Source organism: Cupressus sempervirens, chromosome 5, assembly GCF_028749045.1.
Source record: "Cupressus sempervirens isolate cs-2001-9-10 chromosome 5, ASM2874904v1, whole genome shotgun sequence".
Lineage (NCBI taxonomy): Eukaryota > Viridiplantae > Streptophyta > Pinopsida > Cupressales > Cupressaceae > Cupressus > Cupressus sempervirens.
This window is the reverse complement of record NC_143122.1, coordinates 918,872,561-918,986,780: the sequence shown is the minus strand read 5'-3', so window position 1 is coordinate 918,986,780 and position 114,220 is coordinate 918,872,561. Positions and strand designations below refer to the sequence as shown.

The 114,220-nt window shown below is 32.4% G+C and overlaps 3 protein-coding genes and 2 pseudogenes across 3 annotated transcripts; all 5 read right to left on the bottom strand.

Moving 5' to 3' along the window:
* Positions 1 to 31,049: 31,049 nt before the first annotated feature.
* On the bottom strand, positions 31,050 to 47,001 carry LOC149558941 (L-type lectin-domain containing receptor kinase IX.1-like; annotated as a pseudogene).
* An 11,332-nt stretch (positions 47,002 to 58,333) lies between these two features.
* Positions 58,334 to 59,834, bottom strand: LOC149558940 (L-type lectin-domain containing receptor kinase IX.1-like). The gene is made up of 3 exons (XM_089831142.1): positions 59,763 to 59,834; positions 58,750 to 59,440; positions 58,334 to 58,704 (listed from the first exon to the last, which is right to left on the bottom strand). Exons 1-3 carry the CDS (start codon positions 59,832 to 59,834, stop codon positions 58,334 to 58,336), a joined length of 1,134 nt encoding a protein of 377 aa, XP_089687268.1.
* A 5,661-nt stretch (positions 59,835 to 65,495) lies between these two features.
* LOC149558939 (L-type lectin-domain containing receptor kinase IX.1-like) lies at positions 65,496 to 67,221 on the bottom strand. Its single transcript, XM_089831141.1, has 2 exons — positions 66,277 to 67,221; positions 65,496 to 66,179 (listed from the first exon to the last, which is right to left on the bottom strand). The coding sequence occupies exons 1-2, from the start codon at positions 67,219 to 67,221 to the stop codon at positions 65,496 to 65,498; spliced, it is 1,629 nt and encodes a 542-aa protein (XP_089687267.1).
* A 16,438-nt stretch (positions 67,222 to 83,659) lies between these two features.
* LOC149558938 (L-type lectin-domain containing receptor kinase VIII.1-like) lies at positions 83,660 to 85,072 on the bottom strand. Its single transcript, XM_089831140.1, has 2 exons — positions 84,214 to 85,072; positions 83,660 to 84,108 (listed from the first exon to the last, which is right to left on the bottom strand). Exons 1-2 carry the CDS (start codon positions 85,070 to 85,072, stop codon positions 83,660 to 83,662), a joined length of 1,308 nt encoding a protein of 435 aa, XP_089687266.1.
* A 15,115-nt stretch (positions 85,073 to 100,187) lies between these two features.
* On the bottom strand, positions 100,188 to 108,967 carry LOC149558937 (L-type lectin-domain containing receptor kinase IX.1-like; annotated as a pseudogene).
* Positions 108,968 to 114,220: the final 5,253 nt, after the last annotated feature.

The window sequence follows — 114,220 nt, the reverse complement described above, 5'->3', positions numbered from 1 at the left end:
ATATTGATGTGCTGATCACATCGGCCTCAGTCTAGAAACACATAAATGTGGAGAATATGACAGAAAATTTGGTGTTAGAACACCTCATGATTCTGATACAAAATGGATAAAGGATGATGTTGGAACAAATTTATTTAATAATAACTAAATGTATGAGCTAGAGAAATCCAGCTAAATCTTTTAGTATTAATTTTCATTTAATGCAGTCAATGAAGCCATTATAGATACACTATAGAATAAATATATAGTAAACTTCTCAAACATATGCCATTGTCTCACAAGTGTCATTTTAATTTTTCTTTATTTAAACATTTTAAATGAACTAATTTTCTCATTGCCTTTTCCCTTGGCTTCCAATTGGACTGCAGATAAATACTAATATTTGAATTATTTAAATAAATTTTAATAATGTAACTTTAGTTTATTATCAACAAGCAATAAAATTGTTAAATTTCATTGGCCAGTTGAAAAAGAGTTTGGATTAAGCAAAAACACTAGTATCCCAGCTTCGACAGGAACTAATAATTGTAAGGTAAGTGTTTCTTCAATCACAAATTTATGTTCTTTAATGTTTCATTTCAGAACTAATTTTCTCATTGCCTTTTCCCTTGGCTTCCAATTGGACTGCAGATAAATACTAATATTTGAATTATTTAAATAAATTTTAATAATGTAACTTTAGCTTATTATCAACAAGCAATAAAATTGTTAAATTTCATTGGCCGGTTGAAAAAGAGTTTGGATTAAGCAAAAACACTAGTATCCCAGCTTCGACAGGAACTAATAATTGTAAGGTAAGTGTTTCTTCAATCACAAATTTATGTTCTTTAATGTTTCATTTCATACCCATGAATTTACACATGGTTCATTAATTATTAAATCACATGATATATATTTATATAAACATAAACAAACAAGATTAATTTAGTTTGGTCTTTATTATTGTATTTGATCTAGGCAATACACTATTCAATCAGTTAGTCCTAGTTTCAGCAAATCAAATGTAATTATTTTTATTTTATTTTCATTTTTCATTTGACTAATGTTTAAAAGTGAAATTTTAAGTTTTAAAATTATTCAAAGTATTTTATGTTAATTTATTTGGTTCAATTATATTGGATCTTATAGGAGCCAATTTGAAGGAAGAACTACTCATGTTGTACACAAATATTTTAGGATGCACATATATATTAAAATATCAACCATATAAGGGCAGGGGCCCTAGCTTGGTTGGCTAAATGTTCCCTATTGCAAGGGGTTGGTCACGGGTTCTAGTCTCCCCTGTCCTCGTGGTACCGGTGGGCGTGTCATGCCAGCACTACCGGTCACGTTAAAAAGTTTACCAGGCACACTACAATTTATAGGGGGGTCGTGTTGCACCGATTCTTGCAGTCTAAAAAAAAAAAATAATAATAATATCAACCATATAAAACATGTTTAATAAATTCTCAATTTAATTAAAAGATTTATACACTAAAATACAATTAAGTTTAATAGAAACTAATGGTTTGAAAAGGACTTGAGATGTATAATTTGTATGAATTCAACTTATTATAACTACATGTTTAGTTGATAAGTAGGAGATGATTTCCACAGCTAGTCAAATTGTGATGTGAATATCAGGATTTAACTGTGTGATTTTTGAGTCAAACTCGATGACCCATGTTTCATGAGTAGTGATTCAACATGAATCCATCTCTCATGAGAATAAATGGAACACTTAGCACTCATTGGATCTAGGTGATGCTCACAGGGGTGAAGCACCGGGACTTCCCGGGAGGTCACCCATCCCAGTACTACTCCAGCCTGAGCGCGCTTAACTACAGAGTTTCCTCCATAGTTAAACCCAAAGCTTGCAACCCCATTTGCAAATGGGGTTGCAAGCTTTGGGTTTAACTATGGAGGAAACTCTGTAGTTAAGCGCGCTCAGGCTGGAGTAGTACTGGGATGGGTGACCTCCCGGGAAGTCCCGGTGCTTCACCCCTGTGAGCATCACCTAGATCCAATGAGTGCTAAGTGTTCCATTTATTCTCATGAGAGATGGATTCATGTTGAATCACTACTCATGAAACATGGGTCATCGAGTTTGACTCAAAAATCACACAGTTAAATCCTGATATTCACATCACTACATGTTTAGTTTTCAAGAATAGAAACTTCAAATCTAGTTCCTCCTCATTTTGAGGGTTACCTACTAAGTTTATCCACCTTAGCAGTTTATAAAAGACTTACCAACTATAGACTTTTATTCTAATCTTTTAAAGCATAATGATTGAATAGTGGAGCTATATAACAAATTGGCTACTATTATTAGTAATTCAAGGTTTTTAATTGAGATTTTGAATTTAAGGTTGTAAGGTGTTAAAATTTCAATGTTATGATTTTATATGATAGTAATAGTGACAAATGCAAATCTTCCAATTTTTTTGATTGGTTTGTTTCAATTCAATATTTAAAAGTATTTTTTAATGTAAAAATTGATAAATAATTTTATTTTTATTAATATTGTTTATAACTTCTTTTCATTTTTAGTTCATTTATCTTTATGTGGGTTAAATCTTTAAGTAAGAAAGTTGATTCTATAAAACAAAATTGTTACTTTCTTTTAATATTTAAGTTTTTTCAACAAGACTATTAAATTGACAATGACAATTTGATGAAAAGAGGACATGTTATGGCAAGTAAACTACTATATTTTTGTATATCAAAAGTACAAGTTTTGTACACATATAGTAGATATCAAGAAAGCTATAATCCTTGAGAACTTCTCTCTACACAATTTAATTCCATGTGAGTTTTGAAACCTATACCTTGAAATCTCATTATTTTAATCCAATTCATTTTTGCAAAGAGATTTTAGCATAGTCAATATTTCAAACTAACTTAATTTAGACTTTGTACTTGATACTTCTAACACATTCTACAATTAAAATTTATAAATTAAAATTTAAAAAATTATAATAAAAATAGTGAAAAAACTATGTAAGGATGAAAACTAAAAATTCATTACTTTCTTTTAATATTTAATTATTTTCAACAAGAATATTAAAATGACAATAGCAATTTGACCAAAAGAGCACATGTTGTGCCAAGTAAACTACTATACCTTTGTATATCAAAACTAGAAGTTTTGTACAATTGTAGCAGATATCAAGAAAACTATAATCCTTGAGTACTTCTCTCTACACAATTAACTTATGTTTGAAATTTTCAAACCTACACCTTGAAATCTCATTATTTTAATTGAATTCATTTTTGCACAAAGATTTTACCGTATTCAAAATTTGAGAATAACTCAATTTAGACTTTCTACTTGATACTTCCAACACATTCTAAAACTAAAATTTATAAATTAAATTTCAAAAAATTATAACCAAAATAGTGAAAAAACTATCTATGGACCTAAATGATTTTAATTAATATTTTCTATATCAACCAATCAAATGCAATTATTTTTGTTAGTATCATTCAAATTTTTGTATTATTCTAAAAAAAATTCTTTTACTATTCCAGTTAATTAAACAATGTGACAAATACAAGCCACTATATGACACTTGTTAGTTGTTGTTCTTAACTCGAGACTAGTTTTTTTTTTTTTGCATATTGTGTATTAGATTTTAAAAAAAAAATTTAAATGAAGCAAATTAATAGCAAAATAAATAATTGTTCTTTACATTTATATGAATATATTATTTTAAACTAATTATTTTAAATTTAAAAAGTTTAAGAAATATATTCCTTACCAAACAAAAATGAGATGAAATAAAAAATTATATTGTTTGATTTAGTTCAGATTATAAGAAGTGATATCACATGGTGCATACTCTTATTAGATCCATGATTTTTCATTCCTCAACTTCTTTTGTTCCATTTCCATATCTATTTCTCTATTATTTACACTAGAGGAAAATGAGATTATAATCTACAAAAGTCTCCACAAACTCAATCTCTATTATACAAATATGTCACAAGAATTGTAGAGATTGGTAACACAATTTTGAAAAATTTAATAAACTTAATACTTTACAAACTACTACGAATTGTAAAATTTAATTAATAAAAAATAAATTAGTTATAATAGAATTTAGTAACACATTTTAAAAAATAAAGTAATAACTAAAATATACATTGAGTAATCAATAATTATTTAAAATAAAAAAATCTTATTACAAATAACTAGAATATTTTAATATCAAAATATTTTTTTTTGTAATTTGTTTTTTTTTAAATTTTAAATGTAAGAATTTATCTTTTATTTATTTTACTATACAATATTATTATAGTTCTATTTATTACATATTTGATAGTTTTCATGAATATATTTTACTTATCTATTTCTACATATTACCTCTTAATTTATTTTTCCCTCTACCTCATTATCTTGTTTTTATCTATCTATTTTCTTCGCTCTCCCTCTTTTTCATTGACATATACATATATATTTCTCTATCTCTCTTCAACTTCCCTCTCTTCTCCTCTCTTTTAAAAATTAATCTTGATTATCTTCTAAGGTAAAAGTTTTATTTCAATCTTTATAATAGCATATTAGCATGTGAATTTTTTAATTATTTGTAATGCTAATAAATCAACAATAGCTTTTGGGAAAGCATCATTGTGACAAGTATATGTTGTTATAGCTGAATTTTCAGCATTTGATCATGTGGCAATTTTGTAAGATCATGTGTTGTCAAAAAAAGGTATACATGCATCTCATATTCGAAATCTGCTTAGGAGCCTCTTGCATAATTGAACTAGGTAAAACTTTTGCATATATACTGAAGAAATGACAGGAAAGAAAGCCAATATAAATTATAAAACAAAATTAATTATGTTTTTTATTTTTTCCAAACACAGATTTATAACATGAAATTTCCATTCTAGATTCCCACTTCAATTTGATATAGTCTAAATTGACAAGGCTAGTCGTGAAATGTAGAGGGCTCGACGACAGATTTTCACAACCAGTTGTAGTCGAGAGTAAAAAAAACCGTCGACCTGACGACTGGTGAACTTGATGACACCCCAGAAAGAAGCACCACAGAGCTCGACAAGCCTGAACTCATTATAACCGGAGTACACTGGCTGCACACAGCTAGCGGCAAATTCGAAGGAACGTATGGCAGTCCAACTTCACTTCTAATTACCATTATCACCTGTCTCATTTTGGGTGCACAACAGCCCCACAACAATCAACCACTCCACATCTACCCCGCATTGAAATTTCCACCAAGTTTCTCATCTGCTGCATCCAGTGCCTTTGCCTTTCCATTTAAATCCCAAACACACTCTACCAGTCTGCAATTGTACTATTCTTCAAGGCTGTGATCAACCTGCCACATTTCGCACGTGATTTCCTGAGTAACCGCCCCAAAGCTGTACACGTCAGCCTCTAGACTGGTCTTCCCCATTATATAGCACTCTGGAGCTACATAACCCCGCGAGCCAGCCACCACGGTCATATGGGAAGCTGCCTGACTCAATTAATCTTGCCAAACCAAAATCTCCCATCTTGGCATTAAAATCGTGTTAATTATTGTTAGTTCGACAGCTGTTATTTCTGACCCGAAAATAGCAGCACTATTTATGGGTAGCTTGGACAGCTATTCATCCTTATCTATGAATAGCGGTTGTATTTATGGGTGGTTTGGACAGCTGTTTGTCCACTTGCCAAAAATTAGTAAATGGTTATTTTTTACTAATTTTAGTGATTCCTTTTGGACACTTTGCAACCAATTCTATTATTAGCTGTTGAGTTGTCTTAATCTCAGCTATTGGTTAGATTTAATCTCGGTCGTTGGTTGACCAACAGGAGTAGTATAGAAAGGGGTCATTGGGTCATTTGGACAGGAAGCTTTGCAAGGTTAGCGGAGAAGGTTTGGTGAAGCAGTTTGCAGTGTTAGCAAACAGTCTTGCAGTGTTAGCAAGGGCACAGGAAGAAGCTTTCGTGAAGCAGTTTGCAGTGTTAGCAAACAGTCTTGCAGTGTTAGCAAGGGCGTAGTGTTATCGTGGGGATAGCAGTGGGAGAAATTAGGAGGTTGTCGGAGTTCTGCCAGTGAGAGGCAAGGAATTTTGTATCTCTTGATTTGCTGAAGTTTAATATAATTTCTCATCTGTAACACTGGTTTTCCCTTAGGGGTTTTTCCAGGGACAATTTGTCCGAAAATATTGTGTTCATTGTGTTGCGCATTTCTTTCCGTATTTTATAAGTGAATTTGCAGTTGTGTTATTCTTTGATATTAGCTGGGAATTTATTTTCAGCAGTTTAATAATCATTTGTGATAGGAGATTAATAATCAGTGACTGCAATAGTTTAATTTTTCACATGGTATCAGAGCATTGTTAAGGGTAGAAGAGTTTTTCCCTAGGAAAGAAATTTTGATCTCTTTAGATTTATTATTGCTTTAAACCCTTGAGATGGCTTCAGCTGGTTTGAGAGATCAGGATAGATTGGATGGTGCCTCAAATTTTGGTGTCTGGAAGGCCAGAATTTCCTTATTGTTGGAAGAGAATGGTATCAAGGATTATGCTACCAGTGGTGTACTTGTACCAACAGATGCAACACAGCTTGCAGCATATAGGAAGGACAATGCCAAAGCGAGGAGGATTATCCTTGATGGTGTCAAGGATCATATTCTTCCACATATCTCGGAGCTAGATACAACAAAGAAGATGTGGGACGCCATTCTAAATCTGTACCAGAATGCTACCACCAATAGGAAGTTGATTCTCAGAGAGAAGCTAAAGAATACTTGGATGAATCAGGGAGAAGACGTCACAAGTTACCTCACCAGGCTCAGACTTGTCAAGGATGAGTTAGCAGCTGTTGGAGATAGCCCTAGTGATGATGAGCTAGTAAAAATAGCCCTAAATGGGTTTACTAAACAATGGAGTGTCTTTGTTCAAGTTGTTAGTGGACGAGATACTTTACCGAGTTGGGATCGACTATGGACTGATTTCACTCAGGAGGAGTTTAGACTAAGTCTTGTCAATGGGGCCAACAAGAGTCAAAAAAATGAGGTGGAACAAGAGAACGTTGCCCTAGCGGGTAAAGGGAAAGCAAAGAAGGGATCTAGCAAAGGATCAAATTCACAAAGTGAAAAGAAGAAGAAGGACCTTTCTAAGGTCAAGTGCTTTGGATGTCACAAGTTTGGCCACTATGTCAGTGATTGTACAGAGAGGAAAAAGGGTAAGAAGCAGGTGGCAGCTTCAGCAAGTGCAGAAGAACTCTCCAGTAGAATGGAAGATGAGTTTGCACTCATAGCTTGTATGGTTAGCTCAACCTCAGAGTGTGTTTGGTATATAGATAGTGGGGCATCATTTCATATGACAGGAGTTAGAGAGTACTTCTCCAGTTACAAGGAGGAGGACACAACCATCCAGATTTCTATGGGAAACTTGTCCAAACTCAACCCTGTTGGGAAAGGGACTGTTCAGTTTCAGAGGGAGAATGGAAAGATAATTCCTCTTCATGATGTGTTATATGTGCCGGGATTAGGTATGAATTTGATTTCTGTATCTGTTCTTCAAGATAGGGGGTATAATGTACTCTTTAGAGGGACACATGTGTTGATTAAGCACAAGGATTGGAAATCACCGATAACTATTGGAGTTAGGAGTGGTCGCCTTTATAGATTGCAGTTTGATATTCCTAAGGAACTTATGAGCAACAGTAATCCTAGAGATCTTGGAGAGCTATGGCATAGGAGGATGGACCATATTCATCATGGAGCACTTAGATTTCTTCGTGAGATAGTGACAGGTGTTCCAGAGGTGAGCACAGAGCATGACGATGTATCTAAGGAGAAGGATGTAGATCCCACTTTATATAGATAGGTGATTGGTTCGCTTATGTATTTGGTCAACACTAGGCCAGATATAGCATTTGCAGTTAACTCTCTTAGTCAGTTCATGGTTGAACCAAAGAGAATGCATTGGATAGCGGCTAAGCATGTGCTACGTTACTTGTGTGGTGCAGTCGAGTATGGGATCAGATATGTTCGAGGTGAAGGTATCAGGTTGATAGGCTATACTGACGCAGATTGGGTAGGAAGTACAACAGACAAAAGGAGCACTTCAGGGTGTTGTTTCAGCTTGGGATCAGGAGTTGTATCTTGGTTCAGCAGGAAACAGAAGTCTGTGGCTCTAAGTTCAGCAGAAGCAGAATACATAGAAGCTAGCATGGCGAGATGTGAAGCTATATGGCTTCGGAAGTTGTTAGTAGCCTTGTTTGGTCAGAAGGTTGAGACTACTGTAATACATTGTGACAATCAGAGTTGCATCAAGTTGTTTGAGAATCCAGTGTTTCATGATAGGTCTAAACATATAGATATCAGATATCACTTCATCAGAGATTGTGTACAAAGGGGAGTTGTTCGACTACAATACATACCTACAGATGAGCAAGTAGCAGACATTCTGACGAAGGCTTTGGGAAAGGCCAAATTTATCTTCTTCAGAGATAAGATGGGTGTCATGCAGAACAGCTTCCTCGCTAAGAGGGAGTGTTAATTATTGTTAGTTGGACAGCTGTTATTTTTGACCCGAAAATAGCAGCACTATTTATGGGTAGCTTGGATAGCTGTTCATCCTTATCTATGAATAGCGGTTGTATTTATGGGTGGTTTAGACAGCTGTTTGTCCACTTGCAAAAAATTAGTAAATGGTTATTATTTACTAATTTTAGTGATTCCTTTTGGACACTTTGCAACCAATTCTATTATTGGCTGTTGAGTTGTCTTAATCTCAGCTGTTGGTTAGATTTAATCTCGGTCGTTGGTTTACCAACAGGAGTAGTATAGAAAGGGGTCATTGGGTCATTTGGACAGGAAGCTTTGCAAGGTTAGCGGAGAAGCTTTGGTGAAGCAGTTTGCAGTGTTAGCAAACAATCTTGCAGTGTTAGCAAGGGCACAAGAAGAAGCTTTCGTGAAGCAGTTTGCAGTGTTAGCAAATAGTCTTGCAGTGTTAGCAAGGGCACAGGAAGAAGCTTTCGTGAAGTAGTTTGCAGTGTTAGCAAACAGTCTTGCAGTGTTAGCAAGGGCGCAGTGTTAGCGCAGGGATAGCAGTGAGGAATATCAGCGGGAGAAATTAGGAGGTTGTCGGAGTTCTTCCAGTGAGAGGCAAGGAATTTTGTATCTCTTGATTTGCTGAAGTTTAATATAATTTTTCATTTGTAGAACTGGTTTTCCCTTAGGGGTTTTTCCAGGGACAATTTGTCCGAAAATATTGTGTTCATTGTGTTGCGCATTTCTTTCCGTATTTTATAAGTGAAGTTGCAGTTGTGTTATTCTTCGATATTAGCTGGGAATTTATTTTCAGCAGTTTAATAATCATTTGTGATAGGAGATTAATAATCAGTGACTGCAATAGTTTGATTTTTCACAAATCGGAATCGAACATTACGTTGCTTGCCTTTATGTCTCGATGGATGACACGCTGGTCCCATTCTTCAAATAGATAAACGAGAGCAGATGTTATATCACAGGCGACACTGTATCTTTGGTCCCACTATAGAGTATCCTTCTCCTTCCAAAAAATGTGTCTATCTAGACTCCCATTTGGCAAATATTCATAGACAAGAAGTAATTCTCCCTTTTGATGGCACCATCCTAAAAGCCACACAAGGTTACGGTGTCTCAGCCTACTGATTGTTTGCATTTCAGAAACATACTCCTTTCTTCCTTGTCTCAAACCTTGTGCTATTCATTTGACAGCCACCACCTCTCCGGTGCAGGGCAGGATGCCTTTGTAAATGCTGTCGAAGCCTCCATGCCCAAGCTTTTCTTTCTCACAAAAATTTCATGTTGCGGTGCTAAGATCGACATAGGAAAAGCTTCGGGGGCCACGAGGACAGCATTCGTCAAGCTCTGGATCACTCTCTTCCCTCACCTCGCCTCCTCTTTTACTTTTGCAGAAATACTGCGACCACCTAACTATTATATAGCCACATAAGACAACGACAACGAACAACGGACATATCAAAAAAACGTGGACAATAAATCTTCTTTTATCGTGATTTGTAGTTCCATCCACAGAAGCTCGGACTTCCCACGAATGGTTAGAAGAAAAATTCCAAAGTCTAACCACGTGTCTCGGTGAAGTGTCCTGTGGAAGCCGACAAGCCAACCTTGATGTTTTCTTGTAGATAGTTGCGCAGACCTATTATACAATTAAACAGAGGGCTTTTGGATTTATAAGAAACATTGGTGTTGTTTGGATTACAAGAGAGAAAGACACGCAAACTCTTTTCTACACCATCATAATCCACCCAGGCATCCCATGGTTTACCGTTTAATAGATACAGGTAGCAAGAGGTATTGAATAGTCTGGGGTTGTTGAGAGAAACAGTCAACTTTGAGAATATACTATTGATATCAATCCCAACATGATTATCATTGGGATCCATTTCGTTGTTGTAAGTGTCAAACTCCAGGGCAACCACGGGATGCAGAGATCCATTATAGGTTTCCACATTGAATAAGCCGAAACCTCCGCCTGAAGCATTCTCTGGTTGTTCCAACTCGAGAGGTGCCAAGAAAATGCAAGCTCGTCTCCATGATTGTCATAAATATTGTTGTTCATGTTAATAACGAATTGGAAATGGGTAGAAAAGCTAGAGCCTGAGGATCTGTCCCATAGGGGAATATATTTATTATAAAATGCCCAGTCATTGCTGCCACCTAGCCTACTCGATGCTTCATTTTTGGTAAGCTACTGTAAAAGTTAGAAAAGCAATAAAATATGCAAACAAGAATGCAAAAATAGAGTACACAGATTTATCGTGGTTCAGCCAATAAATCCTACATCCACATTGAGCAAGAGAATATATTATTTAATTCAAAAGTACATCCACAAGTTACAGCGAATAGAATATATAAAAGAGCTTCAAGCGAGACTCTTGAATATAAGCAGAGGAATTGAAGAGACAGAGTCTCTTGGAGGGAATAATGAAAAATGGTTGAGCTTCATATCCCCAACAATCCAACCACTGCTGTAACAAGCTATTCCCCTACTCTAAACCTTGCTATCACATGCTAGAAATGCTGAGAGAACCTTGGCAAAACTCAAACTTCTCCTGTGTTACAACCTTTGTGAGGGCATCAACTGGATTTAATTTTGTGTCAATCTTGACGACTTGAAGTTTTTCTTCTTTAACCACATGCTGAATGTAATGATAACACAAGTCAATGTGCTTCGAGCATCGCTAAGATGTATGATGCTTGCTCATGAATATAGCACTATTGTTGTCATAGAAAATATTAAAATTTTATCATTGCAAACGCAATTCTTTTACAAAATTTGCAACCATACCATCTCTTTGGCCCCCTCGGAGAGAGCCATGTATTCAGCTTCAGCAGATGATTGAGTGACTAAATGTTGCAATCTAGAGCCCCAATTGATCACTGCACCAACAAATGTGAAAGCATAACCTGAGGTAGATCTCCACTTGTCTAAATCACCACCAAGATCTGAATCTATGAACCCTTGCAATGCTGGCTTATCTGTTCCAAAACATAAAGAGAAAGTAGAGGTGTCTTTAAGATACCGGAGAATCCATTTAACTACCTCCCAATGAGGCTTGCCAGGATTACTCATAAACTAGCTAACTACTCCCACTGCATGAGCAATATCTAGAGATGTAGAAATCATAGCATACATAATGCTACCAACCGCTGAAGTATAAGGGATTCCCTTCATGAATTTTGTATCCTCGTGTGTTGTGGGACACATTTTAGTAGTCAAACGAAAATGAGATGCTAGAGGGACACAAATTGTTTTGGCATTTAGCATGCCAAATTTGTCCAATACCTTCTCAATGTATTGCTTTTGAGATAACCAAATTTTCCTTGTGGATCTATCCCATGAAATGGTCATCCCAAGTATCCTCTTAGCTGCCCCCAAATCTTTCATTACAAATTTGCTTGCCAAATGCTTATTCAATTCATGAACAATCTTCATACTAGTTTTGGCAACTAACATATCATCCACATATAGTACAAGAATTATAAATTCACCTATGAGAAATTGTTTATAATAAACACATGGATCAGCCTCTAAGCATATGAACTTGTGCTCAACCATAAACTTATCAAATTTCTTGTACCATTGCCTGGGGGTCCACTTCAGTCCATACAAGCTTCTCTTCAATCTGCAATAAAGATGCTCCTTTCCTTTTTTTACAAAGTCTTCTAGTTGCATCATATAAAGTTCTTCATCTACATCACCATGTAGGAATGCAGTCTTGACATCCAACTGCTCCAGCTCAAGATCCAATGTAGCAACCAAGCCTAGAATGGCTCTAATAGTAATCATCTTGAATACCAGGGAGAAGATCTCATTGAAGTCGATGCCCTATATTTATCTATATCTTTTGACCACTAATCTGGCCTTATAACAAACCTTGCTGCCATATTCTTCCTTTATTTTATACACCCATTTGTTCTTTAGAGATTGCATATTAGGTGGTAAAGGCACCAAATCCCAACTCTAATTTGTTATCAACAAATCCATTTCCTCCCTCATGGCATCTAGCCATTTTTGTGAATCTGAAGTTATATAAGCAGCTTTGTAATTTGTAGGCTCTAATTGATCAAACACTAGTAAGGACAGTTCTGCCTCCTTTGCTACTAACAACTCATAATTAAAGAACTTTGCTAAAAGTTTTCTCTATCGAGATGATCTTCTGAGTCCTTGAGCAAATTTTGAATTTTGAGGATTAGTATTTTCCTCATTTCTATGGAGTGCACTTGAATTAGAGTTATTTCCCTCTAAATTGCTAACTATAGCTCCTTTCCGCATGTTCTAGATGTTTATCAACATGGGTTAAGAGCTATCAAATGGCTTTGCAATTGCTGGTTGAATAGCAGTTGAGGGAGGCAAAGAAGCTACTACAACTACTGGCACATTGTCTCCACATGGGGAAGAAAAGTCCACACGTGAAGGGGGGGACATAACCCCCTCAACTTCTGTTATTATTTATTACAGCAGTATCTATTGTTAGACCAGCATATGAAGAGTTTGAAGTACTTGGAAACACCACATTTGGTGTGTAGTCATCATGTTTATTAGGAAAAATAGATGTTCAGTGCCATCTCTAATATCTTTTTCACTTGAATTAGATGTAACAGAGATTGGTGAAAATAAAGTCGCAGGAGAAATGAACTATTGACTTCCACTAGTATATCTCTTTGAGTCATTGTTTTTCAAAAAAATTGTGGGCACAAATTCTTCCTCTAATGTTGATTATAGCTGCCAACCTAGAAATGTCTTCTCATTAAAGACAAAATCTCTGCTCCTGATGATTTCCTTCTCTTTGTGATCCCAAATATGAAACCCATATTGATCCTCACCATAGCCCATGAAGATACCCCACTATGATTTAAAATCCAACTTGGTTCTTTTTTCTTTTGGCACATGGAAAAATACTTCACACCCGGATGTGAGAATAAGAAATTCTTTTGCCTAACTATTCCTCCTTTGGAATTCCAAAGTCCAATCATGATGAGGGACTCTGATTAATGAGATACACCACTATGTTGCATGCCTTAGCCAAAAATTCCTTACTCAAGCTGGCATTAGAGAGCATACATTGAGCTCTCTCAAGAATTGTTCTATTTAACCTTTTTGATGCTCCATTTTCTTGTGGAGTAAATGGAACAACCTTGATTTGATGGATACCATTATTTGCATAAAAAGAATCAAATTATGAGGAGCAAAATTCTCCTCCATTATTACTTTTTAGACACTTAATCTTGTGTCTACTTTACTTTCCAACGAGGCCTTTAAAAACTTGAAATTTAGAGAAAACTTCTAATTTCCTAGAGAGCGTATAAATCCAAAATTTCCTTGTACAATCATCTAGAAAAGTAATGAAATAATTAGCTCTACCAAAAGAGGTTACCTCAATGGGTCCAAAGACATCTATGTGAACAAGCTCCAAGGGTGTGCCCTTCTTCTCACTACTAGTCTGCAAGAAGTTGACTCACCTCTGTTTGCCATAGAGACAATGTTCATAGAATTCTATATCAATAGATTTCAGCCCTAGCAGTTGATTTCTTTTTAGCATTACATTGAGTCCTTTCTGACTGATGTGCCCAAGCCTCTGATGCCAAAGCTCTGAGTTATTTCCACCGTTGTCATAGTAGCTCCCACTTCACTATTACTTTCTAGAATATATAAACTCCCAACTTTATCTCCTTTTGTAACTACCAAAGATCCCTTTGTTATCTTCCATGTATTAGGATTGAAGAATGTATGATAGCCTTGAGTATGAAGTTGAGAAATGGAAATTAGATTTCTCTTCAATTTTGGAACATTTCAAAAATCTTTTAAAAGCCATTACCCTCCTCCATGTGATGGTAATAAAATATCACTTTTCTCAATAATATCACAAGCATTATTGTCACCGAAATAAACTTTCCCAAATTCACCTTCATTATAATTTGTGAACAACTTCGTGCATAAGAAAGCATGAAAGGATTCCCTAGAATCAAGTACCCATGATTCTGAAATAGTATCACTTGCAGCAAGAACTAAAATCCTTGGTTCATACTTCTCATAAGAAGTGTTAGCTTGACTATCCCACACCTTATCTTGTGCCCTTTTTAAAGCATGATAATTTTTCTTTGAGTGGCCTAGTTTTCCACAAAACCAACAATCCCCTTTGCTTTCTTTCGAATCTGTCCCTTTTGCAAACTTCAATATTCCTCTATTGTTGGATTTTCTACATCTTTGATGACTCCTTCCTCTATTGTCAATGCTTACTATTGTTGAGGCTTCACCAGATGAGGGAACATCACTCTTTCTTCTCATGTCTTCACCAAGAAGAGTAGCTGCAACTTCATCAAAAAATAACTTTTTCTTATTGGGAAGCGATGTGCTTATGGCTGTTACAACTCCATCCCAACTGGATGGAAGAGAACATAACAATAAGATAGCGTTGTTTTCATCACTTCATGGCATGCCCACCAAATTTTCTTAACTGATTAGAGTATTAAACTCATTGAGATGATTTGCTATATTACCACCATCCTTCATTTTGAGACTATAGAGTTTCTTCATGATGAAAACCTTCTTTGCAACAGACACCATTACATAAGTAGTTATTAGCTTGTCCCAAACTACCTTTGTTGTTGTTTTTTATGCAACATTAAGGAGCACATTTTCAAATAGTGAAAGAAGAATTGTTTCTCTTGCCTTCTTGTCCATTTTTTCCGAATCCTCATTAGACATCATGTCTAGTTGCTTCCATTTCCCCTCTAAAGCAAGTGTCAAATCTTGCTTAATTAATAGCGACTCCATTTGCACCTTCCATAGGCCAAAACTTTTTCCTATAAATTTCTACAGTTTGACCTCCTCCAAGATCCTAGAATTTCAATCCTAAATTCTAAATAGCAATACCTTGCTCTGATACCAATTGTAAAAGTTAGAAAAGCAATAAAATGCATAAATGATAATGCAAAAGTAGAGTACACAGATTTATTATGGTTCAAATAATAAAGCCTATGTCCACACTAAGCAGGAGAATATATTATCTAATCTAGAAATACATCCACAAGTTATAGCAAATACAATATATAAAAGAGCTCCAAGGGAGACTCTTGAATGTCAGTAGAAGAATTGAAGAGATAGAGTCTCTTGGAGGGAATAATGAAAAATGGTTGAGCTTCATATCTCCAATAGCTATTTCATGCCTCCTTGATTATTCTCTTTGTATTCAACATCGTGTTCTCTTTCAATAGCTATCATAGGAGGGAAGTTAAAGCTAACACTTGTTGAATGTGTGAATAAAATTAATGAAACAACGAAGCAAAATAAAAGTACAGTAGGTATAGGCTGATGGCCTATTTTTACAGTGTCTTCGACTGTGGGATTTGTTATTTTTGAAGGGCCTTTGATGGAAATTAGGTCACATCAAGGTCTTCGGCAATGTGTGAAGAGCACAAACATTAAAACTAAAATTATTTCAGATATTTTTCCATTTGAAAATACCACCAAAACCCATACAAGATGTAACATTTTGATACAATATTTCATGTGACATTTCATTTCTATCTTCTTAGATGGATAAACAAATGCAACATTTAAGAAGTTCTTGAAAATGGATGAGGAGGAAAAGAATGGTGATTTTTACAAACAAGGCCAAATTAAGGTTATCTAGCGGGATGTGCTTTCATGCATTCATGAGTACTTTATCTTAGATGGTAGAGCTAAACATGTTCATAAATTTCATTTTGTGTTTCTAAACCATTTTAGGCACAAAGATAGAATCTCATTTCCTTTTTATTTGAGATTTTCTTTGCTCCATAGTCTCCAAGCTCATAGAAAAGAAGAAACCCACTTGATTTTTCATGAAGGATTAATTTTACTGATTGAGAATTATTGTAAGAACAAGGCTATTCTGTCTTCCCCTCCTTCTGAGAAAAAGAAGGGCTCTGTGAGTGAAATCTACTCTAGGAATAGTAAAGGAGAGGAAGGGGTTAGTGGATGAGGAGGAGAACAGAGATGTGGGAGATTTTAGCTTGAATTTGGAAGGTTACCCTGGTGGCAAGGGTGAATTTGGTAAGGAGGAGATAGATGAAAGCAATGATAAAAATACTGTGTCGAGTAATGCTAGTGAAGAGGATACCAATCAGAGTGAACAATCCCTAGGAGTGAGGGATGAAGAAGAAGTAATGGAGAAGGGAAAGGAGGAACTCTTTAATAAGAATGCTGAAAATATGAAGGAAGACATAAGGAATGAGAAGAATGAGTCTATGGGTAAGGAAGATATGGGGGATGATAAGGATGATTATGCTGATAGAGATACAAGACTTTCTTTCCTACATACTACAAACTTAAAGGTAGACTCTTCCCTTCAAACTGACTCCTAGGTGTATAACAAATTAATGAACTTGAAAAGAAAAGTCACAACAATGGAGCAGAACCAAGAAACTAATTGCATAAAGACCATCCAATTGGCAAATTAGGTTGGTAATATACCAGACAAACTAAAGGAATATGAAAACAAGCTCTAGTTATCGATCAAAGAAAGTTGTAATAATATGGAGTAGGTTACTTCTAGCATTTGTGTAGCTGCTGCTAGCTTAGGGAAGAGAACTAATGAAGAAATCATATCTTTGGATAGTCCATGTAAATGAACCAGATAGAGCTCTAGGAAAAAAGTAGCTGAGGGCATCGTGGGATCTATAGTTAATACCATCCAAAGTACTATGGAGGCTAGAAAAGAGGTGGTCCAAATGATCAAAGAACTATACTAGCAATTTTTCTATGTTTCTGGTTTTTGGTCTCTATCTTGGTAGTTGTTCTAGTTTCTAGTCATTTTTTTAGGTTTTTAATCTAGTTTTGTTATTTTAAAACTAGGTTCTAGGTCCTTTTAAAACTTGGTCTTGTTTTTTGATTTTATGTTGTGATTTTAGGTCCTTGTAAAAATTGAATTTGAATCTTTTAAAATGGCAGGTTTCAAGTCCTTGTAAAACTTGGTGGAACTTAATGGTTTATCTTTTGTTTTCTTGTTAAGGGTTTTAGGTCCCCTTCAAAACCTATTTTTACCTTTATCTAAAACAATAATTTATGCAAGCCAAATGTGTTCCCCATTGCTCTCGATATCACACACTTTCCAATTTTTAATTCTATATTATTAGTTTGTCTTTTTTATCAGTATGAATCCAAATTCTGAATTAACTATTGGCCAAATTTGCCTTTCTACCAAAATCACCCTATTTGAATTTAAATGATAAACGACCACTTTCCATTCTTTTTAAATATTTGAATACCATGGAAATATGAAATAATTAAATTGGGGGCTTTTAATATTTTCATATCTTGTTTAGTTTTCTTTCGGGGCTCCTACAATTTTGCACACCATCAAATCTTGCACAGATCTACAGCGGGCACTTTCCTGCTTCTATAATGTGAATGACCTTTACATAAAGAAAGAATGTACCTTGCTACCATGTGCTATATAGGTCTCATTTCTTGCAGGTCACCTTTTTTACAATGATTATATGCTAATATGAGTTGGAATACGGCTAAGTTTCTATTGGCAATCACTTTCCCACATTCTATCTGATGTTCCAGGCATAGTAGATAGATATAGTTATTAGCATGTGATAATTGTGGTCATAAAGAGACTGCACTTTCCCATTAAGGAATTCCCACACAAAATAATGTATACCCAATTGTAGTCAATCCATGAAAACAATTTGTAGTAAAGCATCTACTTAGATAGCTTTAGTTTAAATAATATAGAACAAAAAAAATCCATAATGAAACCTTGAAATATATTAACACCCACAGCTTCAAGTTTGTGTACCTTAATAAAATCACTCTAATTCCAACATGTTTATTGAACCACCCATGTATATTGTCTAATTCATGAGCTCGAAAACTCTAGCCATTTTCTTGAATGTAAATCAAATAGTTTACACTTTTTATTACTTTATATATCCACCCAAGTCCACACTAGTTCGTCCTAAGAGATCACCCAAGAAAATCAATTCAACTAATATTTTGTTGTAGTATAATCTAAAAACATACCACATTTATTTACTTTTATCTCTAACTCATAAGAAGAGCAATAGAATGGAGAGATTGTAAACTTAAGTGAGTTACTATAAGATTATCTATGCTTTTCGGTGAAATAAAAAAATCTAGAATAGGAAGGTTGATGAGCTCCTCAACAAAAAAAATAGAATATAATATAGCTTGCATTCATGAAGCTACTAAAAATTTACCATGATGGAAGCACAAATGAGCCTCTTGGAATAGGAAAGGTTCATGCTGCAGAACACTAGGGATGAAACTACAGTTGTTTCACTGGCAACATCTAAGCTAGGATCCTGCCTATCAATTTTATATGTAGTTCTAATAGAATCCATATTCCCTAGCCTCTACAGACATTTATGGTCATTGTAGGGATCAACGGCTTGCATAATTTAAGGCAAGTCTCAATAATGTATATACCCACTTGAGATAGAGATAGTGATTCATGACTAAAAGCATTCACACAGTTTAAACTTTATACCTAAACAAATATAGTACTTAGGTGAGCAGTAGTCTTGAGAAGATATTTTATGGCCCTAGCATATGGAAGTCTTTTCATTGGAGAGCTCACTACCATGAATCTACCAAATTCCAAATAGCTCCAAGAGAGCATTGAGCTATTTAAGTTAAAATTGGGCATAGATTATTGAGCTAGAAGAGGAGACATTCTTGGGCACTAAGGCTTGACATAACTTTGAAAGTTGGTTGACGGGGTTAATGGGGTGTGATGGAAGGATTGTGATACGTAGACACTATTTTTTCTAGATAGATCAGAATAAGCTTGGGTCAGTGCTATTTCTCATTGATTGCAAATGCCATGAGGAATATTTATCACATCTCTCCTTAAGGAATGATGGTCTCCCATGTAATGAGAAGCTCCATGGTGAAAATTGAATTATTCTATTTAAATAGAAATATATGAGAAAAGAATAGACTCGCTGAAAGAAATATTGGAAGATTAAGGACTCATTGGTTTTTCCTATATTCTAAAAATAAATTAAGTGGAAAGAAAATTTAAACTTATTTGCATAAGAAATGATGGCAAGTCAAGGTCTTTCCTAAATGATCTACACAAAGTTTACTTAGACCTTGTAAAGTCTAGTTGGTAACTATTAGTATTTAAACCTTAAACCAAATTTCCCCTTTTTTTATTGACGAACCACTAGTTATGAAAATAAGAGGAAAGGTCAAAGAACCATACAATGTGGTTTGAGATTTGTCTCATACTTTATTCATGTGATAATTCTATAAGAGGTTCTTCTTGCAACCACCTGTACCATGTGCTTCCCCTCAATATATTAAAGCTAAGTCAAGTAATGACCAAACTTTGTGTCAAGAGTTTGTCTTACCATTGGCTTGAACAATATGGTATTCATGCTTTCAATAATGATTATGACACAAAATGTGAATGGGATATAAGTAAAATGCATAAATGTTTTGTTGATCAAATGCTACAATCTATAGTAAAATACAAGCTCACCATGCTTAACTAACCAAGGCAGACTATTGTCTAGCATGCATATGTCTATCTAGTATGTAGAGTTAAGGCTTTCAAAATTCAGTAGTTGACCTTCCAACAAATGGTGCAAACATGCTACTGAAGAATTTGTCTTCAACCAAGCTTTAAACTTGGATATCCAAATAAACAAAGCCATCATAGTAGCTAAAAATTAAAAAAACATGAAATTCAAGGAAGTAATTACCATAGCTTGATTCAATACAACAAAAAATTTCCAAAAGAAGTAGTCATCAATAATTATATATAGTTACAAAACAATAAGAATTGATTTTAGATGGTTTGAGTGTTAAAGTCAATTTTTTAAGTTTCTCTTAGTTGACTGTATAGGTTATGCTAAGCATACCAAGACTATCATGCTATATATTTTTTCAATGTATTTGTACTCCAAGTTTAGAAAATATGAATTGTTGGATCTTAATTTAATTCCTAATCCAAGCTTGCCATTTTGGAAATGAGTGTTTGATTCCATTTTCTTTTAGAAAGTCTTCCATTGAACTTTCTTGTGTCATAACTTTGTGGACAATGTGTTGGTCTACATATTCTCTGTTGACATCTCTTGTGTCATGCTTTTTTGGGCAATACATTGATCCAAGCATTCTATGCTCATTCTCCAAATCTTTCTTAGCAATTGATGTCTTTTCTACCTCATCTTCAGAATTTTTGTGTCACTTTAAGATGTCCAAACTTATTAAATAGCATATCTATGCCAATTTTTAAAATAGATATTTGACTGATAGCATAATATAAAGTAGATATTTCTTTCTACTTGGTTTTGCTATCATTCCCCCTACACAACACGCAGTGGATTCACAACAATAAAATAAGCTTCTCTAACTATGGACAAGATGGGCCAGTCAATGATAACATACAATCAACCTACTGTGTTTAATTGTCATACAAGTAAGCAAGAAGAACATAAGTACATATCAGAAATGACCTATTAAGTTGTTTTAGGACCATAAAATGCATTTTTTTTTGTAAAAGAACATTAAATGTTTTACACATTCTTTTGAAACCTTTGGACACAAGTTTCCTACGAAAGAGCATGGTTTTTCTAGCATATCTAGCAACCATATGGGTTACTGTTCTATCTCCTATTTTTTCCTATAATGGGACCCCAAATACATGGATCCAAGGGGTTTCTAGATTTCTCTATCAAATATATTAAGAGAAGAAAAGAAATCTAGCCTTTATGGATTCATCATAAATCATAATATGATCATCTATAAGGAAAGGCCTCTAACTTAAATCTTAATTAGTTTTTCTAGAATTAAAAATTTTCCTTCTTTATTAACAAATGATTATATTGTAAAACCCTCTTAGAAATATCATAATTTGACTTTCTATGGAAAAATTGTCCTCATTATCAATGATTACGTTCTTGTAATTCAATTGACATGTATTTTCTTCTCCTTTGCACTAGTTGCTAGGATCCTTTTACCTACAAGACTTCATTTCTTTTCTTTAGTTTCTTCTATGCTATTACTTTAAAAGCTTTTGTTGATCTTGATGGAGCCTACTTTTTTACAAAATTAGAGCTCCCATCTTGGCACAATGATTCAAATTATAACAAAAATTGGACATTAAGCATGGAAAAAATATCAAATGTAGAAATGATTCATGAAGTTCATGATGCAGGTGCATCATAGGGACATCTTAAGAAGTCTAGGAATGGAATTGAAGATAATGCATACATCATTGAACTTTAAATTGGATGAAATTTTACTTGTAGGTACTTGTGATAACACGTAAAATGAGGGAAGACTTGACAACAATCATGGCTATAGTGTTGTTCAAGATCGCATGGTTCTTGCAAATGTTAATGGAAGCTTAGCGACATACCAATTTAGTTGTATTATTGAGGAAGGACAAATGGAATCAGTAGGACATCTGATGGAAATTGTAATATCATAGAAACTAGATATACACATATTGTAAATAAATATTATTTTCTATGTGTTAAGCTTTACAGTCTAAGACAATAGGAGTATTTAACATGCTTGACTTGTAAGCATATGTGCACTCTTGTGAAGAGAAACAAGCCTGTATATGACATGTGGAGTCAAGAGGGTATGAAGAGGAAATCAAGAATAGTAGAAAAAACATATTCATAGGCTAGCTACAGTATAATAGTTCCAATAATGTCATGCTCTATATGCAATGATTTCATAAAACATATCAATTAATAAAAATATAGCTCCATTGATGTCTACCACCTACAACACTCAGAAGCCCATGCCAATAGCAGAGTTATATCTTTGTCAAACATACAAGCTCCCACCTACACCTTTACTTTGAATGTCTTAGACTAAATTATTATATCTTTACTCATTTAGCTTAGGATGTAGCAGTATAATAGTTCCGGTGTCATGCTGTATATGCAATGATTTCATAAAACATATCAGTTGAGAAAAGGACAACTCCATTGATGTCTACCAGCTACAATACTCAAAAGCCCATGCTAATAACATAGTTATATCTTTGTCAAACATACAAGCTCAATTATTATATCTTTACTCATTTAGCTTAGGACATAAATATTTAATTTAAACTAGACTAATCTAAATCCTATAAGGATTATTAAAATTATCTACATTTGTTTATCCAAATTACAAAAATTATCAATAATTAGAAATAATTTACGAATAAACAATTTTTAAAAAATTAAACATTTAATGACAAATGAAAATCTATTTTTTATTTTATTTTGAGGAAATATAAGACAAGAGGAAACCTATTTTTTAGTTTGTTTGTTGTTCCATTTGTAATTTAAGGTCCCCAATGCTACTTTTATCCCTTACCATTGTAAGAATAGGGCCCCAAAATGTGAGAAATTATGAATCTGCAAACAAAAATGTACTCATTGAGTCAGTTGAAAAAATGTCAACATACATGCTAAAAAATTTGATAGACAGTTGATGTTGGAAAATATTTATTGGCAAAATGCACAAAATTGAATTATAATAGATTCAAAATTTTCCATTTTTGTAAATATTTTGATGTTGTATACTGGGAAAAAAATAATTAAAAAACAAATCTTAAGCAATTCCAAATCGAAATCCATGCAAAGACCTAAGCACGTATATATTTTGTCAAATGCTAAAATAAGCGACAAAATATATTGCATTGTTTTCAAAAATATTATCATCATATGAACATTTATTTACACTTCAAGAGACTACTTGATGGATTGCAAGTTTTGGCGTAAGAAATATAGGGATTTCTTTGTAGAGTAAATCATTACTAGAGCGATGCAAAAATAAAAAAATCTAATGAGTTGAGAGAATTTACATCGATTTAATTTATTTTTTATTTAGCTCTATGGGTTTGAAAAACTATAAGAAAGTGGCATGGTTACCAAATAGGATACTAAGAAAAATTAAAAGTGAAACACCAAAAACCTCAATCAAAAAGATGGTAGAATAGTTTTTACTACAATATGCAGAGTTATTAATTTCAGAAACCAAGAATTCTATTTATTCTAATGAGGGATGGATACATGTTGAATCACTACTCATGAAACATGGGTCTATAAGTTTGACTCAAAAACTACACAGTTAAATCTTTATAGCAATATCACACATCAATAAAATTTATCCTATAGTATGTAGTGCATACATATTTTTAATTTCATTTTTATTAATTATTCTTATTTTCTCATTAGTCCGTATGCATTTAAATGGTGGTTAGCATATAAGTCGAGTCATTTTTATAAAATGTTAAATTCCTCGTTAGTTTGTTGTCTCTATTTTACTTACTGATTTTATGATTTGGCATTCCCTAGAAAACACATAGAAGTTGAGCATTTCTTAATGCAGTCGGTCGGGTGATTACATTTTGACATACCAATGAACACATAGGTCTCTCCATGTTGCGTTAAATTTCATTATTATTTTTTTACCGATAAGACCTTGGAAATTGTTAGTGATGATGAAACCTCGACAACACACAGGTTCCATCAAGGTCTTGGTTGAGATATGAAGAGCGTGCAAGAGAAATATTTTTGAGATATATATATATATATACATATATATATATATATATATATATATATATACATATATACATACATATATATACATATATACATACATATATATATATATGTACATACATATATATACATATATATAAATATATAAATATATATATATGTATATATGTATATGTACACACACACACACACACACACACACACACACACACACACACACACACACACACACATATATATATATATATATATATATATATATATATATATATTAGTAATCAATTTTCTAAAAAGTAATATGACATAACCAAAGTATGCCATATGAATGCATATCATTGAAATAAAATCAATTAATCAAATTAAATTATAAAATTAAACAACTTTACATTAATTTGAGGATGTATATTAATTTATTTATGATTAAAACTAAATAAATGCTAAGATTTTAGTTGAAAATAGTAATATTATATTTTATTTTTCCGACAATTGAAATTGATAATGCCTAGTTTACCAAAGCTTGGTTTTCAGTCAATGTGAAGTTCTTTAGACAAAATTTGTATTGATGACATTCAATAAAATTATTTGAATTCATAATTTATTTCTAGCTAAGCCTTCAAGAAAACACAAGAAACCAAACCATCCAAAAGCAATCCCCTGATATGATAAACAAGATTAATTATATTTTTTAATTCTATACCTTAAATGAGTTGCTGATTTTTTTAGAATCTACAAGAAGCCACATAGCCCCTACGTGGACTCCACACTAACATGTGGAGATCTTCAATGCAACTACGTGCTTTTTTGCAAAGATGGCTAAGTGTCATTTAGGCAAAGGCAGGAAGCCACTTGGCAATTTGATATCGCAGTTGGAGCAAATGGATTTAGTAAGTGAATAGAGTCCCTCAATAGAAATCAAGTGAAAGTTAGATGTTGCTATATAGACATGGTTCATGGAGGTAACATGTTCAGAATTTCTCAAGTTGAATGAAATAAAATCAACCGTTGTTCTGACAATTCACAAAGTGATAGTCTGAAAAGATGATAATTAAGCATAGTATGCTATTAGTATTCATGGATTCACATGCACAGGTTATGGGTGCACATACATATTTTAGGCTTGTTATTTTATTCTTTTCAGGCATTTACTTATCTCTTTTTTAATGATCTTCTAGGAAAGAGAATTCTTCCTTGATAAAGAGACTGGGATTAGCTTCGAGGAAGATTTAAATCTCAATTCTCATATTAACCTATCCAATGTCACTACTCAAAATACATTACAAACCTAAGGGTATTATCTGAATGGATCATGATCATCCAAATTCAGATATTGGGCAAGCAATTCTGGGGGATGAATCTCGAAATCCAGGCAAGTGCACCAGGATTTGGAAATCAAATGAAACTTATCAAGTGTTGCAAAGAAATCCAGTAGAGTTTTGTCTTTGCTGCCAACATCTTCAACTCATCAAGGAATTGTGAAATTTTCACTGAGAATCTGGATGGTCTCCACAACTTCTCTTTGTTGGGTTCAGAAAATGGTATTACAATGGAATATGTGAGATTATTGAAATATCTATTTTAATTTCACTAGATATACCATTGTAAAAGGCGATCTAGAACCATTTACTTTAAATATTACATTGCTAAAATGGATTCATGCCAATGTTCTTTTGTACCATTTGAGTGGTGAATGGAACATCTTGTTATTTTTCATCTGAGCAGTAGAAATGTTCCAAGCAATACAGGAAAAGAAATTGGAACAATTTTTGTGTCAAAATTAGGCATGTAAAGTAAATTTTCATGTGCTTTCCTACAATTTCCTATATTTTTTATTGCTTCTATCTCTATGAATCTAAGAAATTATCTTTTTATATAGAGCTATGAGGGAGCAATTTATACAGTACTAGGTTTTCAAGCCCTAACAAAAATAAAAGTAAAAACGTTTGAAACATATTATTAGTTTTTTCTTTTTATGATAAGTCATAAATCTTTACATTAAACCCATCATTAACCTAATACCATTTATAGTTTCTAACTTGATATGAACACATTACAAGCGCATCGAAGCCCCTCTTCATGTGGCCAAATAGGACCTTCGAGTCACCTACGTTGATTGCTTTCATTCTGTATTAGAGATTGAAAATGTTGATTTTATTTTCAGATATCATCAACATTGTGATTTTTAGCAACTGATTGTTCAAACCATATGCAATGATTGTGCCTGATTATTGATCTCCTATTCGTTTCAAAGCGGTTATCATCAAAGAATAAAAAACAAAGAAAGAAGGAAACATTCCCTAGAAAAAAATCATTTGGAAATCCAAAGAACCAAAAATAAACCAGGTATATTATTCATGATAGAGCATAAATTTATACACAAGAATAAACTATATGGCCATGTGAGGTCAAAGCAATTATTTTTATGAGAGCTGAGTACTATATATGTTATTTTTCACTTTAGGAACAAAAAGCTCTGCAATTTTTTTCTTTGGGCAACGCTCTCATGAAATATAAAACAAAACTTTGAGAACTCAATTCAAAAAGATTCACTGAGCGCTCTCAAGTGTAGTTTTTGACTTTGTATTCACAAGTAAATTTTGCAAAGTTTCTAGAATAAAAGATACATTGGGTTCAATTTAGCAATTATATTGATGAATAATTAAGTGAACTGATTCCTGTTGATCTGTTGCAAAGAAAACCTTGACTGATATAAGTCATCCAGTGATGAATGTCAACTTTAGTGGAAAAATGGCTTGCAAGAAATGAATCTCAAGTTAGACCAGAAACAAAATTAGCTCAATTACCAATAAAATCTATCCATGAAAACATTTTTCAACCTACAAAATAAGAGGGAAAATTTGAAACAATACTGATGCGCTGATTGCATCAGCCTCAATCTAGAAACACATAAATGTGGAGAATATGACAAAAAATTTGGTGTTAGAACACCTCATAATTCTGATACAAAATGGATAAAGGATGATGTTGGAACAAATTTATTTAATAATCACTAAATGTATGAGCTAGAGAAATCCAGCTAAATCTTTTAGTATTAATTTTCATTTAATGCAGTCAATGAAGCCATTATAGATACACTATAGCATAAATATATAGTAAACTTCTCAAACATATGCCATTGTCTCACAAGTGTCATTTTAATTTTTCTTTATTTAAACATTTTAAATTAACTAATTTTCTCATTGCCTTTTCCCTTGGCTTCCAATTGGACTATAGATAAATACTAATATTTGAATTATTTAAATAAATTTAAATAATGTAACTTTAGCTTATTATCAACAAGCAATAAAATTGTTAAATTTCATTGCCCGGTTGAAAAAGAGTTTGGATTAAGCAAAAACACTAGTATCAAGAGTTTGGATTAAGCAAAAACACTAGTATCCCAGCTTCGACAGGAAATAATAATTGTAAGGTAAGTGTTTCTTCAATCACAAATTTATGTTCTTTAATGTTTCATTTCGTACCCATGAATTTACACATGGTTTATTAATTATTAAATCACATGATATATATTTATATAAACATAAACAAACAAGATTAATTTATTTTGGTCTTTATTATTGTATTTGATCTAGGCAATACACTATTCAATCAGTTAGTCCTAGTTTCAGCAAATCAAATGTAATTATTTTTGTTTTATTTTCATTTTTCATTTGACTAATGTTTAAATGTGAAATTTTAAGTTTTAAAATTATTAAAAGTATTTTATGTTAATTTATTTGGTTCAATTATATTGGATCTTATAGGAGCCAATTTGAAGGAAGCACTACTCATATTGTACACAAATATTTTAGGATGCACATATATATTAAAATATCAACCATATAAGGGTAGGGGCCCTAGCTTGGTTGGCTAAATCTTCCCTATTGCAGGGGGTTGGTCACGGGTTTTAGTCTGCCCTGTGGGCGTGTCACGCTAGCGCTACCGGTCACATTAAAAATTTTACCAGGCGCACTACAATTTATAGGGGCGTCGTGTTGCACTGATTCTTGCAGTCTAAAAAAAAAAAGAAATATCAACCATATAAAACATGTTTAATAAATTCTCAATTTAATTAAAAGATTTATACACTAAAATACAATTAAGTGTAATAGAAACTTATGGTTTGAAAAGGACTTGAGATGTATAATTTGTATGAATTCAACTTATTATAACTACATGCTTAGTTTTCAAGAATAGAAACTTCAAATCTAGTTCCTCCTCATTTTGAGGGTTACCTACTAAGTTTATCCACCTTAGCAGTTTATAAAAGACTTACCAACTATAGACTTTTATTCTAATCTTTTAAAGCATAATGATTGAATAGTGGAGCTATATAACAAGTTGGCTACTATTATTAGTAATTCAAGGTTTTTAATTGAGATTTTGAATTTAAGGTTGTAAGGTGTTAAAATTTCAATGTTATGATTTCATATGATAGCAATAGTGACAAATGCAAATCTTCCAATTTTTTTGATTGGTTTGTTTCAATTCAATATTTAAAATTATTTTTTAATGTAAAAATTGATAAATAATTTTATTTTTATTAATATTATTTATAACTTCTTTTCATTTTTAGTTCATTTATCTTTATGTGGGTTAAATCTTGAAGTAAGAAAGTTGATTCTATAAAAAACAATTGTTACTTTCTTTTAATATTTAATTTTTTTCAACAAGACTATTAAATTGACAATGACAATTTGATGAAAAGAGGACATGTTATGGCAAGTAAACTACTATATCTTTGTATATCAAAAGTACAAGTTTTGTACACATATAGTAGATATCAAGAAAGCTATAATCCTTGAGAACTTCTCTCTACACAATTTAATTCCATGTGAGTTTTGAAACCTATACCTTGAAATCTCTTTATTTTAATCCAATTCATTTTTGCAAAAAGATTTTAGCATAGTCAAAATTTTAGACTAACTTAATTTAGACTTTGTACTTGATACTTCTAACACATTCTACAATTAAAATTTATAAATTAAAATTTAAAAAGTTATAATAAAAATAGTGAAAAAACTATGTAAGGATGAAAACTAAAAATTCATTACTTTATTTTAATATTTAATTATTTTCAACAAGAATATTAAAATGACAATAGCAATTTGACCAAAAGAGCGCATGTTGTGCCAAGTAAACTACTATACCTTTGTATATCAAAACTAGAAGTTTTGTACAATTGTAGCAGATATCAAGAAAACTATAATCCTTGAGTACTTCTCTCTACACAATTAACTTCTATTTGAAGTTTTCAAACCTACACCTTGAAATCTCATTATTTTAATTGAATTCATTTTTGCACAAAGATTTTACCGTATTCAAAATTTGAGAATAACTCAATTTAGACTTTCTACTTGATACTTCCAACACATTCTAAAACTAAAATTTATAAATTAAATTTCAAAAAATTATAACCAAAATAGTGAAAAAACTATCTATGGACCTAAATGATTTTAATTAATATTTTCTATATCAACCAATCAAATGCAATTATTTTTGTTAGTATCATTCAAATTTTTGTATTACTCTAAAAAAAATTCTTTTACTATTCCAGTTAATTAAACAATGTGACAAATACAAGCCACTATATGACACTTGTTAGTTGTTGTTCTTAACTCGAGACTAGTTTTTTTTTTTTGCATATTGTGTATTAGTTTTTTTTAAATTTTTAAATGAAGCAAATTAATAGAAAAATAAATAATTGTTCTTTACATTTATATGAATATATTATTTTAAACTAATTATTTTAAATTTAAAAAGTTTAAGAAATATATTCCTTACCAAACAAAAATGAGATGAAATAAAAAATTATATTGTTTGATTTAGTTCAGATTATAAGAAGTGATATCACATGGTGCATACTCTTATTAGATCCATGATTTTTCATTCCTCAACTTCTTTTGTTCCATTTCCATATCTATTTCTCTATTATTTACACTAGAGGAAAATGAGATTATAATCTACAAAAGTCTCCACAAACACAATCTCTATTATACAAATATGTCACAAGAATTGTAGAGATTGGTAACACAATTTTGTAAAATTTAATAAACTTAATACTTTACAAACTACTACGAATTGTAAAATTTAATTAATAAAAAATAAATTAGTTATAATAGAATTTAGTAACACATTTTAAAAAATAAAGTAATAACAAAAATATACATTGAGTAATCAATAATTATTTAAAATAAAAAAATCTTATTAAAAATAACTAGAATATTTTAATATCAAAATATTTTTTTTTTGTAATTTGTTTTTTTTTTTAAATTTTAAATTTTAGAATTTATCTTTTATTTATTTTACTATACAATATTATTATAGTTCTATTTATTACATATTTGATAGTTTTCATGAATATATTTTACTTATCTATTTCTACATATTACTTCTTAATTTATTTTTCCCTCTGCCTCATTATCTTGTTTTTATCTATCTATTTTCTTCGCTCTCCCTCTTTTTCATTGACATATACATATATATTTCTCTATCTCTCTTCAACTTCCCTCTCTTCTCCTCTCTTTTAAAAATTAATCTTGATTATCTTCTAATGTAAAAGTTTTATTTCAATCTTTATAATAGCATATTAGCATGTGAATTTTTAAATTATTTGTAATGTTAATAAATCAACAATAGCTTTTGGGAAAGCATCGTTGTGACAACTATATGTTGTTATAGCTGAATTTTCAGCATTTGATCGTTTGGCAATTTTGTAAGATCATGTGTTGTCAAAAAAAGGTGTACATGCATCTTATATTCGAAATCTGCTTAGGAGCCTCTTGCATAATTTAACTAGGTAAAACTTTTGCATATATACTGAAGAAATGACAGGAAAGAAAGCCCATATAAATTATAAAACAAAATTAATTATGTTTTTTATTTTTTCCAAACACAGATTTATAACATGAAATTTCCATTCTAGATTCCCACTTCAATTTGATATAGTCTAAATTGACAAGGCTAGTCGTGAAATGTAGAGGGCTCGACGACAGATTTTCACAACCAGTTGTAGTCGCGAGTAAAAAAAACCGTCGACCTGACGACTGGTGAACTTGACGACACCCCGGAAAGAAGCACCACAGAGCTCGACAAGCCTGAACTCATTATAACCAGAGTACACTGGCTGCACACAGCTAGCGGCAAATCCGAAGGAACGTATGGCAGTCCAACTTCACTTCTAATTACCATTATCAGCTCTCTCATTTTGGGTGCACAACAGCCCCACAACAATCAGCCACTCCACATCTACCCCGCATTGAAATTTCCACCAAGTTTCTCATCTGCTGCATCCAGTGCCTTTGCCGTTCCATTTAAATCCCAAACACACTCTACCAGTCTGCAATTGTACTATTCTTCAAGGCTGTGATCAACCTGCCACCTTCCGCACGCGATTTCCTGAGTAACTGCCCCAAAGCTGTACACGTCAGCCTCTAGACTGGTCTTCCCCGTTATATAGCACTCTTAAGCTACATAACCCCGCATGCCAGCCACCACGGTCGTATGGGAAGCTGCCTGATCACGCTCAATTAATCTTGCCAAACCAAAATCTCGCACCTTGGCATTAAAATCGGAATCGAACATTACGTTGCTTGCCTTTATGTCTCGATGGACGACACGCTGGTCCCATTCTTCATGTAGATAAACGAGAGCAGACGCTATATCACAGGCGACACTGTATCTTTGGTCCCACTGCAGAGTATCCTTCTCCTTCCAAAAAGTAATTCTCCCTTTTGATGGCACCATCCTAAAAGCCACACATGGTTACGGTGTCTCAGCCTGCTGATCGTTTGAATTTCAGAAACATACTCCTTTCTTCCTTGTCTCAAATCTTGCGGTATTCGTTTGACAGCCACCACCTCTCCGGTGCAGGGCAGGATGCCTTTGTAAATGCTGCCGAAGCCTCCATGCCCAAGCTTTTCTTTCTCGCAAAAATTTCATGTTGCGGTACTAAGATCGACATAGGAAAAGCTTCGGGGGCCACGAGGACAGCATTCGTCAAGCTCTGGATCACTCTCTTCCCTCACCTCGCCTCCTCTTTTGCTTTTTCAGAAATACTGCGACCACCTAACTATTATATAGCCACATAAGACAACGACAACGAACAACAGACATATCAAAAAAACTTGGACAATAAATCTTCTTTTATCGTGATTTGTAGTTCCATCCACAGCAGCTCGGACTTCCCACGAATGGTTAGAAGAAAAATTCCAAACTCTCACCACGTGTCTCAGTGAAGTGTGCTGTGGAAGCCGACAAGCCAACCTTGATGTTTTCTGGCAGATAGTCGCGCAGACCTATTATACAATTAAACAGAGGGCTTTTGGATTTATAAGAAACATTGGTGTTGTTTGGATTACAAGAGAGAAAGACACGCAAACTCTTTTCTACACCATCATAATCCACCCAGGCATCCCATGGTTTACCATTTAATCTGTCCCAGAGCCTGAGGATCTGTCCCATAGGGGAATAGATTTATTATAAAATGCCCAGTCATTGCTGCCACCTAGCCTACCCGATGCTTCATTTTTGGTAAGCTGCTGTAAAAGTTAGAAAAGCAATAAAATGCGCAAAGAAGAATGCAAAAACATAGTACACAGATTTATCGTGGTTCGGCCAATAAATCCTACATCCACATTGAGCAGGAGAATATATTATTTAATCCAGAAGTACATCCACAAGTTACAGCGAATAGAATATATAAAAGAGCTTCAAGGGAGACTCTTGAATGTCAGCAGAAGAATTGAAGAGACAGAGTCTCTTGGAGGGAATAATGAAAAATGGCTGAGCTTCATATCCCCAACAATCCAACCACTGCTGTAACAAGCTATTCCCCTACTCTAAACCTTGCTATCACATGCTAGAAATGCTGAGAGAAGCTTGGCAAAACTCAAACTTCTCCCGTGTTACAACCTTCGTGAGAAATGCTCAGAGAAGCTTGGCAAAACTCAAACTTCTCCCGTGTTACAACCTTCGTGAGGACATCAACTGGATTTAATTTTGTGTCAATCTTGACGACTTGAAGTTTTCCTTCTTTAACCACATGCTGAATGTAATGATAACACAAGTCAATGTGCTTCGAGCATCGCTAAGATGTATGATGCTTGCTCATGAATATAGCACTATTGTTGTCATAGAAACGGTTAAAATTTTATTGTTGCAAACACAATTCTTTTTACAAAATCTGCAACCATACCATCTCTTTGGCCCCCTCGGAGAGAGCCATGTATTCAGCTTCAGCAGATGATTGAGCGACTGAATGTTGCAATCTAGAGCCCCAATTGATCGCTGCACCAACAAATGTGAAAGCCTAACCTGAGGTAGATCTCCACTTGTCTAAATCACCACCAAGATCTGAATCTACGAATCAGAGCATACATAATGCTACCAACCGCTGAAGTATAAGGGATTCCCTTCATGAATTTTGTATCCTCATGTGTTGTGGGACACATTTTAGTAGTCAAACGAAAATGAGATGCTAGAGGGACACAAATTGGTTTGGCATTTCGCATGCCAAATTTGTCCAATACCTTCTCAATGTATTGCTTTTGAGATAACCAAAGTTTCCTTGTGGATCTATGAGCAACTGTTTATAATAAACACATGGATCAGCCTCTAAGCATATGAACTTGTGCTCAACCATAAACTTATCAAATTTCTTGTACCATTGCCTTGGGGCCCACTTCAGTCCATACAAGCTTCTCTTCAATCTGCAATAAAGATGCTCCTTTCCTTTTTTTACAAAGTCTTCTAGTTGCATCATATAAAGTTCTTCATCTACATCACCATGTAGGAATGCAGTCTTGACATCCAACTGCTCCAGCTCAAGATCCCATGTAGCAACCAAGCCTAGAATGGCTCTAATAGTAATCATCTTGAATACCAGGGAGAAGATCTCATTGAAGTCGATGCCCTATAGTTATCCATATCTTTTGACCACTAATTTGGCCTTATAACAAACCTTGCCGCCATCTTCTTCCTTTATTTTATACACCCATTTGTTCTTTAGAGATTGCCTATTAGGTGGTAAAGGCACCAAATCCCAACTCTGATTTGTTATCAACAAATCCATTTCCTCCCTCATGGCATCTAGCCAATTTTGTGAATCTGAAGTTATATAAGCAGCTTTGTAATTTGTAGGCTCTAATTGATCAAACACTAGTAAGGACAGTTCTGCCTCCTTTGCAACTAACAACTCATAATTAGAGAACTTTGCTGAAAGTTTTCTCTATCGAGATGATCTTCTGAGTCCTTGAGCAATTTTAGAATTTTGAGGATTAGTATTTTCCTCATTCCTATGGAGTGCACTTGAATTAGAGTTATTTCCCTCTAAATTGCTAACTACAGCACGTTTTCGCATGTTCTAGATGTTTATCAACATGGGTTAAGAGCTATCAAATGGCTTTGCAATTGCTGGTTGAATAGCAGTTGAGGGAGGCAAAGCAGCTACTAAAACTACTGGCACATTGTCTCCACATGGGGAAGAAAAGTCCACACGTGAAGGGGGGGACATAACCCCCTCAACTTCTGTTATTATTTATTACATCAGTATCTATTGTTAGACCAGCATATGAAGAGTTTGAAGTGCTTGGAAACACCACATTTGGTGTGCAGTCATCATGTTTATTAGGAAAAATAGATGTTCAGTGCCATCTCTAATATCTTTTTCACTTGAATTAGATGTAACAGAGATTGGTGAAAATAAAGTCGCAGGAGAAATGAACTATTGACTTCCACTAGTATATGTCTTTGAGTCATTGTTTTTCAAAATAATTGTGGGCACAAATTCTTCATCTAATGTTGATTATAGCTGCCAACCTAGAAATGTCTTCTCATTGAAGACAAAATCTCTGCTCCTGATGATTTCCTTCTCTTTGTGATCCCAAATATGAAACCCATATTGATCCTCACCATAGCCCATGAAGATACCCCGCTATGATTTAAAATCCAACTTGGTTCTTTTTTCTTTAGGCACATGGAAAAATACTTCACACCCGGATGTGAGAATATGAAATTCTTCAGCCTAACCATTCCTCCTTTGGAATTCCAAAGTCCAATCATGATGAGGGACTCTGATTAATGAGATACACCACTATGTTGCATACCTTAGCCCAAAATTCCTTACTCAAGCTAGCATTAGAGAGCATACATTGAGCTCTCTCAAGAATTGTTCTATTTAACCTTTTTGATGCTCCATTTTCTTGTGGAGTAAATGGAACAACCTTGATTTGATGGATACTATTATTTGCATAAAAAGAATCAAATTATGAGGAGAAAAATTCTCCTTCATTATTACTTTTTAGACACTTAATCTTGTGTCTACTTTACTTTCCAACGAGGCCTTTAAAAACTTGAAATTTAGAGAAAACTTCTAATTTCCTAGAGAGCGTATAAATCCAAAATTTCCTTGTACAATCATCTAGAAAAGTAATGAAATAATTAGCTCTACCAAAAGAGGTTACCTCAATGGGTCCAAAGACATCTGTGTGAACAAGCTCCAAGGGTGTGCCCTTCTTCTCACTACTAGTCTGCAAGAAGTTGACTCACCTCTATTTGCCATAGAGACAATGTTCATAGAATTCTATATCAATAGATTTCAGCCCTAGCAGTTGATTTCTTTTTAACATTACATTGAATCCTTTCTGACTGATGTGCCCAAGCCTTTGATGCCAAAGCTCTGAGTTATGTCCACCATTGTCATCGTAGCTCCCACTTCACTGTTACTTTCTAGAATATATAAACTCCCAACTTTATCTCCTTTTGCAACTATCAAAGATCCCTTTGTTATCTTCCATGTATTAGGATTGAAGAATGTATGATAGCCTTGAGTATGAAGTTGAGAAATGGAAATTAGATTTCTCTTCAATTTTGGAACATTTCGAAAATCTTTTAAAAGCCATTACCCTCCTCCATGTGATGGTAATAAAATATCACTTTTCTCAATAATGTCACAAGCATTATTGTCACCGAAATAAACTTTCCCAAATTCACCTTCATTATAATTTGTGAACAACTTCGTGCATAAGAAAGCATGAAAGGATTCCCTGGAATCAAGTACCCATGATTCTGAAATAGTATCACTTGCAGCAAGAACTAAAATCCTTGGTTCATACTTCTCATAAGCAGTGTTAGCTTGACTATCCCACACCTTATCTTGTGCCCTTTTTAAAGCATGACAATTTTTCTTTGAGTGGCCTGGTTTGCCACAAAACCAACAATCCTTTTTGCTTTCTTTCGAATCTGTCCCTTTTGCAATCTTCAATCTTCCTCTATTGTTGGAGTTTCTACATCTTTGATGACTCCTTCCTCTATTGTCAATGCTTACTGTTGTTGAGGCTTCACCGGATGAGGGAACATCACTCTCTCTTCTCATGTCTTCACCGAGAAGAGTAGCTGCAACTTCATCAAAAAATAACTTTTTCTTATTGGGAAGCGATGTGCTTATGGCTGTTACAACTCCATCCCAACTGGATGGAAGAGAACATAACAATAAGATAGCTTTGTTTTCATCACTTCATGGCATGCCCACCAAATTTTCTTAACTGATTAGAGTATTAAACTCATTGAGATGATTTGCTATATTACCACTATCCTTCATTTTGAGACTATAGAGTTTCTTCATGATGAAAACCTTCTTTGCAACAGACACCATTACATAAGTAGTTCTTAGCTTGTCCCAAACTACCTTTGTTGTTGTTTTTGTTGCAATATTAAAAAGCACATTTTCAAATAGTGAAAGAAGAATTGTTGCTCTTGCCTTCTTGTCCATTTTTTCCGAATCCTCATTAGACATCATGTCTAGTTGCTTCCATTTCCCCTCTAAAGCAAGTGCCAGATCTTGCTTAATTAATAGCGACTCCATTTGCACCTTCCATAGGCCAAAACTTTTTCCTATAAATTTCTACACTTTGACCTCCTCCAAGATCCTAGAATTTCAACCCTAAATTCTAAATAGCAATACCTTGCTCTGATACCAATTGTAAAAGTTAGAAAAGCAATAAAATGCATAAACGATAATGCAAAAGTAGAGCACACAGGTTTATCATGGTTCAAACAATAAAGCCAATTTCCACACTAAGCAGGAGAATATATTATCTAATCTAGAAATACATCCACAAGTTACAGCGAATACAATATATAAAAGAGCTCCAAGGGAGACTCTTGAATGTCAGTAGAAGAATTGAAGAGATAGAGTCTCTTGGAGGGAATAATGAAAAATGGTTGAGCTTCATATCTCCAATAGCTGTTGCATGCCTCCTTGATTATTCCCTTTGTATTCAACATCATGCTCTCTTTCAATAGCTATCATAGGAGGGAAGTTAAAGCTAACACTTGTTGAATGTGTGAATAAAATAAATGAAACAACGAAGCAAAATAAAAGTAGAGTAGGTATAGGCTGATGGCCTATTTTACAGTGTCTTCAACTGTGGGATTTGTTAGTTTTGAAGAGCCTTTGATGGAAATTATGTCACATTGAGGTCTTTGTCAATGTGTGAAGAGCACAAACATTAAAACAAAAATTATTTCAGATATTTTTCTATTTGAAAATACCACCAAAACCCATACAAGATGTAACATTTTGATACAATATTTCATGTGACGTTGCATTTCTATCTTCTTAGATGGATAAACAAATGCAACATTTAAGAAGTTCTTGAAAATGGATGAGGAGGAAAAGAATGGTGATTTTTAGAAACTGGGCCAAATTAAGGTTATCTAGAAGGATGTGCTTTCATGCATTCATGAGTACTTTATCTTGGATGGTAGAGCTAAACATGTTCATAAATTTCATTTTGTGTTTCTAAACCATTTTAGGCACAAAGATAGAATCTCATTTCCTTTTTATTTGAGATTTTTTTTGCTCCATAGTCTCCAAGCTCATAGAAAAGAAGAAACCCACTTGATTTTTCATGAAGGATTAATTTTACTGATTGAGAATTATTGTAAGAACAAGGCTATTGTGTCTTCCCCTCCTTTTGAGAAAAAGAAGGGCTCTGTGAGTGAAACCTACTCTAGGAATAGTAAAGGAGAGGAAGGGGTTAGTGGATGAGGAGGAGAACAGAGATGTGGGAGATTTTAGCTCGAATTTGGAAGGTTACCTTGGTGGCAAGGGTGAATCTGGAAAGGAGGAGATAGATGAAAGCAATGATAAAAATACTATGTCAAGTAATGCTAGTGAAGAGGATACCAATCAGAGTGAACAATCCCTAAGAGTGAGGGATGAAGAAGAAGTAATGGAGAAGGGAAAGGAGGAACTCTTTAATAAGAATTCTGAAAATGTGAAGGAAGACATAAGGAATGAGAAGAATGAGTCTATGGGTAAGGAAGATATGGGGGATGATAATGATGATTATGCTGTTAGAGATACAAGGCTTTCTTTCCTACATACTACAAACTTAAAGGTAGACTCTTCCCATCAAACTGACTCCTAGGTGTGTAACAAATTAATGAACTTGAAAAGAAAAGTCACAACAATGGAGCAGAACCAAGAAGCTAATTGCATAAAGACCATCCAGTTGGCAATTCAGGTTGGTAATATACCAGACAAACTAAAGGAATATGAAAACAAGATCTAGTTATCGATCAAAGAAAGTTGTAATAATATGGAGTAGGTTACTTCTAGCATTTGTGTAGCTGCTGCTAGCTTAGGGAAGAGAACTAATGAAGAAATCATATCTCTAGGTGGTCCATGTAAATGAACCAGATAGAGCTCTAGGAAAAAAGTAGCTGAGGGCATCGTGGGATCTATAGTTAATACCATCCAAAGTACTATGGAGGCTAGAAAACAGGTGGTCCAAATGATCAAAGAACTATAATAGCAGTTTTTCTATGTTTCTAGTTTTTGGTCTCTATCTTGGTAGTTGTTCTAGTTTCTAGTCAATTTTTTAGGTTTTTAATCTAGTTTTGTTATTTTAAAACTAGGTTCTAGGTCCTTTTAAAACTTGGTCTTGTTTTTTGATTTTATCTTGTGATTTTAGGTCCTTGTAAAATTTGAATTTGAATCTTTTAAAATGGTAGGTTTCAAGTCCTTGTAAAACTTGGTGAAACTTAATGGTTTATCTTTTGTTTTCTTGTTAAGGGTTTTAGGTCCCCTTCAAAACCTATTTTTACCTTTATCTAAAACAATCTTTTATGCAAGCCAAATGTGTTCCCCAATGCTCTCGATATCACACACTTTCCAATTTTTAATTCTATATTATTAGTTTGTCTTTTTTATCAGTATGAATCCAAATTCTGAATTAACTATTGGCCAAATTTGCCTTTCTACCAAAATCACCCTATTTGAATTTAAATGATAAACAACCACTTTCCATTCTTTTTAAATATTTGAATACCATGGAAATATGAAATAATTAAATTGGGGGCTTTTAATATTTTCATATCTTGTTTAGTTTTCTTTCGGGGCTCCTACAATTTTGCACACCATCAAATCTTGCACAGATCTACAGTGGGCACTTTCCTGCTTCTTCAATGTGAATGACCTTTACATAAAGCAAGAATGTACCTCGCTACCATGTGCTATATAGGTCTCATTTCTTGTAGGTCACCTTTTTTACCATGATTATATGCTAATATGAGTTGGAATACAGCTAAGTTTCTATTGGCAATCACTTTCCCACATTCTATCTTTTGTTAGACTTTTTGACAATGCAAGCAAGTGATATTGTGACATATGGATTGGTGGGTCTGTCCTTCTTTGTTGGCTGCTACCACTAAAAGTGGGGCTAATTGGATCCCAGGTTTTCTTAAGGTGGATGTTGAGTAGTTTGTGGGCCTAAAAGTATTAATGGCTTAGGCGTAGTAATGACAAAAAATTTCATTGATCATCGATCTTTCATAGATCGATGATTAGTGCTTTCTTGCATCATGGAATTGCTAAAACTTTAGACATTGCAGGGAAGTGCCTGCAGGTTACATTTCTTTGTGGGTTGGAGGAGGTACCATTGCAGTTAACATTGGCAATTGGGTTGACACTTTTCATTGACTACCATGGTTAAGTTTGAGGGTGGTACGGTTAGTTAAAAGTGATATGCTCAAATGAGTGGAGAATTTGTGGGGTGGCAAAAAGAAATAAGACTATTGGCCCACGTGGCCCATCTTGGTTGCAAGATTCAGTTGACCTATTGATTGTTCTAGTTTATCGAGCCAACTATGAGGAAGAAATGTTTTCTCGCATGATCCAATCTTCATAATCGATTCCAACCACTCTCCAATGAATGCCATGCCTAATGAATGAAGGAAAACACTCCACCACCTCTAGTTTTATCCATCTACTTGGTTAGAGTGAATTAATGGTGTTGTTCTATCTTCTCAAGGCTTTGTTTTGGAAAAATATTAGATTTCATTATATTTGAATCTATGTCAAGATCAAATTTTCTCTAGAACTCTATGATTATTCTCTGAGCATTTAAGATAGTTGTTGTGGAGTAACTTGATTAGAAATATCTTAGTTTTGCCTGAACTATAAAGGAAAATTTTGTAATCTTTGTAAGGGTTGATCTTGTTAGTTTGTGGTGAATGATCAAGGAAGTACTAGACATACTTAATAAATTCTTTGGTGTTTGGGGTAGCACCTAGAAAAAACAAATTGGGTTGTGGCAGACGTTGTGGTTGATGTATGGCTAACATATGGTGGACATATTGTAACCTTAAAGTGGCATAAAAATACTTGTATAAAAGGGCCTAGGGTTAGGGATTATTTCATTGTGGTGATGAAAAATTGGTTCTTGTGGCAGTATTGAGTTGTAAGGGATTACAAATTATAATCAAGTTGTAATCACTAGATTGTAATAATATCAAACTTTCTATTTGGTGGACATAGCCCAGGGATTGAGTGCACCACTTTAAATCTTGTTGTCTTGTGTTCTTTTCTATGTGATCTATTATTTTCTATTATTGGTTATATTTGCATGTAATTGTTATTTCTATCTAAGGTTTAATCCTAACAAGTGGTATCAAAGTTGGGTTGTTTTTCACTTATCCTATGTAGGAAAGTCTCATGGTTGAGTGGGAGTGATTGAAGACAAGGGTAAGCTAAGGGTTGATAGGTTTAAGGGTAGAACTTTCAGTTATGGAAGATGCAAATGGAAGACTATCTTAATCAAAATGATTAATGGAAGCTGTTGGAAGGAAAAATCAAGAATCAAGGATCTATGTCAAATTATATGTTTTACAATTTTTAAAATTTATTTAAATAAATAATTTATTCTCGAGAAATATATTAGTATAAAATTATGATTTAGTAAAATTAATATTCAAAATATTTTAACAAGAATAAAAACTGTAGTAGTATATGGGTTCAACGTTGTTTTTAGATTTGATCTTGTAAGATTTTAAATCTTTATATAACTGTTGCAATCTATGAACTAGCATCATCATGTTGAAGAGTAGTAGATAGATTTTAGATCAACTAATTATATAGTATGGGTCATGTGAACTATTATCATGATGTTAAATAAAAGTAGATGACATTTATATCAATTATAGCTCCTACAAACTATTATTAAGATTTTCAACAAAAGTAGATGAATTTTGAATCAACTAATTATATGCTATAGGTCATATGAACTATTATTGTACTACTAAATAAAAGTAGATGGATTTGAGATTAGCTAATTATACTATTATAGGTTTTATCAACTAATATCATGATATTAAATAGTAGTAGAATAATTTAGATAAGCTCATTATACATCATGAAGCAATTTAAATCTTATACTTTAAGGAAACTCATTAATAAAAATAGGAGTTGTTTTTTTAAGAAATAGAAAATTGATTTGAAACCAATCCATTATATAGTTTATCAAACATCCATGTTTAGATAAATAAACATAGATACACATGTACAATTATAATTAATTTATATATTTATAATGCATGATACATTAATTTTTATTAATGAGTAGTAATCTCTTTAATAGATAGATCATTTTTAATGTATAAAATTTTAGATTATACTATTTTTCATGTTATATTGTTTGATCAATATTATTGTATTGTTGTTATGCATCTTTTGAGAATAGACATATGGGAAAATAATTTTTTATTGCTTGATAATAAAAGAAAGTTTAAAATTATAGGTATCATTTAGTTATGTATTTTTAAAGAACAAAATTTATGAAAAAATAATTCATAAAAACTTTGTTAGAATAGAAACTACATGGTCTCTACATTGTCTTGTGATGTATGTAAGAAGTAGGTCCTAGGCCTTGATATAATCTTTTGTGTCACGCTTTTTTGGGCAATACATTGATCCAAGCATTCTATGCTGATTCTCCAAATCTTTCTTAGCAATTGATGTCTTTTCTACCTCATCTTCAAAAATTTTTGTGTCACTTTAAGATGTCCAAACTTAAAAAATAGCATATCTATGCCAATTTTTAAAATAGATATTTGACTAATAGCATAATATAAAGTAGATATTTCTTTCTACTTGGTTTTGTTATCCTTCCTCCTACACAACATGCAGTGGATTCACAACAATAAAATAAGCTTCTCTAACTATGGACAAGATGGGCTAGCCAATGATAACATACAATCAGCCTACTGTGTTTAATTGTCATACAAATAAGCAAGAAGAACATAAGTGCATATCAAAAATGACCTTTTAAGTTGTTTTAGGACTATAAAATGCATTTTTTTTATGTAAGAGAACATTAAATGTTTTACACATTCTTTTGAAACCTTTGGACATGAGTTTCCTACGAAAGAGCATGGTTTTTCCAGCATATGGAGCAACCATATGGGCTATTATTCTATCTCCTATTTTTTCCTATAATGGGACCCCAAATACATGGATCCAAGGGGTTTCTAGATTTCTCTATCGATATATATTAAGAGAAGAAAATAAATCTAGCCTTTATGGATTCATCATAAATCATAATATGATCATCTACAAGGAAAGGCCTCTAACTTACATCTTTCTTAGTTTTTCTAGAATTTAAAATTTGCCTTCTTTATTAACAAATGATTATATTGTAAAACCCTCTTAGCAATATCATAATTTGACTTTCTATGGAAAAATTGTCCTCATTATCAATGATTACGTTCTTGTAATTCAATTGACATGTATTTTCTTCTCCTTTGCACAGGTTGCTAGGATCCTTTTATTTACAAGAATTCATTTATTTTCTTTAGTTTCTTCTATGCTATTACTTTAAAAGCTTTTGTTGATCTTGATGGAGCCTACACTTTTACAAAATTAGAGCTCCCATCTTAGCACAATGATTCAAATTATAACAAAAATTGGACATTAAGCATGGAGAAAACATCAAATGTAGAAATGATTCATGAAGTTCATGATGCAGGTAAGAAACTACATGGTCTCTACCTTGTCTTGTGATGTATGTAAGAAGTAGGTCTTAGGCCTTGATATAATCTCTAACATTTTGTTCAAATTTTCTCAAATTTATAAATTTCAACCTTATATTAAAATAGATTAGAAAAGTTCAATTAGATCTATCAACTAAGTCTGAAAGATTAATACACATTTAAATGAAATGATGCATCAGGAAATTTAAATTTTATATTTAAGAATGTCTTTTAATTTTTATAAATTTTATTCTACTTATAAATCTCAATTTTAACATTTATCAAAATATTAAGAAAATAAAAAACAATATTTCATGAAATGTTATCTATTTTCTCCTTAATATTTGAAGTTAGGTTCTACTATTAAATTTTTAAATCAAAGATTAGAAAATTATATAAGTAATATTAAGAAGATATAAGTTTTTTGTTAAAAGAAATTAAATGCGTAGAATTATGTCAATAAGAAAGAATCAAACAAATCTTCTTCTCTTTCAAATACCAATTTATTGCTATATATGCATAGCTTAATTCTTGTCATTTTGATACTGACCATTTTTTATCCTTACATTATAGATATCAGAAAAAAATTAACTATGGATGCTCAACAAAATAATTCTGAGAACACTATCACAAGCCCACTTCTTCCAAACGACTTGGTGCAATCAAGCCAAATTGTTCAAAATTATTTGGATAGATTGGGAACAATCATTTCTGAGTCTTGTAAAAAAATTACAGATGAAATTCATAATGCGAGCTTTCATGTTCGAAGTGTCCAAGATTCTCAAATCTTTTAGATGGGACAATATACAAAGGAAATTCATGACGCATGGAAGAAATCATTTGGGTTCTTTGAATTTATGAAAGACATCTGCTATGATGAAGAGCACATGGATGGCGAAAATAACCTTTTCCTCACTGATGAATTCCACATGTTTTTGCATCAGTATAATGGAATCTAGGAGTCATATTATTTGACATTATCATTTTTTTTTATTAATTTGTTTGTTCGACTTATCAATTTTGATGAACGTATGTTATTTTTCCTTTGTCTTAAATAAATTTAGTATTATACATACAAGACTATTTGGTATTTAGTATATTTGTAGATCTTATCTACACAAAAAAGTTCCTCCTATATGTATTTGTGAATTGTTAAACTATTAATTAGAAATAAATAAATATCTATCTTATCTAAAGTGCAATGCCACTAAATTAATATCATATTTTAAACCAATTTTATAAAAAATAATTTACTAAATCTACTATTTTTTTAATGTTTGGTTACAAATTTATAAATCAAGTATGAATTTCTAATCGGATCAAGAAAGAAGACAATACCAAATGGAGCAACAAAGAGCATACCAGAGAGAATACCAGAGAGAGTATCGTAGATGACGACAAGAACAAATGACACAAGCTGAAAGAGAAGAAGAAAGAAGAAGGAAAAATGAAGTCCGACGACTAAATTATGCTAGAAGAAGGGTAGGATTGCTAATACAAGAATTGGAATTACAAAATAGGGATAGAATTACTCGTCAACGAACATCCGATGAAGTATCTCATTTTGAAACACAAGGGAGACATGAAGTTGATTTTGAATCAAGTGAGAGGTACAATCAAGCATTACCTATATTTGTGGAAATGAATCACCAGAATGAATATTCAAGAACAATAGAGCGTGTTCCTGAAACACCTCATCCTACAAGCCAAAATAGGATAAATTTAGGTGGATAAGGCAACAGAGAAAATATACAAAACCCAACTGTATTTCTTAAGGATAATTTCTATAGATCTCAAATGAAGTTTCGACAACAACTGGATAGCTTGAAAATGCCACAGATGTGTTATATTTGTCAGGAATGCTATCTACGAATGAAAGTGGTCCGTACATCAGAAGGTCCAATATGCAATAGATGTTGACAAGAAAAGGGAAACAATTGTGTTCTTCAAGGCTGTGATCAATCGGCCGCCTTCCGCAGGCAATTTCTAGTGTAACTGCCCAAAAGCTGTACGCATCAGCTTCTGGACTGGTTTTCCCTATTATGTAGCACTCTAGAGCAACATATCCCCGCGTGCCCGCCACCATGGTCGTATGGGAATCCTCCTAGTCACGTTCCATCAGTCTCGCCAAACCAAAATCACCCGACTTGGCATTGAAATCAGAATCCAACATTACGTTGCTTGCCTTCACGTCTCGATGAACAACACGCTGGTCCCACTCTTCGTGGAGATAAACAAGAGCAGAGGCAATGTCACAGGCGATACTATATCTTCGGCTCCAATCAAGCGTATCCTCCTGTTCCCCAAAATTGTGTTTATCCCGATTCCCATTTGGAGAGTACTCGTAGACCAGAAGTAACTCTCCCTTTTCGTGGCACCATCCTAGAAGCCGCACAAGATTACGGTGTCTCAACCTGCTGATTGTTTGAACTTCGGAGACATACTCCTTTCTTCCTTGTCTCGATCCTTGAGCTATTCTTTTCACAGCCAGCGCGTCCCCTGTGCCGGGCAGGATTCCTTTGTAAACGCTGCCGAAGCCGCCTTGTCCAAGCTTTTCTTTCTCGCAGAAATTTCTTGTCGCGGCACTGAGCTCGGCGTAGGAAAAGCTTCGGGGGCCATGAGAACAGCATTCGTCTAGCTCTGGATCGCTCTCTTCCCTAGCCTTACCTTCTCTTCCCCTTTTTCTGAAATACTGCCACCAGCGAACAACTATGAAGCCACATAGAACCACAACAACGAAGAACACGCATATCAAATAAACTTTCACAGAAAATTTGTTTGCATTGCCATTTCTAAGTAATTCACCAGGAGGTCCGACTTCCCACGAATATTTAGAAGTAAAATTTCAAACTTTTACGGTGTGCGTCTCTGTGTACTCTCCAATGGCAGCCAAGAAGCCAATCTTGATGTACTCTGGCAGACAGTTGCTCGGATCTATTGTGTGGTTAAATAGAGGGATTTTGGGTTTAGAAGAATTATACCAGAGAAAGAAGTGCAGAACCTTTTCTAAACCGTCATAATCCACCCAGGCATCCCATGTCGCGTTTGTGAGATTTTGGTCTGTAGAGCGATTGAATAGACTAGATGTATTGAGCGGAAAAATCAACTTCGAAAAAATGCTATTGACGTTGATCCCAACATGATTGTCATCAAGATCCCAATCGTTGTTGTATGTATCAAACTCCATAGCAACCATCTGATAAGATGATTGTTTAAAGCTTTCCTCATTAAACAAGCCAAGAAATCCACCATAAGCGTCCTCTGGTGGTTCCAGTTCGAATGGTGCCATGAAGAGCGCAAGTCCATCTCCATGATTATCGTATATTTCGTTGTTCAGATCAATATTGAATTGAAAGTAAGTTGAAAAATTGGCCAAAGCCCCAGTAGACCTATTCCATAGCGGAATACGGTCAGTATAATATGCCCAGCCGGAACTGTTCTTAAGGTTCCCTGATGCTTCATTTCATGTAAGCTGCAGGGCTCTTTGATTACTCTCTTGATATGTGGCATCATTTTTCCTTTCTATACCTGTTAGAGGAGGGAAGCTAAAAGTAACGTTCCCTGCATGCGATGATAATAGGAAAAGAGCAACACAGGTTAAGAAAAGGAAGGCCCGTGTAGGGTGAGTGAATTTAGCCATCCTAATATGTGATTTAGAGGGTCTCTGAGGGTAATTTGTTAGCAATTATATTTTGTAGTGCCTTTCATAGGAAGAAGGCTATTGCAATTGTTCAGCCGATTCCATTTCGAGATAGGAACGAACACATAGACCTCTCTCTTCATTATTATCTTACAGGATTAGGACCTGCCGATTGGTTAGTCGGGATGGACCTTTAATGGCCCGCAGATTTCATCGAGCTCTTCGTGGACGTAGGGATCAGAGCCCAAGAAAACTCTTTTTGATATCAAGCAACGTATAATTCTTGGTGGAAATCCTTGTGGATATTCTAACGAAGTACAAACTAATTGTAAAATACATGGGCTTCTCGTTTGATATTCCATTTCAGTCTTTATGAAGGCAGGCGGGCATGGTGCACAAGACGGTGAATAGCATATAAGTCGAGTTGTTTCTACAAAATGTTAAATGCCTCGTTAGTTTGTTCTCTCTAGATAATTAACTAATTTTATGATTCGGCATTTCCTAGAAAACACATAGAAGTTAAGCATTTCTTGCAGTTGGTCGGATGATTCCATTTTGGCCTACTAACGATTTTGACATTATCATTCCCCCTACACAACATGCAGTGGATTCACAACAATAAAATAAGCTTCTCTAACTATGGACAAGATGGGCCAGCCAATGATAACATACAATCAGCCTACTGTGTTTAATTGTCATACAAATAAGCAAGAAGAACATAAGTGCACATCAGAAATGACCTTTTAAGTTGTTTTAGGACCATAAAATGCTTTTTTTTATGTAAAAGAACATTAAATGTTTTACACATTCTTTTGAAACCTTTGGACACGAGTTTCCTACGAAAGAGCATGGTTTTTCCAGCATATGGAGCAACCATATGGGCTACTATTCTATCTCCTATTTTTTCCTATAATGGGACCCCAAATACATGGATCCAAGGGGTTTCTAGATTTCTCTATCGATATATATTAAGAGAAGAAAAGAAATCTAGCCTTTATGGATTCATCATAAATCATAATATGATCATCTATAAGGAAAGGCCTCTAACTTAAATCTTTCTCAGTTTTTCTAGAATTTAAAATTTGCCTTCTTTATTAACAAATGATTATATTGTAAAACCCTCTTAGCAATATCATAATTTGACTTTCTATGGAAAAATTGTCCTCATTATCAATGATTAAGTTCTTGTAATTCAATTGACATGTATTTTCTTCTCCTTTGCATAGGTTGCTAGGATCCTTTTACTTACAAGAATTCATTTCTTTTCTTTAGTTTCTTCTATGCTATTACTTTAAAAGCTTTTGTTGATCTTGATGGAGCCTACTTTTTTACAAAATTAGAGCTCCCATCTTAGCACAATGATTCAAATTATAACAAAAATTGGACATTAAACATGGGAAAAACATCAAATGTAGAAATGATTCATGAAGTTCATGATGCAGGTGCATCATAGGGACATCTTAAGAAGTCTAGGAATGGAATTGAAGATAATGCATACAGCATTGAACTTTAAATTGGATGAAATTTTACTTGTAGGTACTTGTGATAACATGTAAAATGAGGGAAGACTTGACAACAATCATGGCTATAGTGCTGTTCAAGATCGCATGGTTCTTGCAAATGTTAATGGAAGATTAGGGGCATACCAATTTAGTTGTATTAATGAGGAAGGACAAATGCAATCAGTAGGACCTCTAATGGAAATTGTAATATCATAGAAACTAGAATTACACATATTGTAAATAAATATTATTTTCTATGTGTTATGCTTTACAATCCCAGACAATAGGAGTATTTAACATGCTTGACTTGTAAGTATATGTGCACTCTTGTGAAGAGAAACAAGCCTGTATATGACATGTGGAGTCGAGAGGGCATGAAGAGGAAATCAAGAATAGTAGCAAAAACATATTCATAGGCTGGCAACAGTATAACAGTTCCATTTGATATTCCATTTTAGTCTTTATGAAGGATGACGGGCATGGTGCACAAGACGGTGGATAGCATATAAGTGGAGTTGTTTCTACAAAATGTTAAATGCCTCGTTAGTTTGTTCTCTCTAGATAACTAACTGATTTTATGATTCGGCATTTCCTAGAAAACACATAGAAGTTAAGCATTTCTTGCAAATGGTCGGATGATCCCATTTTGGCCTACCAACGAATAGATAGGCCTCTCCGTGTTGCGTTAAATTTCATTATTGTTTTGTGACGGATAAGCCTTGGGAAATTGCTAGTCACGATGAAACTTCGAAGAAACGCATCGAGGTCTTCGTTGACATTGACATATCACGAAGAGCTTGCAAGAGAAATATTTTCGATGTCATCCGCTACGGAATTTTTTGTGGAATGCCTTTGGGCATTACTAAAGAAACACATCGAATACGTTGAAATTCTCGGCGGTTCTTGTTGCAATGTTCCGCAAGTTTAGTCTTTTCAAGGCGAATAGGCATGGCCCGCAAAATGCTGGATATCATAAATGTCCAATTTTCCGCATAACATCGTGAGTTTTTTTTCTCTAATATTATGAACCAAAATTTCGTAGAAAACAAGAGCACTTAAAGGAGCTGAGGTCCCTCTCTTTTGATCAAAATAGAAGATGAATCTTTTTTTAAAAAATTAGGACATTGGGTGACCACTACAACATGAAGGGGGGTTTTAAGATAATATTGGAGATAATTTTTGACTAAATTATTGTAGATGGAGACAAAAAAAAAAGTTGTGTATTGTCTTAAGTATTGTGTTTAAGTGAGTGTCTTAGACTATTGTCTTAGAAAGACAATAAGGAACAACACTATTATTGTGTCTTAGAGATGATTTTAGTATTTTCTTTATAGAAACGTCTTTAATCTCACTTATTTTCTTCTTGAAAATAGTTAGCGAAAAGATGGTATCAAAATAATAAGTTTTCTATATATATATATATATATATATATATATATATTGCAGTATAATTAATTAATTCATGTTAAGGCATGATGGATTTGAACCACCATCCCTTGCTTGTAATGCAGGGGCTCATCCATTGAGCTAGCACCTTTTAAAATAAGGAAAAATAATAGTCTAAGCTTTTACAAATAAGAGATACAAGAAGGGAGCAAGGCAGACTGATTCAATGAGTAGGAGCATTGATGATGACTTGAGACTTGCATGTGGATAGATGGTGATAGGCTTTGGTAGCTTTAGATCTTGCACTCAAGATTGCATGCTCATCACATAGATGTTGAAAAAAATTAGATGGAACTTAAACTTGTTTAAATTGTAAAATTTAATACATGGTTTCAAATGTTGCTTAAAAGGCTAAAGCTTTTGATAGTTTTAAAAAAACTAGACTCTAATTTAACAACCTTTACAAGTATGTTCTCTACATGTGCTAACTTGAGGCTTTGGAAATGGGTATGCGCATAAAAAAATAGAGAAAGATTTTAGCTACAATTGACCTCATACACACGTACACCTAATGTGGAAGTAAACACAGGCATGACAAGTATTTTTCATCACCACATATGCCAAGACTGAAAGCCTTTAAAAGTAACTAATTTATTGAATCAATTTTAGATTGTTGTCCAAGAAGACCATTAAACTCAAATTCTAAACACAAAAATACACATCAAGTAGAAGCTGAATTTTCATAGGGAAGATGATCGAAGAAAATTTTAAAGAACTTAAAAACAAGCCAAATTGAGTGTAATAAAATAGGGGAGTGCATTGGAAATTAGGTAGGCTATTTTGACAAAGAAAGAGAAGTGGGGTTGTGGGGCAATGATAGGGAGATGTGAAGAGTAAGAAAATAGTGAAGAAGGGTGCAGTAAGGGTGTAGGAAGAAAATAGCCATTATAATACAATTTTTTTGTTGCGAGTTGCATAAAATCTCACTGGATGCACAAGGCCTTCAAAGTAAGAGCAGTTTATACCGAATACTTGTTGGTTTAAGTCGAGCATTGTCATTCCTATTCGAAGGAGGATGCATCTAAATAGTTTTGACAAGCTATAAACACTAGTTTTAGGTTTTTGGATTTGTATCACAACAGTAGAATCCATTCAGTTGGATAAAGTAATTTTTATCCAACCTAGTGTGTATTTAGTTCTAGAAGTTGATGTTCCAAGCATAGTAGATAGATATAGTTATTAGCATGTGATAATTGTGGTCATAAAGAGACTGCACTTTCCTATTAAGGAATTGCCACACAAAATAATGTATACCCAATTGTAGTCAATCCATGAAAATAATTTGTAGTAAAGCATCTACTTAGATAGCTTTAGTTTCAATAATATAGAACAAAAAAAATCCATAATGAAACCTTGAAATATATTAACACCCACAACTTCAAGTTTGTGTACCTTAATAAAATCACTCTGAGTCCAACATGTTTATTGAACCAACCATGTATATTGTCTAATTCATGAGCTTGAAAACTCTAGCCATTTTCTTGAATGTAAATCAAATAGTTTACACTTTTTATTACTTTATATATCCACCCAGCTCCACAATAGTTCATCCTAAGAGATCACCGAAGAAAATCAATTCAACTAATATTTTTTTGTAGTATAATCTAAAAACATACCACATTTATTTACTTTTACCTCTAACTCATAAGAAGAGCAATAGAATGGAGAGATTGTAGACTTAAGCAAGTTACTATAAGATCATCTATGATTTTCAGTGAAATAAAAAAATCTAGAATAGGAAGGTTGATGAGCTCCTCAACAAAAAAAATAGAATATAATATAGCTTGCATTCATGAAGCTACTAAAAATTTACCATGATGGAAGCACAAATGAGCCTCTTGGAATAGGAAAGGTTCATGCTGCAGAACACTAGGGATGAAACTACAGTTGTTTCACTAGCAACATCTAAGCTAGGATCCTGCCTATCAATTTTATATGTAGTTCTAATAGAATCCATATTCCCTAGCCTCTACAGACATTTATGGTCATTGTAGGGATCACCGGCTTGCATAAATTAAGGCAAGTCTCGATAATGTATATACCCACTTGAGATAGAGATAGTGATTCATGACTAAAAGCATTCACACAGTTTAAACTTTATACCTAAACAAATATAGTGCTTAGGTGAGCAGTAGTCTTGAGAAGATATTTTATGGCCCTTGCATATGGAAGTCTTTTCATTGGAGAGCTCACTACCATGAATCTACCAAATTCCAAATAGCTCCAAGAGAGCATTGAGCTATTTAAGTTAAAATTGGGCATAGATTATTGAGCTAGAAGAGGAGACATTCTTGGGCACTAAGGCTTGACATAACTTTGAAAGCTGGTTGACGGGGTTAATGGGGTGTGATGGAAGGATTGTGATACTTAGACACTATTTTTTCTAGATAGATCAGAATAAGCTTGGGTCAGTGCTATTTCTCATTGATTGGGAATGCCATGAGGAATATTTATCACATCTCTCCTTAAGGAATGATGGTCTCCCATGTAATGAGAAGCTCCATGGTGAAAATTGAATTATTCTATTTAAATAGAAATATATGAGAAAAGAATAGACTCACTGAAAGAAATATTGGAAGATTAAGGACTCATTGGTTTTCCCTATATTCTAAAAAAAAATTAAGTGGAAAGAAAATTTAAACTTATTTGCATAAGAAATGATGGCAAGTCAAGTTCCTCCCTAAATGATCTACACAAAGTTTACTTAGACCTTGTAAAGTCTAGTTGGCAACTATTAGTATTTAAACATTAAACCAAATTTCCCCTTTTTTTATTGACGAACCACTAGTTATGAAAATAAAAGGAAAGGTCAAAGAACCATACAATGTGGTTTGAGATTTGTCTCATACTTTATTCATGTAATAATTCTATAAGAGGTTCTTCTTGCAACCACCTGTACCATGTGCTTCCCCTCAACATATTAAAGCCAAGTCAAGTAATGACCAAACTTTGTGTCGAGAGTTTGTCTTACCATTGGCTTGAACAATATGGTATTCATGCTCTGAATAATGATTATGACACAAAATGTGAATGGGATATAAATAAAATGTATAAATGTTTTTTTGATCAAATGCTACAATCTACAGTAAAATACAAACTCACCATGCTTAACTAACCAAGGTAGACTATTGTCTAGCATACAAATGTCTATCTAGTATGTAGAGTTAAGGCTTTCAAAATTCAGTAGTTGACCTTCCAACAAATGGTGCAAATATGCTACTACAGAATTTGTCTTCAACCAAGCTTTAAACTTTGATATCCAAATAAACAAAGCCATCATAATAGCTAAAAAGTAAAAAAACATGAAATTCAAGGAAGTAATTGCCATAGCTTGATTCAATACAACAAAAAATTTCCAAAAGAAGTAGTCATCAATAATTATATATAGTTACAAAACAATAAGAATTGATTTTAGATGGCTTGAGTGTTAAAGTCAATTTTTCCAGTTTCTCTTAGTTGACTGTATAGGTTATGCTAAGCATACCAAGGCTATCATGCTATATTTTTTTTCAATGTATTTGTACTCCAAGTTTAGAAAATATGAATTGTTGGATCTTAATTTAATTCCTAATCCAAGCTTGCTATTTTGGAAATGAGTGTTTGATTCCATTTTCTTTTAGAAAGTCTTCCATTGAACTTTCTTGTGTCATAACTTTGTGGACAATGTGTTGGTCTAGGTATTCTCTGTTGAAATCTCTTGTGTCATGCTTTTTTGGGCAATACATTGATCCAAGCATTCTATGCTCATTCTCCAAATCTTTCTTAGCAATTGATGTATTTTCTACCTCATCTTCAGAATTTTTTGTGTCACTTTAAGATGTCCAAACTTATAAAATAGCATATCTATGGCAATTTTAGGTCAATAAGAAAAAAGAACATAAGTACATATCAAAAATGACCTATTAAGTTGTTTTAGGACCATAAAATGATTTTTTTTATGTAAAAGATCACTAAATGTTTTACACATACTTTTGAAACCTTTGGACACGAGTTTCCTACGAAAGAGCATGGTTTTTCTAGCATATGGAGCAACCATATGCGCTACTATTCTATCTCCTATTTTTTCCTATAATTGGACCCCAAATACATGGATCCAAGGGGTTTCTAGATTTCTCTATCGATATATATTAAGAGAAGAAAAGAAATCTAGCCTTTATGGATTCATCATAAATCATGATATGACCATCTATAAGGAAAGGCCTCTAACTTAAATCTTTCTCAGTTTTTCTAGAATTGAAAATTTGCCTTCTTTATTAACGAATGATTATATTGTAGAACCCTCTTAGCAATATCATAATTTGACTTTCTATGGAAAAATTGTCCTCATTATCAATGATTAAGTTCTTGTAATTTTATGATATAATATTAAATTTCACCCGATATTGCTCACTTCGCAACATTTGACTAAATATCTTCAAACCCTCTGAACTAATATTCCACTCATCTTGACAAACTATAATCTTGGGACACCAGATGGGAAAGTGTTTTTGATATCAAATGATATGGAATTCATAGTGGAAATCCTCATGGATATTCTAACAAAGTACAAAACTGACGTTGAAATTCATGGGCTTCTCGTTTGATATTACATTTCAGTCTTTTTGAAGGCAGACAGGCATGGTGCAGAAGATGGTGGTTAGCATATAAGTCAAGTCATTTTTATAAAACATTAAATTCCTAGTTAGTTTGTTGTCTCTATTTTACTTACTGATTTTATGATTTGGCATTCCCTAGAAAACACATAGAAGTTGAGCATTTCTCAATGCAGTTGATTGGGTGATTACATTTTGACATACCAATGAACACATAGGCCTCTCCGTGTTGCGTTAAATTTCATTATTATTTTTTTATCGATAAGACCTAGGAAATTGTTAGTGATGATAAAACCTCAACGACACGCAGGTTCCATCAAGGTCTTGGTTGAGATATGAAGAGCGTGCAAGAGAAATATTTTCGATGTCATCCGCTACAGAAATTGTCGTGGAATGCCTCTGGCCATTACGAACGAAAAACATCAAACAGGTTGAAACTCTCAGGAGTTCTTGTTGTGACGTTCCACGAGTTCAGTGTTTTTCGAGGCAAATAGGCATGGTCCACAAATGCGGGATATCATAGACATCCATTTTTCGTATAGTATTTTAATGCCTCATCAATGATTATATTCCTCTATCTATTATTAAAATAACATTACAAAGCTATTTTAAAATAACATTAATAATGGTAATTGTTTGCAATTTTAATAATTATATGTTTTAATTTTTAATTTTTATTAATGAGTAGTAATCTTTTTAATAGATAGATCAATTTTAATATATAAAATTTTAGATTGTACTATTTTTCATGTTATATTCTTAAAATTCAGATATGCTCTCAAATTATTGATATTAGAAAACCTTTTAAATTTGTTTAGATTTATTTACTATGTGGATTAATAATAATAATTGTTTGCCATTTTTTATAATTATATGTTTTAAAAATTTTAAAATTTATTTAAATAAATAATTTGTTCTCGAGAAATATATTAGTATAAAATTATGATTTAGTTAAATTAATATGCAAAATATTTTAACAAGAATTAAAAATGTAGTAGTAGATGGGTGCAACACTGTTTTTAGATTTGATCTTGTAAGATTTTAAATCTTTATATAAGTGTTGCATTCTATGAACTATCATCATCATGTTGAAGAGTAGTAGATAGATTTTAGATCAACTAATTATATAGTATGGGTCATGTGAACTATTATCATGATGTTAAATAAAAGTAGATGGATTTGAATTTAGCTAATTATACTATTATAGGTTTTATCAACTACTATCATGATATTAAATAGTAGTAGAATAATTTAGATAAGCTCATTATACAGGATGAAGCAATTTAAATCTAATTCTTTAAGGAAACTCATTAATAAAAATAGGAGTTATTTTTTTAAGACATAGAAAAATGATTTGAAACCAATCCGTTATATAGTTTATCAAACATCCATGTTTAGATAAATAAACATAGATACACATGTACAATTATAATTAATTTATATATTTATAATGCATGATACATTAATTTTTATTAATGAGTAGTAATCTTTTTAATATATAAAATTTTAGATTATACTATTTTTCATGTTATATTGATTGATTAATATTATTGTATTGTTGTTATACATCCTTTGAGAATAGACTTATGGGAAAATAATTTTTTATTGCTTGATAATAAAAGAAAGTTTAAAATTATAGGTATCATTTATTTATGTATTTTTAAAGAACAAAATTTATGAAAAAAAAATTCTTAAAAACTTTGTTAGAATAGAAACTACATGGTCTCTACCTTGTCTTGTGATGTGTGTAAGAAGTAGCTCCTAGGCCTTGATATAATCTCTAACATTTTGTTCAAATTTTCTCAAATTTATATATTTCAGCCTTATATTAAAATAGATTAGAAAAGTTCAATTAGATCGATCAACTAAGTCTGAAAGATTAATACACATTTAAATGAAATGATGCATCAGGAAATTTAAATTTTATATTTAAGAATGTCTTTTAATTTTTATAAATTTTATTCTACTTATAAATCTCAATTTTAACGTCTATCAAAATATGAAGAAAATAAAAAACAATATTTCATGAAATGTTATCTATTTTCTCCTTAATATTTGAAGTTAGGTTTTACTATTAAAATTTTAAATCAAAGATTAGAACATTATATAAATAATATTAAGACGATATAAGTTTTTTGTTAAAAGAAATTAAATGCGTAGAATTATGTCAATAAGAAAGAATCAAACAAATCTTCTTCTCTTTCAAATACAAATTTATTGCTATATATGCATAGCTTAATTCTTGTCATTTTGATACTGACCATTTTTTATCCTTACATTATAGATATCAGAAAAAAATTAACTATGGATGCTGAACAAAATAATTCTAAGAACACTATCACAAGCCCACTTCTTCCAAACAACTTGGTGCAATCAAGCCAAATTGTTCAAACTTATTTGGATAGATTGGGAACAATCATTTCTAAGTCTTGTAAAAAAATTCCAGATGAAATTCATAATGCGAGCTTTCATGTTCGAGGTGTCCAAGATTCTCAAATCTTGCAGATGGGACAATATACAAAGGAAATTCATGAGACATAGAAGAAATCATTTGGGTTCTTTGAATTTATGAAAGACATATGCTATGATGAAGAGCACATGGATGGCAAAAATAACCTTTTCCTCACTAATGAATTCCACATTTTTTTGCATCACTATAATGAAATCTAGGAGTCATATTATTTGACATTATCAATTTTTTTTATTAATTTTTTTGTTCGACTTATCAATTTTGATGAACGTATGTTATTTTTCCTTTGTCTTAAATAAATTTACTATTATACATACAAGACTATTTGGTATTTAGTATATTTGTAGATCTTATCTACACAAAAAAGTTCCTCCTATATGTATTTGTGAATTGTTAAACTATTAATTAGAAATGAATAAATATCTATCTTATCTAAAGTGCAATGCCACAAAATTAATGTGATATTGTAAACCAATTTTATAAAAAATAATTTACTAAATCTACTATTTTTTTAATGTTTGGTTACAAATTTATTTCATAGAAATGAATAAATCAAGTATGAATTTCCAATCGGATCAAGAAAGAAGACAATACCAAATGGAGCAACAAAGAGCATACCAAAGAGAATACCAGAGAGTGTATCGTAGACGACGACAAGAACAAATGACACAAGCTGAAAGAGAAGAAGAAAGAAGAAGGAAAAATGAAGTCCGATGACTAAATTATGCTAGAAGAAGGGCAGGATTGCTAATACAAGAATTGGAATTACAAAATAGGGATAGAATTACTCATCAACGAACATCTGATGAAGTATCTCATTTTGAAACACAAGGGAGACATGAAGTTGATTTTCAATCAAGAGAGAGGTACAATCAAGCATTACCTATATTTGTGGAAATGAGTCACCAGAATGAAAATTCAAGAACAACAGTGCGTGTTCCTGAAACACCTCATCCTACAAGCCAAAATAGGATAAATTTAGGTGGATAAGACAACAGAGAAAGTATACAAAATCCAACTATATTTCTTAAGGATAATTTCTATAGATCTCAAATGCAGTTTCGACAACAACTGGATAGCTTGAAAATGCAACAGATGTGTTATATTTTTTAGGAATGCTATCTACGAATGAAAGTCGTCCGTACATCAGAAGGTCCAGTACACGTTAGCGTCTGGACTGGTTTTACCTGTTATGTAGCACTCTGGAGCAACATACCCCCGCGTGCCCGCCACCATGGTCGTATGGGAAGCCTCTTGGTCATGTTCCATCAGTCTCGCCAAACCAAAATCACCCAACTTGGCATTGAAATTAGAATCCAACATTACGTTTTGCTTGCCTTCACGTCTCGATGAACGACACGCTGGTCCCACTCTTCGTGGAGATAAACAAGAGCAGAGGCAATGTCACAGGCGATACTATATCTTTGACTCCAATCCAGCATATCCTCCTCTTCCCCAAAAATGTGTTTATCCAGAATCCCATTTGGCAAGTACTCGTAGACCAGAAGTAACTCTCCCTTTTCGTGGCACCATCCTAAAAGCTGCACAAGATTACGGTGTCTCAACCTGCTGATTGTTTGAACTTCGGAGACATACTCCTTTCTTCCTTGTCTCGATCCTTGAGGTATTCTTTTCACAGCTAGGGCCTCCCCGGTGCCAAGCAGGATTCCATTGTAAACGCCGCCAAAGCCGCCTTGTCCAAGCTTTTCTTTCTCTTAGAAATTTCCTATCGCGGCACTGAGCTCGGCGTAGGAAAAGCTTCGAGGGCCATGAGAACAGCATTCATCCAGCTCTGAATCTCTCTCTTCCCTAGCCTTACCTTCTCTTCCTCTTTTTCTGAAATACTGCCACCAGCGAACAACTATGAAGCCACATAGGACCACAACAATGAAGAACACGCATATCAAATAAACTTTCACAGAAAATCTATTTGCATTGTCATTTCTAAGTAATTCACCAGGAGGTCCGACTTCCCACGAATATCCAGAAGTAAAATTCCAAACTTTTACGGTGTGCGTCTCTATGTACTCTCTAGTGGCAGCCGAGAAGCCAATCTTGATGTACTTCGAGAAAATGCTATTGACGTCGATCCCAACATGATTGTCATCAGGATCCCAATCGTTGTTGTATGTATCAAACTCCACAGCAACCATCTGATAAGATGATTGTTTAAAGCTTTCCTCATTAAACAAGCCAAGAAATCCACCATAAGCATCCTCTGGTGGTTCTAGTTGGAATTGTGCCATGAAGAGCGCAAGTCCATCTCCATGATTATCGTATATTTCATTGTTCAGATCAATATTGAATTGAAAGTAAGTTGAAAAATTGGCCAGAGCCCCAGTAGACCTATTCCATAGCGAAATACGATCATTATAATAAGCCCAGCCAGAACTATTCTTAAGGTTCCCTGATGCTTCATTTCGTGTAAGCTACAGGGCTCCTTGATTACTCTCTTGATATGTGGCATCATTTTTCCTTTCTATACCTGTTAGAGGAGGGAAGCTAAAAGTAACGTTCCCTGCATGCGATGATAATAGGAAAAGAGCAACACAGGTTAAGAAAAGGAAGGCCCGTGTAGGGTGAGTGAATTTAGCCATCCTAATATGTGATTTAGAGGGTCTCTGAGGGTAATTTGTTAGCAATTATATTTTGTAGTGCCTTTCATAGGAAGAAGGCTATTGCAATTGTTCAGCCGATTGCATTTCAAGATAGGAATGAACACATAGGCTTCTCTCTTCATTATTATCTTACAGGATTAGGACCTGCCAATTCATTAGTCGGCATGGACCTTCGATGGCCTGCAGGTTTCATCGAGCTCTTCATGGACATAGGGATCAGAGCCCAGGAAAACTCTTTTTGATATCAAGCAACGTATAATTCTTTGTGGAAATCCTTGTGGATATTCTAACGAAGTACAAACAAATTGTGAAATACATGGGCTTCTCGTTTGATATTCCATTTCAGTCTTTATGAAGGCAGGCGGGCATGGTGTACAAGACGGTGGATAGCATATAAGTGGAGTTGTTTCTACAAAATGTTAAATGCCTCGTTAGTTTGTTCTCTTTAGATAACTAACTGATTTTATGATTCGGCATTTCTTAGAAAACACATAGAAGTTAAGCATTTCTTGCAGTTGGTTGGGTGATTCCATTTTGGCCTACCAACGAACAGATAGGCCTCTCCGTGTTGCGTAAAATTTCATTATTGTTTTGTGACGGATAAGCCCTGGGAAATTGCTAGTCACGATGAAACTTCGACGAAATGCATCGAGGTCTTCGTTGACGTTGACATATCATGAAGAGCGTGCAAGAGAAATAATTTCGATGTCATCCGCTACGGAATTTTTTGTGGAATGCCTTTGGGCATTACTAAAGAAACACATCGAATACGTTGAAATTCTCAGCGGTTCTTGTTGCAACGTTCCGCAAGTTTAGTCTTTTCAAGGCGAATAGGCATGGCCCACAAAATGCCAGAAATCGTAAACGTCCAATTTTCTGTATAACATCGTGAGTTTGTTTTCTGATCCAGAATTTCCTAGAAAACAAGAGCACTTAAAGGAGCTGAGGTCCCTCTCTTTTGATCAAAATGGAAGATGAATCTTTTTTTTAAAGATTAGGACATTGGGTGATCACTACAACATGAAGGGGGGTATTAAGATAATATTGGAGATAATTTTTGAGTAAATTGTTGTAAATGGAGACAGAATAAAAGTTGTGTATTTTCTTAAGTATTGTCTTTAAATGAGTGTCTTAGACTATTGTCTTAGAAAGACAATAAGAAACAACACTATTATTGTGTCTTAGAGATGATTTTAATTTTTTCTTTATAGAAACGTCTTTAATCTCGCTTATTTTCTTTTTGAAAGTAGTTAGAGAAAAGATGGTATGAAAATAATAAGTTATATATATATATATATATATATACATATATACATACATATATATATATATATATATATGTATATATATGTATATATATATATATATATATATATATATGTATATATACATATATATGTATACATACATATATATGTATACATATACATATATATGTATACATACATATATTATATATATGTATATATATACATATATATATACATACATATATATACATACATATACATATATATACACACACACACACACACACACACACACACACATATATATATATATTGCAATGTAATTAATTAATTCATGTTAAGGCATGATGCATTTGAACCACCATCCCTTGCTTGTAATGCAGGGGCTCATCCATTGAGCTAGCACCTTTTAAAATAAGGAAAAATAATACTCTAAGGTTTTACAAATAAGAGATACAAGAAGGGGGCAAGGCAGACTGATTCAATGAGTAGGAACATCGATGATGATTTGAGAATTGCATGTGGATAGATGGTGATAGGCTTTGGTAGCTTTATATCTTGCACTCAAGATTGCATGCTCATGACATAGATGTTGAAACAAATTAGATGGAACTTAAACTTGTTTTAATTGTAAACTTTAATACATGGTTTCAAATGTTGCTTAAAAGGCTAAAGCTTTTGATAGTTTAAAAAAAACTAAACTCTAATTAAAAAACCTTTACAAGTATGTTCTCAACATGTGCTGACTTGAGGCTTTGGAAATGGGTATGCACATACAACAAAAGAGAAAGATTTTAGCTACAATTGACCTCGTACATACATACACCTAATGTGGAAGTAAACATAGGCATGACAAGTATTTTTCATCACCACATATGCCAAGACTAAAAGCCTTTAAAAGTAACTAATTTATTGAATCAATTTTAGATTGTTGTCCAAGAAGACCATTAAACTCAAATTCTAAACACAAAAATACACATCAAGTAGAAGTTGAATTTTCATAGGGAAGATGATGGAAGAAAATTTTAAAGAACTTAAAAACAAGCCAAATTGAGTGTAATAAAATAGGGGAGTGCATTGGAAATTAGGTAGGCTATTGTGAACAAGAAAGAGAAGTGGGGTTGTGGGGCAATGATAGGGAGATGTGAAGAGGAAGAAAATAGCGAAGAAGGGTGCAGTAAGGGTGTAGGAAGAAAATAGCCATTATAATATAATTTTTTTGTTGTGAGTTGCATAAAATCTCACTGGATGCACATGGCCTTCAAAGTAAGAGCAGTTTATACTGAATACTTGTTGGTTTAAGTCGAGCATTGTCATTCCTATTCGAAGGAGGATGCATCTGAATAGTTTTGACAAACTATAAACACTAGTTTTAGGTTTCTGGATTTCTATCACAACAGTAGAATCCATTTAGTCGGATAAAGTAATTTTTATCCAACCTAGTGTGTATTTAGTTCTAGAAGTTGATGTTCCAGGCATAGTAGATAGATATAGTTATTAGCATGTGATAATTGTGGTCATAAAGAGACTGCACTTTCCCATTAATTAATCTGACTTCTTCATTAGATTATTTGAATCAATGATTATATTCCTCTATCTATTATTAAAATAACATTACAAAGCTATTTTAAAATAACATTAATAATGGTAATTGTTTGCAATTTTAATAATTATATGTTTTAATTTTTAATTTTTATTAATGAGTAGAAATATTTTTAATAGATAGATCAATTTTAATATATAAAATTTTAGATTGTACTATTTTTCATGTTATATTCTTAAAATTCAGATATGCTCTCAAATTATTGATATTAGAAAACCTTTTAAATTTGTTTAGATTTATTTACTATGTGGATTAATAATAATAATTGTTTTCCATTTTTTATAATTATATGTTTTACAATTTTTAAAATTTATTTAAATAAATAATTTGTTCTTGAGAAATATATTAGTATAAAATTATGATTTAGTTAAATTAATATGCAAAATATTTTAACAAGAATTAAAAATGTAGTAGTAGATGGGTGCAACACTGTTTTTAGATTTGATCTTGTAAGATTTTAAATCTTTATATAAGTGTTGCATTCTATGAACTATCATCATCATGTTGAAGAGTAGTAGATAGATTTTAGATCAACTAATTATATAGTATGGGTCATGTGAACTATTATCATGATGTTAAATAAAAGTAGATGACATTTATATCAATTATAGCTCCTACAAACTATTATTAAGATTTTCAACAAAAGTAGAAAAAATTTTAATCAACTAATTCTATGCTATAGGTCCTATGAACTATTATTGTACTATTAAATAAAAGTAGATGGATTTGAATTTAGCTAATTATACTATTATAGGTTTTATCAACTACTATCATGATATTAAATGGTAGTAGAATAATTTAGATAAGCTCATTATACACGATGAACCAATTTAAATCTAATACTTTAAGGAAACTCATTAATAAAAATAGGAGTTATTTTTTTAAGAAATAGAAAAATGATTTGAAACCAATCCATTATATAGTTTATCAAACATCCATGTTTAGATAAATAAACATAGATACACATGTACAATTATAATTAGTTTATATATTTATAATGCATGATACATTAATTTTTATTAATGAGTAGTAATCTTTTTAATAGATAGATCATTTTTAATATATAAAATTTTAGATTATACTATTTTTCATGTTATATTGATTGATAAATATTATTGTATTGTTGTTATACATCTTTTGAGAATAGACTTATGGGAAAATAATTTTTTATTGCTTGATAATAAAAGAAAGTTTAAAATTATAGGTATCATTTAGTTATGTATTTTTAAAGAACAAAATTTATGAAAAAAAAATTCTTAAAAACTTTGTTAGAATAGAAACTACATGGTCTCTACCTTGTCTTGTGATGTGTGTAAGAAGTAGGTCCTAGGCCTTGATATAATCTCTAACATTTTGTTCAAATTTTCTCTAATTTATAAATTTCAACCTTATATTAAAATAGATTAGAAAAGTTCATTTAGATCTATCAACTAAGTCTGAAAGATTAGTACACATTTAAATGAAATGATGCATCAGGAAATTTAAATTTTATATTTAAGAATGTCTTTTAATTTTTATAAATTTTATTCTACTTATAAATCTCAATTTTAACGTCTATCAAAATATTAAGAAAATAAAAAACAATATTTCATGAAATGTTATCTATTTTCTTGTTAATGTTTGAAGTTAGGTTTTACTATTAAATTTTTAAATCAAAGATTAGAACATTATATAAATAATATTAAGAACATATAAGTTTTTTGTTAAAAGAAATTAAATGCATAGAATTATGTCAATAGGAAAGAATCAATCAAATCTTCTTCTCTTTCAAATACCAATTTATTGCTATATATGCATAGCTTAATTCTTGTCATTTTGATACTGACCTTTTTTTATCCTTACATTATAGATATCAGAAAAAAATTAACTATGGATGCTCAACAAAATAATTTTGAGAACACTATCACAAGCCCATTTCTTCCAAACGAGTTGGTGCAATCAAGCCAAATTGTTCAAACTTATTTGGATAGATTGGGAACAATCATTTCCAAGTCTTGAAAAAAAATTACAGATGAAATTCATAATGCGAGCTTTCATGTTCGAGGTGTCCAAGATTCTCAAATCTTGTAGATGGGACAATATACAAAGGAAATTCATGAGGCATGGAAGAAATCATTTGGGTTCTTTGAATTTAGGAAAGACATCTTCTATGATGAAGAGCACATGGATGGCGAAAATAACCTTTTCTTCACTGATGAATTCCACATGTTTTTGCATCACTATAATGAAATCTAGGAGTCATATTATTTGACATTATCAATTTTTTTTATAAATTTGTCTGTTCGACTTATCAATTTTGATGAACGTATGTTATTTTTCCTTTGTCTTAAATAAATTTACTATTATACATACAAGACTATTTGGTATTTAGTATATTTGTAGATCTTATCTACACAAAAAAGTTCCTGCTATATGTATTTGTGAATTGTTAAACTATTAATTAGAAATGAATAAATATCTATCTTATCTAAAGTGCAATGCCACTAAATTAATGTGATATTTTAAACCAATTTTATAAAAAATAATTTACTAAATCTACAATTTTTTTAATGTTTGGTTACAAATTTATTTCATAGAAATGAATAAATCAAGTATGAATTTCCAATCGGATCAAGAAAGAAGACAATAACAAATGGATCAACAAAGAGCATACCAGAGACAATACCAGAGAGAGTATTGTAGACGACGACAAGAACAAATGACACATGCTGAAAGAGAAGAAGAAAGAAGAAGGAAAAATGAATTTTGACGACTAAATTATGCTAGAAGAAGGGCAGGATTGCTAATACAAGAATTGGAATTACAAAATAGGGATAGAATTACTCGTCAACGAACATCCGATGAAGTATCTCATTTTGAAACACAAGGGAGACATGAAGTTGATTTTGAATCAAGTGAGAGATACAATCAAGCATTACTTGTATTTGTGGAAATGAGTCACCAGAATGAAAATTCAAGAACAATAGAGCGTGTTCCTGAAACACCTCATCCTACAAGCCAAAATAGGATAAATTTAGGTGGACAAGGCAACAGAGAAAATATACAAAACCCAACTGTGATCAACCGGCCGCCTTCCGCAGGCAATTTCTAGTGTAACCGCCCCAAAGCTGTACACGTCAGCTTCTCGACTGGTTTTCCCTGTTATGTAGCACTCTGGAGCAACATACCCCCACGTGCCCGCCACCATGGTCGTATGGGAAGCCTTCTTGTCACGTTCCATCAGTCTTGCCAAACCAAAATCACCCAACTTGGCATTGAAATTAGAATCCAGCATTACGTTGCTTGCCTTCACGTCTCGATGAACGACATGCTGGTCCCACTCTCCGTGGAGATAAACAAGAGCAGAGGCAATGTCACAGGCGATACTATATCTTCGGCTCCAATCCAGCATATCCTCCTCTTCCCCAAAAATGTGTTTATCCAGACTCCCATTTGGCAAGTACTGGTAGGCCAGAAGTAACTCTCCCTTTTCAGGGCACCATCCTAAAAGCCGCACAAGATTACGGTGTCTCAACCTGCTGATTGTTTGAACTTCGGAGACATACTCCTTTCTTCCTTGTCTCGATCCTTGAGCTATTCTTTTCACAGCCAGCGCGTCCATGGTGCTGGGCAGGATTCCTTTGTAAACGCTCCCGAAGCTGCCTTGTCCAAGGTTTTCTTTCTCGCAGAAATTTCCTGTTGCGGCACTGAGCTCGGACTAGGAAAAGCTTCGGGGGCCATGAGAACAGCATTCGTCCAGCTTTGGATCGCTCTCTTCCCTAGCCTTACTTTCTGTTCCCCTTTTTCTGAAATACTGCCACCAGCGAACAACTATGAAGCCACATAGGACCACAACAGTGAAGAACACGCATATCAAATAAACTTTCACAGAAAATCTGTTTGCATTGCCATTTTCTAAGTAATTCACCAGGAGGTCCGACTTCCCATGAATATTTAGAAGTAAAATTCCAAACTTTTACGGTGTGCGTCTCTGTGTACTCTCCAGTGGCAGCCAAGAAGCCAATCTTGATGTACTCTGGTAGACAGTTGCTCAGATCTATTGTGTGGTTAAATAGAGCAATTTTGGGTTTAGAAGAATTATACCAGAGAAAGAAGTGCAGAACATTTTCTACACCGTCATAATCCACCCAGGCATCCCATGTCGCGTTTGTGAGATTTTGGTGTGTAGAGTGATTAAATAGACTGGATGTATTGAGCAGAAAAATGAACTTCGAGAAAATGCTATTGACGTCAATCCCAACATGATTGTCATTAGGATCCCAATCGTTGTTGTATGTATCAAACTCCACAGAAACCATCTGATAAGATGATTGTTTAAAGCTTTCCTCATTAAACAAGCCAAGAAATCCACCATAAGCGTCCTCTGGTGGTTCCAGTTCGAATGGTGCCATGAAGAGCGCAAGTCCATCTCCATGATTATCGTATATTTCATTGTTCAGATCAATATTGAATTGAAAGTAACTTGAAAAATTGGCAGCCCCAGTAGACCTATTCCATAGTGGAATACGGTCAGTATAATATGCCCATCCGGAACTGTTCTTAAGGTTCCCTGATGCTTCATTTCGTGTAAGCTGCAGGGCTCCTTGATTACTCTCTTGATATGTGGCATCATTTTTCCTTTCTATACCTGTTAGAGGAGGGAAGCTAAAAGTAACGTTTCCTGCATGCGATGATAATAGGAAAAGAGCAACATAGGTTAAGAAAAGGAAGGCCCATGTAGGGTGAGTGAATTTAGCCATCCTAATATGTGATTTAGAGGGTCTCTGAGGGTAATTTGTTAGCAATTATATTTTGTAGTGCCTTTCATAGGAAGAAGGCTACTGCAATTGTTCGGCCGATTCCATTTCGAGATAGGAACGAATGCATAGGCCTCTCTCTTCATTATTATCTTACAGGATTAGGACCTGCTGATTCGTTAGTCAGGATTTGATTGTTAATTCTATAGGTAGTGTATCTAGTATGTAGAGGTAAGGCTTTTAAAATTCAGTAGTTGACCTTCCAACAAATGGTGCAAACATGCTACTGCAGAATTTGTCTGCAACTAAGCTTTAAACTTGGATATCCAAATAAACAAAGCCATCATAGTAGCTAAAACTTAAAAAAGCATGAAATTCAAGGAAGTAATTGCCATAGCTTGATTCAATACAACCAAAAATTTGCAAAAGAAGTAGTCATCAATAATTATATATAGTTACAAAACAATAAGAATTGATTTTAGATGGTTTCAGTGTTAAATTCAATTTTTTCAGTTTCTTTTAGTTGACTATATAGGTTATGCTAAGCATACCAAGGCTATCATGCTATATTTTTTTTCAATGTATTTGTACTCCAAATTTAGAAAATATGAATTGTAGGATCTTAATTTAATTCCTAATCCAAGCTTGCTATTTTGGAAATGAGTGTTTGATTCCATTTTCTTTTAGAAAGTCTTGCATTGAACTTTCTTGTGGTATAACTTTGTGGACAATGTGTTGGTCTAGGTATTCTCTGTTGAAATCTCTTGTGTCATGCTTTTTTGGGCAATGCATTGATCCAAGAATTCTATGCTCATTCTCCAAATCTTTCTTAGCAATTGATGTCTTTTCTACCTCATCTTCAGAATTTTTTGTGTCACTTTAAGACGTCCAAACTTATAAAATAGCATATCTATGCCAATTTTTAAAATAGATATTTGACTAATAGCATAATATAAAGTAGATCTTTCTTTCTAATTGATTTTTCTATCATTCCCCCTACACAACACGTAGTGGATTCACAACAATAAAATAAGCTTCTCTAACTATGGACAAGATGGGCCAGCCAATGATAACATACAATCAGCCTGCTGTGTTTAATTGTCATACAAATAAGCAAGAAGAAAATAAGTACATATCATAAATGACCTATTAAGTTGTTTTAGGACCATAAAATGCATTTTTTTATGTAAAAGAACATTAAATGTTTTACACATTCTTTTGAAACCTTTGGACACGAGTTTCCTACGAAAGAGCATGGTTTTTCTAGCATATGGAGCAACCATATGGGCTACTATTCTATCTCCTATTTTTTCCTATAATGGGACCCCAAATACATGGATCCAAGGGGTTTCTAGATTTCTCTATCGATATATATTAAGAGAAAAAAAGAAATCTAGCCTTTATGGATTCATCATAAATCATAATATGATCATCTATAAGGAAAGGCCTCTAACTTAAATCTTTCTTATTTTTTCTAAAATTTAAAATTTGCCTTCTTTATTAACAAATGATTATATTGTAAAACCCTCTTAGAAATATCATAATTTGACTTTCTATGGAAAAATTGTCCTCATTATCAATGATTAAGTTCTTGTAATTCAATTGACATGTATTTTCTTCTCCTTTGCACAGGTTGCTAGGATCCTTTTACTTACAAGAATTCATTTCTTTTCTTTAGTTTCTTTTATGCTATTACTTTAAAAGCTTTTGTTGATCTTAAGAAATCTAGGAATGGAATTGAAGATAATGCATACAGCATTGAACTTTAAATTGGATGAAATTTTACTTGTACGTACTTGTGATAACATGTAAAATGAGGGAAGACTTGACAAAATCATGGCTATAGTGTTGTTCAAGATCACATGGTTCTTGAAAATGTTAATGGAAGCTTAGGGGCATACCAATTTAGTTGTATTAATGAGGAAGGACAAATGGAATCAGTAGGACAACAGATGGAAATTGTAGTATCATAGAAACTAGAATTACACATATTGTAAATAAATATTATTTTCTATGTGTTAAGCTTTACACTCTCAGATAATAGGAGTATTTAACATGCTTGACTTGTAAGTATATGTGCACTCTTGTGAATAGAAACAAGCCTGTATATGACATGTGGAGTCAAGAGGGCATGAAGAGGAAATCAAGAATAGTAGCAAAAACATATTCATAGGCTGGCAAAAACATAATAGTTCTAATAATGTAATGCTCTATATGCAATGATTTCATAAAACATATCAATTAATAAAAGGATAGCTCCATTGATGTCTAACACCTACAAAACTCAGAAGCCCATGCCAATAGCAGAGTTATATCTTTGTCAAACATACAAGCTCCCATCTACACCTTTACTTTGAATGTCTTAGACTAAATTATTATGTCTTTTCTCATTTAGCTTTGGATGTAGCAGTATAATAGTTCCAGTGTCATGCTCTATATGAAATGATTTCATAAAATGTATCAATTGAGAAAAGGACAACTCCATTGATGTCTACCAGCTACAACACTCAAAAGCCCATGCCAATAACAAAGTTATATCTTTGTCAAACATACAAGCTCAATTATTATTTCTTTACTCAGCTTAGGACATAAATATTTAATTTAAACCAGACTAATCTAAGTCCTATAAGGATTATTAAAATTATCTACATTTATTTATCCAAATTACAAAAATTATCAATAATTAGAAATAATTTACTAATAAATAATTTTCAAAAAATTAAACATTTAATGACAAATGAAAATCTTTATTTTATTTTATTTTGAGGCAATATAAGACAAGAGGAAACCTATTTTTTAGTTTGTTTGTTGTTCCATTTGTAATTTAACGTCCCCAATGCTACTTTTATCCCTTACCATTGTAAGAATAGGGCCCCAAAATGTGAGAAATTATGAATCTGCAAACAAAAATTTACTCATTGAGTGAGTTGAGAAAATGTCAACATGCATGCAAAAATTTTTGATAGGCGGTTGATGTTGGAAAATATTTATTGGCAAAATGCACAAAATCGAGTTATAATAGACTCAAAATTTGCCATGTTTGTAAATATTTTGATGTTGTATACTAGGAAAAAAATAATTAAAAAACAAATCTTAAGCTATTCCAAATCGAAATCCATGCAAAGACCTAAGCATGTATATATATTTTGTCAAATGCTAAAATGAGCGACAAAATATATTGCATTGTTTTCAAAAATATTATCATCATATGAGCATTTATTTACACTTCAAGAGACTACTTGATGGATTGCAAGTTTTGGCGTAAGATATATAGGGATTTCTTTGTAGAGTAAATCATTACTAGAGCCATGCAAAAATACAAAAAATCTAATGAGTTGACAGAATTTACATCGATTTAATTTATTTTTTATTTAGCTCAATGGGTTTGAAAAACTATAAGAAAGTGGCATGGTTACCAAATAGGATACTAAGAAAAATTAAAAGTGAAACACCAAAAACTTCAATCAAAAAGATAGTAGAATAGTTTTTCCTACAATATGCAGAGTTATTAATTTCAGAAACCAAGAATTCTATTTCTTCTAATGAGGGATGGATTCATGTTGAATCACTACTCATGAAACATGGGTCAATAAGTTTGACTCAAAAACTACACAGTTAAATCTTGATAGCAATATCACACATCAATAAAATTTATCCTATAGTATGTAATGCATACATATTTTTAATTTCATTTTTATTAATTATTCTTATTTTCTCATTAGTCCGTATGCATTTTGCTAGGGGTTTTATATTTTATCTATTAAGAATTTTAAAAGAAAACTATTCCAACCAATGAACAAATGACAGTTTAAAATTATTAAGACATTGTAATGTTTTTTTATTGCCCATGCTAGAGTGGACTGGAATGATAAAATAGACAACTGAAATGTAAGGACAATGTAAGATTTCTTAATACTTTTTAAATATGACATTTAATACTATAGTTACAATTGTCGTGGGTGAATGCCTTTCCATTTATAGTTCCAGATTGTTCCTAAATTTCTCGTGAATTGTTGTAGACCTCTTGGATCTATTCTAGAGTCTACGATGATTTTTAAGTTCCCTACAAACAAAAGTGAAAATTGATTTGATATTTTTTTTTCCTTTTGGGGTCACTATCAAAAGTTATCTGTAATTTTTTGTTGTCATCAAATTTGAGAGTTTTTGACAGATTATTGAAATATAATTTTGTAGGTAAATTTGTGCAAAGTTTTCTCCCACTTCCACATTGAGATTGTGTGTTAAGTTGTACAAATATTAGGTTTGTTAAGGATATCTATTGTAGTAGAGCTTAACTTTGGTATGATTTCCCCCATTTCGTAGTGCAGTCTTTAGATTTAATGATAAAGGAGAGGTGATTGCATTGGTTTTTCTATGATTAGAATTCTTAAGTCATTGGTTTCTGTTATTTAAATTTGAAAAATGAAGATTTTGTTATTCTATTTGTGGTGGCTATTTCTTTCATGCCGCTCCAAAATTATTCAACCATCAGGATAACTGTTACATGATGTTGTAATTTTCCATTTATTTAAACTCTTTTTTCTGTTATTGTTTGGCTCAGTGTCTACAGGTTCGATGATGTATAGGGTATTTTTTTTCTGTGGTAGGAAAGTTTATATATATTGTGATGTCTCCATTAAAAAATTTCTCATCTTTTCAAATATATTGCACTATATCATATTTGTGAGCTAGAGAAAGATTTTAGATTTGTAATAATAGAGTAAGGATGAATGTATTAGAAGAGTTGATTAAGTGCATAGGTATATGCAACGACCAATGGAGGATTCACTACCTAGTTGGAACATCATGGAGTTTAACATTAACCATCCAATGTGGAGTGCATCATCTAGAATTTGTCATATAACTTAAAAGGTGTGATACAGTGACAATCATTCTTTGTTATTTGTATTTGGATATCTCGCATGGAAGAGAAAATACTCTAGACCAATATGGTGCTCTTGATATTTTAATGCTAATCTTGTTCACTCTTTTAACATTTAAAACACATATGATACACATATAATACTGAGCACCTCGTCCTTATATGATATAATATAAAATTTCACCCGATATTGCTCACTTCACAACATTTGACTAAATATCTTTAAACCCTCCCAACTAATATTCCACTCATCTTGCCAAACAGTAATCTTGGGACACCAGATGGGAAAGTATTTTTCATATCAAGCAATATGGAATTCTTAGTGGAAATCCTCGTGGATATTCTAACAAAGTACAAAACTGACGTTGAAATTCATGGGCTTCTTGTTTGATATTACATTTCAGTCTTTTTGAAGGCAGATAGGCATGGTACAAAAGATGGTGGTTAGTATATAAGTCAAGTCATTTTTATAAAATGTTAAATTCCTCGTTAGTTTGTTGTCTCTATTTTACTTACTGATTTTATGATCCGGCATTCCCTAGAAAACACATAGAAGTTGAGCATTTCTTAATGCAGTCAGTCAGGTGATTACATTTTGACATACCAACGAACACGTATGCCTCTTTGTGTTGCATTAAATTTCATTATTGTTTTGTTATCGATAAGACCTAGGAAATTGTTAGTGATGATGAAACCTCGACAACACATAGGTTCCATCAAGGTCTTGGTTGAGATATGAAGAGTGTGCAAGAGAAATATTTTCGATGTCATCCACTACAAAATTTATCATGGAATGCCTTTGGCCATTACGAACGAAAAACATCGAACAGGTTGAAACGTTGAACAAGTTGTCATCAAATTTTTGAGTTTTTGACAGATTATTGAAATACAATTTTGTAGATAAATTTGTGCAAGGTTTTTTCCCACTTCCACATTGAGATTGTGTGTTAAGTTGTACAAATATTAGGTTTGTTAAGGATATCTACTGTAGTAGAGCTTAACTCTGGTATGATTTCTCCCATTTCGTAGTGCAGTCTTTAGATTTTATGATAAAGGAGAGGTGATTGCATTGGTTTTTCTATGATTAGAATTCTTAAGTCATTGGTTTCTATTAGTTAAATTTGAAAAATGAAGATTTCGTTATTCTATTTATGGTGGCTATTTCTTTCATGCCACTCCAAAATTATTCAACCATAGGATAACTGTTACACAATGTTTTAGTTTTACATTTATTTAAACTCTTTTTTCTATTATTGTCCATCTCAGTGTCTACAAGTTCGGTGATGTATAGGGTATTTTTTTTTGGTGGCTGGCAAGTTTATATATATTGTTATTTCTCCATTTAAAAATTTCTCATCTTTTCAAATGTATTGCACTGTATCATATTTGTGAGCTAGAGAAATATTTTAGATTTGTAATAGAGTAAGGATGAATGTATTCGAAGAGTTGATTAAGTGCATAGGTATATGAAATGACCGATAGAGGATTCACTACCTAGTTGGAACATCATGGAGTTTAACATTAACCATCCAATGTGGAGTGCATCATCTAGAATTCGTCATACAGCTTAAAAGGTGTGATACAGTGACAATCATTCTTTGTTATTTGTATTTGGATATCTCGCATGGAAGAGAAAATACTCTAGACCAATATGGTGCTCTCGATATTTTAATGCTAATCTTTTTTACTCTTTTAACATTTAAAACACTTATGATACACATATAATACTGAGCACCTCGTCCTTATATGATATAATATAAAATTTCACCCGATATTGCTCACTTTGCAACATTTGACTATATATATTTAAACCCTCCCAACTAATATTCCACTCATCTTGCCAAACTATAATCTTGGCACACCAGATGGGAAAGTGTTTTTGATATCATGCGATATGGCATTCTTAGTGGAAATCCTCGTGGATATTCTAGCAAAGTAAAAAACTGACGTTGAAATTCATGGGCTTCTTGTTTGATATTAAATTTTAGTCTTTTTGAAGGTAGACAGGCATGGTGTAGAAGATGGTGGTTAGCATATAAGTCGAGTCATTTTTATAAAACGTTAAATTCCTCGTTAGTTTGTTGTCTCTATTTTACTTACTGATTTTATAGTTCGGCATTCCCTAGAAAACACATAGAAGTTGAGCATTTCTTAATGCAGTCGGTCGGGTGATTTCATTTTGACATACCAACGAACACATAGGCCTCTCCGTGTTGCGTTAAATTTGATTATTGTTTTTTTACCGATAAGACCTAGGAAATTGTTAGTGATGATGAAACCTCGACGACACACAAGTTCCATCAAGGTCTTGGTTGAGATATGAAGAGCGTGCAAGAGAAATATTTTTGATGTCATCTGCTATGGAATTTGTCATGGAATGCCTTTGGCCATTATGAATGAAAAGCATCGAACAGGTGTAAACTCTCGGAGCTTCTTGTTGTGATGTTCCACTAGTTCAGTGTTTTTCAAGGCAAATAGGCATGGTCCACAAATGCCGGATATCATAGACATCCATTTTTTCGTATAGTATTCTAATGCCTCGTTAGTTTGTTTTCTCTAATAGGCATTAATTAACTCGAGAGGCTTCTACAATGGGAGCACATTTTGTTGTAAACAATCTAATATTTTGAAAAAATTTGATAGGTAGTTGAACAGTTATACCACGTCCTTTATTGAAATTCCATTCGAACTTGACCAGTAATGCTTAACACTGACGCTTCTTATTCCCTCATTAACCACACTGTATTTTTGGTTTGAACGCTTCGATATTTCCAAACACTAAACATGCGTCCTGCGAGTCCATAATTGCAAACGTTAGGTCCAGTCAGGTCGTCATCAAATAACAGTTTATTGCTGACAGTGTGAAGACACGTTTAGACGTTTCTAAATATATTTCTTCGTCATTCACTCGAGTAAGGAGAAAGCCAATAATCTGTTATGACAAGAAAACCAAATGTCTTGCCTTATGCTCCATTTTTACACATTACATGTTTTCAATTCTTTGAAGTTGAACCATCACACATCAACATTATATATGGCAAGAGCCTATTTTCTTTTTTATTCAACATTGTATTGAACAACAGGATCGATATTTTGATTTCTATTCAACATTGGATTGAGTAACAGGATCAATATTATGATTTCTATTCAACATTGGATTGAGCAACAACATCATTATTCTGAGTATGTATGTTTATGTGTTTTGATTTCTTCTATTTTTGAAACTTTTATTGTGTTATTTTTTCTTATTTTCAAAGCTCTATAATTTCCTTAATTTTTCTTAGAAACTTTGATAGAATAGAAATTCTTCTCAATTAGAAACATTGTAGATTTGTATTTCTTCCATTTTAGAAACTTTTATTGTGTAGTTTTTTCCTATTTTGAAATCTGCATAGTTTCCTTAAGTTTTCTTAGAAACTTTGTTATATTAGAAATTCTACTCAATTGCAGATTTCTTTCTATTTCTTTCTCTTCATTCAAAACATTAGATTTTTAGAATTTAGATATTATAGTATTAATTAATCTGACTTCTTCATTAGATTATTTGAATCAATGATTATATTCCTCTATCTATTATTAAAATAACATTACAAAGCTATTTTCAAATAAAATTAATAATGGTAATTGTTTGCAATTTTAATAATTATATGTTTTAATTTTTAATTTTTATTAATGAGTAGTAATCTTTTTAATAGATAGATCAATTTTAATATATAAAATTTTAGATTATACTATTTTTCATGTTATATTGTTAAAATTTAGATATGCTCTCAAATTATTGATATTAGAAAACCTTTTAAATTTGTTTAGATTTGTTTACTATGTGGATTAATAATGATTGTTTGCAATTTTTTATAATTATATGTTTTACAATTTTTAAAATTTATTTAAATAAATAATTTATTCTTGAGAAATATATTAGTCTAAAATTATGATATAGTTAAATTAATATTCAAAATATTTTAACAACAATAAAAAATGTAGTAGTAGATGTGTTAGAAGTTGTAATCTTTCCTTGGTGTGTTTATAAATCAAGGTTAGACCTCCTTTCTTTATTGTTATAATATATTAGGATATAAGCCAAGGTATCCTAATATATTTCTTTTTTGTCCTTTTTCCACTACATCTTATTTTATCATCTAGTGGAATATGTGAGGACAAATATTTATTGTAATTTGTAATTTAGATTATTCCTCCTTAAGAGCAATCTCACACTTGGCCTCACACACTTATGAATGGCGGCATTCATAGACATGGGAGTTACATTCTAACTCCTCTCTCTGATCTCTATTTAAGAGATGACCCTCCTCTCTCATTTCTAATGAGGTTTCTTCCTCTTCTTAATTATTGTATGAGCGATTACTCTCTCTCTCTCTCTCTCTCTCTCTCTCTCTCTTCTTAGGCTTTCCATGCCTCATTCATAATGTCACAAGGGGTTTTCTTTGCTTTCCCCTTTCCAAATATCTTGTCTCATGGTGTTGGATCTTGAAGCTTTCTCTCTCCTATCTTATGGTAATATCTTTTCATGCATTAACTCACTTAGATTCTTTCCTGATTTTTGCTTATTTCCATATTTCTTTTTCCATTTCTAACATGGTATTAGAGCAGTTTAATCTTTGTTTTGAGTGTTTGCATGAAGGTAGGATTCTCAGAGACTCTTGAGAGAGATTTCACTAATTTCTTCTTTAATCTTTTTAAGATGGAAGAAATTGAATTTTTTTTGGATTTGGCTAGTTTACCGCCAAACCTCATTAACTTTTGTTTGTTCTAATTTGTGCAGGTTTTGATATATTGTTGATAAAAAAAAAAAAATTATTCTTCTTTCAACAAGTATAATTTATAATTCTTATTTTAAATAGTATTTTTTATTATATAGTGTGCAATTTTCTTTTAAATTAAAATTTATTATTTCTATAATTTTTTTTTGTATATATTTTACTATGAGGATGGTATTTGTGGTTTCAGTACATTGGAGGACATATTTCTTTTTCCATTTCTAACATAAAGAAATGGAAATAGAAATCCTTATCTGGACATATTATGAAAATTTTTGTGGTCATTTTTCAGATTCTTCTCAGCATGTGTTTAGAAGGTACACCCAAGACTGCTCGACATATTCTTGTCCATGTAATCTTCATTCCACTTTTCCTTGTCCAAGGTGTGGCTGTCCTATTTTCTTTGTCATCTTTTGTGGGCTCAACAGCAAGCTCCACAACCTTCTCCACGTCTTCCTTAGTCTGTTCCACGGCTGTGACCGTGGGCTCTTCCTTCAACTCTGTTTTTATGGCAGTGGTAGGTTCCTCCGCCTTGACCGCCTGCTTCGGCTTCGCCGCAGCCTTTTTTGGAGCCGGTGAAGTTGTGTTCTTCTTTGCTGCACGAGGTGGCATGGCTGCTATTTTCTTCTTTCTTCCTTTCGTATCCGCTCAGGGTTTTGGTTGTCTTGATAGGGTTTCTAGGGGTTTCGCCCGATTCTTCATCTTGATTTTCTTCTATGTCATCCACATTACCATCTATGTTTTCTGTCTCTTCTTTTGTAGACTCTTTCATATCCTCTTCGTGTTCACGTGTCATGAACGGTGTCACCAAGCGAATAGAATTGGGATTTCTTTTTGGTTGAGTGTGAATGGATTTTAAGCATTTGGGCATCAGATTCTCAACTTACAAGCTTCGTCGCTCGTTTCTCTAGGCTTCCTTCGAAGTGGGGTTTTTTTTGTTCTTTGAGGTTTCTCGGGCTTCCTTGCAATCGGGTTTTTGGCAAAGCCACAAGGGACTATAAGTGGTATTTGGATCCTTTTGTGCTCTCTATTGAGCTTTTGAATCAGAGAGCCTAGAAATTAGGTTTAGTTTTATTTTTGGGTTTTCTGGCCTTCAACTGCAGGAGCAAACTAAATGTAAGTTTGGATTGATTCTTGGAAGGAAAAGATGGTTTCTGGAGTTGATCGACTGCAGTTTGTGGTCGAATTTATGGGATTTTGTTTCTTTGTTTGGTTGTTTCATTGAATAACTTTTTGTTTCTTGAAATTTTTGGGCTACACGGATATTTTGATTTTGACATCATCCAATTTGGCCTTAAGACGGTCTGACTGTTCTGGTGCACAATCAGGTTTCTATTTTTGGTACTTTTTTCTTTTGCAGTTTCGACTGTTGGATTCGACAGTCTTTATTCTTGTCTTTTCTTGTGGGAATATTTTAGTGGGAAGGGAATTTTGATTTTATCACCCTCTCAATTGGCTAGACAGGTTGTTTTCTTTAAATAGATTGACCATTTTGGTCTGTTATTGGAGTTATAGAAGAAGCCTTAACATTGATGAGTTTGAGACAGACCACCGGGAAATTTGGTATTTAGTTTGGTTCAACAGTTCAATTTCTATCCATTACTCGAGTTTCAGAAGAAATCTGCCCATATTATTGATTATGAAACAGCCCTCCGGGAAAGTCGGTTTTCTGATTTTGGTCTAGTATCTCGTTCTTGTTGTTCTATCCGTTTCTCGAGTTTCAGTACAAGTGTGCAAACATTATTGAGTTTGAAACGGACACCGTGAAAGTTGGTGGTTGGTTTTGGTTTAGGTTGAACAACTATTTTCTTGTTTAGGCAGCTTGATGGCTTGATTAAAAGGTTTTTGGTCTCTCTTTCTTCTGCTACCCTTATTGCCATGATGAAAAGAATCTAAAATTACGTGGTTTTAAGTTAAATAAAAAAGGAGAAGTTTAAGGATTTTTTTTTAAAGAAGTTTTCTTAGTATTAAAACTAATTAAAGTTTTATTATCCTTTTTACATAAAAGGTTAAGAGTTTTTATGTTTTTTTTAAATAAATAAATAAATATCTTCATTTACAATTCCTTTTCTTGCCATAATCTAGGAGGATTCTTGTCTTTGTTGGTGGGCCCATCCTTAATATCTTCTCACTTGTGTTCACCCTACATGGAGATTTTAACTAATATCTAATAATTTATGCTTATTGCTCTTTCAAATACTTCTTTTTATTTCAATTTATTTAGGTTTATGAGTAATCTTACACTATTGCCTTACTTATTTAATGATTTGATTTTACTATGTTCTATTGATCTATCTGCACATGGTTGCAGTTTTATGCTTTTATAGTATCTCTTTATGCTCATAGTAGCATTTCATGGTTTAATACCATTCTTTTATAATATATATTTTTTGTAAGTTGCATCGGGAGCCAATTTTTTAAGGTTAACTATGGTGGACCCGACAGTTTTAAACTGACTCATAATTGCCTTATCTGGCCCGTGGAGTATCCCTCCAACCTATAATTGGTGTACACTTATTTCAGTGGAGTTTCCCTCCATTTGTTCCACTTTTTTCCTCAATGCGAGGATGATATTTTATGGGGATTTCCCATTTCAATCTCTTTTTCTCCTTGGTGTATGCTCCTAGTTGTGATTTATTCATGGTATGACTTCCTACATCTTGCTCATTTTTTAGTGTATAGGTGACGAGGCTACCATATCTTGGAGCACTCCAATATTGGAGACTTTATTTGAGAAGTTGTTTTGACCCATGCTGATTTTTTTCCTCGTGGGAATGATGTTACTTGTCCATGATGGATTTCTTATTTGAAGGCAATATGTTGTTACTCCTCATAAACCCTTCCTTTGGTCCACATCGGCAATAATTCTTAGAAAAATTGTAACTTGAATTATTTGGTGCTTGAGGCACATGTTCTACTTATTTATTATTGTCTCTCTTATATTTCTTTGATAAATATACAATGTGATAATGTTCTGCATACTTTATTGCCTAGATCGTGGGTCATGTAGGTGATCGAGTCCTGACCCATTCACTTGTAGTGGGATGACTCATTAATGGACTGTCTATATCCATGTGATTGATGCAATGTTGATGCAGGTTTCATTAGTTGGCCTTGTCTGTGGTCATTTGTGCATTAGTATGTTCCTTTCATGAGAGATTTATTGCATCTATTATGATCATTTTGAGCTTACGACTTATTTTTAGATATCATGTTAACTCCATTGCATGTTGGTGAACATATTTATTTATTCTCATCTCTCTTTATTCTCCTTGATTAAATTATTATAACTTCATTTTTTTTTACTAACTTGTCCATTCAATGTAATTCTACTTGTGGATAGTTGTCTTGTCTTTTGCTTTTTTTTAGGTGATCCATCAAGGAACCTTCTCAATTTTTCACATAAGAAGATGTGTCTATGCTTCCACTTGATCAAATTCAAAGGAGTCATGTACTTCTCTTGGATTCGCAAATGTACCATATGGCTTGAAGACAATCAAATTACTTCATATTGAAGATTAAGTTACAGATTTTTGTAAATTATGGGTTTAATACCCCTTGATATAATTACCCCAAGTAAAGATTAAAGGGGGGTGTTAGAAGTTGTAAGCTTTCCTTGGTGTGTTTATAAACCAAGGTTAGACCTCCTTTCTTTATTGTTATAATATATTAGGATATAAGCCAAGGTATCCTAATATATTTCTTTTTTGTCCTTTTTCCACTACATCTTATTTTGTCATCTAGTGGAATATGTGAGAAAAAATATTTATTGTAATTTGTAATTTAGATTATTCCTCCTTAAGAGGAATCTCACACTTGGCCTCACACACTTATGAATGGTGGCATTCATAGACATGGGTGTTACATTCTAACTCCTCTCTCTGATCTCTATTTAAGAGATGACCCTCCTCTCTCATTTCTAATGAGGTTTCTTCCTCTTCTTAATTATTGTATGAGTGATTGCTCTCTCTCTCTCTCTTCTTAGGCTTTCCATGCCTCATTCATAATGTCACGAGGGGTTTTCTTTGCTTTCCCCTTTCCAAATATCTTGTCTCATGGTGTTGGATCTTGAACCTTTCTCTCTCCTATCTTATGGTAATATCTTTTCATGCATTAAATCACTTACATTCTTTCCTAATTTTTGGTTATTTCCATATTTCTTTTTCCATTTCTAACAAGATGGGTTCAATGTTGTTTTTAGATTCGATCTTGTAAGATTTTAAACATTTATATAAGTGTTGCATTCTATGAACTATCATCATCATGTTGAAGAGTAGTAGATAGATTTTAGATCAACTAATTATATAGTATGGGTCATGTGAACTATTATCATGATGTTAAATAAAAGTAGATGAGATTTATATCAATTATAGCTCCTACAAACTATTATTAAGATTTGCAACAAAAGTAGAATAATTTTTAATCAACTAATTATATGCTATAGGTCCTATGAACTATTATTGTACTATTAAATAAAAGTAGATGGATTTGAGATTAGCTAATTATACTATTATAGGTTTTATCAACTACTATCATGATATTAAATAGTAGTAGAATAATTTAGATAAGCTCATTATACATCATGAAGAAATTTAAATCTAATACTTTAAGGAAACTCTTAAATAAAAATAGGAGTTGTTTTTTTAAGAAATAGAAAATTGATTTGAAACCAATCCATTATATAGTTTATCAAACATCCAAGTTTAGATAAATAAACATAGATACACATGTACAATTATAATTAATTTATATATTTATAATGCATGATACATTAATTTTTATTAATGAGTAGTAATATTTTTAATAGATAGATCATTTTTAATATATAAAATTTTAGATTATACTATTTTTCATGTTATATTGAATGATCAATATTATTGTATTACTGTTATGCATCTTTTGAGAATAGACTTATCGGAAAATAATTTTTTATTGCTTGATAATAAAAGAAAGTTTAAAATTATAGGTATCATTTAGTTATGTATTTTTAAAGAACAAAATTTATGAAAAAATAATTCTTAAAAACTTTGTTAGAATAGAAACTACATGGTCTCTACCTTGTCTTGTGATGTATGTAAGAAGTAGGTCCTAGGCCTTGATATAATCTCTAACATTTTGTTCAAATTTTCTCTAATTTATAAATTTCAACCTTATATTAAAATAGATTAGAAAATTTCAATTAGATCTATCAACTAAGTCTGAAAGATTAATATACATTTAAATGAAATGATGCATCAGGAAATTTAAATTTTATATTTAAGAATGTCTTTTAATTTTTATAAATTTTATTCTACTTATAAATCTCAATTTTAACGTCTATCAAAATATGAAGAAAATAAAAAAATATATTTCATGAAATGTTATCTATTTTCTCCTTAATATTTGAAGTTAGGTTTTACTATTAAATTTTTAAATCAAAGATTACAACATTATATAAATAATATTAAGAAGATATAAGTTTTTTGTTAAAAGAAATTAAATGTGTAGAATTATGTCAATAAGAAAGAATCAAACAAATCTTCTTCTCTTTCAAATACCAATTTATTGCTATATATGCATAGCTTAATTCTTGTCATTTTGATACTGACCATTTTTTATCCTTACATTATAGATATCAGAAAAAAATTAAATATGGATGCTCAACAAAATAATTCTAAGAACACTATCACAAGCCCACTTCTTCCAAACGACTTGGTGCAATCAAGCCATATTGTTCAAACTTATTTGGATAGATTGGGAACAATCATTTCTGAGTCTTGTAAAAAAATTACAAACGAAATTCATAATGCCAGCTTTCATGTTCGAGGTGTCCAAGATTCTCAACTCTTGCAGATGGGACAATATACAAAGGAAATTCATGACGCATGGAAGAAATCATTTGGGTTCTTTGAATTTATGAAAGACATCTGCTATGATGAAGAGCACATGCATGGCGAGCATCACTATAATGAAATCTAGGAGTGATATTATTTGACATTATCAAGTTTTTAAATTAATTTGTCTGTTCGACTTATCAATTTTGATGAACGTATGTTATTTTTCCTTTGTCTTAAATAAATTTAGTATTATACATACAAGACTATTTGGTATTTAGTATATTTGTAGATCTTATCTACACAAAAAAGTTCCTCCTATATGTATTTGTGAATTGTTAAACTATTAATTAGAAATGAATAAATATCTATCTTATCTAAACTGCAATGCCACTAAATTAATGTGATATTTTAAACCAATTTTATAAAAAATAATTTACTAAATCTACTTTTTTTTAATGTTTGGTTACAAATTTATTTCATAGAAATGAATAAATCAAGTATGAATTTCCAATCGGATCAAGAAAGAAGACAATACCAAATGGAGCAACAAAGAGCATACCAGAGAGAATACCAGAGAGAGTATTGTAGATGATGACAAGAACACATGACACAAGCTGAAAGAGAAGAAGAAAAAAGAATGAAAAATGAATTTCGACGACTAAATTATGCTAGAAGAAGGGCAGGATTGCTAATACAAGAATTGGAATTACAAAATAGGGATAGAATTACTCGTCAATGAACATCCGATGAAGTATCTCATTTTGAAACACAAGCGAGACATTAAGTTGATTTTGAATCAAGTGAGAGGTACAATCAAGCATTACCTGTATTTGTGGAAATGAGTCACCAGAATGAAAATTCAAGAACAACAGAGCGTGTTCCTGGAACACCTCATCCTACAAGCCAAAATAGGATAACTTTAGGTGGACAAGGCAACAGAGAAAATATACAAAACCCAACTGTATTTCTTAGGGATAATTTCTATAGATCCCAAATGCAGTTTTGACAACAATTAGATAGCTTGAAAATGCCACAGATGTGTTATATTTGTCAGGAATGCTATCTACGAATGAAAGCGGTCTGTACATCAGAAGGTCCAATATGCAATAGATGTTGACAAGAAAAGGGAAACAATTGTGTTCTTCAAGGCTATGATCAATCGGCCGCCTTCCACAGGCAATTTCTAGTGTAACCACCCCAAAGTTGTACACGTCAGCTTCTGGACTAGTTTTCCCTGTTATGCAGCACTCTAGAGCAACATACCCCCGCGTGCCCGCCACCATGGTCGTATGGGAAGAATCCTGGTCACGTTCCATCAGTCTCGCCAAACCAAAATCACCCAACTTGGCATTGAAATCAAAATCCAACATTACGTTGCTTGCCTTCACGTCTCGATGAACGACACGCCGGTCCCACTCTTCGTGGAGATAAACAAGAGCAGAGGCAATGTCACAGGCGATACTATATCTTCGGCTCTAATCCAGCGTATCCTCCTCTTCCCCAAAAATGTGTTTATCCAGACTCCCATTTGGCAAGTACTCGTAGACCAGAAGTAACTCTCCCTTTTCGTGGCACCATCCTAAAAGCCGCACAAGATTATGGTGTCTCAACCTGCTGATTGTTTGAACTTTGGAGACATACTCCTTTCTTCCTTGTCTCGATCCTTGAGCTATTCTTTTCACAGCCAAGGCCTCCCCAGTGCCAGGCAGGATTCCTTTGTAAACGCTGCCGAAGCCGCCTTGTCCAAGATTTTCTTTCTCACAGAAATCTCCTGTCGTGGCACTGAGCTCGACGTAGGAAAAGCTTCGAGGGCCATGGGAACAGCATTCGTCTAGCTTTGGATCGCTCTCTTCCCTAGCCTTACCTTCTCTTCCCCTTTTTCTGAAATACTGCCACCAGCGAACAACTATGAAGCCACATAGGACCACAACAATGAAGAACACGCATATCAAATAAGCTTTCACAGAAAATTGGTTTGCATTGCCATTTCTAAGTAATTCACCAGGAGGTCCAACTTCCCACAAATATTCAGAAGTAAAATTCCAAACTTTTACGGTGTGCGTCTCTGTGTACTCTCTAGTGGCAACCGAGAAGCCAATCTTGATGTACTCTGGTAGACAGTTGCTCAGATCTATTGTGTGGTTAAATAGAGGGATTTTGGGTTTAGAAGAATTATACCAGAGAAAGAAGTGCAAAACCTTTTCTACACCGTCATAATCCACCCTGGCATCCCATGTCGCGTTTGTGAGATTTTGGTGTGTAGAGCGATTAAATAGACTGGATGTATTGAGCGAAAAAATGAACTTCGAGAAAATGCTATTGACGTCGATCCCAACATGATTGTGATTAGGAAATGAACTTTGAGAAAATGAATTCCACATGTTTTTGCATCACTATAATGAAATCTAGAAGTCATATTATTTGACATTATCAATTTTTTTTATAAATTTGTCTATTCGACTTATCAATTTTGATGAATGTATGTTATTTTTCCTTTGTCTTAAATAAATTTAGTATTATACATACAAGACTATATAAAAGTTCCTCCTATATGTATTTGTGAATTGTTAAACTATTAATTAGAAATGAATAAATATCTATCTTATCTAAAGTGCAATGCCGCTAAATTAATGTGATATTTTAAACCAATTTTATAAAAAATAATTTACTAAATCTACTATTTTTTTAATGTTTGCTTACAAATTTATTTCATAGAAATGAATAAATCAAGTATGAATTTCCAATCGGATCAAGAAAGAAGACAATACCAAATGGAGCAAGAAAGAGCATACTAGAGAGAATACCAGAGAGAGTATCGTAGATGACGACAAGAACAAATGGCACAAGCTGAAAGAGAAGAAGAAAGAAGAAGGAAAAATGAAGTTCGACGATTAAATTATGCTAGAAGAAGGGCAGGATTGCTAATACAAGAATTGGAATTACAAAATAGGGATAGAATTACTCGTCAACGAACATTCGATGAAGTACCTCTTTTTGAAACACAAGGGAGACATGAAGTTGATTTTGAATCAAGTGAGAGGTACAATCAAGCATTACCTGTATTTGTGGAAATGAGTCACCAGAATTAAAATTCAAGAACAACAGAGCGTGTTCCTAAAGCACCTCATCCCACAAGCCAAAATAGGATAAATTTAGGTGGACAAGGCAACAGAGAAAATATACAAAACCCAACTGTATTTCTTAAGGATAATTTCTATAAATCCCAAATGCAGTTTCGACAACAACTGGATAGCTTGAAAATGCCACAGATGTGTTATATTTGTCAAGAATGCTATCTACAAATGAAGGTGGTCCGTACATTAGAAGGTCCAGTATGTAATTGATGTTGACAAGAAAAGGGAAACAATAGATTTTCAGCTTTAAATAATATGGATCAAGGGCCACAACCTGAGAAGCTTGGGAACTTGACCCAACTTGAGGAAATGCTAATTGCATGTGTCAGCCCCATACTTCAAGTTACACATGCAACAGGCGGTCAATATAAATATAAAGGGCATAAAATAAGTTTCCCACAAAATATAGAACATGTTTCCAATATATTGCCACACACAATAGATAATTTGCCAATTATTATTGTTAGATGAAGAGATCAATGTGGAACAAACTATAACTTTACTGTGAATAGGGATTGTGTCTACAAAGCACTCAAATACAAAATAGAGCATGATAAATTTTATTCAGATGTCCAAATTAATGAAAATGCTCTCAATGATCTACCTAGAAATGCAGATGAAAATATATTTTCCAAATTAAAGACAGTCTATATGGAATTTGATTCAAATGCAAATGAGATTATTTTTGTTGGTCCAGTCATGGAGTCAGATGAAGGAAATATAATAGATCATAAAACATCAATGGCTTCAAGACCACCTAATGCCCAAAAAGAAATGGAACTTATTCGTGGATGGGTCAATAACCCTGATGTGAATCCACCATCATTGATAGATTGGCCAAGTATAGGTGTATCTCCCATTAATGAATATGTGACATTAGGATTACTTGATATGGCATTTCCAACATTGTTTCCTGATGGAAGTTGTGATTGGTTAGAGCCATGGTTGTGGTAGGTTTATCTTCACAAATTTGTGAAACATCTGATGCATTATAGGGATCATCGTTTTGGAACAATCCCAGATTTAGATATTTTGTATTCAACATGATAATGAGACATCGTGCACAAAACTCATCGTCAGTGTTTGTGAAAAGAAACTTTAAAGACATGCCCATTACCATCCATGAATTGCGACAACATATGGAAAACATACCCCACTCCAATCTAGAAAATAAATTGATGTGGTTTGGGACATCATTAAGGGGAACACGGTCATATTGGACTAAATCTTGTGCAGAATTGACAGATTTGCTTCATCAAATTGGTACTCCTACAATATTTTTCACATTAAGTGCAACAGATATGTATTGGCCTGATTTGCATTCACTTATGCTAGGAACAATTCCAACTGATCCATAAGAACCTTAGAATTGGAGAAGACAAAATATTATTGACTATCCTCACATAGTTGCACACTATATGCAATTAATAAACTCAATGTTTAGAAAAGAGATTCTAGAAAAGGGAATGAATGTCAAGGACTTTTGGTGTAGATATGAATGGCAACATACGGGGTCCCCACAAATACATGGATTCATATGGATTGAAGGAGCACCTGATGATGATAAAATTTACTGGTCAATTGAGGAGGAAAGAAGAAGTGCTGAAAGATATTTTCACTCCATTGTTCATGCATGGAACCCTAGAAATGATCCTCATCAATGAAATATACAGGCATGTTAATCAATTTATATATATTCATGTAATGTGATATTAATTAGTGTACTTATCTTTTCTTACCTTCAATTGTAGGCATTGGTCAATTTTCAACAACATCCATGTCTCCAAAACACAAGACAGCTTGCAGAGGTGGATTTGGACCGTGACTATGAGGAAATATTAAATTGTGTGGAGCGACACAGGATTTGTAAGGAGGGTGCATGCCTATGAAAAAAAGGGAAAGATGGTTTGCAGGTAATTATTTCATCCCAATGAATATTTACTAAATATATATAAATAATTACTACAAAATGATAGAGCTTAATATAATATTTCTTACATGGAGTGTAGGTATAATGCCCCTTGGCCATTAAACTTGGGGGGATCAAAATTATATGAAGACATGGAAATAGGGGAAAAGAAATTTGAACCAATGAGAAATTATGATAGAGTCAATTCACATAATCGTCACATACTATAGTTATAAAGAGCAAGTATAGATTGGCAACCTGTTCTTTCCAAACATGTTGTCATAAAATATATCGCGAAGTATGCAACAAAAGTAGAGAAAAGATCAGAAATATACTAGCAAATGTTGATGCATCTATCCAATATGAAAAATCCAGATGATTTAGTAGCACGGGCATATAGGAGGCTTCTAACTAAGACAATTGTAGAAAGAGACATTGGTACTCAAGAAACTTGCCATATGTTATTAGAGCTTCCATTAGTGGAGTGTAGTAGAAGATTTGTCAATCTAAATGTCTCACTTGAGATGTTCAAACCTGCAACTCTAAATAATGAAAATGAAAATGATGAAGAGAATAATAAAGAACAAACAAAATCTTTCATTGATGGTTATAAAAAAAGGCCATTATCTACGGAAGGTGTTACATTAATTAATGTAGCTAGATCATGGATATATAATCCTAAGAGAAAAAGAGACAACAAATGGGAGCCTACGGGAAAAGCTACAATTGTTAGAGTATTTCCTAGGTTTGTATCTATCCCTTCAAGTGAATCAGGTAAATGGATTGAGTTTTTTTTATCAGATTTACTTCTCTACAAGCCATTCTGTGATATTGAATGGGATATTCGTCATGATGATGCCTCTATCAGACAAAGTTGGGAGACATTCACTTACAACCCTTGACATGTTCAACGTATAATGTCTGCAGAAAATGTTGAAAACCCAAATGAATATGAAATTGAAGACAATGAAGATGTCCATAGAAATACTACAAAACATGAATGGGAGATTATATCAAGGTTGCACCAGGGTTAAAATATACATTGCTTAGAAATAGACATGTTGGGGAGAAGAGATGTTGATAGACAAACAAATTGGTCTATTGATTATCAAGGAGAAGAGTACAATTCCAGAGAAATCAATTTCATAAGTAACATGAAGAATAATGGGTGCCTTATCTATGATGAAATTCCTCAATGCATAAACTACATGACCCTTGGTGAGAAACAAAAAAAGGTAGTCAACATAATCATGACGCACTACAAAAGAAATCAAAATGCAGAACCATTGTTTTTGATAATTCAAGGAATAACATGAATAGGAAAATCATATCTAATTGGCGCCATTAGTCAATCTCTTCAAAATGCGGCAATGCTATCCCATTCTACACTTCTGTTACTTGCACCAATAGGAGTTGCAGCATTCAATGTAGGAGCTTCTACAATTCATTCAAAATTGAAGATACCAATAAGAGATTTTTCTCAACTGGAAGGAGCAAGACTCACAAGTTTTCAAGAACAAATATCAAATATAAAATATATTTTGATTGATGAAATGAGCTTCATTGGTCAAAACATGTTGGAAAATATAGATTCACGATTGCACCAAGCATTCCCACAATTTGCACATATAAGCTTTGGAGGTAAAGATTCTATTTTTGCATCATGAATAGCTAACTCATGTGTGAAATATACTATATTTGAATCAAATTTATGAATTAATACATAGTTTTTAAAATGATTATTTTCGTCAATTGAATTTTAGGTGTATCTATAATAGTGGTGGGAGATTTGGGCTAGTTGCCTCCTGTCAATGATAGAGCAGCATATGAAAAAAATGGGGGCACAAAGTTGCTATGGCAAGAATTCAAGATTGTTCTCACATTAGATAAGATATTTAGACAAGATGGGAAAGATATTGACCAACAAAGATTTCGACAACTTTTGATGAATCTAAGAGATGCAAACCCACAAATTGATGATTGGAGGTTGCTAATGTCAAGGACCCCTATCAACATAGATGTTGCAACAAATTTTGAATTTGATAATGATGTTCATTTGTTCTCAACAAATGAAAATGTTCATGCTCATAATAAAAAAATGCTACATTCATTGAAGCATCTCGTTGCATGTTGTGTTGCACCAAAAGCAGGTACTATTAATACAATAGATGACTGTTCAAATGATGAGCTTGATCTAGAGTTGTTAATATGTAATGATTCAAGGGTCATTCTAACTTCAAATGTATGTATAGAGGCTAGTCTTGTAAATGGGGCTCTTGGATACATTCAAAAAATTGTCTACAAGCAAGGTAGTGCTCCACCTGAGCCTCCAACATATGTGATGGTTGAGTTTGATGGTTATTCAGGGTTACCATTCAAAGATCATAATCCAAAGATAATTCCAATACCACCAATACAGAAGGGTAGAACACTTCAACTGCCATTGAGGTTGGCATGGGCATTGACTATTCACAAATCTCAGGGATTGACTCTTCCTAAAACAACAATTGATATAGGACCAAGAGAAAGAGTAGGATTGACATTTGTGGCAGTTTCACGTGTAAAATCTCTCCAGTGTTTGAGAATAATGCCTCCTTTCACATATGATCGTTATGAGAAAATGAAAAGGGTAGACAAATTTCCAAGCGCAAGGATGAAGAAAATAGACTTTAAGTGCCTTGAAGATAGTTGATGTGATATGTTATTCTTAAATGTTGTGTCTGTAAAAATCTTTTTTAACACATTAGTATTTTGTTTGTAACACTTCTTACTATATTCCATGTTTTAAAAATGTCTCTATTATACAATGATAAATGATAAAAATAACTTTCTTCATTTTAATTTATTCTATTTTGAGAAATCCTATCTTTTTTTCATGATATTTTATTTTTATAGATCTTAATTAATTGTAATGATGTCTTAAGTAATAATTATATCTTAACTAATTCTACTTATGTTTTAAGTAGTTATTGTACTGATTCATTCATTGATATCACTTTATGTTTACAAATTATATTTACTTTTGCTTCAATGTCTCTTAATATTTGATGACAATATTATGGATAACTTTTCTTTATTTAAACTATTAAATAAAAGATTCATTATATAATTTGAAGGAAAAAAATTAATGAATATAATTTACTTATTCTAATTATCATTCAATATTAATTTGGTTTTGTTTCATAATTTTAAAATTAGTGAACTAAACTTTATTTGTATTGACTTCATTTGGTCTATATTTAAGTATAACTGCTACATTTAATTTGTGTGTTCTGTATTTGATTATATATTATAATGGTTTTATATATTTTTTTATTGATATTTGTTTAAAATTTTGCAGCATATCATTTGAGCTATGGATTCTTCTATTGGAGAGTCAAATATCATTCTTACGAGTCTTGCTACTTCCATAACCTCAAATAATTTCTTTGAGATTGATTTAGATAAATGTAAACAAATAATCCGGGAATCGTGCTCACATATAATCAAAGCTTTGGAGAATGTTGCATTGTCAATTGATACTGTTGATGAACTAGAAATAATGGAAATGGTAGATGTTGCCAAAGTTATGCGTGACACATCTGCAAAAACAAATGCATTTCCAAAAATGATGAAAGAAGTCTACCACGATCATTGCTCTAATAAAGGTCGCAACACCATCCTTATCACTAAGCAATATGTGATGCAGCTACATCATTATATAGAAATGTTCTTTTTTTAGTTTCTTCTCATATTTCCTATACTTCATCTGAATACTTCTACTTGGGCTTATATTTCCTATTTCATCTATGTAATTTTTATGAACAACAACATGAATAAGTTATTTTCACTATTTCATCTATGTGAATTTTGTGAACAACAAAATAAATAAATAAATTCCACTCTTCAAATGATGTTTAAAGGTACACTTACGATATTTGATGTTACATTTTCTATGCATAATCATCAATACTAATAATAATATTTATGGAATTGTTGACATTGATATGTTTATTATGTATAAAATTTATGCTCTTATTCATATGTTAGATGCCATATTATCTATGCACAATCATTAAAACTAATAATAAACTGTATAAAAATATAAAATTGATACTGACCCTTTTAAAAATTAACATTTTATCAAGTCGTTCAAAATTAATTATTCAAATGCATTATGCCAAATTTTATTTTAATATTTATTAATAATTAAAGTTATTAATTATAATAATTAAATAACTTTAATATATTAAAATAATATTTTTAAAAATAAAAACAATAATAGAAAAATAAATATAATATATTTAAACAAATAACATTATTAATTGTGCACCGCATCTACTGCTAGCTTATATATTTATATATATATATATATATATATATATATATAAAAAAGCTGAGAGTTATCCTTCTCGAGGCACCTATTTTCATAATCTAACTAAGTGCAATAGGCGCTTCGAGAAGGATAACTCTCAGCTTATATATATATATATATATATATATATATATATATATATATATATATATATATATATATATATATATATATATATATATATATATATATATGTATATATATATATATATATGTATATATATATGCTAGTAATATTATGATCCGTTATTCCCTATAAACTGAGAGAAGCAAGTTAGCGTGGTGGGGTTTGGGTAATGTCAAGTTGTACATTTCATTGTGAACTTAAAACAAAATGTCAAATGTGAGAGGGTTTTCAATTTGTGAAGACCAAGTTAACTATTCTAGATTATCAATAATTGAAATATATTAAAAAATAAATTAAAAATGATTATAAATTATTTTTTTCTTCAATCAAAATATTTTAAATTAAAATTAAATTACATGAAAAATTAAAAGTTCAAATATTAATATCAAAAAGTTAATTAAATATTTAAATACTAATTTATAAATTTTGTAATAAAAATGTAAGCTTATTAAATTAATAAATAATTAAATGAAAATAAAAATAGTTGTTGATGTTATTAAAATTGATATGTATAGAAAAGTTTAAAACATAATTAATATTAAAATATATTAAAATCAATTTAAAGTAAAATTTGATATTCAATTATTTTAAAATGTTGTTGCTGATGTTTTATATATATATATATATATATACATACATATATATATATATACATATATATATATACATACATATATATATATATATATATGTATGTATATATATATATATATATGTATGTATATATATATATATGTATGTATATATATATATACATACATATGTATATATATATGTATATATATATGTATATATATATGTATATATATATATATATATGTATATATATATGTATATATATATATATATATATGTATATATATATGTATATATATATATATATATGTATATATGTATATATGTATACATATATCTATATATGTATATATGTATACATATATATATATGTATATATATATGTATATATATATGTATACATATATCTATATATGTATATATACATATATAGATATATGTATACATATGTATATATACATATATATATACATACATATATACATATATACATACATATATATATATATACATACATATATATATACATATATATATATAAATATATAAATATATATATGTATATATGTATATATATATATATACATATACATATATATACATATATACATACATACATATATACATACATATATATATATATACATACACACACACACACACACACACACACACACACATATATATATTAGTAATCGATTTTATAAAAAGTAATATGACATAATCAAAGTATGCCATATGAATACATATCATTGAAATAAAATCAATTAATCAAATTAAATTATAAAATTAAACAACTTTACATTAATTTGAGGATGTATATTAATTTATTTATGATTAAAACTAAATAAATGCTTAGATTTTAGTTGAAAATAGTGATATTTTATTTTATTTTTTCGACAATTGAAATTGATAATGCCTAGTTTACCAAAGCTTGGTTTTCAGTCAATGTGAAGTTCTTTAGACAAAATTTGTATTAATGACATTCAATAAAATCATTTGAATTAATAATTTATTTCTAGCTGAGCCTTAAGGAAAACACAAGAAACCAAACCATCCAAAAGTAATCCCCTGATATGATAAACAAGATTAATTATATTTTTTAATTCTATACCTTAAATGAGTTGCTGATTTTTTGAGACTCTACAAGAAGCCACATAGCCCCTACGTGGAGTCCACACTAACATGTGGAGATCTTCAATGCAACTACGTGCTTTTTTGCAAAGATGGCTAAGTGTCATTTAGGCAAAGGCAGGAAGCCACTTGGCAATTTGATATCGCAGCTGGAGCAAATGGATTTAGTAAGTGAATAGAGTCCCTCAACAGAAATCAAGTGAAAGTTAGATGTTTCTATATAGACATGGTTCATGGAGGTAACATGTTCAGAATTTCTCAAGTTGAATGAAATAAAATCAACCGTTGTTCTGACAATTCACAAAATGATAGTCTGAAAAGATGATAATTAAGCATAGTATGCTATTAGTATTCATGGATTCACATGCACAGGTTATGGGTGCACATACATATTTTAGGCTTGTTATTTTATTCTTTTCAGGCATTTACTTCTCTCTTTTTTAATGATCTTCCAGGAAAGAGAATTCTTCCTTGATAAAGAGACTGGGATTAGCTTCGAGGAAGATTTAAATCTCAATTCTCATATTAACCTATCCAACGTCACTACTCAAAATACATTACAAACCTAAGGGTATTATCTGAATGGATCATGATCATCCAAATTCAGATATTGGGCAAGCAATTCTGGGGGATGAATCTCGAAATCCAGGCAAGTGCACTAGGATTTGGAAATCAAATGAAACTTATCAAGTGTTGCAAAGAAATCCAATAGAGTTTTGTCTACCCTGCCAACATCTTCAACTCATCAAGGAATTGTGAAATTTGCACTGAGAATCTGGATGGTCTCCACAGCATCTCTTTGTTGGGTTCAGAAAATGGTATTACAATGGAATATGTGAGATTATTGAAATATCTATTTTAATTTCACTGGATATACCATTGTAAAAGGCGATCTACAACCATTATCTTTAAATATTACATTGCTAAAATGGATTCATGCCAATGGTCTTTTGTACCATTTGAGTGGTGAATGGAACATCTTGTTATTTTTCGTCTGAGCAGTAGAAATATTCCAAGCAATACAGGAAAAAAAATTGGAACAATTTTTGTGTCAAAATTAGGCATGTAAGGTAACTTTTCATGTGCTTTCCTACAATTTCCTAAATTTTTTATTGCTTCTATCTCTATGAATCTAAGAAATTATCTTTTTATATAGAGCTATGAGGGAGCAATTTATACAGTGCTAGGTTTTCAAGCCCTAACAAAAATAAAAGTAAAAACGTTTGAAACATATTATTAGTTTTTTCTTTTTATGATAAGTCATAAATCTTTACATTAAACCCATCATTAACCTAATACCTTTTATAGTTTCTAACTTGATATGAACACATTACAAGCGCATCTAAGCCCCTCTTCATGTGGCCAAATAGGACCTTCGAGTCACCTACGTTGATCGCTTTCATTCTGTATTAGAGATTGAAAATGTTGATTTTATTTTCAGATATCATCAACATTGTGATTTTTAGCAACTGATTGTTCAAACCATATGCAATGATTGTGCCTGATTATTGATTTCCTATTTGTTTCAAAGCAGTTATCATCAAAGAATAAAAAACAAAGAAAGAAGGAAATATTCCCTAGAAAAAAATCATTTGGAAATCCAAAGAACCAAAAATAAACCAGGTATATTATTCATGATAGAGCATAAATTTATACACAAGAATAAACTATATGGCCATGTGAGGTCAGAGCAATTAATTTTATGAGAGCTGAGTACTATATATGTTATTTTTCACTTTAGGAACAAAAAGCTCTACAATTTTTTTCTTTGGGCAATGCTCTCATGAAATATAAAACAAAACTTTGAGAACTCAATTCAAAAAGATTCACTGAGCGCTCTCAAGTGTAGTTTTGACATTGTATTCACAAGTAAATTTTGCGAAGTTTCTAGAATAAAAGATACATTGGGTTCAATTTAGCAATTATTTTGACGAATAATTAAGTGAACTGATTCCTGTTGATCTGTTCCAAAGAAAACTTTGACTGATATAAGTCATCCAGTGATGAATGTCGACTTTAGTGAAAAAATGGCTTGCAAGAAATGAATCTCAAGTTAGACAGGAAACAAAATTAGCTCAATTACCAATAAAATCTATCCATGAAAACATTTTTCAACCTACAAAATAAGAGGGAAAATCTGAAACAATATTGATGCGCTGATTACATCAGCCTCAATCTAGAAACACATAAATGTGGAGAATATGACAGAAAATTTGGTGTTAGAACACCTCATAATTCTGATACAAAATGGATAAAGGATGATGTTGGAACAAATTTATTTAATAATCACTAAATGTATGAGCTAGAGAAATCCAGCTAAATCTTTTAGTATTAATTTTCATTTAATGTAGTCAATGAAGCCATTATAGATACACTATAGCATAAATATATAGTAAACTTCTCAAACATATGCCATTGTCTCACAAGTGTCATTTTAATTTTTCTTTATTTAAACATTTTAAATGAACTAATTTTCTCATTGCCTTTTCCCTTGGCTTCCAATTGGACTACAGATAAATACTAATATTTGAATTATTTAAATAAATTTTAATAATGTAACTTTGGCTTATTATCAACAAGCAATAAAATTGTTAAATTTCATTGGCCGGGTGAAAAAGAGTTTGGATTAAGCAAAAACACTAGTATCCCAGCTTCGACAGGAACTAATAATTGTAAGGTAAGTGTTTCTTCAATCACAAATTTATGTTCTTTAATGTTTCATTTCATACCCATGAATTTACACATGGTTTATTAATTATCAAATCACATGATGTATATTTATATAAACATAAACAAACAAGATTAATTTAGTTTGGTCTTTATTATTGTATTTGATCTAGGCAATACACTATTCAATCAGTTAGTCCTAGTTTCAGCAAATCAAATGTAATTATTTTCATTTTATTTTCATTTTTCATTTGACTAATGTTTAAATGTGAAATTTTAAGTTTTAAAATTATTAAAAGTATTTTATGCTAATTTATTTGGTTCATTTATATTGGATCTTATAGGAGCCAATTTGAAGGAAGCACTACTCATGTTGTACACAAATATTTTAGGATGCACATATATATTAAAATATCAACCATATAAGGGCAAGGGCCCTAGCTTGGTTGGCTAAATCTTCCCTATTGCAGGGGGTTGGTCACGGGTTCTAGTCTCCCCTGTCCTCGTGGTACCGGTGGGCGTGTCGCGCCAGCACTACCGGTGACGTTAAAAAGTTTACCAGGCGCACTACAATTTATAGGGGGGTCGTGTTGCACCGATTCTTACAGTCTAAAAAAAAAAAAAAAATATCAACCATATAAAACATGTTTAATAAATTCTCAATTTAATTAAAAGATTTATACACTAAAATACAATTAAGTTTAATAGAAACTAATGGTTTGAAAAGGACTTGAGATGTATAATTCGTATGAATTCAACTTATTATAACTACATGCTTAGTTTTCAAGAATAGAAACTTCAAATCTAGTTCCTCCTCATTTTGAGGGTTACCTACTAAGTTTATCCACCTTAGCAGTTTATAAAAGAATTACCAACTATAGACTTTTATTCTAATCTTTTAAAGCATAATGATTGAATAGTGGAGCTATATAACAAGTTGGCTACTATTATTAGTAATTAAAGGTTTTTAATTGAGATTTTGAATTTAAGGTTGTAAGGTGTTAAAATTTCAATGTTATGATGTCATATGATAGTAATAGTGACAAATGCAAATCTTCCAATTTTTTTGATTGGTTTGTTTCAATTCAATATTTAAAAGTATTTTTTAATGTAAAAATTGATAAATAATTTTATTTTTATTAATATTATTTATAACTTTTTTTCATTTTTAGTTCATTTATCTTTATGTGGGTTAAATCTTTAAGTAAGAAAGTTGACTCTGTAAAAAAAAATTGTTACTTTCTTTTAATATTTAATTTTTTTCAACAAGACTATTAAATTGACAATGACAATTTGATGAAAAGAGGACATGTTATGGCAAGTAAACTACTATATCTTTGTATATCAAAAGTACAAGTTTTGTACACATATAGTAGATATCAAGAAAGCTATAATCCTTGAGAACTTCTCTCTACACAATTTAATTCCATGTGAGTTTTGAAACCTATACCTTGAAATCTCATTATTTTAATCCAATTAATTTTTGCAAAAAGATTTTAGCATAGTCAAAATTTCAAACTAACTTAATTTAGACTTTGTACTTGATACTTCTAACACATTCTACAATTAAAATTTATAAATTAAAATTTAAAAAATTATAATAAAAATAGTGAAAAAACTATGTAAGGATGAAAACTAAAAATTCATTACTTTCTTTTAATATTTAATTATTTTCAACAAGAATATTAAAATGACAATAGCAATTTGACCAAAAGAGCACATGTTGTGCCAAGTAAACTACTATACCTTTGTATATCAAAACTAGAAGTTTTGTACAATTGTAGCAGATATCAAGAAAACTATAATCCTTGAGTACTTCTCTCTACACAATTAACTTATGTTTGAAATTTTCAAACCTACACCTTGAAATCTCATTATTTTAATTGAATTCATTTTTGCACAAAGATTTTACCGTATTCAAAATTTGAGAATAACTCAATTTAGACTTTCTACTTGATACTTCCAACACATTCTAAAACTAAAATTTATAAATTAAATTTCAAAAAATTATAACCAAAATAGTGAAAAAACTATCTATGGACCTAAATGATTTTAATTAATATTTTCTATATCAACCAATCAAATGCAATTATTTTTGTTAGTATCATTCAAATTTTTGTATTACTCTAAAAAAAATTCTTTTACTATTCCAGTTAATTAAACAATGTGACAAATACAAGCCACTATATGACACTTGTTAGTTGTTGTTCTTAACTCGAGACTAGTTTTTTCTTTTGCATATTGTGTATTAGATTTTTAAAAAAAAAAATTGAAATGAAGCAAATTAATAGCAAAATAAATAATTGTTCTTTACATTTATATGAATATATTATTTTAAACTAATTATTTTAAATTTTAAAAGTTTAAGAAATATATTCCTTACCAAACAAAAATGAGATGAAATAAAAAATTATATTGTTTGATTTAGTTCAGATTATAAGAAGTGATATCACATGGTGCATACTCTTATTAGATCCATGATTTTTCATTCCTCAACTTCTTTTGTTCCATTTCCATATCTATTTCTCTATTATTTACACTAGAGGAAAATGAGATTATAATCTACAAAAGTCTCCACAAACACAATCTCTATTATACAAATATGTCACAAGAATTGTAGAGATTGGTAACACAATTTTGTAAAATTTAATAAACTTAATACTTTACAAACTACTACGAATTGTAAAATTTAATTAATAAAAAATAAATTAGTTATAATTGAATTTAGTAACACATTTTAAAAAATAAACTAATAACAAAAATATACATTGAGTAATCAATAATTATTTAAAATAAAAAAATCTTATTACAAATAACTAGAATATTTTAATATCAAAATATTTTTTTTTGTAATTTGTTTTTTTTTAAATTTTAAATGTTTGAATTTATCTTTTATTTATTTTACTATACAATATTATTATAGTTCTATTTATTACATATTTGATAGTTTTCATGAATATATTTTACTTATCTATTTCTACATATTACCTCTTAATTTATTTTTCCCTCTGCCTCATTATCTTGTTTTTATCTATCTATTTTCTTCGCTCTCCCTCTTTTTCATTGACATATACATATATATTTCTCTATCTCTCTTCAACTTCCCTCTTTTCTCCTCTCTTTTAAAAATTAATCTTGATTATCTTCTAAGGTAAAAGTTTTATTTCAATCTTTATAATAGCATATTAGCATGTGAATTTTTTAATTATTTGTAATGCTAATAAATCAACAATAGCTTTTGGGAAAGCATCGTTGTGACAATTATATGTTGTTATAGCTGAATTTTCAGCATTTGATCGTGTGACAATTTTGTAAGATCATGTGTTGTCAAAAAAAGGTGTACATGCATCTCATATTCGAAATCTGCTTAGGAGCCTCTTGCATAATTGAACTAGGTAAAACTTTTGCATATATACTGAAGAAATGACAGGAAAGAAAGCCAATATAAATTATAAAACAAAATTAATTATGTTTTTTATTTTTTCCAAACACAGATTTATAACATGAAATTTCCATTCTAGATTCCCACTTCAATTTGATATAGTCTAAATTGACAAGGCTAGTCGTGAAATGTAGAGGGCTCGACGATAGATTTTCACAACCAGTTGTAGTCGCGAGTAAAAAAAACCGTCGACCTGACGACTGGTGAACTTGACGACACCCCGGAAAGAAGCACCACAGAGCTCGACAAGCCTGAACTCATTATAACCGGAGTACACTGGCTGCACACAGCTAGCGGCAAATCCGAAGGAACGTATGGTAGTCCAACTTCACTTCTAATTACCATTATCACCTCTCTCATTTTGGGTGCACAACAGCCCCACAACAATCAGCCACTCCACATCTACCCCGCATTGAAATTTCCACCAAGTTTCTCATCTGCTGCATCCAGTGCCTTTGCCTTTCCATTTAAATCCCAAACACACTCTACCAGTCTGCAATTGTACTATTCTTCAAGGCTGTGATCAACCTGCCACCTTCCGCACGCGATTTCCTGAGTAACCGCCCCAAAGCTGTACACATCAGCCTCTAGACTGGTCTTCCCCGTTATATAGCACTCTGGAGCTACATAACCCCGCGTGCCAGCCACCACGGTCGTATGGGAAGCTGCCTGATCACGCTCAATTAATCTTGCCAAACCAAAATGTCCCACCTTGGCATTAAAATCGGAATCGAACATTACGTTGCTTGCCTTTATGTCTCGATGGACGACACGCTGGTCCCATTCTTCATGTAGATAAACGAGAGCAGACGCTATATCACAGGCGACACTGTATCTTTGGTCCCACTGCAGAGTATCCTTCTCCTTCCAAAAAATGTGTCTATCCAGACTCCCATTTGGCAAATATTCATAGACAAGAAGTAATTCTCCCTTTTGATGGCACCATCCTAAAAGCCACACAAGGTTACGGTGTCTCAGCCTGCTGATCGTTTGAATTTCAGAAACATACTCCTTTCTTCCTTGTCTCAAACCTTGCGCTATTCGTTTGACAGCCACCACCTCTCCGGTGCAGGGCAGGATGCCTTTGTAAATGCTGCCGAAGCCTCCATGCCCAAGCTTTTCTTTCTCGCAAAAATTTCATGTTGCGGTGCTAAGATCGACATAGGAAAAGCTTCGGGGGCCACGAGGACAGCATTCGTCAAGCTCTGGATCACTCTCTTCCCTCACCTCGCCTCCTCTTTTGCTTTTTCAGAAATACTGCGACCACCTAACTATTATATAGCCACATAAGACAACGACAACGAAGAACAGACATATCAAAAAAACTTGGACAATAAATCTTCTTTTATCGTGATTTGTAGTTCCATCCACAGCAGCTCGGACTTCCCACGAATGGTTAGAAGAAAAATTCCAAACTCTCACCACGTGTCTCAGTGAAGTGTCCTGTGGAAGCCGACAAGCCAACCTTGATGTTTTCTGGTAGATAGTCGCGCAGACCTATTATACAATTAAACAGAGGGCTTTTGGATTTATAAGAAACATTGGTGTTGTTTGGATTACAAGAGAGAAAGACACGCAAACTCTTTTCTACACCATCATAATCCACCCAGGCATCCCATGGTTTACCGTTTAATAGATACAGGTAGCAAGAGGTATTGAATAGTCTGGGGTTGTTGAGAGAAACAGTCAACTTTGAGAATATACTATTGATATCAATCCCAACATGATTATCATTGGGATCCATTTCGTTGTTGTAAGTGTCAAACTCCAGGGCAACCACGGGATGGGGAGATCCATTATAGGTTTCCACATTGAATAAGCTGAAACCTCCGCCTGAAGCGTTCTCTAGTTGTTCCAACTCGAGAGGTGCCAGAAAATGCAAGCTCGTCTCCATGATTGTCATAAATATTGTTGTTCATGTTAATAACGAATTGGAAATGGGTAGAAAAGCCAGAGCTTGAGGATCTGTCCTATAGGGGAATAGATTTATTATAAAATGCCCAATCATTGCTGCCACCTAGCCTACCCGATGCTTCATTTTTGGTAAGCTGTTGTAAAAGTTAGAAAAGCAATAAAATGTGCAAACAAGAATGCAAAAACAGAGTACACAGATTTATCGTGGTTCGGCCAATAAATCCTACATCCACATTGAGCAGGAGAATATATTATTTAATCCAGAAGTACATCCACAAGTTACAGCGAATAGAATATATAAAAGAGCTTCAAGGGAGACTCTTGAATGTCAGCAGAAGAATTGAAGAGACAGAGTCTCTTGGAGGGAATAATGAAAAATGGCTGAGCTTCATATCCCCAACAATCCAACCACTGCTGTAACAAGCTATTCCCCTACTCTAAACCTTGCTATCACATGCTAGAAATGCTGAGAGAAGCTTGGCAAAACTCAAACTTCTCCCGTGTTACAACCTTCGTGAGGGCATCAATTGGATTTAATTTTGTGTCAATCTTGACGACTTGAAGTTTTTCTTCTTTAACCACATGCTGAATGTAATGATAACACAAGTCAATGTGCTTCGAGCATCACTAAGATGTATGATGCTTGCTCATGAATATAGCACTATTGTTGTCATAGAAAAGGTTAAAATTTTATTGTTGGAAAAGCAATTCTTTTTACAAAATCTGCAACCATACCATCTCTTTGGCCCCCTCGGATAGAGCCATGTATTTAGCTTCAACAGATGATTGAGCGACTGAATGTTGCAATCTAGAGCCCCAATTGATCACTGCACCAACAAATGTGAAAGCATAACCTGAGGTAGATCTCCACTTGTCTAAATCACCACCAAGATCTGAATCTACGAACCCTTGCAATGCTGGCTTATCTGTTCCAAAACATAAAGAGAAAGTAGAGGTGTCTTTAAGATACCGGAGAATCCATTTAACTACCTCCCAATGAGGCTTGCCAAGATTACTCATAAACTAGCTAACTACTCCCACTGCATGAGCAATATCTAGACGTGTAGAAATGATAGCATACATAATGCTACCAACCGCTGAAGTATAAGGGATTCCCTTCATGAATTTTGTATCCTCATGTGTTGTGGGACACATTTTAGTAGTCAAACGAAAATGAGATGCTAGAGGGACACAAATTGGTTTGGCATTTAGCATGCCAAATTTGTCCAATACCTTCTCAATGTATTGCTTTTGAGATAACCAAAGTTTCCTTGTGGATCTATCCCATGAATTGGTCATCCCAAGTATCCTCTTTGCTGCCCCCAAATCTTTCATTACAAATCTGCTTGCCAAATGCTTATTCAATTCATGAACAATCTTCATACTAGTTTTGGCAACTAGCATATCATCCACATATAGTACAAGAATTATAAATTCACCTATGAGAAACTGTTTATAATAAACACATGGATCAGCCTCTAAGCATATGAACTTGTGCTCAACCATAAACTTATCAAATTTCTTGTACCATTGCCTGGGGGCCCACTTCAGTCCATACAAGCTTCTCTTCAATCTGCAATAAAGATGCTCCTTTCCTTTTTTTACAAAGTCTTCTAGTTGCATCATATAAAGTTCTTCATCTAGATCACCATGTAGGAATGCAGTCTTGACATCCAACTGCTCCAGCTCAAGATCCCATGTAGCAACCAAGCCTAGAATGGCTCTAATAGTAATCATCTTGAATACCAGGGAGAAGATCTCATTGAAGTCGATGCCCTATAGTTATCCATATCTTTTGACCACTAATCTGGCCTTATAACAAACCTTGCCGCCATCTTCTTCCTTTATTTTATACACCCATTTGTTCTTTAGAGATTGCCTATTAGGTGGTAAAGGCACCAAATCCCAACTCTGATTTGTTATCAACAAATCCATTTCCTCCCTCATGGCATCTAGCCATTTTTTTGAATCTAAAGTTATATAAGCAGCTTTGTAATTTGTAGGCTCTAATTGATCAAACACTACTAAGGACAGTTCTGCCTCCTTTGCAACTAACAACTCATAATTAAAGAACTTTGCTAAAAGTTTTCTCTATCGAGATGATCTTCTGAGTCCTTGAGCAATTTTAGAATTTTGAGGATTAGTATTTTCCTCATTCCTATGGAGTGCACTTGAATTAGACATATTTCCCTCTAAATTGCTAACTACAACTCCTTTCCGCATGTTCTAGATGTTTATCAACATGGGTTAAGAGCTATCAAATGGCTTTGCAATTGCTGGTTGAATAGCAGTTGAGGGAGGCAAAGCAGCTACTACAACTACTGGCACATTGTCTACACATGGGGAAGAAAAGTCCACACGTGAAGGGGGGGACATAACCCCCTCAACTTCTGTTATTATTTATTACAGCAGTATCTATTGTTAGACCAGCATATGAAGAGTTTGAAGTACTTGGAAACACCACATTTGGTGTGTAGTCATCATGTTTATTAGGAAAAATAGATGTTCAGTGCCATCTCTAATATCTTTTTCACTTGAATTAGATGTAACAGAGATTGGTGAAAATAAAGTCACAGGAGAAATGAACTATTGACTTCCACTAGTATATGTCTTTGAGTCATTGTTTTTCAAAATAATTGTGGGCACAAATTCTTCCTCTAATGTCTTGCCTTATGCTCCATTTTTACGCATTACATGTTTTCAATTCTTTGAAGTTGAACCATCACACATCAGCATTATATATGGCAAGAGCCTATTTTCTTTTTTATTCAACATTGTATTGACAACAAGATTGATATTCTGATTTCTATTCAACATTGGATTGAGTAACAAGATCAATATTATGATTTCTATTCAATATTGGATTGAGCAACAGGATCATTATTCTGATTATGTATGTTTATGTGTTTTGATTTCTTCTATTTTTGAAACTTTTATTGTGTTTTTTTTTCTTATTTTCAAAGCTCTATAATTTCCTTAATTTTTCTTAGAAACTTTGACAGAATAGAAATTCTTCTCAATTAGAAACATTGTAGATTTGTATTTCTTCCATTTTAGAAACTTTTATTGTGTAGTTTTTTCCTATTTTGAAATCTACATACTTTCCTTAAATTTTCTTAGAAACTTTGTTATATTAGAAATTCTACTCAATTGCAGATTTCTTTCTATTTCTTTCTCTTCATTCAAAACATTAGATTTTTAGAATTTAGATATTATAGTATTAATTAATCTGACTTCTTCATTAGATTATTTGAATCAATGATTATATTCCTCTATCTATTATTAAAATAACATTACAAAGCTATTTTCAAATAAAATTAATAATGGTAATTGTTTGCAATTTTAATAATTATATGTTTTAATTTTTAATTTTTATTAATGAGTAGTAATCTTTTTAATAGATAGATCAATTTTAATATATAAAATTTTAGATTGTGCTATTTTTCATTTTATATTCTTAAAATTCAGATATGCTCTCAAACTATTGATATTAGAAAACCTTTTAAATTTGTTTAGATTTATTTACTATGTGGATTAATAATAATAATTGTTTGCCATTTTTTATAATTATATGTTTTACAATTTTAAAAATTTATTTAAATAAATAATTTGTTCTCAAGAAATATATTAGTATAAAATTATGATTTAGTTAAATTAATATGCAAAATATTTTAACAAGAATTAAAAATGTAGTAGTAGATGGGTGCAACACTGTTTTTAGATTTCATCTTGTAAGATTTTAAATCTTTATATAAGTGTTGCATTCTATGAACTATCATCATCATGTTGAAGAGTAGTAGATAGATTTTAGATCAACTAATTATATAGTATGGGTCATGTGAACTATTATCATGATGTTAAATAAAAGTAGATGAGATTTATATCAATTATAGCTCCTACAAACTATTATTAAGATTTTCAACAAAAGTAGAAATTTTTTTAATCAACTAATTCTATGTTATAGGTCCTATGAACTATTATTGTACTATTAAATAAAAGTAGATGGATTTGAATTTAGCTAATTATACTATTATAGGTTTTATCAACTACTATCATGATATTAAATAGTAGTAGAATAATTTAGATAAGCTCATTATACATGATGAAGCAATTTAAATCTAATACTTTAAGGAAACTCATTAATAAAAATAGGAGTTATTTTTTTAAGAAATGGAAAAATGATTTGAAACCAATCCATTATATAGTTTATCAAACATCCATGTTTAGATAAATAAACATAGATACACATGTACAATTATAATTAATTTATATATTTATAATGCATGATACATTAATTTTTATTAATGAGTAGTAATCTTTTTAATAGATAGATCATTTTTAATGTATAAACTTTTAGATTATACTATTTTTCATGTTATATTGATTGATTAATATTATTGTATTGTTGTTATACATATTTTGAGAATAGACTTATGGGAAAATAATTTTTTATTGCTTGATAATAAAAGAAAGTTTAAAATTATAGGTATCATTTAGTTATGTATTTTTAAAGAACAAAATTTATGAAAAAAAAATTCTTAAAAACTTTATTAGAATAGAAACTACATGGTCTCTACCTTGCCTTGTGATGTGTGTAAGAAGTAGGTCCTAGGCCTTGATATAATCTCTAACATTTTGTTCAAATTTTCTCAAATTTATAAATTTCAACCTTATATTAAAATAACCTTTTCCTCAATGATGAATTCCACATGTTTTTGCATCACTATAATGAAATCTAGGAGTCATATTATTTGACATTATCAATTTTTTTTATTAATTTTTTTGTTCGACTTATCAATTTTGATGAACGTATGTTATTTTTCCTTTGTCTTAAATAAATTTAGTATTATTCATACAAGACTATTTGGTATTTAGTATATTTGTAGATCTTATCTACACAAAAAAGTTTCTCCTATATGTATTTGTGAATTGTTAAACTATTAATTAGAAATGAATAAATATCTATCTTATCTAAAGTGCAATGCCACAAAATTAATGTGACATTTTAAACCAATTTTATAAAAAAAAATTTACTAAATCTACTATTTTTTTAATGTTTGGTTACAAATTTATTTCATAGAAATGAATAAATCAAGTATGAATTTCCAATCGGATCAAGAAAGAAGACAATACCAAATGGAGCAACAAAGAGGATACCAGAGAGAATACCGGAGAGAGTATTGTAGACAACGACAAGAACAAATGACACAAGCTAAAAGAGAAGAAGAAAGAAGAAGGAAAAATGAATTCCGACGACTAAATTATGCTAGAAGAAGGGCAGGATTGCTAATACAAGAATTGGAATTACAAAATAGGGATAGAATTACTCGTCAACGAACATCTGATGAAGTATCTCATTTTGAAACACAAGGGAGACATGAAGTATATTTTCAATCAAGTGAGAGGTACAATCAAGCATTACCTGTATTTGTGGAAATGAGTCACCAGAATGAAAATTCAAGAACAAAAGAGCGTGTTCCTGAAACACCTCATCCTACAAGCCAAAATAGGATAAATTTAGGTGGATAAGGCAACAGAGAAAATATACAAAACCCAACTGTATTTCTTAAGGATAATTTCTATAGATCTCAAATGCAGTTTCGACAACAACTGGATAGCTTGAAAATGCAACAGATGTGTTATATTTTTCAGGAATGCTATCTACGAATGAAAGTGGTCCGTACATCAGAAGGTCCAGTACATGTCAGCTTCTGGACTGGTTTTACCTGTTATGTAGCACTCTGGAGCAACATACCCCCGCGTGCCCGCCACCATGGTTGTATGGGAAGCCTCCTGGTCATGTTCCATCAGTCTCGCCAAACCAAAATCACCCAACTTGGCATTGAAATCAGAATCCAACATTACGTTGCTTGCCTTCACATCTCGATGAACGATACGCTGGTCCCACTCTTCGTGGAGATAAACAAGAGCAGAGGCAATGTCACAGGCGATACTATATCTTCGACTCCAATCCAGCGTATCCTCCTCTTCCCCAAAAATGTGTTTATCCAGAATCCCATTTGGCAAGTACTCGTAGACCAGAAGTAACTCTCCCTTTTCGTGGCACCATCCTAAAAGCCGCACAAGATTACGTTGTAAACGCCGCCGAAGCCGCCTTGTCCAAGATTTTCTTTCTCGCAGAAATTTCCTGTCGCGGCACTGAGCTCGGCGTAGGAAAAGCTTCGAGGGCCATGAGAACAGCATTCATCCAGCTCTGGATCTCTCTCTTCCCTAGCCTTACCTTCTCTTCCTCTTTTTCTGAAATACTGCCACCAGCGAACAACTATGAAGCCACATAGGACCACAACAACGAAGAACACGCATATCAAATAAACTTTCATAGAAAATCTGTTTGCATTGCCATTTCTAAGTAATTCACCAGGAGGTCCGACTTCCCACGAATATTCAGAAGTAAAATTCCAAACTTTTACGGTGTGCGTCTCTGTGTACTCTCTAGTGGCAGCCGAGAAGCCAATCTTGATGTACTTCGAGAAAATGCTATTGACGTTGATCCCAACATGATTGTCTTCAGGATCCCAGTCGTTGTTGTATGTATCAAACTCCACAGCAACCATCTGATAAGATGATTGTTTAAAGCTTTCCTCATTAAACAAGCCAAGAAATCCACCATAAGCGTCCTCTGGTGGTTCCAGTTCGAATTGTGCCATGAAGAGCGCAAGTCCATCTCCATGATTATCGTATATTTCGTTGTTCAGATCAATATTGAATTGAAAGTAAGTTGAAAAATTGGCCAGAGCCCCAGTAGACCTATTCCATAGCGAAATACGGTTAGTATAATAAGCCCAGCCAGAACTGTTCTTAAGCTTCCCTGATGCTTCATTTCGTGTAAGCTGCAGGGCTCCTTGATTACTCTCTTGATATGTGGCATCGTTTTTCCTTTCTATACCTGTTAGAGGAGGGAAGCTAAAAGTAACGTTTCCTGCATGTGATGATAATAGGAAAAGAGAAACACAAGTTAAGAAAAGGAAGGCCCGTGTAGGGTGAGTGAATTTAGCCATCCTAATATGTGATTTAGAGGGTCTCTGAGGGTAATTTGTTAGCAATTATATTTTGTAGCGCCTTTCATAGGAAGAAGGCTATTGCAATTGTTCAGCCGATTCCATTTCGAGATAGGAACGAACACATAGGCTTCTCTCTTCATTATTATCTTACAGGATTAGGACCTGCCAATTCGTTAGTCGGCATGGACCTTCGATGGCCCGCAGGTTTCATCGAGCTCTTCATGGACGTAGGGATCAGAGCCCAAGAAAACTCTTTTTGATATCAAGCAACGTATAATTCTTGGTGGAAATCCTTGTGGATATTCTAACGAAGTACAAACAAATTGTGAAATACATGGGCTTCTCGTTTGATATTCCATTTCAGTCTTTATGAAGGCAAGCGGGCATGGTGTACAAGACGGTGGATAGCATATAAGTGGAGTTGTTTCTACAAAATGTTAAATGCCTCGTTAGTTTGTTCTCTTTAGATAACTAACTGATTTTATGATTCGGCATTTCCTAGAAAACACATAGAAGGTAAGCATTTCTTGCAGTTGGTTGGGTGATTCCATTTTGGCCTACCAACGAACAGATAGGCCTCTCCGTGTTGCGTTAAATTTCATTATTGTTTTGTGACGGATAAGCCCTGGGAAATTGCTAGTCACGATGAAACTTCGACGAAATGCATCGAGGTCTTCGTTGACGTTGACATATCATGAAGAGCTTGCATGAGAAATATTTTTGATGTCATCCACTACGGAATTTGTTGTGGAATGCCTTTGGGCATTACTAAAGAAACACATCGAATACGTTGAAATTCTCGGCGGTTCTTGTTGCAACGTTTCGCAAGTTTAGTTGTTATGGCCCACAAAATGCCGGATATCATAAACGACCAATTTTCCGTATAACATCGTGAGTTTGTTTTCTGATCCAGAATTTCCTAGAAAACAAGAGCACTTAAAAGGAGCTGAGGTCCCTCTCTTTTGATCGAAATGGAAGATGAATCTTTTTTTTAAAGATTAGGACATTGGGTGATCACTACAACATGAAGGGGGGTATTAAGATAATATTGGAGATAATTTTTGAGTAAATTGTTGTAAATGGAGACCGAAAAAAAGTTGTGTATTTTCTTAAGTATTGTCTTTAAGTGAGTGTCTTAGACTATTGTCTTAGAAAGACAATAAGGAACAACACTATTATTGTGTCTTAGAGATGATTTTAATTTTTTCTTTATAGAAACGTCTTTAATCTCGCTTATTTTCTTCTTGAAAATAGTTAGAGAAAAGATGGTATGAAAATAATAAGTTCTATATATATATATATATATATATTGCAATGTAATTAATTAATTCATGTTAAGGCATGATGGATTTGAACCACCATCCCTTGCTTGTAATGCAAGGGCTCATCCATTGAGCTAGCACCTTTTAAAATAAGGAAAAATAATAGTCTAAGGTTTTACAAATAAGAGATACAAGAAGGGAGCAAGGCAGACTGATTCAATGAGTAGGTACATTGATGATGACTTGAGACTTGCATGTGGATAGATGGTGATAGGCTTTGGTAGCTTTACATCTTGCACTCAAGATTGCATGCTCATCACATAGATGTTGAAACAAATTAGATGGAACTTAAACTTGTTTTAATTGTAAACTTTAATACATGGTTTCAAATGTTGCTTAAAAGGCTAAAGCTTTTGATAGTTTTTTAAAAACTAAACTCTAATTAAAAAACCTTTACAAGTATGTTCTCAACATGTGCTGACTTGAGGCTTTGGAAATGGGTATGCACATACAACAACAGAGAAAGATTTTAGCTACAATTGACCTCGTACACACATACACCTAATGTGGAAGTAAACACAGGCATGACAAGTATTTTTCATCACCACATATGCCAAGACTGAAAGCCTTTAAAAGTAACTAATTTATTGAATCAATTTTAGATTGTTGTCCAAGAAGACCATTAAACTCAAATTCTAAACACAAAAATACACATCAAGTAGAAGTTGAATTTTCATAGGGAAGATGATGGAAGAAATTTTTAAAGAACTTAAAAACAAGCCAAATTGAGTGTAATAAAATAGGGGAGTGCATTGGAAATTAGGTAGGCTATTGTGAACAAGAAAGAGAAGTGGGGTTGTGGGGCAATGATAGGGAGATGTGAAGAGGAAGAAAATAGCGAAGAAGGGTGCAGTAAGGGTGTAGGAAGAAAATAGCCATTATAATATAATTTTTTTGTTGTGAGTTGCATAAAATCTCACTGGATGCGCATGGCCTTCAAAGTAAGAGCAGTTTATATCGAATACTTTTTGGTTTAAGTCAAGCATTGTCATTCCTATTCGAAGGAGGATGCATCTGAATAGTTTTGACAAACTATAAACACTAGTTTTTGGTTTTTGGATTTCTATCACAATAGTAGAATCCATTTAGTCAGATAAAGTAATTTTTATCCAACCTAGTGTGTATTTAGTTCTAGAAGTTGATATTCTAGGCATAGTAGATAGATATAGTTATTAGCATGTGATAATTGTGGTCATAAAGAGACTATACTTTCCCATTAAGGAATTCCCACACAAAATAATGTATACCCAATTGTATTCAATCCATGAAAACAATTTTTAATAAAGTATTTACATAGATAGCTTTAGTTTAAATAATATAGAACAAAAAAAATCCATAATGAAAACTTGAAATATATTAACACCCACAACTTCAAGTTTGTGTACCTTAATAAAATCACTCTGATTCCAACATGTTTATTGAACCACCCATGTATATTGTCTAATTCATGAGCTCGGAAACTCTAGCAATTTTCTTGAATGTAAATCAAATAGTTTACACTTTTTATTACTTTATATATCCACCCAGCTCCACAATAGTTCATCCTAAGAGATCACCCAAGAAAATCAATTCAACTAATATTTTGTTGTAGTATAATCTAAAAACATACCACATTTATTTACTTTTACCTCTAACTCATAAGAAGAGGAATAGAATGGAGAGATTGTAGACTTAAGCGAGTTACTATAAGATCATCTATGCTTCTCAGTGAAATAAAAAAATCTAGAATAGGAAGTTTGATGAGCTCCTCAACAAAAAAAATAGAATATAATATAGCTTGCATTCATGAAGCTACTAAAAATTTACCATGATGGAAGCACAAATGAGACTCTTGGAATAGGAGAGGTTCATGCTACAGAACACTACTTTTTCTAGATAGATTAGAATAAGCTTTGGTCAGTGCTATTTCTCTTTGATTGCAAATGCCATGAGGAATATTTATCACATCTCTCCTTAAGGAATGATGGTCTCCCATGTAATGAGAAGCTCCATGGTGAAAATTGAATTATTCTATTTAAATAGAAATATATGAGAAAAGAATAAACTCGCTAAAAGAAATATTGGAAGATTAAGGACTCATTGGTTTTTCCTATATTCTAAAAAAAAATTAAGTGGAAAGAAAATTTAAACTTATTTGCATAAGAAATGATGGCAAGTCAAGGTCTTTCCTAAATAATCTACACAAAGTTTACTTAGACCTTGTAAAGTCTAGTTGGAAACTATTAGTATTTAAACCTTAAACCAAATTTCCCCTTTTTTTATTGATGAACCACTAGTTATGAAAATAAGAGGAAAGGTCAAAGAACCATACAATGTGGTTTGAGATTTGTCTCATACTTTATTCATGTGATAATTCTATAAGAGGTTCTTCTTGCAACCACCTGTACCATGTGCTTCCCCTCAACATATTAAAGCTAATCAAGTAATGACCAAACTTTGTGTCAAGAGTTTGTCTTACCATTGGCTTGAACAATATGGTATTCATGCTTTCAATAATGATTATGACACAAAATGTGAATGGGATATAAGTAAAATGCATAAATGTTTTGTTGATCAAATGCTACAATCTACAGTAAAATACAAGCTCACCATGCTTAACTAACCAAGGCAGGCTATTGTCTAGCATGCAGATGTCTATCTAGTATGTAGAGTTAAGGCTTTCAAAATTCAGTAGTTGACCTTCCAACAAATGGTGCAAACATGCTACTGCAGAAGTTGTCTTCAACCAAGCTTTAAACTTGGATATCCAAATAAACAAAGCCATCACAGTAGCTAAAAATTAAAAAAACATGAAATTCAAGGAAGTAATTACCATAGCTTGATTCAATACAACCAAAAATTTGTAAAAGAAGTAGTCATCAATAATTATATATAGTTACAAAACAATAAGAATTGATTTTAGATGGTTTGAGTGTTAAAGTCAATTTTTTAAGTTTCTCTTAGTTGATTGTATAGGTTATGCTAAGCATACCAAGGCTATCATGCTATATATTTTTTCAATGTATTTGTACTCCAAGTTTAGAAAATATGAATTGTTGGATCTTAATTTAATTCCTAATCCAAGCTTGCTATTTTGGAAATGAGTGTTTGATTCCATTTTCTTTTAGAAAGTCTTCCATTGAACTTTCTTGTGTCATAACTTTGTGGGCAATGTGTTGGTCTAGGTATTCTCTGTTGAAATCTCTTGTGTCATGCTATTTTGGGCAATACATTGATCCAAGCATTCTATGCTCATTCTCCAAATCTTTCTTAGCAATTGATGTCTTTTCTACCTCATCTTCAAAATTTTTGTGTCACTTTAAGATGTCCAAACTTATAAAATAGAATATCTATGCCAATTTTTAAAATAGATATTTGACTAATAGCATAATATAAAGTAGATCTTTCTTTCTACTTGGTTTTGCTATCATTCCCCCTACACAACACGCAGTGGATTCACAACAATAAAATAAGCTTCTCTAACTATGGACAAGATGGGCCAGCCAATGATAACATACAATCAGACTACTGTGTTTAACTGTCATACAAATAAGCAAAAAGAACATAAATACATATAAAAAATGACCCATTAAGTTGTTTTAGGACCATAAAATGCATTTTTTTATGTAAAAGAACATTAAATGTTTTACACATTGTTTTGAAACCTTTGGACACGAGTTTCCTACGAAAGAGCATGGTTTTTCCAGGATATGGAGCAACCATATGGGCTACTATTCTATCTCCTATTTTTTCCTCTAATGGGACCCCAAATACATGGATCCAAGGAGTTTCTAGATTTCTCTATCGATATATATTAAGAGAAGAAAAGAAATCTAGCCTTTATGGATTCATCATAAATCATAATATGATCATCTATAAGGAAAGGCCTCTAACTTAAATCTTTCTCAGTTTTTCTAGAATTTAAAATTTTCCTTCTTTATTAACAAAC

Bases quoted from the DNA above. Each gene is read 5' to 3' on its own strand.
- LOC149558940 (XM_089831142.1), bottom strand. From the start codon at position 59,834: ATGAAGAGCTCGATGAAACCTGCAGGCCATCGAAGGTCCATGCCGACT. The intron at 59,441-59,762 runs GTAAGATAATAA...GGAGCCCTGTAG, and splicing joins AATTGGCAGGTCCTAATCCT to CTTACACGAAATGAAGCATC. The intron at 58,705-58,749 runs GTGCCGCGATAG...AGCTTGGACAAG, and splicing joins CTTTTCCTACGCCGAGCTCA to GCGGCTTTGGCGGCGTTTAC.
- LOC149558939 (XM_089831141.1), bottom strand. From the start codon at position 67,221: ATGGCTAAATTCACTCACCCTACATGGGCCTTCCTTTTCTTAACCTAT. The intron at 66,180-66,276 runs GTATTTCAGAAA...AGCTTTTCCTAG, and splicing joins ATAGTTGTTCGCTGGTGGCA to TCCGAGCTCAGTGCCGCAAC.
- LOC149558938 (XM_089831140.1), bottom strand. From the start codon at position 85,072: ATGTGGAATTCATTTTCTCAAAGTTCATTTCCTAATCACAATCATGTT. The intron at 84,109-84,213 runs GTCTGGATAAAC...ATCTCCACGAAG, and splicing joins CGAGTACTTGCCAAATGGGA to AGTGGGACCGGCGTGTCGTT.